Source organism: Sphaerodactylus townsendi, linkage group LG02 (assembly GCF_021028975.2).
Source record: "Sphaerodactylus townsendi isolate TG3544 linkage group LG02, MPM_Stown_v2.3, whole genome shotgun sequence".
In the NCBI taxonomy this organism is placed as follows: Eukaryota; Metazoa; Chordata; class Lepidosauria; order Squamata; family Sphaerodactylidae; genus Sphaerodactylus; species Sphaerodactylus townsendi.
The window spans coordinates 72,372,121-72,480,460 of NC_059426.1; the positions used below are offsets into that span (position 1 = coordinate 72,372,121).

Sequence of the window (108,340 nt, forward strand, 5' to 3'; positions counted from 1 at the left end):
TCATCTCCTCCATTTGCAACATGAGGTTTTTTCAAAAATGATCTTATTTACAGAGAATTGCAGAGAAAAAGCAGTTTGGCACTAAACTATCATAAGGATAGTCAATATACGTAAATTCTGAGTCTATTGGATGACATCATGCTGCAGATACCTCGGTTTACAGAAATCTGGCCAATGATGAGGCCTTTTTAGTGGCAGCACCAAGATTAAGGTATACCGTTGCAGGTGAAGCATGCCCTGATCCCATCTCTTGTAGCATGTGGGAAGTTGCTGCAAACTTTCTTCTTGAAGCAAATTTTCAGTTGAATGGGGATTCTTTTTATTTGAGAAGACATTTTAATGATTCTTCTTATATGTTGCAGTCTAATTGAATATTTCTATTCATTTTTGTTTTAAACTGCAGTCAAGTCTTTCACTCTTTCTCTACTCCTCTGACTTACTGGATTTGAGTACATCAGTGTGGTGTAGTGGTTGAGAGGAGGTGACTGTAATCTGGAGAATCGGATTTGTTTCCCCACTGCTACACATGAAGCCTGCTGTGTGACTTTGGACTAGTCATGGTTCTCTCAGAACTCTCTCAGCCCCACCTACTTCACAAGATGTCTGTTGTGGGGAGAAGAGAGAGTTTGTAAGCTGCTTTGAGACTGCTTACAGGAGAGAAAGGCGGGGTTTAAATCCAAACTCTTGTTCTTCTTCAATCAATCCCAACTCCGAAGAGGAAGAAACGTAGAATCCAAGCCAGAAAGGACAGGCTATACTATAGCATGTTAGAGAAGATGTCTTGCCTCAGGCTACTCAGACTTTCATGGCCTGAACAACAATTTTAGCTAACAAAAGAGTATCTACTGGCCTAGAACCCATTAAAAGTTTAGTAAGTAAAATATCTAGGAGAAGCTCATTTCATTGGCACATAATTGGTTTGATCTATTGCCCTCTAGCCTCCTTATATCACAGACATCTAAACAAAACATACTCCACAGTTTTTATGATCACTAAACCAGAACCACAATATTTATCTGAAAACAATGTAGCTACTACACAGGTTACAGAGATTGCGGATGTCAGTGTATTTAATCTTGTGATCATAATCTTGGAACTGTAAGGTTAACCAATTATTTGGTGATTGTAAAAACCAGTGGCATTCCCACATGGAAAGCAGAGCAAACATGCCTAGTCCAGCAGATGGCACTATTGATATAAATCTTCAAATTGCTGTCAATTTTGTTTGCTCTTTTATTGACTTTTTGGAGCAGCTTCTTATAAGTGTTTTGGTTTAAAAAATAAGCAATGTGCTTGAAGCACTTTGAAACTTCATGACATGTGTAAGGATAATTACAGACCTTCTTTCTCACTGTGCATTTGCCCACACCTTATTGTATCATTTTGACAAGCTACCACTGTAACGGTTCTGAGGGGTAGACAAGAATGCTGAAGTCTGCTGAACAATAACTTGGCAGGCAAAACAACCTCCGTCTATTCCTTACAACACTATGGCAGTCAAGCCAACTGCCCTCCCTCCTCTGTTTTCAATCTCGCTCGCCTTTCCCCACCCTGCCGCCTGCTGGACACTGGCCAGTGGTTTCCAGGAAGAGAATTGCATACACAGGCTGATCTCTAGAGGCACTGGAGGGAAGAAGACAGAGTAAACATTTCTCAACACGGATCCTCCCTTCCGTTGGAAGTGCTTGCGCAAGGGCTGAACCAACATTCCTAAACCCGACATTTAGCAAAGTAATTGCAGCAGAGAACGACTTCTCTGGGGGTAAGTTTTCATTGAAGACATGTGTACATTGCCTCTTGGTGGGGGAAGGGGGGTGTCATAAAGCATAGCAAAAATGGTCCTGGACTCGGGCTCTCACGGCAGCTCCCTAATTGCATTGAATCGGGCCGAAGAGTGAAGGGAGATGCCTCCCAAACCGAGAGAAGCCCTTTGAGTGACTGTTGCCCTGGAGAATTTTGGAGAGCCGATTGGAGCCTGGGAAAGTAGCCATGTATTGCTGTTCAGACGAACAGAACACATTTGCTCCCTAGTTTGGCAGGCAGTGTTCTCAATCTAACCATTTTCCTTTTCTGACATGTGTCCCCAGTAAGCTTTCTGTGTTTCTGGACTGTTGGTCTCCCCTTGGTGGGCCACGACCCACAGGAAAAAGAAGGAAGATTGAATTTATTATTGTTGGATTTAAAGAAAATGTGGCTGAGTAGATTGAAGGGCTCCACTTTGTAACTAATCGCACTCTGCTGCTCTAATTACGTCAGCTTTCATATTCTCTTCAGTTTTTGTAATATTTTATGCCTACAGTGATTGGTGAGGGTTAGTAGAGAGATGTTTTTTAAAGAAATAACAAAACCTATTTGTACAATTAACATTTAAAAATGAGGTTCATTTTGCAGAGCAAAGTATTAAAAGTGCAAACGTTTGCTTTGTACCTTTCTTGCCCTATCCCTGCTCATTTTAATCCCTCTTCTAAGCATGTTTTACTCAGCAATAATTATTCCCAGTGTTTCCGATGGGATTTACTTCCAGGCTGGCACATATATTTATTTACTACCTTGCTTTTCTCCCCAATGGAAACCTAAAATGATGTGCATAATTCTCTCCTTCATTTTATTGTCACAACAATCCTGTGAGGTAGGTTAGGTTGAGAGTAGATGACTGGCCCAAATTCATCCAGCAAGCTTCCATGGCAGAGTGGGAATTCAAACCAAATCCTGGCCTAGCACTCTGACCACATCATCATAGTGGCAATCAAACCTTCAATCTTACTAGAAATACAGAATTAGAAAACAAGTGGGGGACCTACACGGACTTGCTGAAGGGCATCATTTCCGTCTCTCCCACTCTTTCCCTTTCCTGAAAGCCCACATAGCCTCTCCCCCTTTTTTTGCTTCCTTCTCTCCTTCCCAACCTACATTTATCTGCTCCCTGTCTTCAGTATTCCCTTCTTCTCTCCTCCTGGTGATCTCTATCCAGGAAAACTATAGACCCATTGCATGGTGGGAAATCTGCAAGGACTTGCAGAAGATACCTGATATTCCCTTGTTGTATCCCCCTCGCTGCACTACTTCCTCTTTCTCTCCTGGTAACTTTATTGAAAGATGCTTAGAGGTCCAGGAGACTCAATAGAGTCATGCTCTCACAGGACATCCACCAAAGTGACAAAGGATGTTTCGGTCCTGCAACCAGGTACAACACCAGGTTAGAATGGATCCAGACAAAAAGCTTTTAGCTAGAAATGTGTGAAGTTGCTCAGCCCATTCAACCTCCTTGGTCGAGAATGGACCATTTGCGATTCTTCAACTTAATGCTTCTTCCACATGACCCAAAATCTTTCCATGTCATTATTATACAGTTTTAACATATATTTTTCTTTAAAAAGCTTCTTTAAAATGTAAATGTTTGTCAAGCATACCAGTTCCTTTGTGCCCACTGGTCAGAATATTAAAAGTCAGATTTTGTGGGATGTTGCTTGACCATTTCCCCTTGATTTAAGAGGTAGAAGATTTGCTTGTTTTGATTAAAGTAGAAAATTCAAGGACCATGCCCCTTCTAGATCCCCCGTGGCTGCAGCTGTGGTTGTACACATCCCTAACAGCTTCTGTTTAAATCCTTCATTCATTTAGACCAGGGGTCGGGAACCTTTTACACTCAAAGAGCCATTTGGACCCATTTTCCCTGGAAAAGAAAATTCATGGAGCCGCACCCTCGGGGGGGGGGGATTCCCCACGTAAGCCAGTGGTGGCCTGGTGGCAGCCGATGCCACTTTCTTATCTCCCCCTCCCCCACCTAGGCGGGGGTGGGCGGACAGTGGCGCGGCGGCCGCTTTCTTGATGAGGTGCTAGCACCAGTATGGGGGTGGATGGATGGGGGACCACCTCGCTTAATCGGGGGAGGGGGGACACTGACTGTAGTCAACCAAAGGCTGCTGGTCACTCATTCACACACACTCCCCAGGAGCGCGGCTTCTCTTCCAAATGCCTGCAACGGCCCCCTCGATGCCCCTCTGAAAGCAGGTTGACCTGCTGCACCAAGACCGAGTAGCCCACCCCCTACAACCCCCCCCCCGCACCCAGGACTTCTTCTTGCCCTCCTGACCTAGGGATGGACGTGAATGTGACTCATCACCGCCGCCGCCGCCCCCACTGCCGGGAGGGGGCTTTTAAGTCACATGACGGCGGGAAGGGCAATGGCTGCGCTCTGCACAGAGTGGGGGGAGGGGGCCAGCAACCGCTCTGTGGGAAGGCCTTGCCCCAGCGTGACCGCGCTCTGCACATGCTCAGAGGCCATTCCTGTACACATGCTCCGCTCACTCTGCCGCTCGTGGTCTCTGCACACGTGGCGCTGGAAGAGCGACAAGGGACGGGCGCGTTGATGCCGCTTTCTTCTCTCCCCTCGAAGAGGCGGGGGGGGGGGTGGACGGCGGCGAGGCAGTGGCTGACGCTGCTTTCTTCTCTCCCCCCCCCCACCCATAGGTGGGGGGCGGACGGTGGCACCTAACTGGCTTTCATTCCTAACTTATGCACTGCAAACCAGGATGCATAATAATTTAAACAAGAACATGCACTGCTCTAAATAAAGCCATGCAAAAGCCAAGAACAAGAAAAGCAAAGAACAAGAACAGCCCAAACTGTTCAAAATTACTTTCATAAACTTCCAAGGGCCATTTTAGCAATATAGCATAATTCTGAGTGGGTATTTAAAGGGTTTAAAGGAAACAGCAGTTTGGACGAAGGAAAGAGAATCATATTATAGCCTAACATATGATTATGAACCTTCATACGATGAAGCCCCAGTTCCCGAACGTGAAAGCTCTACATCACAAAAAGACAAGTTACTTAATAATGCTTTCTTCTCTCTTCCCCCCCCCCCCCCCCCCCCCCCCCCCGGTGGCACGGCGGCTGACGCCGCTTTCTTCTCTCCCCCCGCCTCTGTGCGGGGGGAAAGGGGGCGGATTCCCCACGCTGCCCAGGAAGGGGCCGGGAGCCGCACCACAGGCTCGAAAGAGCCGTTTGCGGCTCACGAGCTGCGGGTTCCCAACCCCCGATTTAGACTAATGTACGTGGTAGAAGCACTGAAGTGGTGCTCCTCACCATGTGGATTGCTTTCCAAAAGAAGACTGGAGCAGCAACTACAGGTGGTGATGTATAGGTTGACCTCAAGAAATTGTCATAGTACCCTCTGAGGGGTCTGCTTCTTGGATCAGCAAGTGAGCAGATAAGAATGCATAAGAGTGGCCTTGAACCAAATAACTGGATGAAGGAGGCCTGAGGAACTTTCTTGGATAAGGAGATGATGATTCAGCATTAGAAATCTTTTGCAAGCTATGTCCAGCTGGTTTACTGTCCTTGATGGGTCTTTTTCCTTTCCTTTCCTGCCCCACTGCTCTTTTGCAATCAACTCTGTTAATAGTACAAAATAAGAACAAATTGAGCAATGTATGAAAGATGAAGCAATTCACTGGAATTGCTTGTATTAATGCTTCTGATTTTTATTACAAAAAATCTTCCCTGCCCTTCCACTAGATCAGGATAGTTTACAACAGCAACATCAAGAATACACAGCAGATAATCCAAATAAACATTCCATTCCAAAGGGCAGTAAATGGGAGGGGAGGGGGGAGAAATAATCAGTCTACAAGTATCTCTTTCCATTTTCCTGGCAAATGCTCTCTCAAATATTACAGTTCCATCATAAATCTTCTTAAAGAATGGGGTTCTCACTGGTTAAGAATGAAATTGGGTATAGTGATTGCCATGGAGTGCAGTCAAGAACTAGGCCACAAGATTTTTTCCAGGGTAAGATGGATCCTCTGGCTGGAGTAGATCCTGGAAAAAGATTATCTGAGGATTATCTTCCATGCTCCTAACTTAGTTAAATTCTTTATTATTTAAAACATTTATTAGCTGCCTTTCTACCACATAGGTACTCAGAAAGGCTTACAATATAAATAATAATAGAATATCGTGTGTGTGTGTGTGTGTGTGTGTGTGTGTGTGTGTGTGTGTGTGTGTGTGTGTGTTTTAAGTGCCATCAAGTTGCCTCTAATTCATGGGAGCCCTATGAATCATCCTACAAAATGCCCTATTGTTAACAGCCTTGTTCAGTTCTTGCAAACGGAGGCTTCCTTTATAGAGTCAATCCATCTCATGTTCCTCTTTTCCTACTGTTTTCAAACTTTCCTAGTATTATTGTCTTTTCCAGTGACTGATCTCATTATGTGACCAAAGTTTGAAAGTTTAGTCATTTTAGCTTCTAGAGACATTGCAGGCTTGATTTGATCTAAAACCCACATTTTGGGGGGCAGTCCATGGACCCATAACACTTTCTTCCAACATCATATTTCAAAGGAATCAACTTCCTTCTTGTCAATTTACTTCATTGTCCAGCTTTCACACCCATACATTGTAATACCAAATACTATGGCAGGAATTAACTTGATCTTGGTTGCCAGTGACACTTCCTTACACTTTAGAATCTTTTCTAGCTCCTTCATGGCTGTCCTTCCTTGTTTCACTTCACTTTCTGAAACTGCAAGCTCTTCAAAAGATGCTTCTTGAAAAGAATCTGTCATCCTTTCATTTCTTCTGTATAGTTCTTCAGAGTACTGTTCCCATCTCGTCTTTATTTTGTCCTGTTCAGTTAACATATTTCCATGTTGATCTTTCAGCATTCCTACCAGTGCTTTAAATTTCCCCTTGATTTCTTGGATCTTGTGAAACAGATTTCTTGTTCTTTTTGTCATTCTATTTCTTTACAGCAGTTATTATAATAGTTCTTTTTATCTCTGTGTGTGAGACACTGGAATGCTGCATTTAGATCTTTGGTTCTGTTTTGGTCATCTTTTACTTTTGCTTCCAGTCTATCTTTACCAATTTTAGGAGTTTTAGTCATCCATAGAAGCTTTTCATTTCTTTTGGCTACACTACAGGAATAATCTGTACATTCTTCCCTGATAATATCTCTAGTTTCAAACTATAGTTCTTCTAGATTACATTCACTTGAACTTAGTAATGCGAATTTGTTCTTTTCATGGTCTTTAAATTCTTCAGGACTGTTGCTTAGATTATATTTTGGCACTATGAATGTTCTGGTGTTTTTCTTCAGCTTTAGACTGTCGATATTAACAGTTGATGGTCTGAATGTCAGTGGAGAGAATAGATCTGTTCTGTCTTCTGTTTCCAATTATGCAACCTAATTGATTTCTGTACTGCCCACCTGGTGATATCTATGTATACAATCATCTGTTTGGTTGCCTGAAACATGTGTTCATATTGTGGTCCTCACAAAATTCTGTGAGTTGCTCTCCTGATTCATTTTGTGCTCCTAACCCAAGTCTACTAACAATATTTGGTTCTGCTTTGTTTCGTGTTACAGTCACCTATGATTATCAGCACATCTTGTTTAGGTCTGTGATCAATTTCTTCCTGGACACTTACATAAAAACTTTCAGTTTCTTCCTCATCAGCATCTGTAGCTGGGGTGCAAACCTGAGTGATGGTTAGGTTGAGAGGCTTTCCCTGAAGCTTGATTTATATTATTTGGTCAGACTTTGCATAACAGCTCTTGACTGCTTGTGCTGTGTGTCACCTCATAATTAAAGCAAGTCCATTTCATCTGTTTCTGTTATTCTCCAAATAAAACACTTTGTAATTTTCTGACTGAAAATGTCCAAATTCAGTCTACTTTAGTTTAATCACTCCCAGGTCTGAAATGTTTAAACATTCAATTACTTGTTTTACCATTTCAAGTTTTCCTTGATTCATGCTTCTCATGTTCCATGTTTCTATTAAATGCTTCCAACATCTTTGGACTTTGTTTTTGCATCCATTCACTTCAACAACTGAATACCCTTTTAGCTTTAATCCAGCCACATAATTAAGCTTACCGCTACTCATAGTTGTCCTCTACTCTTGCCCAGTAGCTGATTAAGTGCCATCCGAGGTATCATTTTCCAGCACTATATCTTTTTTCATTCTGGATTGTCTCATTATAGGGTTTTCAAGGTAAGGTTGGACTGAAGTGGTTTACTATTGTCTTCTTCTCCACAGTATTCGCCAAGATTAGGTACACTGCTGTTGCTTATGAAATATCCTCCACCAGTAAAACCTCTCACTACTGCTACTGCCCAGTAGCTAGTCTTCAAAGTTTCCTTTGTTCCCATCTCCATTGGAATCATCTTCTCTCTTCTGGTGATGTGGCCATTGATCCCTGAAGAGGGTGGATGCATCTTAGTCTGGTGTCTCAGCAGTGACCATTTCGTCTTGAGTTGAGTTTTTGGCCTATTGACAGAGTCTAGACCAGTGATGGTGAACCTTTTCGAGACCGAGTGCCCAAAATGCAACCCAAACCCCACTTATTTATTACAAAGTGCCAATACGGCAATTTAACCTGAATACTGAGGTTTTAGTTTAGAAAAACAGTTGGCTTCGAGGCGTGCGTTACTCAGGAGTAAGCTTGGTGGTAGTCGGTTGAAGTCGGCCCGCGAGGGTCGCAAGGAAGAGGCGAGACGCAGCGATATCATCCGGTGGAGAGAAGCCGGCAGCTAATCTGCCGTGGTCTGGTCCCTGGCACCTTTTATTAGGGTTTTGCAAGAGGCGGGTCGGGAGGCGGGAGAGCGGGAAAATACTGTACAGTACATGACTCACAGGGGCTGCGTACGTGAGAAAGGAAACGTTCCTGTCCGGGCCTAATCCATACCTGGGGGTATGCGCCCCTTTGTCCCTTTGTCTGGGGCACCTTGTGACAGTGAGTCAGGCATCTCATGACCTATGACTCATGGGGGTCTGGTGACAGGTGAGCATGTGCGCCCAGAAGGTGTGCCTGTGCTCTTTCTGAGGCTCTGCTGGGTTCGCGGGGCTCACCCCTACAGTCGGTGGCTTTGCTTTGAAGCAACCGTGCATCTCTTCCAAAGGGTGAATCATGACCCTAGGAGGGTTTACTCAGAAGCAAGCCCCATTGCCAGCAACCGAGCTTACTCCAAGGTTTGCGCTTTTGTTCTTTGCATGAAAATCAGTGGGGTTTAACAGCGCTTAACAGGGCTACCTACACTGCTTCCCCCAAACTTGGTCTTAGGTTTAACGCTAATAATTGAGCCCAGCAGCCCAGGCCAGCCTAGATGTGGGGGGGGGGGGCACTCTGTTTGCACGTGCCCATAAAGAGGGCTCTGAGTGCCACCTCTGGCACCCGTGCCATAGGTTCGCCACCACTGGTCTAGACCTCTTATGGTAATTGCTCCCAGTTTTGCTGATACTCACAAACCCCCTCACTACGTTTGTTTGTTTGTTTATTATTAATCATATTTAATATACCGCTCCATCCCCAAAAGTGGGTGGTGTACAGATCAATAAAACACAATCAGATTAAAATTTCAGTTAAAACCAGTGGTGGGATTCAGCAGGTTTGCACCACTTCAGCAGAACCAGTTGTTAAAATGGTGCTTGTAAAGAACCAGTTGTTAAATTATTTGAATCCCACCACTGGAATTGGTTGTTAAATTATTTGAATCCCATCACTGGTTAAAACCATAAATTAACAGACAAACTCCAACCTTAGCTCTAAAAAAATCAGATGACAAACATTAGTAATAAAACTCACCAGGATGGTCAACAAAATAAGTGTGTGGATGTGAGGGCGATCTGGCTGCGACATCTGTCACCCCATTGATCGCCAGGGTTGATTCGGCTGATCTGGCTGGCTAGGCGGGTGTCCCCTACCTCCCTCACCGCTCCATGTGCGTCCCTCCCGAAGCTGCGCGCTTGGTGGAAGAGGACGACCATCCCAGATAGAAGGAGTGTACCGTTCTTCGGTCAAGGGTATACGATAGCTGCGCTCCCCTGCTAGAACCTCCAAACAAGCTCAAAATAAGTGTGTACTCCAAGGGTGGAATACAGGGTGCAGGGTATGGCACCCTCACTGGCTGACCTCTCCAAAAGCCCTGCAAAACAACTCCGTCTTGCAGGTCCTGCGGAACTGTTCTAGGTCCCACAGAACCCAGATGGTTGTGGGGGAGAGTGTTTCACCAGGCTCTAAAGGTCCTGGCCCAGGATCACAAGCAAATTGGCCTCTGCTGAGCGCAGTGGCCGAGCGGGGACATATGGGAACAGATGGTCCTTAAGATATGAAGGCCCCAGGCCATGGAGTGCCTTAAAGGTTAGAACCAACACCTTAAAGATGATCCGGAACTCCTGCAGGAGCCAGTGCAGCTGGCGCAACACAGGCGAGATGTGGTCCCATATTGAGCTACCCTACAAGGCGAGCCATTGCAGGAAAATGCCCTGGACCCCAGAGACGGCCAGGCAGTGGGTCAAAAGGTTGTGGTCGACCATATCAAACACTGCAGTAAAATCTAGTAGAACATTAAGGTGTGCATCCAGAAAAAGAAGAAGAAGAGTTTGGGTTTACACTCCACCTTTCTCTCTCTTTCTCTTCTCTCCTGTAAGGAGTCTCAAAGCAGCTTACAAACTCCTTCCCTTCCCCTCCCCACAATGGAGACCGTGTGAGATAGGTGGGGCTAATAGAGCCCTGAGAGAACTATGACTAGCCCAAGGTCACCTAGCAGGCTTCATGTATAGGAGTGGGGAAACAAATCCAATTCACAGATAAGAACCCACTGCTCCAGTGCAGACAGATTCAAGTAAAGAACTGCATCACATCCATTCTCCATAAGTGAGTGAATTGACATGCATGTCACTGAATGCATGAAAAGGGAAGTGTAAAGATGTGAAGGCCTCTGGAAAAATGCACGTGGGAAGCTTTCTTTTCTGTTTTTCCCCAAGGTTCCCCCCCCCCTGTTTTTCCAGTGAAAAATTAGAAGATTTTGGTGAGCACTGAAAAAAATATGATTTTATTTCTTTTGAATGAGTGGAATGCTAAGGTGCAACAGACTGCAACTCTCTCTTTCAGTATTGGGTATATTTGTTGTTAGAAAACTAAAACATTTATCCCTTTTAAATTCCATAAAGATGCCACTTAATACAATTTTATATGCTAACTAGATCATAAATGATGTCTTTATGTTGTTGTATGCCTTTATGTTATGTGTGTTGTTAGGTTTTGCTTTTGCAGGTTTTGCAGGACAGTAAATATATTTCTATTTCCCCAAAAAGTTACCGGCTGTTTTCTGGAATGAAAATGTGCTTTCCCCCCATGATTTCAGAATGTCCGGCAGGGACGTAGGTATGGATTTTTTAGGGGGGGGGGTTCAGGGGTGGGGCCACACCCCCACCTGCCCCTAGGGCATGGTCACGCCTCCCCAAGCCCCGCCCCTGGCCTAGCACTTATAAAAGCAGCTCTTCGAGGTCGGGGATGGCAGACTCCCCTGCCCTGCCCACCCCTGCCCCTCCCCTCTGGGCAGAGGCATAGAGGAAAAATGGAGCCTGGTGCAAAATGTGAGTTTTGCGCCATCGGAAGCCACTGTGATGCTGGAATCCACCCCAAAACAGCATCACTTTCAATGTTGTTTAACTAGGGACCCCAAATTCTCCTTTTAAATCCACCTTAAAGGGAGAATCTGGGGTCCCTAGTTAAACAACATTGAAAGTGATGCTGTTTTGGGGTGGATTATCCCCCACCCTGAAACAGCATCACTTTCAATGTGGCGTAGTGGTTAGGCTGGAGAGCACGGTGCATTCTAATCTGGAGGAACCGGGTTTGGATTCCTTCTTCGCTCTGCCTACTTGAGCTGTGCAGGCTTATCTGGGGACTTCAGACTAGCCTGTGCCCTACCACACATGCCAACTGGGTGGGAGTGGACCTTGGGCTAGTCACAGCTTTCAGAGCTCTCTCAGCTCCACCCACTTCACAGGAGTGTTTGTTGTGAGCTATTGTGAGCAAAGGGCAAGGAGATTGTAAGCCCCTTTGAGGTCTCCTACAGGAGAGAAAGCGGGGATATAAATCCCAACTCTTCTTCTTCTTTTAAACTGAGGACCTCAGATTCTCCCTTTAAATCCATGCCGAAGGGGGTGGATTTAAAAGGAGAATCTGGGGAAATTTGGGGGGTGCCTGCTGTCAGGGGTGCAATTGTTAAGATAGAAGCACCAAACTTTCAGGGTATCTTTAGGAGTCTCTCCTAATGATATCACCCAGGTTTGATGAAGTTTGGTTTAGGGGGTCCAAAGTTATGGACCCTCAAAGGTGTAGCCTTCATCTTCTATTAGCTCCCATTGAAAACAGTGGAGGATGGAGCACTCCCTTTGGGAGTCCATAGCTTTGGACCCCCTGGACCAAACGTCACAAAACCTGGGTGGTATCAATAAAAGACTCTCCTGATAATACATCCCAGGTTTGGTGAAGTTTGGTTCACGGGGTCCAATGTTATGAACCCTCAAAGGTGTAGCCCCTATCTTCTATTAGCTCCCATTGAAAACAATGGAGGATGGGGCACTCCCTTTGGGAGTCCATAACTTTGGACCCCCTGAACTAAACCTCACCAAACCCGGGTAGTATCATCAGGAGAGTCCTCCAAACTATCCCTGAAAGTTTGGTGCTGCTAGCCCAAACAATGCGCCCCCTGTAGGCCAAAAACCGAAAAAGCACTAAAATGTTTTAAAAACCCACAAACGGGTGGGCGGAGCTTCGGACATGAATGGGGGGGTTCAAACCCGAGAAACCCCCCTTTACCTACGTCCATGATGTCCAGAAATGTTATATCTCTAGGCAGGTAGAATCCTAGAGTATATTTTCCCCTTCGTTCTGCTCTTTCCCTAATAATTTGGCACCTAGCCTCTGTTTTCTCCAGAAATGGCCACTACAGTAACAGAATGTGGAAATGTGAGGATCGTCACACAAGTCATTCAGCAGAAAGACCCATTGGCAGCAGATGCAATCAGAGAGCCAATGTCATCTCCTACCGCATCACAGCTCACATCATCCCAGCCCAAAAACTTCATAAATACGCTGCCCAAGGCACTTGGGGTAAGGCCTTTGTAAACATTTCAAATGTTACTAGGACCAAATCCTGCAGAGGTACTGAAGGGAAGCCAAGCCTCCTGCTATAGTGGGAGATCCCCTGGCATCCCAATGTTTTGCACTGGTAGGAAGAAAGGGGTGGGAATGGAGCATGTGCCAGCCTTGTGGTGATGGTGCACTGATGTCACTTCCAGTAATAATGGAAATGACATAGTGGGTACTCTTCAAAAACTGTATGGTGAAACTACAGTTTTATAACATCAAGAATGTTTAGTGACATCATTTCCGGTACCTGCCAGAACTGATACCTGCATGCTGGTACAATCCCGGCACACCAGGACTCACATCCCAGTTTCTCCTGAGGGTTGTTGGCTGTGGCCTGGCCTACTTGCTTGTGGGATTTCTTTATGAGAGGGAAAGTAGAACAAATACCTGGAATTAATGCTAACAACTGACGGGGGGGGGGACTTTTAACAGGTAATTGACAGCTTTCAATACTCTTCCTCACAGTGAATGATGAAATGGAGTTTCCTACCATTCAGGCCATGTACCAGTAGCTGTTTGTAGCATCTAAGAGAGTATTTGACTGGCCTTCAGGGACATTTGGAAGAAGTGACCAGGACTGTTCAGAATTGAGACCTTTTTGTCCAAATTGTTTGCAGCAATGGCTAATGGAACAGAATAAACCTTGATGACAGCCATTGTGATATAGTACAGTGTCAGACTAGGATCAGAGCTGGCCCATCCATTAGGCATACCTAGGCAATAATCTAGGGTACCTGTAAGCCCTGGTGCTGGAGGTGCACCAAGCCAGCTCTCCAGCAGCATCGCAGGATCGTTAGCCATGGCCTGCAGTAATCAGCAATACCAGGTGGTGCTACACAAAAAGCACCCAAGTGGCAGACGGGGCCTTCTCTAGTCTTGTACTAAGTCTGGTCTATCTTGGTCAGTACTATCTACTCTGACTACCAGTGGCTTTGCAGAATCTTAGGTGGAGGTCTTTCACTTGTTACTCTTTTAGCTGGAGAGGCCAGGGATTGTCCCTTGAGCCTTCTGCATGCAATCAGATATCCTCCCACTGAGCCATTCCCCTTCCATGCCATCCTTCTTCCTTGAAAGAAGGCCATTGTGGAAGTTGGGTGGCAGGGTAAATTGAATTAGTGGTAGCGTGATTGGATCAGGTGAAGAAGGGGAATCCCATCATCTCTTTTGCAAACAAAAGCAATAAAAATACCACTTGGATTCTCCAAAAAAATAATATTGTATAGATATTTACAAACAGAAACTGATATTTTCTTATTGGAGCAGAACAGAAATCCTCTTCAGTTTTCCAGGCCTTGCTGTTTGCTAGACTATTTTTCCCGTTTGTTCAATCAACTGGTTTGTGTGTGGTAGGGAAGTGCATCATCCCTCAGTGTAATTCATTTAGCTACTTGATCAGGTCTGTACAAGTTGTACAGTTGATTAACTAAGCCAAACACAACCTATTGGCCATATATTTAACTTATAGTGGTCTTGGTGTACAACTGTTTAATGGCCTACTTGAGACAAAATATCAGGGGCACATTGCTAAGCACTCAGAAGATCACTATATGTGGTGGCTGAGTCCTGCTTGTTGAATCACTTTGTGCATGCCTGTATTAGAAAATGCATGTTTGCCATCCATGTCTGCCATCCTTAGTTGGCAGATCCAGATTTTCCTACTAAACACAAACTTGGAATGGGAAAGAGTCCTACTTCTCAGGAATCAGGATGTCAATAAACATAAACCCTAGGCTAGAAAGAATGATAATTACACACCAACTAGGAACAAAAACTTGGAGCAAAAAACCCCAGGTGTTTGAGTAAGAATTTCTGTGATGGGTAAAAAATAGAATCGTAGCGTTGAAAGAGACCACAAGGGCCAACAGGTCCAGCCCCCTGCCATGCAAGAATACATAATCAAAGCATTCCTGAAAGATGGTCAACCAGCCTTGGTTTAAAAACCTCCAAAGAAGGCGACTCCACCACACTCCAATGCAGTGTATTCCACTGTCAAACAGCCCTTGCAGTCAGGAAGTTCTTTCTAATGTTTAGGTGTAATCTCTTTTCCTGTACTTTTAATCCATTCTTGTCCTAGTCTCTGGAGCATCAGAAAACAACCTCCTACATCTTCAACATGACATCCTTCAAATATTTAAACATGGCTATCATGTCACCCCTTAACCTTCTCTTCTGCAGACTAAACATGCCTAGCTCCTAAACCACTCCTCATAGGGCATGGAATCCAGACCTTTAACCATTTTGGTCACCCTCCTCTGAACCCATTCCAGCTTGTCAATATCCTTGAATTGCAGCACCCAAAGCTGGACACAGTATTCCAGATGAGGTCTGGCCAGTACAAAACAGAGAGGTACTATTACATCCCTCAGTCTAGACACTGTACTCCTATTGGTGCAGCCCAGATGAGATCTGACCAGTACAAAACAGAGAGGTACTATTACATCCCTCAGTCTAGACACTGTACTCCTATTGGTGCAGCCCAGAATTATATTGGCTTTCTTGGCTGCTGTGTGATTCTACGGACTCAAATTCAGTTTGTCATTTACTAAGACTCCCTGATCCCTTTCACATGTACTGTTGTCAAGCCAGGAGTCATCCATCTTACATCTGTGCATTTCTTTTTTTCTGCCTAAGTGTAATATCTTACATTTATCTCTGCTGAAATTCATTTTGTTAGTTTTGGCCCAGCTCTCTAATTTGTCCACGTCATTTTGAATTCTGATTCTGTCCTCCAGGATATTAGCTACCCCTCCTATTTTGGTGTCATCTGCACATTTGGTTAGCTTGTCTTCTATGCCATTACCCAAGTCATTGATAAAAATATTGAATAGTACTGGGCCCAGGACATTGTGTTACCCCACAATGATGCAGAAGACCTTTCAGATGGATGAAGACTTAATAAAAGCCAAGAGTGAGAAGCAAAAATAGCTTAGGTGGTTATGACAGCAAAAGAAAGGTTACTTGCAACATAAAGAACATGGCAGAGTGGTGCTGATTGTATCAGTGATGACCATGATAAGATGCAGCCGTATGAGAAAGATGGCAGCTGGTGTTCAGATGATGGAACTATTGCTGATGAAAACAAAATAGTAAGCAAGATTAGCATATGGATAAGGAGGACATTAGTGTGGGTGACCACAGCAGTAATTCAGATGCACCCAAACACCCAAGAATACTGATTCAGGATCTCTTTTTGCTCTCTTTCCAGGTTGTACAGATTGTCTTGGGGGCTACACAGATTAGTTTTGGTATTGCCCTGACAGTAGCACAAGAAGACTTCAAGAAACTCACTGTGAACAGCGGGGTCTACTTCTGGATTGGAATCTTGGTAAACAATATCTGTCTCAGGAAGACTCAGTCCACACATCAGTTCACATAAGCAAACAGGCCTCAAAGACACTTCTGTAGGGATTTGTGTGTGTTCATGCACAGCTAGAGGGGCTTGTGCTGGGACAAGAGGACAAGCCTTGAAAGAGACAGCTATTACTCCTGCCTAACTAGGCTCTGCTTAAATGTTTACTCTGCTGCAAACCCGTGCATTGGGAATCAGTGGTATAGAAACAAAACTTGAATGTTCTTCGGATGTGAGAGTGTGCTTTTTAGTGTGCCCCTCTTTCTCCCCAAAGATGATTTATGATATGGTTTAGATGTTACTCAATTCATGAAGTGCATCTTGACCCACCATGAGGAAACCTGTGACTGGAATGAGCTTGGTACTGAGGACATCATTGGCACCTAAGGATGTATGGTCGAAGGTTTTCATGGCCAGAATCAATAGGCTATTGCATGTTTTCCAGACTGTGAAGCCATGGTCTGGTAGTTTTTCTTCCTAACATCTACGGCTGGTATCGTCAAATGTATGTCACGATAAGAAGTGTTTCTCTCCATGGCACAGTGTGGAGTGATTGTATTTGGGACATATGTCCCACTGTGGACAAAATGTGCCCCCACTCCACACTGTGCCATGGAAAGAAACATGTTACCATGTCATACCTCTGAAGATGCCAGCCACAGGTGCAGGTGAAACATTTGGAGCAAAAACTATCAGACCATGGCCATGCAGCATGGAAAACCCACAACAGCATCTGGGAACGTTCGTTTCCTGTGAACCTCTCAGCAGCCTGACTCATGACAGTGAAAGCTGTAGGCTGTGCAGGTACATCCCTTACCCAAGAGCCTGCAGGCTGTGCAGGTTTCCCTCCCACAGATTCTGTTACAGCCATTTTAATAGCATGACTAGTAGCGCCTGAATGGAAAGAGAAGCAACCTGATGATTGTTCTTTGTTTTTCTTTTGTTGGTTAGCTCCTGTTCTCTGGGGCTTCCTTGGTGGAAATGGAGAAACGAGAGTATCCATGGCTGGTAAATATTCTCCCACATATTTCTACAAAGTAAAGCCAAAATAGGTATGGTACAGATGTGGCTGGAGCTGGTGGCAATATTTGTTCAGGGGCATATGCTGAATTATGCATCCATACAGAGAAATAGAACCATTTCGGGAACTCGGCTGCAAAACCTGGTCCATGTTCATTAAGGTCTGGAGAAAACATAGACCCCCTCCACACACACAAAATAATGCATTTTCAAACCACTTTCACAACTGTTTGCAAGTGGATTTTGCTATTCCACACAGCTTCAAAGAGCACTGAAAGCAGTTTGAAAGTGCATTATTCTGTATGTGCGGAATGAGCCATAGAGTCAAATAAAGATACTTAATTGTAATGGAGGCAAGAGTCAAAAATCAGATGGGTAAAAGTGTATTTATAATGGAAGAATAAACAGGCTTACAGGTTGAGGCTGGACAGCTGGCATATGTTCATAGGATAAGTCAATTTAATAATTAATTAATGTGTTTCTGCTCATAGTTTTTAACATGCTGTAGTTAAACAGCCTATGTCTAGATACTTTCCAAATCCAACCAAAGTGAACTGCTAAGCAGATACTGGTAGATCTTGCCAGCCAAGACTGCAAAGGCTTTCCATCCAGTTCTCTGTGTAGCGTATGGTACTTCTGCACTGCTGAACAAATTAGGATTATAAAATGTGAGTAACAGCTTTTCAGGGATCTGGAGGTAATATAATAGTCACTGTTGCCCTCAGTGCATTAATTTTTCCTTAGCCTGTTATGTGTGATCAGAAATAGTCGTGGGTTTTTGAAGCACTGCAAAAATTTAGTTGACCAGATATCATATAAGGACAGAAAATGAGTGTTTGTACTTTGGGCAGTGATTGCTCAACACACTACTTTTATGTCATTGGAAATCTATTGTGTGCACAAAGTACATTAAACACAAGTGGCATAAACAGGCTCCACTCAGTTTTTGGTCTCCTTCCTGACAACAGCAGGTCAACAAACAATCAACATTGTCATTGCTGATAGGGCTAATCATCTGCTTGGTGGTGAAAGGACTGTTTGGGTGCAGCTCAATCAGAAATTAGTTGGGGCTTCCATCTCAGATCCTGGGATCCAAAGGGGGAAAAAATCTGAAGGGCAGTAGGCATAAACATTTAACTTCTATTCTATATTAACTATGAATTCTTCTATTACTACCATCAGTGAATGGCCCTTATTTTGCTATATATGCAATTCACAGTATAAAAATTGCTTGGAAAGAATAGGCTTCTTGTTTAATCTACAGAGTTTGGACCACAGAGCAAGAAAGAGGGATCACTGAGAGAATGTCAGATGATACACCAAAAAGGATCAGAGCAGCTCTCTGGGAAGAGAGTTCTGGAGTTCTTTCGAAAAACAACTTGTAGGGGTGTTATGAATGCATGATAAAATGCACTTGGATTAATTATGCAGAAAGGTACAAATCACAGTGTCATATGTAAGATGAGAAGATTGCTCTTTCTTTCATACTGTGAAAATGTATCAGGGAAAATAAAAGTTATGATATCCTTATGTCAATATTAGATTCATGTTTCCTAACTAGTTGCCTTGATATGCTTGCTGTAGGAGAAACTGTGTTTGTTTGTCAACTTGCTGGTCAGTGGAGCTTCAGTAATAGCAATAATTCTTCATGGTACTGAGATTGGAAAGGAGACTGAAAAAGAAGACCCCTGTGATGAAATGGACAGATATTATTGCTCTAATGCTGGAAAGGTATTTCTTGTTTCTCCGTATACATGCAGTAGCAGTCCCAGACTTGCTTCAAGCAGTCTCACTGACATCAGGCTCAAGACATTCAAAGCTATGTTATGCCCAAATAAATGGAGATAATATCTAATATATACTGGAAATATTCTACTCCATTATCACCTATACCGTGCATGTGGGCAAATTTCAAAGGAACACAAAGAAATACAATTCTATTTGTTCACACCTGGGTGTACTGAGATTTTTTTCCCCTATTTCAGTGTTTAAGAATGAATGTCAGGTTGCTTTATGAAAGAGACAATGATAAGAGCAAGGAGGAATATCCTAAGTAAATGCACATGAAAAAGAGAGACTGGGATTCTCTGATCTGTTTACTACAGAAAAAATAATATCAAGAATGCCCTGTTCAAACTGGATGAAAGTATATTTGCACAGAATTGTTTGATTAGTTTGTAAAATTTGCTTTTGGGCATGGGGCGGGGGTTAACACCAGGAGGCAGAATACAAGTTTCAGAAGATCCAAACTGAAAGACCAGGGTGAGCCCTCCCAATGAAGCAGGCCAGCATGATGAAAAGCAGACCTTTTAGTGGTTGATATATGAACCCTGTGATCATTTGATAGCGTCACGTGTGTCAAGGTATTCTACTGCAAAAGAGCTTTGGGGCTGAAGGTCCCTCCTTTTCCTACAAGAAGTAAAACTAGTGTAAATTAACATTCAATCCAGTTTACACAGGCTGTCCCCCAGAAGTCTTTTCACAGAAAGGGAAGATCCTGATCCAATCTTTTTTGCGATCTCCCTAATTCCTAGAAATTACATCTCTTACCAAAATGTTTTAGAGAATTCATGCTTTGAAGCTAAACCAAACCTCAGCAGATGGGCTTCATCACCAATACCCACTGAAAGACCACATTTGTCCATACCTCTTCCTTTTGACAGGTGTTCTGTATGTTCTTCAAAATCCTTCACATCCAAAATATTAAAGCCAACAGATCATGGCACTGAACTGTTCTGAAACACTTCCTTCTGTATTCCCCAGCTGTAGTTTAGGGTGGTCTTTCTGCTTCTGAAATTATTTTCTGTACTGCCCCTTCCCTTTTGAGTTTGGCCGTGCAGTTCTATGCAGCTGGGTCAGTGGTAACCCATGATTGTTTATTCCCTTTGCCTGCAGATACTTTTGTATGGTCTGAACTCAGTGTTCATCATCCTTTCACTGCTTGAACTGGCCGTGTCTCTCACTGCTGTGGTGATTATCGTCAGATCTACAAGACAGAAGTTCTACAGACAAATGGTGAGATGGAACCCCACTTTTTTGCCTTGCATATTTACTATTACTATGATGCATCCAGCCCTAAATACCATCCTTCCTTCCCCATCCATCTAATCAAAAGCATCCTGTAGAAAGACAGTTACAGGCTTCATTGTATATTAGCTCCAAATACGTTCCCTGATTTCTCTGGCTTTAACAGTAGAGTTAGAAGCTATGTCCTGCCCCTACGGAAGATGCAGAATTTTTGGGAACGGGAATTTGGTTTCAAGAGTTGCAGTTAGGCTGAGATGTAACTTCAGTGGTCTTCAGTTTTCTTCCCTGCACATGTTTATTAGAAGGCAGTTTGCATAAAGAAAGGGTAAAGTCTGCAGATTATTGTTTTTGTTCTGATGTATGTTTTCCAGGTGTCAACATAGAAAAGAGGTCTCTCTCTCTACTCTGTCACACCATTTGCAACAGCACTGAGTACAAAACTAAAGGTTTTCCTTATCTGAAGCTACACAGCTGTGAACTTCTTTCATACACTTTACCTTTCCCAGATGGACTCCAGTCATCAAAAGAAACCATTTCGGCATTGTGATAAAGTTCTGTTGTTCAGAGAAAACAACTCCATGCCAGTTCATTGGCACTGTAAACTCTCCTTCAAAGTACAGGCTGTTTGATAATACCAGTTTTCCCCAATTCCTCTATACAGTGTCAGGAAAGTATACTTTCTGTCTCTTTAAAAACTCAGTTTTGAGCTTTCCTACCTGCCTCTGGGAAATAACTAATCGTGTTCTCCTCTATTGTAGCTAGAGTGCATATGTGTGAGGGACATGCAGCACTGAACGAATCGACCAAACAATCCCTGAATTTTTTTTTAATTTTCCATCAACACTTTCTATTGTGGAGGTGTTTTTAGAAGGATCTCTGTGGTGGACAAGGAAAAAATATGGGAGTTAGACCCAGTCAGTAAACTAGTAGCTTGCTTGCGGATATTTCTGTGGCAAATAAAAAAACCAGTGTGGGTTTTTCAATATTTACATAGTTATCCATGTTTATTGTTCCACAAGAAGAATTCCAGCTAAGTATTCTCAGGGAAAGTATTGCACGAGTGATTACAGAAGTTTGTAACCAGGGGATAAGGTTACATTACAAAGTCCCCCTGCACACATACACTTGCCAAAGACCCTTCCTATTGAAGCTTGCCCCAATACTCTAGACAAAACAAAAAAGGAAAATTGCCTTTGATGCAGTTTGATATTCAGGTGGGTTTGTACACCTATTGTACATTACCATGTCTGATAAGAGACACTGAACTATGCCTCTTAGAAAGCCACCCATCTGCTTGAGATAGTTCACTAGAGGGGAGAATCTGACAGGAGAAAACTCCAGCCTTCCTCTAGCATCACATGGAGGCAAGAGACAATTACTTCACAGATATATCCAAAAGACTGTGGGTTGGAGCCAACGGTGCCTTCTGCTTACAGAGCAGGGAGCTGTTCTAATTCTGCTTGGATTCCCATTTGAGAGGCAGTTCTCCCATATGGTATCCCCTGCTATTCATGAGAGTCTCCTGACCTCAGGAGCAGATTTTTGAGTGTGTGGAGGCTTGCAGAAAATGGGATAAAATGGGAAGATCTATTCTACAAGTAGAAGTCCTGCTTGCAGTTCTTAAGATGAAATGCAGTGAGAATAAAAGCTGTAAGAAAAAGATATAATATTGTGCATAGTCCTCATTTGGAGGCAGACAAGCCGAAGCTAGAGAAAGAGAGATCCTTAAATGATTTTGTTGAACTAAAGAAGAAGGAACCGGAATAGGATACAGGAAAATTAATTGCTGTGCTAGCAATTTCAGCAAAAAGCAATTTCAGCAAAAAGCAGAGACACGCTACTTGGGCTCCAGTGGGTAAACCAATGTGAGACATTCCATAGTCACTGTTCCATTTAATGGAAATCTTATAAGCTACCTTGATCAGGAACTTTAACAAAGTATATTAAAGGAGTGACGGCATGCAGTATTGGAGTAAGGAAAGATTTTAAGCCAGTTTGTGGATTAACAGGATCAAGTCATTTTTGGATTCAGCAACATCAAGTGATTCTTCTAAATAATATGACTTCATGTAAAATTGAGACTGTATGCATGAATGCTTTCCCAAGGGAAGAAAAGCCCCTGCACAAACAGAAAAACAGCATATCCGGGAGAAATCTAGGCTGCACTTGTCTCCACTGTGTGGTAGTTTTATATCAGCAAGAAGACTTTAGAATGGGCAACAGTCAAGAAGACATTTTGCATTCTAGAGGAGTACATTTCAAGAAAAGTTATGCCATATTTCATTTGATTGTGAAAACTCACCCATGTATCAGAACAAACTTTCAGCAAAACATGGTGTAAAACAGCTACTACAAAAAAAGTCAGTGACTATATCTGATTCCTTTTGTTATCTCTTTAGTAAGAATTAGGCTTTAAGTATTTTGAGGACTTGTCGTAGAATCATAGAGTTGGAAGGGGCCATACAGACCATCTAGTCTAACCCCCTGCTCAATGTAGATCAGAGCATCCCTGACATGTATTTCTCCAGCTGCTGCTTGAAGACTGCCAGAGAAGGGAAGCTCACCACCTCCCTGTGCAGCTGATTCCACTGCTGAGCTACTCTCACTGTAAAAAGCTTTTCCCCTAAAGCTTAGTCAGTACTTTTCCACCCATAATTTGTACCCATTATTGTGAGTACTATAACAAACAAATATAACCAACTTAAGAATTACACAAATTTGGTCGCAATTCCCTGAAAAGCCACCAATTTTAATTTAAATCAATCTGTGGAGATTTTTGGTTATAGTAAAAATACATTTGAAGATTTGTAGTAAATTTATATTTGAAGAGAAAACAGTATAACTACTTGGTGATATCCAATGCTGAAGTGGTATGCAATTAAGTTTTCCTAACTACAGCTACAACTCATTTCAAGTTACATGGGAAGAGGAAGCATGATTCATTCCAGACTGTGATTCTGTTCTACTTTGTTCAACTTCTTTGTTCTATTTCAGCCCTTCTTTCAGATGATTTCTTGTGAAAGCTTGCATCTGCCAAATGGACACTTGTTTATACACCACAATCTTTGTTAGTGCTTAAGTTACCATGAGATTCTTTCAGCCCAATCCAAAGCTTGAGGCAGCCAGCGATGGTGGTACTGCTGCACCACCCCACTGCCTCCAGAGGGCTTTCAGATAGTGCAGGAAGGCAGGGGAAATGAGGGGGGGGGGGCTGCTGCTGGAAAGTCCTCCGTAGGGCTAAACAGAGCCCTGGGCATACCTAGTTGCATCCCAGGAACCCCAGCCTACCTGCCCCCCACATGTGCCGGCATCCAATTAGATGCCAGCTTAGCTCCACAGCAGCCCTGGCTACCAGATTTTGGAGCTGAGGGGTAGCTGGCCAACAGCACCCCTGTCCCCTCCAGCAGCAAGGGGAATCCTCAGCAGAGGAGACAAATGCATAGGCCACACCGGCTCCACTACTCAATTCACCCTTCCCCCCATAGGATTGCAAACTTAGCCATTTAGGATGCAGCATGCTAACATGGAACCTCTGTGGAATTGGTCTTTAAGAACTTAAAATACTTCAGCAAGTTTCTTTTGAGGGACTATGGCTGAAATCACTACTGTAATTAATAACTTCAAATGGATTATTACATGTGCTTATTTTTGTATAAAGATATTATGCAGGTAACTGCAGTATAGTGTGTTCAGGCTGAATTGTGAACCAGTAAATTTCTTGTTGAAATCTCACTTCCATTATGAATTTACTGGATGAATTTAATACAGCTCATATCTTAGCTGTATTACTATTAAGCAATCAAGGCAATGACTCATCTTAGTTTTTGATAAAGTTATAAAATGTTGGAGGTTTTGAAGCCAGAAAAAAAGAGGAAGTTTGGGGAAACTAAAATATATGCAATACTTTTTAAAATCAAAACTAAGCTTGCTTTATAGCTTTAACTACATCGCATATCAAATTTTATTTGATATATTTTAGAAATATAAATGCCTTAGTTTTCGACAGGCAAAATTATGACAGAGCGTGAAAAAAACTGCTGCATCTTATGCTATCTTAGCACAGACAACTTTGTTTTTTGCCATCTGAGAAGCAGGGAAAGGGTTGAAAAAGAAAACCATCATAAGACAAGTGTGGTATTTGGCCAAAAGAGTCTCAAACGTTCATAACAGCTAGAAGCATGTTTGGACATCAAGTTCAAATTTGTAACACAGAAAAGACTGAACACTTACTTCATTAGGGTAATATCACCCCACCTATTGTAGCATATTGGTTCTGATCAAAATAAGTACATGTAAACAGCGTATATTTGAAAATGTTTCACATCTGCCTTATACACAGGAATTAGTACCTGTAGATTGTCTTGTTCCATTAGAAAAAATTGAAAAAAGAATCATCAGGTGAACAACCTCCCCCTTTCCCCAAATTGTATATCTCTAAACAATAGATATAGGCTCAGTTCAATTTTATTGTATTATGACTTTATTATCATTAAACTTAAAAATAGGGTCAGTTTAGACCTACTACCACTGTTTGCAAAGGATGTTACACCACATCATAGCTTATCACTTCTTCATTTTTTTCCATAGCTGAAAGTGCCTCCTGTAAAGGCAGATCTCAAGAAAAGAAGCAGTCATGCCATTTTAACCTAGTACATAAATATTATCAGTCACGCTAACTTCATTTGAATTACACATTGAAATAAGCAACTGCCCTAAATAGTTCTCCTAGTTCTGCTTAGATTAATGTATTACTGGCAATGGTGTATGCAACAGAATCTCTTTGTGCCTTGCCCAAGTTAACGCTCTTGTTTTTATATAGCATCTCAGGCTTCACCATGTGGGTTGCATAGCACTTTCTGACTATGTGCCTTCTATATTCCAATTAAAACATATTGGTAGCACTTTGTGTAGAGTTGTTTGTTCATTACTAATTTTATTTGGCATGAAACAGGTTCAGTAAATACGTTTATAGTGGAAAAACAGTACCATAGATGAAAACTACAGGAATATATTTAGGATTACAGACTGAATCCACTTTATTTGCTTTATAGTGAAACACTGGAATCAAATAATTTCCGTGCTACTGCCAAAGTTCTGTCTAAAAAAGATATTGCAATGGTAAGCCAGTCCATGTGTTACCGCTGCTGCTCAGGTAACATTAAGTGATTTCAGCTCAGGCAACGTAGTGAGGTGCAGGAAGCCGGTGTTCTTTGGAAGCAAATATTTTTATTCAAAAGTGGTTGCTACAGCTTAGGCAGGAGAAATCGCACTCTTGTAGCCAAGCGCAGGACCTTTTATACGCAAAAATCAAAAGAGGGCAAGGGGGCAGGTAAAGGGGCAGATCCTTACCTTGCAACAATAAAGAAACATCAACACATAAAAGAAAGGTACAGTTACAACTTTGTGAATGGGACCATTAGATCTCGCTGTCAGGCGTCTTCCCGTGAGACTTGACGATAGTGCAGAAACAGGGAGCGGAAAGTGTCCATTCATAAAACTGAGTGAGGCTGTTAACACACCCAGGTGTCTGGTTATCAGATGGGCTGCTTCCTTGAGTTATGTCCTGAGGCTCCCGTGCCTCAGTCCCGCAACAAAAGAAAGTTCTAATGGTCCAATGGTGATCTTGGTGCGTTCTCCAACGGCTGGGGTATCTGAGGCGCCGTCATCAGATTCAATTTGTAATTCCAAAAGGGTCTTTGTTTTCACTAAAGAGGTTGACCGGGTGTTGGCCCAAACTGAATTCCAAAACTAACTTCTTTGGGTCTTAATATCAGCTGTTACAAGCTATAGCTTTTACTACCAGATACAAATATCTAAAATAAAGTTTCTAATTTAAACATTAGATGCAATCCTACAGAACTTACAATATATTAAAAGAGCACAAACAAGAATATCCTAGACCAGTGATGGCGAACCTATGGCACGGGTGCCAGAGGTGGCACTCAGAGCCCTCTCTGTGGGCACACACAAACAGAGTTCATCATGTGGGGGAGAAATCGCCCCCCCCCCCCCACATCTAGGCTGGCCTGGGCCGCTGGGCTGTATTATTAGCATTAAACCTAAGACCTAGTTTGGGGGAAGCAGTATAGGTAACCCTGTTAAGCACTGTTAAACCTTACTGATTTTCATGCAAAGAACTAAAGTGTGATCCTTTACCTGGGAGTAAGCTCAGTTGCTGGTAATGTGGCCTGCTTCTGAGTAAATCCTCCTAGGGTTGTGATTCACCCATTCGAAGAGTTGCACAGTTGCTTCAAGCAAAGCCAACAACTACCACCAAGCTTACTCCCGAGTAATACATGCCTCAGAGCCAACCATGAAACCTCAGCATTCAGGTTAAATTGCTGTGTTGGCACTTTGCGATAAATAAGTGGGTTTTGGGGTGCTGTTTGGGCACTCGGTCTCGAAAAGGTTCGCCATCACTGTCCTAGACTAACATTAATAAACCTTAAATCGACTGGAAAAACCTAGCTAAGACATAAGCATATATACATTGGGCAAACAATAAATCCAACACTCAGGGTTATTTTCCTGGCGGAAACACATGCATAGGCTTAGATCCTATCATTTTTTCAACTGGAGGGGGTCAACTTTGACCATCAAATAAGCTACATTTGGGATTACAGGACCTGCATGGACAAAACCTATTTGAAACAGGGGCCATTGTTGATAAGGCAAGAGCTGTATGGGTCATAACACGAGCGGCTTATACTCCTATATCACACTGGCTCTCATTCAAAATACAGCAAGAAAGTAACTGGTTGCCAACAACCAATCCAGTCTTTTTTCATATAGATAAAGCAGAGTAAAGATGAGCCAGCTGGTAAGCTTCTCTATTATTTGAAACAAACAACAAGAAACATCATTGAAAAATTATGGGGAGGAGACATTGTAAACTCCCTACAGGCAAAACAAAAAATGAGAGGGGGGGGGGGAGAATGGTTTAGTTACTTCTCCTAAACACCATATTTTATGGTAGCTGGGGCTTCTCATACAATACAGGGGTAGCTGGGTTGATAATATCATCTCATCTTATGACCATCATTCAACATTTGCTGCTGCAAACTGTACAAATAATGCTGTAGAAGAATGAAGAGTGCAACAAACAAGCATCCCTGAACATTGTTAAACTATCCTTAGATTGAGACTTTTTCCACATGGCAATGCTTTCTAATGGTTTTCTGACAATGCATCACAGCAGGGCTTCCACCTGCATTTTCCCCGTCTATAGCATCCAAGCTGTAGTACCCAAGCAACGGGAAATAACAATTGTGGCAGTGTTCTTCCCGTGGATGCTGGCCTGAGTTCCGTTTACCCTGCCAGTGTCCCCCAGGATTCTTTCCCTCCTGAAAGAACACTTTGGTACCAACTGTGATTTCATAGCATGTTTATAGGAAGTTCAGTCGAAACTGAGATGTATGATTCCACACAGTAGGGAGAAGGCAGCATTGCAGCCCCTGAGAGCAGGCAGACCAGGTTGTGGGGCTGGAAAAGCAGGGACTCAAAAGGAGAAGGTGACTCCTGCCAGACAGTGGGAACTCTTGAAGATGAAAAAGTCTGGCTGGCCCAAGATGTTCTGTGCTGTTTTTTGAGGTCTGATAAGTGTGCCCCAGAATCTTTGTCAAAGCACAGAACATGCTGGGTAGGAGGGCACATCTATCTAAATCTATCCCAGTGTTTTGTTGATGTAACAAGCAGTTCCTTGAATTGCTGAAGACTGACCAGGCGAGTAAAAAGCCTTTGAAAGGAATAGCTAAAATACACACTACAGGACAGTTTGGGGGGGGGGGGGGCAGGATGGAAAGAAGAGGAAGGTCAACGGTGGAGATAAAGGTAGGAAACTGGAAACTGAGTCAGAGAAGAAATTAAGAAGAGCAAGGACTGGCCTAAGAGATTTTGGTGACTAGGAAAAACTCATTCTAAAAATATATATCATGATTAAAATGAGAATGAGGATGAAGGGGAGCTAGCAAAAGTGGAATTGACATCAGAAACTGGAAAAAGAAAATTGAAAAGGGAACAGAAAGTAAAGAGGAAAGGAAGTGACACAGAGACCGTGCTGGAAGAGTGAAAAAGTGAAGAGTAAACGAACGAATGAGGAAATCCTGACAATTTCTCCTGTCTGGACTTTCTCTGCGAGGCTTGGATTTGCCTGTTTTGTCACAGGGCTTTTTAGATGGGACCTTGATTACATGGGATAGTTTTTATGAGAATTTGGGAAGATATCTGATCGGTCTTGGGGTTTTGTTGGGCAGGATTCTTTAACAGGATATTTGGACAATGCAAAGATTTTTCATAGGAAGTTTAAGGTTTTATAAGAGTTTGGGCCTTTTCCTCCTTTAACTTGTTGCTTCAGTTGCTGTTTTTTCTTGTTCTGTTTGTACTTTTTTGTTTAGTTGCTGCCCAAAGTTGTTAAGTGTTCTGTTTGCCAGCCACCTTGTATCTTATGTGAGTTAAGAAAGAACGTAGGTAGGAAGAGAAAAAGAAAGGTCATGGTCATGGAACATTTACCTTGGGCCATTTAGCTGTGTGGTGGGCCTGATGTGTGATATCCTTGCATTTCTCTGTTTACACACAAAGAAGCAGACAGTCTCAGCTAGTCTCACGAGACCTGTTTCCTGGTTCTGTTAACTCTGCTCCTCTTAAAGGCACAGATCTCATAACACTAAGTAGTCCCAATATTATAAAACTGATATTCTCCCTGCTTCCTTCCCCTCCTCTCTCTCTCAGCTTCAGGAGAGAAGTTTTTTTTTTTTTAAAGGCTTGTCTGAAAAAGGTTTTTAAAAGCCCACCTGATCATTGGGGAAGGCAGAAGCAGAGTGGGGGAGGTGGAGCCAGAAACAGACCCTGCTTGTTCTGTTCCTTGCAAAAGCCAACTCTGTTATATTGATACATACATTACAAAACAGGAAGGCACCAACAGCATGGAACAGGGCAAGGGGAAGGCATGGATGGCAGTGAAAGGAGTGGGAAGTTAGGCAGGCTGGCCATGGGTGGAGGGAAGAGTTCTGGGGGAAAGCTGTGCTCACTGGAAAAACTCCCTGCTCTGGTGGCGAAACAAAATTCAATTTGTAGTCTGACTTGATTCAGAGAAAGTGAAAGTGGGGCTTGAGAAAATACATCCATGCAAGAAATCTTGCTCCATCAGACATTTGCCCCCATTGTGCAGCAGATGCCCTGTGTGTAATCGGCCCAGGATGGAAGTCTTTGCTGAAGAAAAGCTGTTGAAGGAGCTGGAAAGATCCTTAAGTGTAAGGATATGTTGTGGGCCACCAAGATCAAGTTAATTCATACCATGTATATTATTGTGATCCATTATTATGCTGTTGATATTGTTGTATGATGCTTTATTGTTGTTGCTGTTTATGCTATGCTTTATTGTTTGTTCACTACTGTTGTTTGCCGCCCTGAGCCCTCCGGGGGAGGGCGGGATATAAATTAAATGTGAAATGAAATGTGAAAATGATATTCCCCATTACTATGTATAGCAGTAAAAATTAGTGAGCGAAGAAAGTTGAAAGGAAGAAAATAGAGTCCTTTGAAGTATGGGGTTGGAAGAGTTTTACAGATATTGTGGATCACCAGAAGGACAAATCAGTGAATTCTAGATCAGATTAAGCCTGAACTCTTCCTGGTTTCTGTCAACTTAATTGGTCTACGAAATTGAGGCTGACACCAGATGAGATGAACCCATCCAGCTGTTCTGTGTGGAAGCCCCTTAGAACAACTGGTTACCAGGAATTAGGTACATTTGGATATGCCAGGGTCACTGGCACCATAGTGAATATTCCTATCTCTTGTGGTCAAGAGATAGACATCCTTACATGAACAAATCAATGGATTCTAGGTCAAATTAAACCTGAACTCTTCCCAGAAGCTAAAATGACTAAACTTGGGTTTTTGTACTTTGGTCACATTATGAGAAGACAAGAGTCACTAGAAAAGATAATAACACTAGGAAAATTTGAAGACTGCAGGAAAAGAGGAAGACCCAACATGAAATGGTTTGGCTATAAAGGAAACCAGGGCTCTCTGTCTGGAAGACTTGAGTAAGGCTAACAATAGGATGTTTTGGAGGTCATGGCATAGGACAGTGATGGCGAACCTATGGCACGGGTGCCAGAGGTGGCACTCGGAGCCCTCTCTGTGGGCACGCACACACAAAGTTCATCATGTGTGTGGGGGGGTGAAAAATCACACACACACACCCACACACACATCTAGGCCGGCCTGGGCCACCAAGCACAACGTACGTGCACCGCGGTGAGTAGGGAGGACTCGGCTGGCAGGCCTGATGCCTGTGCTCCTGGTGGCTGCTGCCCGAGGGGGGGGGGCACAGAGGAGGCAGAGATGCTAGAGAGGCACAGAGCGGTGCGCACAGGACCTGATGGTTAGAGCAGGCTGGCCCCTGCTTATGTGGGTGTGGCAGAGGAAGAGGGAGCCAACCAGTTTTTTCTAAATGAAAACCTCAGCATTCAGGTTAAATTGCTGGGTTGGTACTTTGCGATAAACAAGTGGGGTTTGGGTTGCAGTTTGGGCACTCGGTCTCAAAAAGGTTCGCTGTCACTGGCACAGGATTACCATAGGTCAGAACAAACTTGATAGCAGTTAAAATGCTCACACAGAATGCTTTGGTGTTACTAAACCAAAGATTCTGCGTCTAGAAGTTTGGCAAACAGCCAGGTATGAAGTCTTTCACTCTACTGGTGCTGTTGTAGCAATCATTATATGGAGGCTCTTTTCTGTGACATGGGGATCTATTTCTACAATTTCAGATCATTCTGGGGGTTTGTCTTATGCAAACCACTCTACGGCAGATCCAACAACTACCAGAGAACTTTTTTTTGTAATCTTCAGGGCAAGGCTGAGGTGAGTTGAAGGAAGGATTAGGGGTAAAGAAGGATGAGAATGAACCTGTCACTTCAAGAAGCAGCTAACAAATATAGAAAAGGTACCTACAGAAGAGGAAAGCAGCTACATATGGAGATCAAGATTGCAACAGACCAGTGGGGCAAAGAGAGATATGTTTCTGATCCTCAGGATGTTACTGTCTACAATAAGGATCTTCAACCAGTCCTTAATGAATTTAGTATCCCTATATTACTGGTTGCAGAAAGTACTGCAGGTAAGTATTCCTAAGGCTACAGTTGCATAAAGGTATGGCAGGTGAGTATTCTTAAATCCATGGTAGTACAGAGTATGACAGGTGAGTAATCTTAAATCCACAGTTGCAGAAAATACTGACAGTATTATGGAGTCCACTGGGTTGTGGCAGTGAAGATAAAGGTGTAGATTCTTGGCTGCCAGAGACCCTGGGATAGCGTTGCCAACCTCCAGGTGGAGGCTGGAGATCTCCTGGGATTACAACATCTCCTGGCAATAGAGAGAAGTTCACCTGGAGAAAATGGCTACTTTGGAGGGTGAACTCTAAGGTGTTACACCATATTGAAGTCCCCTCCTTTCCAAAACCCTGCTTTCCTCAGGCCCCACCCCCAAAACATCCAGGTATCACCAACCTGAGGCTGGCAACCTTGCCTTGGAAAGGCAATGGCCCATCATGAATTTTACAAAATGATAGAAGGCCAGACTCCACTTGGATACAGAGGCAAAAGAGAGAAAGTGAAACTAACCTCCACCCACGTTATCTAGACCAGGGGTCGGGAACCCGCGGCTCTTCCGCCGCTGTTCTGCGGCTCCATGAGCCGAGCCGCCAGCCCCATCCTCGCCCACCCTGCAGGGAGCAGGGTGGGCGCATCCATCACCCACGGCCGGCTAGGCCGCGCCGCCGGCTTGCTTCCCGCCCGCCCCGCTGGTTGCAGGGCGAGCACTCTTCCGGCAGCCGGCCAAGCCGAACCGCTGGTCCCATCTTCGCCCACCCTGCAGGCAGCAGGGCGGGCGCATCCATCGCCCACGGCCGGCTAGGCAGCGCCGCCAGCTTGCTTCCCACCCGCCGCGCTGGTTGCAGGGCGAGCGCTCTCCCGGCGGCCGGCCAAGCCAAGCCGCCGGCCCCATCTTCACCCGCCCTGCAGGGAGCAGGGCGGGCACATTCATTGCCCACTGTGCCGCGGGTTTTGCCTACCGCCCGGCTCGCTGGTTGCGGGCCGCTGGCCCCATCCTCACCTGCCCTGCAGGCGCGGGGGTGAGCGGGCGGGGGGGGGGGTGCGAGCGTGCGAGCAGGTGGCTCTTTGAGGGGAAAAGGTTCCCGACCCCGATCTAGACAGACGGACGTTCTGTCTTCGCTTTCCTCTTGCTTTTTCACCTCGTGTATGCCTGAGAATCATAGCTGAAGAATCCTCCTTTCTAGAGTATTAACGAGTAATGACGCTCTCCCCTCCCCCTGCACACAAATTCGCCCCACCCCGTCTCTTTGTGCTTATGGCTGTTTTGAATTCCTTGAATGCCTCCTGCTGCAGCGAAGGTAATTCTGGTTAAACTCAAACCAGGGCTGAGCTGTAGACAGAACTGCGCACAAGCGTTCATTCTCGGGCAAACCCAAAAAGCGCGCCGAGTCGCAGTACGACACAGCAAAATGGAAGGTCTCGAATAGTTCCTCCATCTCTATGGTGAAATGGCTCCCGAGACTGTATTCATGGTCGCGGACGTGACGTCATTATACAGGGACACTCTTGAACGTCCCGCGTGGAGGAAGGTATGTGTACGTTTGTGGAGAACCCCGAGAGAGTCCGATAATCTTTATGGCTGAGATGGGGCCGGGGAGTGCCGAGACTGAGCAGGCTGCGAAGTTTTTGCCACATGGGAATGCAGAAGGAGCTACTGTCTTGCCGGAAACACAACCTGGGAAGCCTCAAGGAACGACTTTGGCCAAGAAACGAAAGGAGGTGGAGGTGACCGTCGTTATCCCCAAAGGGAAGCCTAAATCAGGACGGGTGTGGAAGGATCCCGGCAAGAAACGGTGAGCGCTTGACCATGGGTGGCTGAGTGGCCGGAACAGTGAGCGCAGTTGACCTGTGAACAGAACTGGGATTGCATGGGTTTATTGAGGAGTGACGGGTCACATGAACACATTGCTTGCATTTGTCATGTCTTCCAAATGCATGGACTGGTATCAGAGTTTATTTTATAAGTTATACGTATCTACTCGTGTTCCCAAAGGGACAGGGTGGGAGGCTTCCCTAAAAAAAAGTATTGTGAAGTTTGGTAGGCTTTTGTTTTATGGTGTTGTTCTAGGTAAAACCATGTCACTTGTATTGGGTAGGTCTCCATTTTTATTTAGCTGTTCCTCGAAAGAATTCAGGGCAGCATCCATGGCTCACTGTTCTGTGCTTTATCCTAACATTAGCCCTGTCAGAATGACCAGACTCAGATCTCCTAATGAGTTTCATGGCAGTGAGCACTTGAATCTGTGGCTTTGTCATCTCCTTTGCATTAAGCATGCATTCCCTTCAGCTTGATTCTCAGTTACACACACACACACTTTCCCATTAAGGAACTTATTGTGCTTTGACATTGGAAAATCCCTGCAGTCTCCAAAATCTGTTCGTGCAACATTTTCTTCACAGGAAAAGGGTAAGAGATCACTGTGTGCTAAGGCTACTTCAGGTTTTCTTGCTCCTCTCCCCGTTCCTCCACCTACACAACAGCAGTTTCTTCCACTCTCTGAGTCTGGACTATCGTTTCAGAATAATCAAAAGGGCTTTTTTAAACACTGAAGGTTTATCACTAAAGTCAAATACCCAATGAAATTGACCAGGTCTAGCAGAGTAATGATGAACTAAAGATAGCACACACACAAAGGCAGCAGGCAGTCTCAGCAAATGGAGTTTGCATAGAAAGAACAAAGAAGTGGGGGGCAGGTAAAATGGTGTGTCTGGTCAGCTAGGGATGCTTTACAGGGGGAGAATCGCTGTGTAAACCAAAAACTGTGGGAGAGACCTATTGCAAAGCAAACTGCTGCATGGTAAGTAGTGCATACATAAATGGCCAGTGTCTCTCTAGTTCAGATTCAATATTAGTATAGCAAAAGGCTCTCATATTGGGTTACATGAATTCTGGGTAATTTTCTTCATTGATTAGTGCTCTAACTCTTTTGTAGTATCTGTTTTGGGTTTTGATTTGCTTGATTTTTTTTCTTTGCCATTGAGTAACAATTGACTTATGGCAACCCTGTAGCGCAGTGGTTCTCAACCTGTGGGTCACAACCCCTTTGGGGGTCGAATGACCCTTTCACAGGGGTCGCCTAAGACCATCAGAAAACAGATATACCGAGACACAAATAATTTTATGGTTACGGGTCACCACAACATGAGGAAATGTATTAAAGGATCACGGCATTAGGAAGGTTGAGAACCACTGCTGTAGGGTTTTCAAGGCAAGAGAAATTTGGACATGGGTTGCCATTGCCTGCCTCTGTGTCATGCCACGGGTATTACTTGGAGGTCTCTCATCCAAATATTACCCAGGATGAGGGATTTCTACCATTCTATAACTCTACCATTATGTATTTTTCAAGTAATGCAAACAAGTTTGTTTATTCAAAAGTAAGTCCTACTATGAGGCTTATGGGTAAATATGCATAAGACAGCAGTTTCGGTACGTTGTGCTAATGCTAGAAGACAGCTGTCTTAATTTAAGCTGCTAACAAATGTATTTTCCCCCTCATTAGATTTTCTCATATGATTCAGGACAAGCCTTTGCATACCTCTTGGGAACGCAAGATGAAGGTACGTCAGGAGAAAAAAGCGGTCAAAGATTTTGTCCGGCAGCTGGAGGAAGAAAAACAGAGAGAACGTGAGGTGAGGAGGCAGACAATGATATAGAATCACCTGTTAAACAATTATAGCTATGTGTCTGTCACTAGTACTGAAGCAGACTATTACTATGGGTGCTAATAAAAAGTGCAGCTCTTCCAGTGCTACTAATAATTTGATATGCTTGGAATAAATATGTTTAGTTCATTATCTTACTTCTATCCACAATAGGAACCTAAGGCAGCTTATATTGTACTCTCCCCCTGTGAGTGTTTTCATTGCAGCGGTCCTGTGAGATGAGTTTGCTTAAGAATGTGTGACTTGCCAAGCTTCCATGGCAAGCTTCCATGGCAAAGCTGAGATTTGAACCTGAATCTCCCAGACTCTAGTCTAGTACATAGTTTATATTTTCTTGATAGCATTCTGAGATGAAATTCAAGATTATGACTTGAGATTTTCCAGAATCTGGTATCCCACTTCCTTATCTCATCTCAAGTGCCTGGAAGTCTATTTATTTAATTTATTTTAAGTGTTAGCCACCTCCCTTACAGAGCTCAATCTACCTGCCAGCAAAAATGAAATATATTAAAAACAAAAAACCCAAAATTTAATGTCACAACACAGGCTGGCTAATAAACTTAACCAGGTGCAGTCATATTGTTTTATGGCCCTGCTCTGACACAACTCTGTCCCTTCAACCTGCCCACCCCACCCCCCCCAATCTCAATCAAAGCCAGCTGCGTCCAGAATTTTTCTGGAACTGTTGACAACTTTCTGGGTTGAGGTACGTATGTTTGTTAAAGTGCCATCAAGTGGCTTCTGACTTGTGACAACCTTATGAATTAATGACCTTCAAAACATCCTATCATTAACAGTCCTGGTCTGGTCTTGCAAACTATGGGTTATGGCTTTCTGAATTGAGTCAGTCCATCTAATGTTGGGACTCTCTTTTTCTGCTGCCTCCACTTTTGTGTTTTTGTCTTTTTCAGTGAGGCTTGTTTTCCCTGTCTCTTTTTAGGTTCAGTGTTTTATTGTTAGCATGGTATAATTGCTGATATAAATGCTGCATAGTAAACTAAAGTAGTTTAATAGCCCAGTGTCAACTGAATGCTAAGCAAATTTTACAGGCTCACAAAGCTTTGCACGAGTGCTTAAATAAACTCCATCTCCCACATATCACACTGCTATATCCATGGGAAGGCAAGTGTTGTACTGAATTCCCTGTGAGTGTCCTGATCTGTATCATTCCTTCCTTGTTCCCCGGTTAAGCATAACAATTTGAAAAGCTCTCCAGGACAAAACAAAGACAACAGTAATATGTATGTGGTACTGGAAACTCTGTATTTATTGGCATATTCTTAAGATTTTGATGGATTGTTTCTGTGGCTTGAAATAGTTCTGCTGATGATTTGGTTCTCCCAATTGCTTTAAGTGCAGTTCTCACTTCACTTTCTAAAATTGTAAATTCTTCAAAAATTCTTCAATGTATAGTTCTTCAATGTTTCATTCCCATCTTTTCTTTATTTTGTCTTGTTTAGTTAACATATTTCCAGTGATCTTTCTGCATGACTAACCATTCTTTACATTTCTGCATAGTTCTTCAATGTTTTATTCCCATCTTTTCTTTATTTTGTCTTGTATAGTTAACATATTTCCATGGTGATCTTTCTGCATGACTAACCATTCTTTACATTTCTCCCTTTGATTTCATAGATCTTGTGGAGCAGATCTTTAGTTCTTCCTTTTTTACTGTTCTCTTCAGTTGATCTCTGCTCACATCTAGGAATTTAGTGGTCATGTACAAACAACACAAACATTTTACTTCAACTGGTTTCTAAGCGTCACCAATAGGCTTCTCACCTGCTGTTATAAGGATGATAGAGTCTGGAGGTGTCCATGGGGCATGTACAGCTTGCCACATACTTTGTATGAGGGCAGTCTAGCACATAGCAGGTGCTGATGAGGGAGGAGGAGATGGTTTGGAGGTTCTCATAACATTTTAAATTAAAATGGCAGCAACTGGGTTGCAGAACTGCTGCCTTAGTGCTTTGGAATTCTCTGTCCAAACATTCCTCTAGGCTCCTTTGGCTGTGGCCTGTAAAGCAGTGTACATGACTGTTTTACTTTCTCCACCTAACAGAAGAAAAAACAGCGACGAGAGGAGAACTTAAAACGACGACTGGAGAATGAGAGGAAAGCAGAGATCGTGCAAGTGGTGAGTCTCAGAACAAGTTCTTATTTTCCCCTGAAAGGAAACTTGCATCAATCTTTGTGTGTGGCAGAGTAGAAGCCCTGATAGTTGTGTACAGTCTATCCTTTCTCTCTGAGTCCCATTTTGGGTAGAAAGAAAATACTACAGTATTAATTAGGTTGCTCGGTGCACAAAAATGGGTGTTGGATCCTATCAGCTTTTTCACTGATGCTAAAAAGAGAAGTGTGCCCCTTTGACACATTCCTGAAAAGACTGTGCTAGAAATCATGGGATCTGTGTGAACAAAAAAAAATGTGAAAATACATCTGCATCACGGGAGGGAATTGTGACATTTCTCTTGATCTGCCTTGTGCCAGTGGACACTTTTATAGAATCTAACTCCATAAGTATTCAGCAGCTTATATAAATCACATTGCTGTTAAAAATGAACATTTTTTCATAACCCAGTAAACTTTTACCTGATTGTGTTTTCTTGATGCTTTTAATTTAAGAGGAATGATTTGAGATTATCTCCAAAGTGAACACATATGCACTCCTTGTTTGAGCCTCACTGCCCTCAGTTGATGTAGATTATATGAAAGTATGATGTATTAATTGTATCCATCTATGCCTTTTTATCTCATCTTTCTCAAAGGAGCTTAAGTAGGCATACATAAGTTCCCTTTCCCAGTTTTACACCTACTGTGATATAGATGTCTATTCACATATAAATCTACTTGAACTGCATTCTCTGAATCTTAGCCACAGACTTTATTTGAATTTTCAGAGAGAGCCAAGTGAGGAAGATGCATGCTGGGAATTATTCCTATACAAGATTAGTCCTCTAGGGGTAATACTTTTGAGTTAGAGGAACAGTAATTCATCTCCTACTTTAGTGACTGCATGTCCACACTTTTGTTCAGTTGGGTGTTCTGTAGGCCAGATGACCAGCCTGTGTTTTCCAAAAGCCTTTTTGTTTTCTGGGATCTCTGTCGAAAAGTTTTCCAGAGAGGTCTCTTACATGGATTTCTCTTTCTTTCTCAGATTCGAAATCCGCTGAAATTGAAGCGTGCAAAGAAGAAGCAATTGCGCCGTATTGAGAAGCGAGACACGCTGGCTCTGTTACAGAAACACCAGGCACAGCGCAAAGCTTCCAAGGATTGAGGGGAAATTATTTATCACTATATGGAAAGATAACTCCCTAGGACATATAAGTCAGGATGCTGGCCCAAGTTCACAAGGCAGCTAGTGTACTGCTTGTTCTATTTTGGCTTCTCTTGCAACTGAAGCTCAGATCTTTACCGAGAAGACTACATTGCATTCATGCACTCCTTTGCTGAATTCTCTCTCTCTCTCTCTCTCTCTTAATTTTTTTGGCAATGGAGAAGCAAAATGCCACCTACTGACTTCCTAGGATCTTCTAATACAAAGAACAGCAAATGTATCTGAATTCAAGCAAAGCAATGTAGAGTGTCTATAGACTTACACTTAAGGTATATATGAAAGATCCTAAATAACCTAGTGGTAATTTGCAAAAGTGTTCTTCACAGGGATAGAATAAAAAGGGCAGTCTCTTGGATTGGAAGTTCTGAAATGTTTAGTTTATCTGATTTGAAAATCGGCTGTGATCTTTGGCTATAGGGCAACATGGTGTGGTGGACCTAACTGTACAACTTAGTACTGAGCTGGGTGTATAATTTCCATTGCCTTTCCTAGCTGTGCTGGCTGTTTTAAATGTGGGGCATCGTGAGGGGTGGGGTGGGGTGGTCCAGACTTCTGTCTTAGCCACTTTCAGTAGCTAGAAACTTGAAGGTGTCATTAACAATAATCAAAACTAGGTACTCATCTACATTTTTTTGCATCAATAGCTACAAAGATCCAGTGTCAAAGGCTCCAGTCCAGCTCATCTCTTTGAGTGTACAAATGAGTACACAGTGGGTATTTTTGCAAAGAACAACTAACTGTATGGCAGTCTCAAGGAAGGTTTAAAATTAACTTCTCTGATACTCCTTGTTTTGCCACAAATAAAATCCTTGCTCTTTTCTGGATTTAGGTCAGTAGATTTATTTGCACGTTGTGTAACAAAATCCTGCCCTTGATTGGTCAAAATCAAGGCAGTGTTCACTCAGAGACCAACTATTGTTCAAGAACTTGGCTAGCAGTAACAGTTTCACTGCTGTGGACAGAAGCAGAATTACAGCAAGTTAAACTCCATTCTGAGAATAGTATATCATTAGCAAAGGGCTAATACATTGTTCAGGAGAGCGTTATGTCCTACAAAGCAAAGGCTGCTTGCAAGGCATGAAAACACAGTCCTGCCAAAGCAGCACCAAGCAGGATGGGAATCATAATTGCACACACATTCCCATTCCTGCATCACTTACTGCTTATTGAGAGTATTTATGTTTGGAAGTGACTGTTCTTGACAGTATAAGTAATATGTGCTGAAATTTCAAAAGTCAGAGAAATGTTTAGATAATGGTTAGGGCCGGCTTTAGCGTTCTTGTCTTTCCCCAGACTAACAAAAGTTAAGTCAAATACAAAATTATAGAACAAATTACACAAAACTAAAGAACTTTTTAAAATTGATTTGCACAGGTATGGAATTCTCTCTCTTTTTGGCTGCCTTTGGCACAAAATTTGAATTGTTTGGCTGCAGAATTAAATGCAATTATAAAGCATACACTTCTGTGACTCAAGGGTGAAAATGGAAGTGGAGATCTTCAGAATGCTGAAGTCTGCAACCTCTTTTCTAAACTTTAAAGGTATTCAGAGTCCATACAGAGCACATGTCTAGAAATAATATTTTCCCTTAGAACTCATCACACAAACTCATCCATATTTTGTAACGTTCCTTTTTTACTTCAAAAACTGATTTCATTTTCTTTTTTTCCTCTTGCACACACTTTCCCTTAATCTTTATTCAGGTATTTAAACTTTTTTTAGTGTGGTTATTCCATCCATTTTATGTGAGTTATGTATAACATGTAGTTGATGTAACATTGCATAAAAATGTCAACAAATGAACTCAAAACTGAAAATGGATGAAATGAAAAGGCATACAGTGACAGTATACAAAAACATCCTTATTAGTAGAATGCCAGATCTGAGTCAAATGACAACAGTAGAGTGGGACCTCAGAAATGCAAAAACAAACGAAGAGGGCAGGGCCTCAGGGTCATTGACCTCTTGATGAAGCTGAAATGTCACCTGAATTAGACATGAATGTGTTACCTTTCATCAGTAAATGATTGCTTAGCTGAATACCATCCCAAGAAAAAAACAAGGCATTAAGTTAACAGAGGAGGTCAAAGTCCTCCAACCTTCAGAAAAACTGAGCTTTGATTTTGTATATGACAAGTTGGGACTAATGACGATTTCATAAGGGGCAGCAGATTATGTGTGAGGGGGTTGGGGTTGGGCAGCCCTACTTCACTGCTAAGGGCATAACCCCCCAAATGCAATCACTCAACAAGAAGCAACTTTGGATCACAGCCAAAGGGATCAGCTAGGGAGGGAAATGTATTTCCCCAAAATCTAATTCTGCCTCCCCTTGTGATCATTTCAAAGTAAAGCCGCAAGCCTTCTTCACCATCGAACAGCTTCTTCCGCAGGGAACTGACAGAAGCTCTCCAACAACCTGCTGCCTATTAAGCAAGAGAATCAGCATGCAGAAGCTTGCTTTTGCATCAAGATCCCTTACTATGTTAAGGGTGTCTATGTTAAAAATAATCGTAAATATGCTTACTTCAGCAGCTTATATACTATTTTATTATTTATGTGTTTAATCCTTTTATCCCTGATTGGGAGCCGAAGCTGTTTTGGCCCAATTCAGAGATTGGCAAAAAGTAACCATACAACGTTTGTGTCTCAGGAGTTATTTAGCTCAAAATAGGAACTGATGAGAACAAGAATGGATCTGAACAAATAAGCAGTCTTTCCCAAATGGATGTCCTCTCTTACCCAGTTGGGTTCATGTAACACACCCATGTAAATGTTATTTCACTGAAAAGGTTGAATACCCTTTGTAGCCTACTAGCTGTAAAACTGCATGCTGTTTGCAAATAAAGCCTCAACAAATCAAGGAGGGCCAAACTAGAAAGAAGTGAAAGACTGTCTCTCAAGGGTTAGATCTGAGTCCAGTAGTACCTTAAGAGACCAATAAGATTTTAACAGTCAAAGCTCCCTTTGTCTGATATCTGACAGAAGGAGCTTTAAGTCTTTAAAAGCTCGTATCCCACAGATCTTGTTGATCTGTAAGGCACTACTGGACTCCCACCATACAATTTTTTTTAAAAATCACACCCATGAACTGGGGGAGATTTTCTGCAAACCTGAGGAAAACAATTGCCTTTGCATCTGTAGTGGCTGCCCATTTTGAAGCAGCTGACATCATCTTTGAAGATGCTTGGTTTGGTATCTTCCAACATTCCCTGTAACCTTAACATTTCATGATTGGCCTTGCTTCCTATGGTAGCCATTGTATATTAGTTAGATCCAGTGGTAGGATTTAAATAATTTAACCAGTTCTGGTGGTGGGATTCATATAATTTAACAACTGGTTGTTTACAAGCACCATTTTAACAACTGGTTCTGCCAAAGTGGTGCGAACCTGCTGAATCCCACCACTGGTTAGATCCTCCCATGCTAAGTAGCATATAGGGCAACAAGTGCTCTCCAGCATTTCTTGTCTTAGGTGAATGTTTCAGCCTCTTCCCATTCAGTGCTTTCAGGTCTTGCTAAAATGTTCTCCTCCAGATGTTTTGGGGGTGTCCTCGCTGTCGTTTGGCATCAGGAGGAATCCACCTCGTTGCCATCTTTGGGATCCAATCGTTCTCCATGCAAAGGACGTGGCCAGCCAGTCAAAGTCTTCTGTGTGCAACAATGGTATGGAGTTTGCGCATGCCACTCCTTCAGAGCATCTCTTCGTTAGTGATGTGGTCATAATATCAGATCTTCAGGATTCGGTGTAGGCACTTCTGTTGGAAGACATCGAGCCTATTTTTGATACTTGTAGATGCTTTCCAGGTCTCGCTAGCATAAATGTATATTGTATATTGGTTCTCAAAATTCCAAAAGGGATCGCAGGCTAAACAGAGTTGGGGATCCATGCTTTAAGACTAAAGGTCTTGAAAGCAGGGTACTTGAAGGATGACTTCTCACGCCATACAGCTTGCTGGCTTAGACCCTCTTCCCAAGCTCTGCTCTCTCCCCTTGCCTGCTGACGTGAGGCAGATCACAATTAGAGTCAGGGATTTTTCAGTGGCACTATCACATCTTTGGAATGCACTCCCCCTTCAGTCTCACCTGGCATCACCTTCGCTGTCATTTACACTAGGCCAAAATGCTTATGTATACCAGCTTTTTCACTGAGGAGCTTCATTTTTTTGCTGCTATTGTTATGGCTTGTGTCTAGCTGGAAGGTTGTTTTGTAGGTAATATTTTAGTTTGCTGAGTATTATTTTATATCCCTAACATACTTCTTACTTGTTTGCTGGTTTTAATATTTATATTTTTAAAAACTTCAGAGTTGTATTGTTTTTACCTTGTGAAATACCTTATGTAGATTGCTGGATAATTAAATAAAATCATGTATGTGTTTGCCTCTGAGTGCTAGGAAGATATGTTTTCTATGCATTGTCTGCCATACATGAATTAATGTCAGGTTTCCAGAGTATACCTGGAACCAAGCCTTCCATGTTATTTATTAAAAGAATCCCTCGGGAAACTGGAATGGGAAAATACTTGTTTTGCCAAGCTCTTATGTCGAAATACTGTTATAAAACTTCCTCTCTTTCTCAAGTAACCCTCAACCTCCCATATCAAGTTCTGTATTTAAAAGTAATTAGAATCCAGTCAATTAGGGTTCATTTCCTCCACCCTCACCTATTCTCATTTGTGTCATTTGGATAATGTTTATGGGAGATATACTCAGATCAAGTCACATGGTGGTGCTACAGCTCCTCCCTTTGCATCCTGTTTATAGGTAGGTTGAGTTCAGAGTTCTTGCCTGGAATAGGTGTACAAGCAAATCCCAGTGTGCAGCGTATGTTGTGCCCCATCCCTTAACTGCTTGCTTGCTGGCGGACCTTGATTCCCAAACAAAGAAGACCAAAGGTATTACATGTCTCACAGGTTGGATCTGGGTGGGATAGATGGGTGGGAGGGAAGAACCAGGCTTGGCAGCAACTGCTGCAATATTCACAGTACATACCAATCAGAGAAGAGTTAAGTTATCTCTTCATCAGCGCAAAGCTAGTGATCATTCAGTGCCTTGTGTGAAGGTTTTCATTCATGAGGTCGGAAGAAAAAGAGTTTTTCCTGCATGGTGGAGGAGGAAACAGTAAGTGAGAAAAGCAGCCAGAGAAAAGTATTACACACCTTCTCTTTTCCTCTACCCTCTCCTGTTCCTCTAATTAAGATACAATCTCTCAAAGCTAATTTTTATTGTTAAGTCAGGTGGAAATTACAGACAATGACATGCAATGTCTATTTTGTCCAAAAGAGACTGAGCTTCACTTCAGGTTTTACCTCAGCCATCCTGATAGATAGCTACGGACAAGTTGTACTCTCTTAATCTCTGAAGCCCTCAGCCACAATATGCAGCTACAGCCCACAAGGCTCTCAAGGCTCTTTCTCCTCAACCCTCAAGGACATAGGTAAAGACTTCAGTTGCACAGAGGGGGATGTGGTACTGTGGAATCAATTGTGGGAAAGGGGTGGGGCCAAGTCTGGGCAAATTCTATACTCCAGGCGTATGATACAGAGAACCAGAGCCCAAGATCCAACAAAAATAATGTTGGGGGAAATGAGATCTTTCTTACATAAATTCAAACAAATGAGAAGAAATACTGCCAGTTAGAAGAAATATACTCTACGTACACTTTGCTGGAATTCTTGTACACCAGATGTATTTCTTTTAACTTCTTGGACAGCCAAGAAAAAAGGAGTTGTGCAAAAATAGTATTGACGTCAATTATTTCATAAAAGGTTTTGCTGTAGAACTGCTTAGAAGATTCAAACTGTAAGGATTACACCCGGCATCACTGGGTCTAGGAAGAATGGAATGCTCTAAATTTCAGGATTTTGCTGTCTGACTAGAACGGTTTGGAGTTGTTCTCCTCGGAAGAAGAAAAAAGAAGTTCTGCTTGAAGAAACTGAAAGTTGATTTGTTTGAGTGTTGTATTAGTGTGTCCAAATAGCCCAAGACAAGCAGAAGTTTCAGTAGGACATGTGAACAGCTGAGAGAAAAGACAGCAAAGCAGCAAAGCAGGTTGGTTGTGGATCAAGAGACGAAACAATAGGAGGGAGTCACCCCCGAAGCTGTTTGTGAAAGGGTGGGATGGGAAAGGGATGTATGAGGTACTTCTTAGTAGGTACAGCTTGTCAGGCCACAGTGTTTCAGGGATTGCCTTAATTTCCTCACCTACATAATTTAATGGTAAGGATCTAGGTAGAAAGGGGAACATGTAAAAAACAGAAGGAGGAGCAGGCAGAAAATCCGTTCCATTGGAAAAAATTGCTTCTAATTCTTTGGATTTAAGTTAAAGAAATTGATTGAGTCTTTTAAAAATGGTCTCCATGTAGTACCTGTCTGGCTTCTCTTGTCTGTCTTTTCCATAATATGAATTATTCCTTCAGCAGTCATAGCTCAATCTACCACACAAGAAGAGTATACAAAATGAGTGAAATCATCAGTAGTGCCCCCAGTGTTTATCACGTCTCCCAGTGTGCTCCTATTGTATCCCCTCATCTTCCGTTCTCTTTATTTTACTGCAAATTTTATGGACTTTCCCAGGTGTCATCGAAGGCTGATTACCATGGTCCAGCTCATGGTCACTCCTGAAATATCACTTGCTGACTCACCAGTGTGGATTCGAGCCGTTGGCCTGACCCCCTCCCAGCCAGTGACCCTGCATTCATCACTGATAGATGAGAAGAATGTGAAGTTTGAAGCCAGGGCCTTCTACTGGGCAAATGAGGCCGGAGAAATAGATGTGAAAAAGGCATCTGCTGTGGGTGGTGACTACACAGGTGTATGTCCCATGGGCCTGTTCTGGTCCCTGAAGCCAGAGAAGATGTTCCACAGATTGATTAAACGTGATGTAATAGGCAGCCCCTTCCATGTCCAGATCAATCTTTTTGGCTCTTTTGTTATGATGCCTTCGGAAAAAGATACACCACTGGCTACTTGCACTATTGAGAGGTGGTTTGTGACCCCTGGAGTGGAACAAATCAAGATCAAGGATGGTCAAGTTCGAGGATCCCTTTTCATGCCTCCAGGTAAAGAAACAGTATTTTGTTGTTGTTTTCCTTCTCTCCCCATCCCTGCCCTAGTCTTTTGGCTAAAATGGTGAATGGCCCAGGGATATATTTACAGAAAATGTTGCCTAGGACGAGCACTGAAATTGCCCCTCCCCCCAACATCTGACACCCATATTTTAGACAACTGTACCAGAATATCAGCTCAAAAATGTAACTCAATCTCCTTAACCTTTTAATTGGGTTGAAAGAGTGAAATGCATTTTAGGCAAAGTTTTACTGTCTCCAAATGAATAGTATGAAAGTTTTTATACAAAAGTATTCAAATCATTAGAGAACATTAAATCTAGTGTAAATGCATATAAAATATTTTTCAAGGCTGTTTTTGTTTTGTTTAAATGTGACTTTGTCCAAGTTAATATGTGATAATGTATACAATATACTGGTGGATACACTAATGTTTTCAATGGTATGAAGTTTAACTCTATACTCAAATATGTTACTAGTTCTATTGTAACTATATGAGACCAAATCACATGCTTTCATTCAGATCCATTCTATGTGCTTTTGGCCCACAGACACATTGAGACAGGTGCAGAGCCGTAGCACCAATGGTGGGAGGGGGCCTAATGCCCTGGGCACACACCGGGGTGGGCAGGGCTGAAAAGTTCCAGGGCAGGGATGTGCACATGCCGCAGGTGCAGTTCCCCCTCGCTTCGCCCCTGGACAAGTTGGATGCAAAATGATTGTACAATATAAAGAAGGGTCTTCCTGTACTGGGCCAGGTACTGTAAAGAAGATATTCCCTCTGGCTAGTAAATTGCCTCTGATCATGGAAGCTCCAGCAAGCTATGCCTGTCCTCCACACTTTGTCACATTGCATACTGAACACAAATCAACTCAGCCCTTATTCCAAAAATGTATGAATTTGGTTGGGCTTACTGGCTCTTTTCTTGAACTGTAAAAGTAAATATCTGTGCAAATGGAAATGCTGGTACTACACTAGATCTAAATAGGGGCCCTGCATGCTTAGGAACCGAGTTCTCAGCAGGGAACATGCAACTCATGACTGATTCAAAGACACAGTTAATCACCTACCATAAGTCAGTGATGACGAACAATTGACGCGTGTCAAAGCTGACATACCATGATGTTTTGGGTGACACGCCAGCGTTCACCAACACCCAACAACAACTATTCTCCCTGTTTGAATCATTTTTATAATTATTTGACATTTCTATATATAATACATAGCGCTACACATGATTTGACTATACATTTTAAAAAAATTAATGAATATGTCAAGAATTGTTTCTCTTTTGGGAGGTGACACATCAACAAAGTTAGGCATTTTCCAAATTTTTGATACACCGAACCCAAAAGATTTGCCATCACTGACCTAAGGATTTTGTAATGTACAATGAGGGTCTGAGAATCTGTTTTGAGTGAAATTGGAAATAAGTTTACTGACAGCAATAATGCAGATGTCTGTGACAGAAAATTAGTAGACTCAAGTAGTCAGAATAATCCCTCCCACTCATTCAGTAACATCTCATCACTAGGAAGTCCGTTAAAAGGAGCCAAATTTTTCAAACGGCCACATGCCATGCAACCTACTGCACTCAAAAGGATAGGCCTGACAGGCAGAACAAGGGGATAAAGCCGTTCTAGTTATTTATTCACGTAGCTCCAGAAGTAGAACTGGATCCTGAGATAGGGTCCAACTAGGGTTTCCAGTTTCTGGGTGCTGCCTGCAGTTCTCCTAGAATTGCAGTTGATCTCCAGACTACAGAGGCCAGTTCCTGAGGAGGAAATGGCAACTTTGGAGGGGGAACTCTATGGCATCACATCCCCACTGAACTCTCTCCCCGTTGTGTTTGAGTAAACAAGCATTTCCCCCTTCAGCTAGTATAGCAGTTTTCTTCATGAAGTATATAATAAGAGTTGGTATGATTTTGTTTACTGCTGGATCTTCTGCCAAGGCAGGACAAACGGTAGCTAGTCTTGTGTCAGAAGGGTGGATGCGGTGGGGAGAGACAAACTGAAAGAGGCCTCACATATATCATCCGTTCTCTATGGAAGTCTTTTTGTTAAGTTGCAGCTCTTCACCTATGCCTCTTCTCTACTGCTCTGCCTGCCTCCAGGGCCTGGCCCATTTCCAGGAGTGATTGATATGTTTGGTGGCGGTGGAGGGCTCATTAAGTTCCGGGCTAGTCTGTTAGCCAGCAAAGGCTTCGCTGTTCTGGCTCTGGCCTACATGGCATACGAGGATCTGCCCCAGACCTTGGCGGAAGTGAACCTGGAGTATTTTGAGGAAGCTGCCAAGTTGCTCTTAAAACACCCTAAGGTAGGGTTTAAGGAGGGTATGTCTTTTTGTGTGTATAACTACAAAGTACAACAAATTATTTTCCGGTTCTACAGCAATATAAATTTCCCTTGTTGGTTTCGTGACACCTTTTACAGGAGAAGTTGAAAAGAAGGCTGTGGGATTAGCAGCTGAACATACTGAGGTGGAAAGGGCAACACCCCCCCCCGCCCCCCCGCCCCCCCCCATGTAAGGTTCCAGTCCAATCAGCCCATATATACGCAAGAGTTAAGTTCCTAGCATGAAACTTGCAGTGCATGTCTGATCATAAGAAACCAGGGAGGATGTAGGGGAAATATCGCATGTAATTTTGACTGCTGACCAGAACAATGTAAGAAAGAGGACAGTCTTCATGTGGACACATCATTATGACTTTTAAAAAGTATTTTATTTGAAATTACCCAAAGGCTAGAGATCAACTATAATTTTTACAGAGTTGCAGGCTATACCTCATACCACTTGTGCCTCTGCTAAACAGGTGTCATTTCAAAAGTCTACAATACCTGTTTCGCTGGAATACCCGACTTTAAAAGTCTGCAATACCTGACAATGAGGACCCAACTACATATTATGCCCGCGTTTGGAGATCCATGCTGGGCCACAGGGGCCATTCAGATTGAGAACAGGGTGCACATGGTGCTTCGGCCCCTTCCCCATCTGGTTTCCCAGAAAAGCCTCAATTTGCCCACTGGAGAAACTTAAATGTATTGCTGGTGATGTGTCAGTTTCCCCAAGAGGACAAACACCAACCATTTCAATAGCAGTTTGGGACTATTTCAGGCTGGGAAAATGGGAGTGGAGGGAGTGAAACCCATTCTCCTTGTATTCTGTAGTCCCAATCCAAATTAGGTCTGTGCCTGAGAATTATTCCCAGTATAATGTGTGAACTGGCATATTTAATGCGGTTGTCACCTCATGATTAGGAAATTCTTTGAGATTTGGGGACTCAACCTGACTCTGTCTGCAGATATTATATGCAAAAAAATCTAAAAACTTCCCCCCAAAAAATCTAAAAACGTCCCCAAAATTGATGCATGCTCTTTAATCCCCCACCCCGCCAAACTGAACATCTCTGCATATGCACTCACATGGCATCTCCCTGGTATCTCGGGGGGGGGGGGGGGCTGCGTCAATTGCAGTGGCTCCTGGGGACCCTGGAGTTGGTTACAGGATTTCCTGATGTAGCTGCCACAGCTCTTGACAAGCAGCAGTTTGCAGGGACTCTGTCACAGTGGCTGCTCCTCTCAAAGCAGGGAAAAAGAAGAGGGAGAATTCTCTGGAGGGAGAGAAAGAGAAAACTGGGGATTGTCTGCAGGAGACTGAAACTGAGAAAGCATGATGCTAAGATGTGGGGGGAAGATGGGAGACATTTTCTGAGCAGGTCTGGAGGGTACAAGCGGGGTGATTGACATACAAGGGGTGAGGAGAGAAGGGGGTAAGAAAAGATTGATAGAAAAGGGAGTGGAGGAAAGACTGACATAGGGGGATAGGGGGAGAAGGCTGATGAGCAGAGAGAGGGGGAAATTTGACAGAAAAGGGGGCAAGAGGGAAGGAAAAAAGAGTGGGGGAATGCCCCCCTCCACAAGTTTCTTATGGTTCCTACTTGTTTTATATTCTAACGCAAAGTTGGCCACATCTTTGGATGCTTAAACCTAGTGACTGGAGCTGTGAATTCTACAGATTCTACAAATCTGAAAACAGCCCCAACTTTGCAGAAAAAAGTGAAATCTGAAAAAAGAAGTTTTTAAATGAAAATGATACAAGAAGCACCTGTCGTTTCAAGCAACGGATTCTCTCAGTGGCTAGGTTTTAGTGAGTAAAGGGCAGAGGCCAAGAGGAGGGTTTTTTTCAGCCTAGTTTGGCTTTTGAAGGAGTATTCATTGGGCCCAGGCCTGTTGGGCTGCTAGCTCCAGGTTGGGAAATTCCTGGAGATTTTGTGATTGAGTCTGAGGAAGTCAGGGTTTGAGGAGAGGCCTAAGCCGAATATAATACGTAGAGTCCATCCTCCAAAACGGTCATATTCTGTAGGGGGACAGATTAATGTTGTCTGGAGTTCACTTGTAATTCTGGGAGATCTCCAGGTCACACCTGGCTATAGGCCTGGCAGCAACTTCTGTGTGACTTGATACCACCCAATTTGCATGACTCAACTAGACCTGGCTGCTTGCTACTATTCAGCAGCAGCCACTCTATGAAAGCCAGTGTGGTGAAGTAATTAGAGCTTCAGAGCGGGATCTGGGTTAGATCAGAATCCCAGTCTTGCCAAGTCCAGTCCTTCCCATGATGTTGCCTCCTGGCTGTTGTATTAAGAGGTTGTCTGTCTCTGAACATGAAAGTTCCCTTTAACTGCCATGGCTAATAGCCACTGATACATCTATCCTCCAGGAATCTATCCAATCTCCTTTTAAAGCTCTCTATAACAGTGGCCATCACCACATCCTTTGACAAAGAATTCCACATTTTACTCACTTGCTATGTAAAGAAGTATTTCATTTTGTCAATCCTACATAGACAGGAAGGGAGAAAATACCACTGAAATTGTTGCTGTGGCCACCCTTAGTAAAATAGAGTTGGAAGGTACACAAGACAGCAAGACTGACAATACTAAAAGGATTAAAAAACACGCCTGATATTTAATTCCCTTACCATTTTCAAAGGTTTTTTTCCAAATTCAAGGAGAAAATGATACTGTAGGGAGAAAGACTCTTTAACTACTTATTTCTCTGTGGTGTTCCTGAGAAAAACATCACTCCCTAAATACTGCTTACTACCCTGGGCTTGAATACAAGGATTTAATTTACATGAGAGCACATTTTAAAAAATCACCCACCTACAGCCGGAAGTCACCAATTCTGTCACTTTCACATGACACACAGAATCTAAGACAGTGTTGGCGAACCTTTGGCACTCCAGATGTTATGGACTACAATTCCCACCAGCCCCTGCCAGCATGGCCAATTGGCCATGCTGGCAGGGGCTGATGGGAATTGTAGTCCATAACATCTGGAGTGCCAAAGGTTCGCCACCACGGACCTAAGATATCCATTTGTGTATTTGCTAGCAGTAAAGCCCATTGTATGAACAAATACAACAGGTTCTAGAAAACTGTTGGTGGGTTAACGGTGCCCACTGAGAGGGCCTGCCACTCCCATGTTTCTTCCTGCTTTGGTCCTCCGTCACCATCTCCCTTCTCGTCCTCCTCTTCCTGGATGCCTGCACTAGTTAATCTTTAAAATATCACAAAGCAATTTTGATTTGCCTCAGGCTAACCAGTTTTTCCCTAAAGTGAAGCTAGAACAAGAGTCCCTGGAAAAGATAATAATGCTGCATGTTAAGTGCTGTCAAGTTGCTTCCAGCTCATGGTGACTCTATGAATCAATGTCATCCAAAACATCCAATCATGAACAGATCTTGCAAATTAACACTACTGCTAAGAAAAGTTGAAAGCGGCAGGAAAAGAGGAAGGCCCAATATGAGATGTATTAACTCAGTCCAGGAAGCCACAAACCCTCAGCTGGCAAGAGCTGATCAATAGGGCGTTCTGGAGATTTTTAATTCATAGGGTTACTGTAAGTTGGAAGCAACCTCTCTTGACCACCCTTAACACACACACACCTTGAGCAAAATAGACCTTGAGCAAAATAGATCCACTGGAGAAGGGTCTGCATAAATGACTGAATGACATTTTACTGGAGGAAAAGTAACTTAAGTTGGAGGAAAGTTCCTAAGGCTTAGAGAGAGGCTTCATGGAAGTCACGCCCCTTCCTCTGTGGAGCTCAGTGTTAGGCAACAGCTACTTCGGAGCTTGAATTTGGTCCCCTGTTCCTTATTCACATCTCCTATTTCCTTATTTGTGAGTCTATAGCCGTACTGAGGATAACTGCACAAACTGGAAATGAGCATTTGCCTCCTCAGCTCATTATTGTTGTTGTTGACTACCATCCTTTTCCCAGCCAGTCCCTTTGCCCTCAATTTTGCCCAGGCATTCTTTGGGGTCTTCCCACCGAACCTTATCCTGGTTAGGCCTTTCAGGCCACCATTTCCCTGGCAATGGGAGAAGCCTGCAGGCCGTTCCCACAGCCGTTGCCTCCACAGTCACTGTGGCAGGAGGGAAAGTGGTTGCTGGGATTCCCAGACTCTTTCCTCATTGCAGTGAGCTGGGGAAAGAAGTGCCAAGAGGTCCTGGCAGGTAAGTCTCCCCTACCTTTCTTTCACTCACCATGAAAGAAAAGGTTCTGGAGTTCATGACTTTGTGGAAGTCACATCCAGTGCTCTGAAGTCTCAGCTGTGCAGAAGCTGATTGTGATTCTTCAGCAGCGAGAAACTGTTGAGAAACGTCCTTCATGTATGTTCAGAGGCACTCTTTCTCTTACCCCCAGTCTCCACTCTGGTAATTAACTTTTTAATGTATCTTACTGAGAAGAGATTTTAGGATTTAAATGTAGCCCAGTGGACCCCTTTTAGCCACAGTATTCTTTAAAAGCATTGTTGAAGGGCATTTTCTCACCTCCCTACTGCTCAAAATGCCCAAGGTACCTTGACCTGGATGATCCAAGCTAGCCCTCTCTCATTAGATCTCAGAAGTTAAGGAGTCTGCTGTGTATACAGCAAGTAACAGCAGAATTCCACTGTTTTGTTTGTTTTGGGGTTTACTGGTTCTGTGTAAGCCACACCCCCAAGCCATGTGTACGTGGTGATTGGCTGAAATGAGTCATGTGTGGAGATTGGCTGGAAGTGAAACGTCTCCACCTTCTACGTTTGTTCAATTATATATAGAGATTTTTATTTTACAAAATTTATATCCTATCTTTCTGACTTCACAGGATCCACCAGGATCAGGGTATAAGAATCTTTCTCATAATAATCTGTGTTCAAATGTAGCTCTTAAGTCACTGATGCAGTAATTGTATTAACTTTATGAGTTTTTTTCCACAGGTTAGAGGCCCAGGACTTGGGGTAATTGGAGTCTCCAAAGGATCTGAGATTGCACTAGCCATGGCTTCCTTCTTAGTGCAAATAGTTGCAGCAGTCTGTATCAATGGTACCACAACTGTAAATGATGCGCCACTCCGCTTTAGGGATATTTATATCCCTGGTGTCTGCTACTACCCAGAAAAGTTTCTCATAAACAGCATGGGAGCACTGGACGGCCATGAAATCATTGGAGATCCTCGGGATGAGGCACACCAAGCGTCTGTCATCCCTTTGGAAAAGGCCCACGGGTCCGTACTCTTTGTGGTGGGAGAAGATGACCGTGGCTTCAACAGCAAGTTGTTTGCTGAGCTGGCCATAGCCAGAGCGAAGAAGTATGGGAAAAATAATTGTACTTTGCTGTCTTATCCAAAGGCTGGACATCTCATAGAACCTCCTTGTTCTCCACTGTGTACTTGCTCCTGGATCCCAGGTTATATGAAACCTACACAATGGGGAGGTGAAATGGAACCTCATGCCCAAGCCCAAGAGCACTCCTGGAAGGAGATCCAAAAATTCCTTGAGCTTCACCTTGGTCCAGCTGGAAGCAGCAATGTGTGATGTTAGGAGGGAAGATGAGCTACGAGTGGCATTTTCTAGTTTCCAGACTGAATCAAATAAACATATGTTGATCAAGTGAGCATCGTCTGTTTACAGAGGTGCTTTCACATGGACATGATTCTCCACACAGCTCACATTGCTACTGTGAACGTAGAGGCATTTGGAATGGCAAGCATCCACACAAAAGTTTCCCCTATACTGTCTTACTCCTCTCTGGTTGCTACTTTCCTCTTATCACTGAAGGGCTTTGGGAGCAACACTAATAGCACTTTTATAATATTATAGTTTCAGCAGCCCTGTTGCTTATTATGTGTACCTCAAAGGAATAAAAGTATTTCCCTCCTTTACCCTTGGTTCATCTTTATTCCTCATTGTTGCCTTCTTTATGTTGGATGGTGAATAGTAAACTTGGGTTCAAGGATTTGTTGTTAATCTGGTCATGAAAATCTCCAGGCTGATCTACATTAGGGTCTGAAAAACGGGCATGTTTGGACTAATATGCACAGCTGCAAGGTTGGAAGTGTGTAAACAACACAGAGATGATAAGTCTGATTCTCACAGACATATGCCATACTTGCAAACCAGGCCAACAGTATCTTCTAACAGTTCACACAAAAAAAATAGCTTTAAGGAAAAGAAAAATTAAACATAATTTTATGATAAAGGTGCATGAATTATTTGACTTCTAATTTTATTTGAAGTATATTTCATGAAACACGACAATACCACTAAATAGGACTAGACAACTTGGGCAAACAGTTCAAATTTTCTTGAGGAATGATTTTTGGTTGAGAGCCAAATAGTTTTGAGGAAAGTGTCATCTGCTGGCATAAAACTTTGAGAATAAACTTTTTGAGATGTTTATTACTTTTTTACTACATTTTTATTCGCCTTTCCCAACAAATGCCTGGATCAGGGCAGCTAACAGCATAAAATTACAAATAGAATCATAAATATCACATGAATAATTAGAATCTTAAACAGGAAAAACAATAATGGTGCCCTGATCTTGGCTCTCAGGTGAGCCATGATTGTTCCCAGGATCAGAGAAACTGTGCATGCATAGCACAGAAAGCCACAAGATGTTGATATATGGACATAAGATTAATTCCATGAAATAGCTGTGACAAATTCAACAGGAGTGAGGGAGAAACATAGGCCCTTTGCCCCCTACCTCCCTGCATAAAAACTGTGGAGATTTGTGTAGGTATGCAAAAAAGTGATTGTTGGCTAAAGAACAAATTTTGGATGCTGCTTGTGCTAGCACAGGGGTAGGGAACCTGCGGCTCTCCAGATGTTCAGGAACTACAATTCCCATCAGCCCCTACCAGCATGGCCAAATGCCATGCTGGTAGGGGCTGATGGGAATTGTAGTTCCTGAACATCTGGAGAGCCGCAGGTTCCCTACCCCTGTGCTAGCAGAATGTTTAGACACTGGGTTTTCTACAGAAGAAGCCTCACATACTATCCAAGAGCTTAATTTATTTCTGGGAATGATTACCAACTGAAGCTTGGCATGCAGGCAAATTCCAGCAAATGTATCACAGTATGAACTGGACAGATTTGCAATAAATGGTACCTGCAACCACACCTCACAGAAGCATGTCGTATATATTTAGAGCAGTGGCTCCCAAACTTATTTGGCCTACCGCCCCCTTTCCAGAAAAAAAATTACTTAGCGCCCCCTGGAAATTAATTTTTTTAAAATTTTAATAGCAATTAAACAGAAAGTTATATGTACTAATGTTTCTACCTGTGGCTATCACCGCCCCCCTGGATCGCTGCAGCACCCACCAGGGGGCGGTGGCGCCCACTTTGGGAATCACTGATTTAGAGGATCACTAAAACCGGATACTGATGCAACCCTGATGACAAGAGGTGCCCTTCTTAATATCCTTGCATGCTTACAAGTACTCAGGATCCCAAAATTTATTGGAAGGTGATGAGTAGGGTAAGACAACTGCAAGACCTAAATATGAGCTGATACAAGACGCATGACACAAGAAACAAGAAAGCTTGACATGGCACAGTCTCGAGGAATGGAGCAAAATGTTATGGAACATCCTAGTTGATATTTAGTATTGAAGGACAATGAAGACATTATGGTAACACAGATTTTGTCCTGTTGGAAGATAAATGGATTGCAAAAATAAACTAGTAGTATGTGGGGTGTGGGGGCGGGGAGAGATTTCCATGACTCTGACTCCTCCACTGGGGAACAGGGTACCTGTCTAGGGCCACTGTTGATTATGAGAAGGGGGGGGGGGAGTTCAGGGCAAGAGCAGGCTCTGTTGATGGTAGATATGTGTGGTAACATTTAGGATTTAGCCAATGGTGGGATCCAAAAATTTTAGTAACAGGTTCCCATGGTGGTGGGATTCAAACTGTGGCATAGCGCCAATGGGGCTGGGCGGGGCATGATGGGGGCATGGCCGGGCATTCCGGGGGCTGGGCATTCCTGGGGGGGGACTGTGGCAAGGACTGCCGGGCTACCGGCCTTGGGCGGAACGAATCGCATCGCGAGGCACAGGCTGCCATGCACGCCGGTGCACCTCCTGCTAGACTGCTTCAAGTTCTGCACGCTACTGCTGAGGAGCGGAGGAGGGGCATATCTAAGGCAAAAATCACGTGGCAAAATCACCAATTAGTAACCCCCTCTTGGCACAGACAAATAATTAGTAACCTACTCTCGGGAATCTGTGAGAACCTGCTGGATCCCACCTCTGGATTTAGCCTAGTTTTAACTTAGAATGAGTAGCAGATTCCAGTCAGGTACTTTACCATTGAACCCGTTGCTTTTCTTCATCTGATATTTTATTGTATCTTATTATTGGATTTTCAGTTAATTTATTTGCAATATTGAATTAATCTCTCCAATGTGTCAGTAATCTTGTAAACTTTCCTTTTAGTCTTTGCTCCTTTTTATCATTATGCTTTAATGAACAGTTTAATGTGTTTCAGTCAAGCGCCTGAGGCCTCTTTGCATGCAATACTTACCCTGAGACTTTGCTCTGAAGTGGGGTTTCCCAATGTTTCTCAGTTTACACATGTAGAAGTGCCCTGCTGATTCCTGCAAGCCTAGCCACCATTTTGCCTGCCTCATGCTTCCAGTTTGGGATGCTGTTTGCTGCTTTTTTTGGAGGGGGGGGGGAGCCATTTTAATAACCTATAATTCCTGTGATAGACCCAAAGCAGGGCCATATCTACAGAAAATGGAGTCCAGGGCAAACTCGCAAATTGTGGCCCGCAACATCTGAAACCTATCTGTTATATAAGTGCATCATAATATCAACTGCACCTTACTTGCACCTTACAACTGCACCTTACAAATTAAATGCATCATAGTAACATCTGGGGTCAAGCTCCGTAGGGATGTATTACAGCAGCCATTTCCTCCAGGGGAATTAATCTCTGCAGAGTAGAAATACATTACAATTTTGGGAGATCTTGAAGCACCCCCTCCCCCAAGGCTGGCAACTTTACAGTCCACTTTCTTCCAGTGACAGGATCTCAGCAAATCCCTGACCACTCAGAAGAGGTAGGAACCTTATCAATGGGAAGGAAGGAAGGAAGGAAGGAAGGAAGGAAGGAAGGAAGGAAGGAAGGAAGGAAGGGGACTGGGGAGAAAGGTAGGAACCTTATCAATGGAAGAAAAGGAAGGGCAAGGGTAACACTTAAGCTTTGTTTCAGCTGTTTTTAGACTTCTGGTCGGTTATCCTACCCTAATCCTATTTCATTGTTTATTGATGCCCTATCTGTGGATTGTATTGATTCACTCTGTGTAATCTGCCTTGAGTTCAAGTGAGAAAGGTGGCAATAAATAGCATAAAGTTGTCCCTCCAGCTCCTCCCCTGCAATGACATTTAACAGAATTCTGTGTTTTCACTTTTTGGTCCACTAGATGCTGCTGAAGAGCTGATTTTCAAGTAGTCACACAGTTAGCATTAGCAATCTTCAAAAGACTGCTAGATCAAGAGCACTGGCTGTGCCTGGACATAAGCTTTGAAATAACCAAAGGTTTCACGTTATATCAGTTATGTTTTTGCACAGCTGGTGATCTAAAATAAGGAACAATTCTTAATATTAGCAGACTAATCAATACTACTGCCTTTATTGAGAATAAAAAGCAAGGAAAGATCTTATTGCTATTCTCAGTGCAGAGGTGCAAGCAGTGTTTCAACATCAGCCTTCCAAGCATTTCATCATGTATTATGCACCTTTGCCCTTTTTCTCATTCCACTTTCCCTCCTCAGATTGTTACTCCAAGCCTTCTAATCTTCCCTCATTCCTTTGCAGCTGTGGTCCCAATCCTTAACAAGTCTGGGACCAGATTCTCATGTACCACTAAAAGCATTTTTCAGCTCCATTCCCACCATCTGTTTGCAAAAGGAGTTTCAAATGCAGGTGTAGGTTTTCTCATGCATGGAAAACAGGGTATTTTAATTGGGTATTTTTCAGTGATTGGCGATCAAATAGGAAGCTTGATTTGTAGTCACATTTCAGTCTTCCTGCACTTTACAGTGCATGTGTGATTGGAAGGGAAAGTATCTACAGGGAATGTGTGTGAGCAACTGTCGATTGTTGATGAGTCCCTGAACTTTAAATGGCATGAATTGGTATCTCTACATTCACACAATAGCTGGAGTTCAGGCTCCAGCCCTTGAAGGTATCTGATGATATTGTGGGCTCACAGGTTTTCTCTCTCAGAAGTTCTTATTCCTAAATTGATGCTGCATTTATTTTCAGATGAGTTCAGGACAGCCTTTGTTTCAAATTTTAAGTTTCAAGTTTCAAATTGTTCCAGCTGTCTTCATTGGATCACAGAGATGGGGCTACAATGGCTGCCACGTACTGAAAACAGTGAGGGGCTTCTCTGCACCAGTAGGGCCACCAGAAGCCACTTACTTATCCTGAAATATGTTTTCCCCTTAATACAAATCCTATGAGCATGCTGTACCAAATAAAAGAGAAACCTTACTTTTACCTTCAGTCGTGTACCTGTTGGGTCACTTTTCCAGTATGCTATGGTTAAACCTGCAAGTGGGATTATAGTCAGGACATTTGAAGTTGTGAGGATAACATCCATCTAGAATAGTAAAGTTGATTCTAAAGATCAAAGCATAATGCAGAGTCCTGGAGAAAGGGAAGAAGCTCATGCTAAAAAAACTTGGTATCTTGGCGCACTAATAAAGAAACCAAGCATCTTTTATTGATTCCCAAGATATGCTTCTAGGCCAGGGGTAGGGAACCTGCGGCTCTCCAGATGTTCAGGAACTACAATTCCCATCAGCCTCTGTCAGCATGGCCAATTGGTGAGACTTCAATTGGCCATGCTGGTAGGGGCTGATGGGAATTGTAGTTCCTGAACATCTGGAGAGCCGCAGGTTCCCTACCCCTGTTCTAGGCCAATCTTGCCCGTCTGGTGCCAACATTCTCACTGAGATGATAAGAACTGTATGTGTATATAGAGGACGGGGTAGTGATTGCTGTGGTCATTGCAGAGGACCTTTCTTCAGGTTGTACAGCTTCCTTAGGGGGGGAAAAACTGTAAATCTTGATCGGGTAGTTTCAGCATGAGTAACAAATACATCAGAAGGCTGAAAGGGGCATTGTCATAATATTGTAATGTGATGTCTTTTCCGGGATAGCCATTACCCTTTGAAAGTCCGGGGAGAGAAACTGACAAGAAATGGCCATGTTGCAGCTACTCATAATGCCAATGTGATATACCCTAAGTAAGAACACATTCCAACACCAGATGCATATTGTGTGCTGTGTGCAGTCTGGCCTGGTACACCCAGTGCCTCAGTTCTATCCTTCAATATAGGGCAGTTACATCAGGGTCCCCTCATATTGAGGGGTCCTGCCATCCCCCCTCATGGGGGTAGATTTTAAATTGGGGTCGGACGCCTTTTATTATGTATTATGGTTTTTTGCTGTTTTATGAGTTTTAAGCTATTTTATGGATTACTATTAATGTTTGTTACCGCTGTTTTAAAGATTTTAGTGACTTGTTTTACCATGTTTTATGCTGTACACCGCCCAGAGCCCCTAGAGGATGGGGCGGTATAAAAGTTTAATAAATAAATAAATAAATAAATAAACATGAGCATGTGAATTGTTAGTAGGTCTTCATCAGGTCTTTAATAAGATTGCCGAGCAGCAGCTGGCAACTGGCAAAGAGTTAGGCGGGGTATGAGCGGGGGCACCATCAGTGCATCACATTACATCATTTCTGGGGTTAGCCGTTAAGTGACATCATGCTCCCTAGGAATCATAGGAAACACTGTGAAGCATGACATCACTTCCATGGAAAACCCAGCAAAAACAGTGATTATGTTTTTTAGTTAACTCCCACTGGCAAATGGCAGTGGGCAGCAGTAGAGGTTACTGGTGAGACTTCAATAAATAATCAGTGCCAGCATTGTAAATGTTCAAGAAACATGAGGAATTAAGCAGAGCCTTGGATTCTGGGCTCTTATGTGTCAGTAAGGTGATCGCACAGTGCAAAATGGAGCATGATTTGAATGATTCTAAGTGTTAGTCTCAAGTATTTGCTCTTCATGAAGTGAAGTAAACTGTATTTTGTTGTCACTTATTATTGAATACAATTTCTCAATGTAGCTGTTTTGTTGGGAGAACTGGGCTGCTTTTGTGGAGATTTGGACTGGTATGATGAACAGAATTTAACAATGGTCTAAATTGTTAGCTTTTACAACTGAATAGCTGATCTTTCTCTTAAGGTTGAAGGTGTATTGTGAGAGTGTACCATTCTAACTTCCTGATACTCCTGTCTCTTCTTTTGCAATCTCAGCTTCCCCTTTAACACTGGAGCAATGCCAGGTTTCATCTGGGAAGGTCCCCTGTGCAGATGCTTGTTACCAGGCAGGATGCTGTTATAATGAAGGGGACCAAACTGCTCCATGTTACTATGGCAACGCAGGTACTTTCAACTCCTTAGAGCTTTCCATTAATTTTCTCAGTTTCTGCCTGAAAATTTGGCTCTGATACAGGCCGTCACTGCTGTGATTCATTTTAGCAACAGATGAAGCTTCAGACTACATGTTTGGCTATTCTTTTGTTTGATACAAAGCTATGCAACCTATATTCACACTCTTAATATATTCTCAAAATACTTGAAAATCAGCTTTTGAAATGTGGCTAGTCAACCTGGGTCACCTTAATGTGATCAAACAGACTATTTCACCATTGCATTCCAAACTCCAGTAGTCCCTTCCTCTTCAAATCACAAAATCTATGGGCTAGAGCTAGATCTTAAAAGTATGCTTGTCTAGATTTAGCCTTACTAGCAGTTGGCTAGATGTTTGGCTGAAAACTCAAACAGTTGAGTATTTGCCACCCTTCACAATTCTGTCATTTTGTATTCTCAACTAAACTTTCAGCTGAATGTTTGTCCTTGGGTTAAGTTTGTGGGGTTAGTAATTAGCTAGGGCAGATTTTAGGAGGGGATGGGACCTTTAATTCAACTTAGAGAGCCCAGTATGGAGTCAGGGATCCCAGTGGTGATAGAGTGAGGGAGATATAGTGGTGGGACAATGCCATATGAGAGAAGGAGACTGAGATAAAGTCAGGGTCAGCTTCCTTCTGACCTTTGTCCCATCCCTAGGTGAGATGGTGGAGGGCCTAGGAAGGTATACACTTCTCCAACATTGGTGTTGTGTAATGCCAGGTCCATCAATAATAAGACTGCAAAATGAGGACCCTGCATGTGTGACCGAAACCTAGGTTAGGGAGGGTGAAACTGTCGCCCTGAAAGAACTTGCCCCACCAGGATACTCGGTCCTTCATCATTCCCAGATAAAGGGCTGGGAGCAGGGGGAGTGGCAATGCCTATTGGGAAGCTTTCTCTTTCATGGCTATCCCTGCACCAATTATCTCCAGCACTGATTGTGTGGGTTTGGTGCGGGAGACCATGGAGAGTTTGGCTATCATTCTGATGTACCAGCTGCCTACAAATCCGCAGATATGCTGCTGAGACAGCTAGAAATAATATCAGATTGGGCCTTGAACTACCCCAGGTTCATTGTTCTGGGGAACTTCCATGTCCATGTTGATTCAGCCTCATCCTTACAAGCAGTGGACCTGGTGTCATCCATGGTAGCCCTGGGACTCTCCTTGATTAATACGGATCCCATACATCAAGCAGAACACACACTGGATTTGATCTTTGGCATGGGGGTGAATGTAGATCTGACCTTGATTGATAGAGTTCCATAGTCAGACCACTTTGCCCTGAAAGCCCAAGTTGGCATCGATACCACTCCCTGTGTAGGCCCGCCCATGGAGACTCATGGATCCATTTGGTTTCTGGAATGCTTTTCAGGATCCAAAGCCTACTAGAAGTTCTCTCAATTAGCTGGTAGAGGACTGGAATGCCAGACTCCCTGATGTGAGTTTTATCCTCACAACAACCTTGTAAGGTAGGTCAGGCCAAGGTCATCCAACAAACTTCCATGGTACTGAAGAGCAGTAAATGAAGTAGCGGCAAATAATAAAGATCACTCCCTGATGCCTTCTTCAGCCCCGAGTCAGTCCAGCTCCCTAGTATACTGGGGAGCTATGACTGATGAAGCAGGAACTAAGATGACTAGAGCAAGGTTGGTAGTGTACTCATGACCAAGCTACTGGATCATTTTATAAGATGTTTATGAAACCTATGAGGTGACAGCAAAGGCTTCACAGAAGGAATTCTATGTGACCTCTACTGTGTCCACTAGCTCACACCTGCACAATTGTTTAAAGTAATCTGGTCTCTGACATTCCTTCCTATGGGATCCACAAGTATTAATGATTCGACTACTGGCTGTGAGGCTTTTGCAAGCTTTCTTGTGGATAAAATTTTGTTGCTCCATCATGACCTTCCAGTAACAGTTGATACAGTAAGTGAACTGGAGGCTGCTTGGCTATCTTCTGGTCCAATATTGGACCATTTCAGTCTGTTCTCCCAGGCCAATGTTAACATGTTGACCCATGCCATTTTGGTTGGTGAAAGCCAACAGCTATGAAGTGAGGCATCTCCTACAGGAAATTGTCAACCTCTTTCTAGAGCGGGAGGTTTTCCCAGGGGGACTAAAAGAGGCAATGGTACAACAACTCATAAAGAAGCCATCTTTGGATCCTTTAGATCTTCTAGCTACTGCCCAGTCTCAAACTTGCCATTCCTGGATAAGGGAGTTGAAAGCGTGATGGCAGAGCAACTGCAGGTATTTTGGGATGGCACATGAGTTCCAGTCCAACTTCTGTTCTGGCCACAGGATGAAGACTGTGCTGGTCACCATCACAGACAGGCTTTGTCTCCAGCTGGATCAAGGTGGGTCAGTCCCTCGGGTACTTCTAAATCTCTCTGCAGCATTTGACATGGTCATTTAATACCTTTTGACCCACTGCCTCACCGTCACTGGGATTCAGGGTATGGCCTTACAATGGCTGACCTCGTTTCTCCAGGATTGGGGACAGAGAGTGACACTTGGAGAGGTGATGTCTCAGCAGTGTCCTCTAGTGTGTAGGATACCACAAGGAGTGATCCTCTCCCCAGTTATTTAACAATATTCATGCCCTGGCACAGCTGGTTCAGAGTGTTAGGCTGCTTTTTCTGCTGATGGAGGGCCAGCTGGCCGCCATCCCTGATGTTTTAGCACAGCATCTGAAGGCCATGGCAGGATAGCTGAGAAAGAGCAGGCTGAGGTTAAATCCTTCAAAAATGGATGTCCTGTGTCTGGACCGAGAAGTACCGGAGGAGGGTTTCCAGCTGCCAAAATTGGGTGGAGCGGCTTTAACACCTGCTTCTGCCAAAAGCCTGGACTCCATCTTACTGGAGTCTGTTTCTTCTTACTGGCATCCCAATTGTCCCCCTTCCTCCCCTGTCCCAATAGTTAAGAACTGGATGTGCAAACAGGATGGGAATTATAAATGTCTTCAGGCTATGTAGGGGTCCTATGCATACCCATTTATTCACCATCAATATTGTCATAATGTATTGTCGAAGGCTTTCATGGCCGGAATTACTGGGGTGCTGTGTGGTTTTCGGGCTGTATGGCCGTGTTCTAGCAGCATTCTCTCCTGACGTTTCGCCTGCATCTGTGGCTGGCATCAGATCCTCTGAAGATGCCAGCCACTGATGCAGGCGAAACATCAGGAGAGAATGCTGCTAGAACACGGCCATACAGCCCGGAAACCACACAGCATGCCAATATTGTCATAGTGTTTTAAAGTCTAATTTTTATTATTGTATTAATTGTTTTTTGATAGAAGTTATTAAATTATGTGTGTAAGCCACCCTAAGCACGACGTTGGCTGGGATAGAGCAGGGTATTTAATAAAATTTCAAAAATACAACCTCTTGTGCTTACTTAGCAAGCTTCAAATAATAGGGTTGCCAACTCCTGGTTGGGAAATTCCTGGAGATACTAGGGGTAGGGCAAAATCTGGTGATGGGAGGGATGTCCGCAGGGTACTATAATGCCATACAGTCCACCCTCCAAAGTGGCCATTTTCTCCACATGAACTCCACCTGGATGTTAACAACCTTATTTGAATCTCAAACTGTCAACTAGTATTTTTCCCAGAGAACCCTAAGAGTTACTAGGGTGGTAGACAACCTGTCCTGCAAGTTGGTTTGCTGGCCTTTCTATGCCATGAACAGCTATAGGGACACACACCAGCCATATTCTAGACCACTTGCCCAGTTCATAAGGCTGTCAGCTCCAGGTGGAACCTGGAGATTTTCTGCTGCTATAATTCTCCAGGCCATACAGTGGGGAAAAAAGGGGCTGCTATGGAAGGTGGATTATATGGCATTATACCCTGCTTAGATCCCTCTCTACCAGCATTTACCCTCAAATCTCCACAAATTTCCCAACTCAGAGTTTACAACCCTAGTTGATAATAGGCTATCATGTATGGTGCCTCCACATAAACTATGTACCCTACACCAGCGGATACTAAAAGTGTTTCCTAAAACTAGCTTCCAGGTTTCCTACTAATAGAATGAACCATGTGAACTCCATTTGGATGTTGACAACCTTATTTGAATCTCAGACTGTCAACTAGCAAACAGACACATCTGTACCTGTTCTTTATCAAATGAGAAATATCAGTTGTACAGGGATGATAATAATGAATGATAGCGGCTTTTCATTTGGTAGTATTTTTCCCCCCAGAGAACCCTAAGAGATACTAGGCACTCCTATGCAAAAATCAGAGGTAGACAACCTGTCCTGCAAGTTGGTTTGCTGGCCTTTGTAAATGCATTCTGCAAATACAGTCTGACACTGGTTTCAGTTGTGCTACAGCTGATTTATGGCCTCCAAATTTTGTTTCCCTGGTCCAGCTGAATCTTTTGATGCCATGGAGGTAAATAGCATCACCTGAAATAACAGCCAATTGAGCCTCTGTTAAAGTGACAGGACATTTTTCTCCAGGTGGGTTTACAATCCATTTCCATGACTCATCCGACTATCTGTTTTGCAGCACAAGTTGCAGCAGTCAGTTACCTGAAATTCACAATTCAAAACACAAATGTGTATTAAAGGTTATAATGAACTAGAAATCAATCAGCTAATGAGCAGTAGTAACACCAAAGCAGCTGCAAATAAAAAACACAGATACTTGGGTTGTCCTTTTTCCCTCTAAAAAAGCATTTTTTAATTTTTAGCAGGCAGAAATTCAACAAGTGATGCTTTCCCCCAACATTCCCAGAAAAGATGAAATTGCTGGATTTCTGCCCAATACACAACTGTACTTTTTAAAAGTCAGAGATTGAAAACTACAGCATAATGTGCCAGATTACACTTCTGTGATCTGAGATAAGGCATACATGACACCTACCAACTCAAGTTCTGTGTCTCTTTCAACAGAACTTTCATTTTACTTGTCCACAACCCAAGGGATAGAGTAAGAAATTTCAGTTCTCAGAACTTCTAGAAGAGACAGAAAGATGGAGTGAGACAGAAAGAGAAAGAGAGTATGAAAGAAAAAATAAAGGGAAGAGAGACAGATGAAAGGAGAAGGTCACAAATAAAGGTATAGTAGAACAATTTGATGGAACATGGGTGTTAAAGATTTCCTCTCTGTTCAGAACTTTGCACTTTTGACATGACCCCTCAGATGTTCCCCCATAACTCTTCCAGGTGCAAATCTGCCCAACAGTTTCACAACCCCTCCCCTCCCTATAAATGCCCATCCATGCACACTTCTTGCTAATGCTAAGAGTATTGTGAATACTTTTGTAGTACAACAATGGTGTCAAGCTGCAGTTATTATGTAGCCTTAACACTACTGTTTCTAGGTAGCTTGTCCTATGGACAATATGGTATCCAGAGTGTTAGTTTTTTAGTTTTACCTCATAGATATGACTGTGGAGAACACAATATGCAATTATTAGTTCATCCTAAGCCAAGCCATTCTGTCCGCTTTAAAGTTGTGGGTAAGTGTCTCTTATTTACTTCTCTCTTATTTAATAAAACAGAGTTAAAAGAAGAGTATCTTTTTATCTCAATATAGAAAACCTTCACCTTCTGAACCACTGGGGTTTGCTCTGTTCAACAGCTTATAGACATAAGCATTTATGAATAGACTGCCAACTATATTCTACTTGGTGCTGGCAAATATTCTAGGATTTATGAGTAACTAGCGTGGCCCGGCCATGCATTGCTGTGGCTTATTGGGGTGAAATGGGAAAGGAACAAAAGCAGCAAATCAATTGCAGAGGCCAGCAGTACGTGCTCATGCAAACACGCAGCCTGATACTGTGCGATGTCAGTGATGTGTGTGCCTGCATTCCTTGGGGGGGTGGGGATGGAAAGGCACCCCTCCCACACGTCTAGGCTGGCTGGTCATGATCCTTTACCTGGGAGTAAGTTTGGTTGGTGGCAATGGATGTTGCTTCCGAGGAAACCCTTTGAGGGGCGTGACGCAGCCATTCAAAGTATGTCACAGTTGCTGTACCAAGCTTACTCCTGAGTAATGCTAGTTTTCTTAACTGTAACTGCAGTATTCAGGGAATCTAGGGTGCCTGGGCCCTCCCTCCTGTCCCTTGCATGTCGCCCCTCACTCTCTTCCCTCCCGCACTTCTCTTCCCTGGCATGCCACCCCTCTCCCTCCTTCCCTTCCCTTTTCCTACGCTAGGGTGGTTGGGTCATATCAAGATGCTGGGCCCCCTCCCTTGCATGCCACCCCTCACTGTCTCCCCTCTCTCACTTCTCTTCCCTTGCCTGCCTCCTCCTCTGTCCCTTCCCTCTCCCTCCCTCCCTTCCCTCTCCCTTGTGTGTATGTGTGTGTGTTTCACTTCCAATTGAGTTACTGCCTATGTACTGTTTCCACTGCTCATATTTGGCCACCTCAGCGAACATTCTAAACTGCACGAACATTCTAAGGGTGACAGTTACACACAGGCAGCTGCATGTCCTTCACCATGGAGCGCCAGGAAAAAGGCGTTTTACCTGGGCCAGGTGTGAAATTTCAGGTATGTGAACATCTAAAAACACTCTCACCTGGCTGACTACAGTGGCTGGGAATTTTCAGAGAAGTTGGCCCAGCAGTTACTGAGTTATACTACCACTAACAAAAACACTGTTAGCTTTTTATATATATAGATAGATTGATGCTATACTAAAGAAAGACCGGTTCCTTCATAAAATAAATAAATAAAACACAAATGCTCAATTTGAAGTCATTAGCTATAGTAAGGTATCTGAGTAGTTTAGCAACAAACTGAAAGCAAAGGGAAGAGGCTGTGCACAAAAACAGAACTTTCCTTATAGCAAAAATAGTTCTCCCTGAAAACCAATGTTTCCCTGGGAGTGAAAGTGGAGATGCCAGTCTCCAGGTGGGACCTGGGTATCTCCTAAAATTACAGCTCCTTCGCAGAATACAGAGATCAGTGTCGCAGAAGAAAATCAGTGTTTTGGAGGGTGGACTTTCTGGTTTTGTACCTCACTGAGGTCCCTGTTTTCTCCTGGCTTAATCCTCACATCTCAAAGAGTGTCCCAACCTGGATCTGGCAACTCTGCTCCCCTATTACTTGCCAGTGACTATGGGGGATCTGACAATCCTAAGTGGAAAAGTTGTTTGTCTCACTTACCTCAGCTGGGTATACGGTTGCCAACCTCCTGGAAGCACTGGAGATTTCCCACTATTAGAGCTGATCTCCAGACAATCAAAATCAGTACTCCTGGGGGGAAAGGCTGCTTTGGAGGGTGGGCTTTGTGTGGCCTTTACACCCTGCTGAGGTCCCTCCCCTTCCCAAACCTTGCCCTCCCCAGGCTCCACTGCCAAAATCTCCAGTTATTTCCTGATCCAGAGCCGGGAACCCTAGAGCCTGGGTCTACTTCACTGTCTTCCCACTTAAACATTATCTCTGCAGTGGTATGGTAAAGTCTTTTTCTTGCTGTTGGTGTGAGCCAGGTCTATTGTTATTTTTATCAGAGCTTTAGAGGCCTATTTTGGAGAACCAGTTTTTTATACTTTGATCATGATGAGACTGTAACAAACTTTAAAAAAATTATAGAAGTCTCTGTGTGTGTGTGTGTGAGAGAGAGCATGTGACACTGTCTACTCTGGAAACTTGTTCTCAAATCCATATAAGGGAGGTTTCTTCAGTTTGCATCTAAAATTCTAAAGTTTCAATCAATGTGAATTAATGACAAATGTAAATGATCTAAACTTAAACTTAGTATAATACAAAGGGAGGTAACAGGTTTCTGTGTCTATTCTGTTTTAATTGAATGATCAGTGACTGCTTGTAAATTGGAATTGCCTGAGAAAATTAGCAATTTCTGCAAGACATAAATTTTTACTGAAGTTTTTTTTTTAAATTCTAGGAATGACCTTTTAGCTTATGGATAAACCTGATTATTGGTTGAGGTGTCCGTACTGTAAACTCATCTGTGTTGCTTCCAAAAGTGAGAACACCCATAGATGGGGCATCTGTTGATTGCCTGCTTTACTTATGGGCTGCATTTCTTTGCTGAGACTCAAGGCAGATTACAGAATGAGAAAACAGTGCAAGAATTTTTAAAGAACTGCCTTCAATTTTCAGACGTTTGAGTCATGCCAATGTTATAAAATGTTCTCCAGAACAATTCTGTGTACAAAATTTATTTCCTTTATGCAAAATGTGGGAACCTTCCTGACCTCACGAGGCAGCTCATTCCACCAGGTGGGAACCACAACAGAGAATGCATGCGTGTGGGCAATTGTTCATTGTATCCCTTTGCAGGGTGACTCTTTCAGGAGAGGCAGTTCTGCAAATACAGGGCTCCAAAGCCATGAAAGATTGTATAAGTAATAACCAATAACTTGAACTGAACCTGGGAACAAATTAGTAACCAATGGAGAGACTGTAGAATAGGTGTAATATGCATACTCTACCTAATTCCATACAGCAATTAAACTGCGGCATTCTTTACCAGCTGGAGTTTCTGAATTGTTTATTTTTTCATTCAAATTCTAAACCACACCTCTGCTTTCGGGCTCAGGGCTGTTAAAGGTCACACTCTTGTCTTAAAGGGCATAGTCATGTTGACTGTATTACAATGGTCTAGCCTTGAGATTACCATGGCATGAGCTCACATGGCCAAGTCAAGTTAGGCAGCCACCTTCCAGTTTATATGAAGATGAAAGTATTCTTTTAGCTGCATTAACTTGCTTGTCCACCAGTAAGCCTGGGTTCTTAACTGTATAAGTGAGACTCAGCTGAACTCCATCTAATATAGAAAGCATGATACCCTCACCACAACAATGTTGGGAAGTCTGAATAAAGAAATATAGTTGAGTGTAACCAGTGATCTTCAAAGCAGGGTAAGTTCACATAGAATAAGCAAACTAGTTGGCAGGCAAACTAATAAAGAGGGAAAGTCAAGGGCAAGTTACTTCTGGATTTGCTAGAGCAGGGGTAGGGAACCTGCGGCTCTCCAGATGTTCAGGAACTACAATTCCCATCAGCCTCTGTCAGCATGGCCAATTGGCCATGCTGGTAGGGGCTGATGGGAATTGTAGTTCCTGAACATCTGGAGAGCCGCAGGTTCCCTACCCCTGTGCTAGAGAGACTTGATTTCTTTCTGTAAACTTCAGAGCTGGCTCTAGCTATGGAAATGGTAAGTGAATCTTAATGACTGCTTCGGGATGAGTACCATAACATCTAATGGGCTGATCCACATTGTTGTATTCTACTTAAATTATTAAACACTGTTCACGAACAGTAAAATATCTGATTGTAATTATCTGCAGATGAATTTGGAAAAATCTTTGAAGTTACAAATTGTTCAAGCTGCCTTCATTGGGTAACAGTCAGTGAAGATGGAGCAGTATTTTCTGCTGGGTACCAGGGTTGCCATGTGTATCACAAGGTAAGGTCCAACTGCTCTGAGCCTTGCTGGCCAGGAATAGAAAGGTAACGGGCAGTACAGAGAAAACACAGGCGAGTGTAAGTTCATAGACTTTGAGGCAGGGGGTTGCTAATTGAAATGTAGGGACTTTCAATCTAGTTTCATAGATAATTATTGTTGAACAAATAATCACAAACTCCAGACATTAAATCTGCCACTTGTACCAAAGTGTCCCCATAAGAGAAATGTGTAGCTGTATTTTTTATCTTTTTTTGCTAAAAAAATCTGTGTCCAATTTGAGTCAGTTGCAACTTCCTATGTTGAAATGTCACTGCAATAAAGTTTTCTGTCAACGAACCCTGTAGGCACTGCAGCTATATCCTAAATTGGAACTGACTAGCCTGCATATTTTGATCAGTGCCCCATGTATAGTAACAACTACTTCAGAGGTTTCAAGTGGTATTATCATAACATTCTGATTTGATGAATTTTCCAGGATGGGCACAACTACCTGAAGGTTCGAGTAGAAGAACTGACAATAAATGGAAATGTTGCTGCTTTTCATGATATCAACATGGTCTGCCCTAAACCTGAAGAACAAATCTTGACACCAGAGGATGGCATGCGGCTTGGGCCCCAGCCGGTGTACCCAGGCCTGGTGCGCCCTGTACCTGCTCAGCCCCATCCTGCCCTGGTGCGGCCAGTATCTGCTCAGCCCCAACCAGGCCTGGTGCGCCCTGGGCCTGGTCAGCCCCAGCCTGGCCTAGTGAGGCCAGTGCCTGCTCAGCCCCAACCTGGTCTGGTGCACCCAGTGCCTGCTCAGCTCCAGCCTGGTCTGGTGCGCCCAGTGCCTGCTCAGCCCCAACCTGGTCTGGTGCGCCCAGTTCCTGCTCAGCCCCAGCCTGGCCTGGTGCGACCAGTTCCTGCTCAGCCCCAACCGGGCCTGGTGCGACCAGTGCCTGCTCAGCCCCAGCCTGGTCTGGTGCGCCCTGTGCCTGTTCAGCCCCAGCCTAGCCTGGTGCGACCAGTGCCTGCTCAGCCCCAACCGGGCTTGGTGCGTCCCGTGCCTGGTCAGCCCCAGCCTGATCTGGTGGGGCCAGTGCCTGCTCAGCCCCAACCAGGCCTGGTGCGCCCTGTGCCTGCTCAGCCCCAACCCGGTCTGGTGCGCCCAGTGCCTGCTCAGCCCCAGCCTGGCCTGGTGCACCCTGTGCCTGCTCAGCCCCAACCCGGTCTGGTGCGCCCAGTGCCTGCTCAGCCCCGGCCTGGCCTGGTGAGGCCAGTGCCTGCTCAGCCCCAGCCTGATCTGGTGCGACCAGTGCCTGCTCAGCCCCAACCGGGCCTGGTGCGCCCAGTACCTGCTCAGTCCCAGCCTGGCCTGGTGCGACCAGTGCCTGCTGAGCCCCAACCGGGCCTGGTGCGCCCCATGCCTGGTCAGCTCCAGCCTGATCTGGTGAGGCCAGTGCCTGCTGAGCCCCAACCAGGCCTGGTGCGCCCTGTGCCTGCTCAGCCCCAACCCGGTCTGGTGCGCCCAGAGCCTGCTCAGCCCCAGCCTGGCCTGGCGAGGCCAGTGCCTGCTCAGCCCCAGCCTGGTCTGGTGCGCCCAGTACCTGCTCAGCCCCACCCTGGTCTGGTGCACCCAGTACCTGCTCAGCCCCAGCCTGGTCTGGTGCGACCAGTGCCTGGTCAGCCCCAACCGGGCTTGGTGCATCCCGTGCCTGGTCAGCCCCAACCTGATCTGGTGCGCCCTGTGCCTGCTCAGCCCCAACCTGGTCTGGTGCGCCCTGTGCCTGCTCAGCCCCAACCGGCCGTGGTGCGCCCTGTGCCTGGTCAGCCCCAACCTGGTCTGGTGCGGCCAGTGCCTGCTCAGCCCCAACCGGACCTGGTGCGCCCTGTGCCTGGTCAGCCCCAACCTGGTCTGGTGCGACCAGTGCCTGCTCAGCCCCAACCAGGCTTGGTGCGTCCTGTGCCTGCTCAGCCCCAACCTGGTCTGGTGCACCCAGTACCTGCTCACTCCCAACCAGGCCTGGTGCACCCTGTGCCTGGTCAGCCCCAGCCTGCCCTGGTGCGCCCTCTGCCTGCTCAGCCTCAACCAGGCCTGGTGCGCCCTCTGCCTGCTCAGCCTCAGCCGCCGCAGCCGGGGCTGGTTCACCCAGTGCCTGGTCAGCCCCAACCTGGTCTGGTTCGCCCAGTGCCTGGTCAGCCCCAGCCTGGCCTGGTGCGCCCTGTGCCTGCTCAGCCCCAACCTGCCCTGGTGCACCCAGTACCTGCTCACTCCCAACCAGGCCTGGTGCACCCTGTGCCTGGTCAGCCCCAGCCTGCCCTGGTTCGCCCTCTGCCTGCTCAGCCTCAACCAGGCCTGGTGCGCCCTCCGCCTGTTCAGCCTCAGCCGCCGCAGCCGGGCCTGGTTCACCCAGTGCCTGGTCAGCCCCAACCTGGTCTGGTTCGCCCAGTGCCTGGTCAGCCCCAGCCTGGCCTGGTGCGCCCTGTGCCTGCTCAGCCCCAACCCGGTCTGGTGCGCCCTGTGACTGCTCAGCCCCAGCTGCCCCAGTCTGGCCTGGTGCACCCAGTGGCTCCTCCACCCCAGCCTGGATTTGTGCGCCCAGTGCCTGCTCAGCCCCAGCCACCGCAGCCTGACCTGGTGCGCCCATGGTCTCAGCTCTATCCTCTAATATACAACATAGGTAAGTGCAATATACAACATAGGTATGTGAACTTCCAGTATATGATAATTATTGCTAGCCTTTCAAATGCTCTACTTGCATAAGTTAGTTACCTCATTTAGCACAGCTTTGAATTCAGCATGCACTGGTTGTATTGCTGTCAACTGCAGATTCGTTTTCTTGAAATGTGCCTCTAATTTTTTTCACATATTTTAACAGCTCTACATAAATTTTGAGCCAGAATGCTGTATTGGTTAAGATGTCAGACTGGGGCCTTGGAAACCCAGGTTCAGTTCCCCATTCCGCCATGGAAACTGGCTCTTAGCCTTGGCCTGGCTAGTATTTGGATGGGAGACCTCCAAGGAAAACCAGGGTTGTGACACAGAGGCAGGCAATGGCAAATCACCTCTGAAAATCTCTTCCTTAAAAACCTTTTGGGGCCACCATAAGTCAGCTGTGACTTGAAAGCAATGCAAAACTCCACATTTATACCACAGCGACATATTAGTATGTTTTTATAACTATATCAGTGGCTACTACCAATGTTGACATTTTGAATTACCCTTGAAATATTTTGTAACATAGTGACATAAGTATTCCAGCAAGTAGTCAGAAATGGATTAAAGCTAATAAATATTAACTTATTCTTAGATGGATCTTTTTCATCTCTGCCACAATCTTTTCAAATGTCTTCGTTGTCCTGGAGCAGAGGTTGTTCTCCATTGTCCATCTTGCTGCTCTGCGTCATTATAAAATGTGATGTTCTGCCATAACTGTTCAGCAGCTGATGTCTGATGGCTGCATACCTCTGTCAGTCAATATTTGATGCCTATCAAAAATAATGAAGAGGGTGCCATACATACTTTTCTTAAATTGTTTTTGGCTGCTAATAGAGGATTCAATAGGAAGCTGGCCATTGCATTAGCACAGTGTTCTGTGTGCTGTATAATGTATGCCCAAACAATGCAGGTGAAGGTACCATACACAAATTCAGCACCAAGGTGCTTATGCTTGCTCCCTCAAATGAATGAAGTGATGGTATGCTTTTCTTTTGGGTTCTTGCAGGCACACATTTAACAATGGAACAATGTCGAGTTCTGAGCAGGAAAATCCCCTGTGCAGATACCTATGATCAAGCAACTTGCCATCAAGCTAGGTGCTGCTATGATGACAGTGACTTTAGTACCCCTTGTTACTATGGAAACACAGGTAAAATCTGACATTTGATTGGTGAACAGAATTCCTTATACTGTTGTGATAGTTCTTGAACAATCTGGTGCTGCATTTGTGAATGTGTCGAATATGTTAACTTTGGGGAGCAGGATGATGCAACTGTACTACAGAATGTTACACGTTTTGCTGAAATGGCTGGGCCATCTCCCAGAGGGTGAATGGATAATGCAGACACTGTAGTTGTTATCACTCTGTCACTGAGAGCTGTTCTATGATCCTTTTGCTCCTTACAGTCACTGTTCAGTGCCTTACGGATGGCCACTTCATCCTGGTTGTCTCTAGGGACATGTTGGACTACCCAGTTGACCTTGACACTGTTAAGTTATCTTATGCCCAAGCAGGGTGTGACCCTGTCAGGAGAACAGAGGCTTTCCTTGTCTTCCGCTTCCCCCTGACTCAGTGTGGCACAACAGTACAGGTGAGAATGCCTCCACTTTTAAGCAAGGGAAAATGCTCAGAGTTGAAATTGTTGTGTAGTTGAATATACATTTTATCTTTTCTGTCTTTCCTAGCTGATTGCTGACAAACTAATTTATGAAAATCAACTGATCTCTGGCATTGATATCCAAGATGGGCCAGATGGATCCATCACCCGAGACAGCACATTCATGTAAGTTTCTAATATGATACATTTGAAGCTGCCAACAGACTTGAGTGTGGGGAAAATGGCCTGGCCTCTTTCTCTCCCTCTAATGGCTGATAGGAATGGTAGATGGTAGATAGGAATCACTTCATCATGGTCTGGAGATCACCACTGGATTGGATCTAAAGATTCACATGTAAAGTTTCACTTGGTAGAATATGTCAGTCTATGTTCTGCAGCCCCCATTCCAGCCAGCTGCCCCTGAATTCTGGGGACCCCTGGAAGCAGTGGTAGGAAAGCTGTAGCAGTGGTATGGCCTTTGGACTTAATAGCCTTATAGTGCCCCACCACCTCCCAATGCAAGATCCAGTCACTAACTGACTACATCACTACAGGCTTCAAGCCTGTTCTCACTTATTTAGTAGTGAACAACTCATGGAGTAGTGTTGACTTCATCTAGAAACAGTGACCATTAGACTCAAGAGGGGAATTTTAGTTACACAGTAAGAAATGTGAGTATTTGCTGTATAAAGATAAAAACCTGAATTCCATTTCTTAGTATTTCCTTTGCTGCTATGCCCGGGCATAGGGAGAAGGGCCCCAAACCATGACACTGTGGCTTAGGTACAGAAGAAGTTTTTATACAACACAAAATTAATTTATAGAATTTGCTGCCACAAGATGGAGAGATGGCCAATACAGTAGATTGTTTTAAAGAAAAGATTAGGCAAATTGACAAGAGGATGGTTATTAGCCACAGTAGCTAAATGGATCTTCCGTATTCACTGGAAATATACTTTCAATGCTAGATGCTCAGGAGAAACAAGGGAGATGAGATAAATAAGCCATAGCAGCAATGAGGGGAAGGCCAGCACACCACAGGACATTGTTTCCAATAATGGAGAACGAGGTTGATTAAGACTTACATCAGACATGTGTAATGCTCACACTGAAATGTTAGTACTTTTAATATGGGTGAACCAGCACAGCTTCGCAGCGGGGTGTAGGGAGAAAAGCAGCATTTCTGTCCAATATCAAAGTCTAAATTCTTGCAGTTACCTTTCTAATAAGATACAAATACAGCTGAAGGCATTCCTCACCCCAAAATACTAACTTTATCTATGAATGTCTTTGAAGATTCCCACAGGTAATAAATTTGAAAGACACAGAAAAATTATGTGTGAAGGTCCTTAAGTTAAAGTTTGATTACTGTCATTCCTGCTTACTTCAAAACAATTCATTCTGGAAAATAAATAACAGCATCCTGTAAAACCAAGTTCTGCAGCCAAAAAAAAAAAGTATGGGGGGATGCTTTTGTTTTTTGCATAGAATTGTATAAACGTTTGACCGAATGATTTAGAAGTGAATAGATGTTTTTGAGAGTATCTCCAGGGATCTTGTTAGTAGAACATCACATATAACCTCCAAAATTCTTTCTTGGCAAGTGTAATGGCTAGTAGCTCATTTGGGCATTTTGTGTGTCTGCTTCTCTCCTCTTTGGAAACTGAATTCTGTGAGACTTCTGGAATGCTTGCTGTTCTGAGTGTCCCACTGCACTGCAGCTTCTTTTCTCTGATGGAAACTGGGGCCTTCTGTATGCCAAGCAGATTCTCAACCATTCAGCCCCAGCCCCTCCTTGATTTAACCTTCTGTCCCATTGCACAGTTCTTGAGAATACAAATGTCTTACTAATAACATTTGGTGTCAGTCTCCTCATAGCCATTACTGCACCGTAAGCTGAAGCTTTCCGTTAGTGCTGAAGATTCCATACTAGAATACATTTTTGCTTGTGTCTGCAGTAGGGTTAGCCAGAATGCCAGGTCCTCTTTGACCACTGGCAGGGAGTGGCAGGTTGCCAGATCCAGGTTGGGAAACCCCTGGAGATTCTGGAGCTGGAGCCTGAGGAGGACAGGGACCTCAGTGGCGTACAATGCAAACTAGCCCACCCTCCAAAGCACATCCGTTTTCTGTAGATGAGCTGTGATTTCAGAGGTGCCCCAGGGCCCACCTGGAGGCTGGCATCTCTGGGCTGCAACAGAATGTGAAGCACAACATCTAAAGCACATTGCTTAACTAGGGTTGCTAGCTCTGATTTGAAAATACCTGGAGATTTGGGGAGTGGAGGGTAGGGAAAGTGGGGTTTGAAGAGGAAAAGGACCTCTACAGGGTTCAATGCCGTGGTATCCACCCTCCAAAGCAGCCATTTCTTTCCCCAGGGGAAAGCAGCCACCTGGAGATCAATTGTAATATCAATCTCCAGGACCTACCTGGAGACTGGCAACTCTAAACATAGGTCATATTAAGACCCTCTTGAATTTGACTTGATTTCCAAGTTCGCATTTAGGACTTCAGTACCTAAAGGACTGTCTTTCTATAACATTAGCCTATATGGATGCTGAGATCAATCAGGGAGGCCCTGGGTTGTATAGCCTCCACCATCCAAATTTGGCAAGTATGCTGCTAGCAAGATTCCTCATCAAATGTGACCAGACTGTGGCATTCTCTTTGCCATGAAGCAAGTCTACCAACATCATCCTAGATTTTTAGAAATACTTCTGGTTTATGTAACTAAAGTAGATAGATTTTGTTATGGACTGCTGTGGCCTGCTGGCTGGCTTTTGCAGGTTGGCTACTGGTTCAGAATGGCTTATTTTGCTGAGCAGTTGGTGGTCCTACATGTCTCATTGTAAAACAACAACCTAAAATGTTATGCATGCTGCTTTAGAAAGCAGGTCAAAAAAAAGTAGGATAGAGATATCTCAACAGTAAATGGAACTTTGTCATCTTCTGTATGCAGTCTCCATGCCCGCTGCGTCTACAATGCCACTGACTTCCTGCCAGTCCAGGCTGAAGTCCTCTTGCCTCCCATTCCAGTTCCGATTTCCCAGATGGGACCTCTCCGGCTTGAACTGCGCATTGCTACAGGTCAATATAATCCTAAACTTAGTGCCAAAACCACTATCTTCAGTTGAAGATCCACACTGTTAACACTTCTGCTTTGCCTCACATCCCCAGATGCCAGTTACACATCCTATTACTCAGACAGCGATTATCCTGTGGTGAAAGTACTCAGGGACCCTGTGTATGTGGAAGTTCACATCCTGCAGAGGACGGACCCATCCTTGGTTCTGGTTCTGCATGACTGTTGGGCTACTCCCAGTGCTAATCCCCTTGAGCAGCAGCAGTGGCCGATCCTGGTGGATGGGTGAGTGAAAAAAAAGTTGCTCATTCTTGATTGCGGAGGATTATCTTCCATGGTCTGTTTGAATGGCAGTACTTCTCGTTCTCAGGTGCCCATTTGAAGGAGACAACTACAGAACCCAGCGGCTGCCCCTGGAGCCTACCTCATCTGAGATGTCTTTTCCAACTCACTACCAGCGTTTCATCATTTCTACTTTCACATTTGTGGATTCTGGCTCTCAAGCGGTGCTCAGTCAGTTGGTATGGAAATATATTTACAGTTGCTTGCCAAGAAACACTATATTGACAGAAACCACTATTCTTCCATGGATGTAGTAGATAGCAAAGAGTGACAAACTTGCTAGCCAACTGTCATTCTGTTCTGCCATGCCTTCTTCACAAATGTGTACATTGTCCTTAGGTTAGAAAGCTTCAATGGGGAGCTAGGGTACGGCTGTAATAAATGCTTTCGTATTCTCTACTGATGGTAATCCTTGTGCTGCTTATAGCACAGCAAACTCAGGATCCAAAGAACTCCATGATGGTACCCATATGTTCTTGTTGGTAAACCAAGCTGCTCTTTAACAAATATGCTGGTAATAAAATAAGAATCCTTAGTCAGTGACGTTCACATCTTGTTTATGAACTGTAGTAATACTTATAAGTGAGACTTTGTTGTTGCAGGTATACCTCTTCTGTAGTGCATCAGCCTGCTACCCTTCCCAGTTTGAGCCTTGCAGATCAACATGCAGCACTAGATCTTCTCCAAGTGAGTGATCTCTCTGCCTGATGCTGATTGGTTCCTAATGTGAAAACCCAACATCCCTCCAGAGACAGGGGTACATGTATACAAGGCCTGTTATTACACACTCTTATTTGTGATTGATTCTGGATGGTTCATACACCATATTTCCCACTATATCCTACTGAAAAGATACTGCTTGAACATTTTAGGGAGAAAGGCTGATATCTTGTTGCAAGTGTAGGTATTTCTCTCTGGTAAGAGATACCTCTTTGTTACAGCAGAGTGCACAGAGGCAAAACACAGTGGAGTTTACTCAAGCATGCATGTGTGCTGAGAACAAAAGATACTCGGAGCCAGTTTGTAATTTCAAACTAGTATGAATCGTTACTAGAAATTCCATTCTAGATAGGAAAGTGAAGAGAGAGATTCTCTGTTCTAATCTAAATAGCTGGATGGAAAGAGATTCTATCCACATCTCTGAACAAATGGTGCAGGATGGAAAAAATATGCATATAAAAATGATGATATGTAGACAAGAAGCAGGAGGAAAGGAAGTTCTGTGAGAGTAGCAATGTACACATCAAATGGATAGTGTCAGAGCAGTAGAAAAAAGGTCCCTCTAGCTATCTGATTCACTAATCACTCCCCCTCTGTCACTGAGGCAGGAGATAGCACAAAGTCTTTCACTTCCAACAGCAAGAGTGGTTGGGAAGTTGAAAATGGAATCCAAGAAGAAAAACTGTACATTATAGTATGTTAAATGCATGGAGCAATGCTCAAATATCTTTTTGTAGAGAAGCACATGGAGTAGGTTGCCTAGACCTTTCTCTCCCCAAGATCTTCCTGTTCCAAACTGCCCCTCCTCCAGAATTCTAGGTAAATACATAGGACATATATACTTCCAGTGGGCAAGTAGCAATTTACCCTTATGAACAAGCACCTGGAATGTTTCACTGTTAAAATGAGTTGTTGAATTGAATATTCTCATAAATGATCACACAAAAGCAATCCTTGTCATTACTATAGCAATGGCTAAAGTTCCTTCTTGCTGCATCTCCTAGGAGGCCGCAGGTTTGTGAACCCGGTGAATAGGACGACAGAGCCCTTGGATTTGGCAAGCTCTCATGGGCCTGTGATCTTTGCTGAGGAGACCAAGGAGCCATTGTCTAATAGTAAGTGTCTGATCATCTCCCTGACCCTGTTTTGTTTTCACTGCTAACAAGGGACTCAAACCACATAGCTACTTGTCTGTTCATGAATCCCTTCGGAAGGATTCCAGGCAGGTAATTGCTGAAGAACATAAGTCTCTACTGAAGCAGCCTAGGATGTGCAATGGAATACAGTAGAGGTAACTTTGAAGGCATGAAGAGTAGTAAACATGTTATGATCTCCCCTGATTTGAGAGACAGTGGACTGAAGCAGCTCATAAAGCCAAATAGTTCCTTTTCAAGCATCTGGTCTACTATGCAGTAACTTCAATTCTTTGAACAAGTTCTCTGTTGTTTCAGAGAAGTTTCAGGCTCAGCTCCCTCCCTGCTAAGTGTTTCTTGATAACTTGAAAGGTCTGCAAGAGGAGACTTCTTAATTGGTCAGACTGCCTTGTGCAACAGGGTACCACAGTCTTTCAGAATCCAACTTAACTGCTCAGCACATGTGAGCAGTTTCAGTTTCTCCTCCTTTGCATGTAGAACAGGGAACTCTTATCTTCTGAATAGTCCTATCTGATGAGGTTGAGCCATTCCTTCAGTTTGATAAAAGTCCACATTTAGAGCCTGGAAAATCCAAAGCATTTTTCAGTTGGATCTCCTGTACTGAATGACCACACCATTTTTATCCTGGAACTGTGAGGCAATTGGGAGCAACAGCTACCTGTTTTCCCACCCACCCCTGGAAGCTGATTTTGGGCAACAGACATTTTTCTTTTCTTTTTTTGATCGTCAAGTCGCAGCCAACGTAGGCAACCCTGTAGGTTTTCAAAGCAAGAGACATTCAGAGGTGGTTTGCCATTATCTGCACCTGCGCAGTGACACTGGTGTTCCTTGGTGACAAGGAATACTGACAAGAGCCAGCCTTATTTAATTTCTGAGATCAGACGAGATTCTAGCATCCTAAAACTAAAGAAGCAGGCAGCTTTTTTTGCCAGCCATAAGCTTTTGCCTAAGCTGCTAAAAGACAAATCTTTTGGATTATTTTAGGAGTTTATTTTATAGTACTCTCTCCCCCCCACCCCCATGTCTGCTTTTGAGGGCAACGTGAAAACGTAGCAGTAACATGAAAATCTGAGTTTTATAATTGAAATGAATTGGTCTATAAACATTTGTGGCAGAGGCCAATGAGAACTAACCCTTTCCTTACTTTTGGGGTGTGGGCCAAGGTTGCACAGAGACTGGCTGCAGTTAAAGGTGAGAAGGCAGGTTAGCAGGAAGATCTGCTGCTTGTCCCCACACTTCTGCAACAAGTGTACATCTGGTCAGTGATGTCTGCCACTATCTAATGCAGAAAATGGGGTTGGCCATAGCTCTTTATTACACGAATGGGGAAACTTGTATAGCCATTATATATGTGGTGAAGGAAATAGATGCTTGCTGCTAGAATAGCTATAAATCTTGAAGCTGGAACAGATTTGGTCATTCACTGATGCCATCTGAATAAGGAACTGTGGCTGAACATGTTGGTGCTGTTCTAATATTACTATTTATCTATTCCAGGGTCAGAACTCCAAACAGATTTTAACTCCGTTATCTTGGGGTTTCTTTCTGTGGCAGCTGTGTCTTCTGTGGTTGTATTGCTGATCATGGTCTGGAGATGGAACCATAAAAGATCATGACTGTTCTCTGTAGCAGAGATGTAAGACAAAAATAAAAGCCAATGATAATCCACAGGAAAGCCAGTGTGGTGTAGTGGTTGGGAGTGTCTGACTAGCCTCTGGGAAACCCATTTGGGCCACGAAGCTTTTTGGTAGCCGTGGGCCAGTCACACATTTTCTCAGCCTAACCTGTCTCACAGGGTTGTTGCGAGGGTAAAGGAGAAGAGAATGATGTAAGACACCTTGGGTCCCCATTGGGGAGAAAGGTGGGGTAAAAATGAAATACATAAATACTTCTGGTCTTGACTATCAATACTGTAGCAAGTAGAATTGGACCAATAACTACTGCACCATTAAATATGTAGTCTTCAGGCAAAAGACATCAACCCAGTGATTCACCTTGGCAGTGTATTCACAAAATGCCCACTCCTACATTTTCATTCTTCATACCTGAAAAACTTCAGATGTAAAACTATAATGTCTCACCTTGGGAAATAAGAAGCACTTGTAGGTCACTCTTAAAGCCTGCTGTCATCATGCATTTCCTCCACTGCTGCCAACTATTGATAGAGGCCCTATTGCTGGTGTTTGACTTGAGTAGTGTTTTCAAACCTGTCAGCTCTGAAAAATGCCCGTCTGTGTGAAGTGCTGCCTCAGGCGGCAGTAATGTTCTCACAGCCCCTCCCACTGCCAGCACTCTTTGCTGCTTCCTCATGTTGGTTGCAGACATCCGGTTTCATCTTATATTCTCATAGTGAAGACAGCCAAATTAAGGGATACTATTGGTGCTGTAGCAAATAGAATTGCGACAATACTACTGCACCGTTAAATATGTAGTCTTCAGGCAGAAGACAGTAACTTTCTCACAAGAAAATCCACTTTGTACTCATCAGCCCAAACATTTGGGTGACTTGATACCAGACTTAACATGACTCGACTAGTCCAGGGGGTCTGTTACTGTTCAACAGCAGCCACCCTATGTAGTGGCTAGAGCTTCTGACCTAGGTCCTAATATTTAAACTGGTGTGAAAGTTCACTGAGTGGTTTGGGGCCAGTCACATACCTTCGGCCTAACCTCACAGGGTTGTTGAGGAGAATAAAAGAGAATAAAAATGTAAGCTACTTTGGTCCCCACAATGGAGAAAGATGGGGTATAAATGATGTAAATTACACAGCTGAAGATGGGAGGCAGATAAAAAGGACATGAATGGGTGACAAGAGAATGAGGTAGGGAAAAGGGAGAGGTTATGTGGATTGCCAAGAGGAGGGACAGAGGAAATAGTGTGGGGAAGGGATACAAGGCCAAGCCTGGCTGGGGTTGCAATCTCAAAGTTGGAAATCCCTGGAGATTTTGGGGTAGAGTGTAGTGAGAACAGGATTTGGGAAGGGCCTCAGCTAGCTATAATGCTAGAGTCCACCCTCCAAAGCAGCCATTTTATCCAGGAGGGCCAGATCTGTTATCCAGAGATCAGTTGTAATTCTGGGAGATCACCAGATCCTTGAGGGTCCCAACACTATGCCTCAAAGCAACTACTGACTTACATGACTCAGTCAGGCCTAGCTACATGCAACTGTTCAACAGCAGGCACCCTACAAAAGTCAGTGTGATACAGCTAAGGTTGCCAACATCCAGCCTGGAGATCTCTTGGAATCACAACTGATCTCTAGACCACAGAGATCAGTGTTCTTGGAGAAAATGGCTGCTTGAAGGGTGGACTCTACAGCATTATACGCTGCTGAGATAAATACCCTGCCAAAACCTTTTCCTTCCAAGCCTCCACCCATGAATCTCCAGGAATTTCTCAACTTAAGAGTTAGCAGTTCTAGGTGTAGCAGTTAGGACTTCAGCAGTTAGTACTGTCCAGCAGACCCAAATTCTAGTCTCCATCTGATTGTGGAACCCACTGGTTAATTTTGGACCAGTAACTGACTTTCAGCCTGATCTACCTTAGAGGATGAAGATGGTGTATAGATGAAGTAAATAAGATGGGAAGTAGACTGGTGAATCATTGAGAAGGAGAGAATCAGACAGTGAGGGTATATGGGTGTTGCCAGGAGGGGGGAAAGTGAGATGCTCTCCCAGTCCTAAGGGTTTACTACCAAGCATGGGCCTTGCCCAGTGGCTGATACCACAGCTGTAAGGGAGAGGGAAAGCTGAAGACAGAGGCAAATAAATGTAGGTTGGCTGTTGGGGAGGAAGCAGAAAAAGGGGAGAGGCTATGTGGGTTTTGGGGAAAGAGGAAATACTGGGGTGCTGTGTGGTTTCCGGGCCGTATGGCCGTGTTCTAGCACCATTCTCTCCTGACGTTTCACCTGCATCTGTGGCTGGCATCTTCAGAGCACCCCAGTGATTCCGGCCGTGAAAGCCTTTGACAACACAAAGAGGAAATAGTTTGGGAAATGGGAGATGGGATGTCTTCTGTGACAAATGCCCATATTTGGGAAGTGGTTTCCAGTGAGAGACTGCCCTGAAAGAGTTAAGTCCTGCCCAGTCCTGATTGGCTGGAGGAAATTGCCAGAGGGAAGAAAAGGAGGTAGCGGGAGTGCTGAGGGTTCTTTTTCCTTGGTTCGTGCTTGGACCAGGATTCAAAGCAGAGAGAGCAGATCAGGAAGGGAGATCTGTCGCTGCGTGTGTGTTCTGACAAGAAGTCAGATTGCTCTAGTCAGGCTGAGGCGGCTTGATAGAGTGTGAGGGAAAGCCCGGGGCTTGGTGGAAGGTGAATCTGCCACTCAGGTGCTTGGCAGCTTGGCTGTCCAGAATAGTGTCTGTCCAACCCCAGTTCAAAGCCCAGTCAGGAGAAGACCAGTCCATAAAGGGGTCAGTTAGGCCTTACCAGGGGACTGCAAGGGAAGGTGGTGAATGTCGAGCCAGAGTCCTTCCAGTCTTAAGACTTGGGTGGTTGTGTGAACTAGAAAGGGTGTGGATCAGAGAGAATCTAGTGTCTCTGTGTGTAACAACTAAAAGCTGAAACATCTGTGAAAGAAAGCTGAAGTAAAATAGAACCTGTGTGGTTGAGAAAGCTTAAGAACCAGAACCTCTTTAAGAGTAGTAGTATATTGGCCACCTACGTGTGACCAAACAGAAAACTTTATTGTAACTGACTGATTAACCTCGCAAGTAGAAGCTCTTTACTTTCTGTAATCAACAAGTGTTTAAAACCTCTCAAGTCAACTGAGAAGCCTTCATTTCTAGCAGAATAAACTTTACAAATTCTGTTTCATGTTACCCGAAGTTCCAGTCTATTTTTTTTTCAGTGTGCCTACAAAGGGAGGTGTCTGTCAGCATATGGGCCAACACTCTCTCTTGCAGAGTTTCCCCTCCATTTTGGTCAGAGGTTCCTCCTTTTATTTCTCTGGGGAGAGTGGGAGTGAGGCAGACTCCAAAAAGGGAGTCTGAGCTTCAAAACCCTGTTACACCTTCCACAAGTCCTTATGCTGATAAGGACTGATAGAAAGCAGACAATAGCTTACAAATTGAGAAACTAGTAGATAAACTGACCAGCATGTGTAAGAGAAGCTTCCTGTAATACAGAACATCAGAAAATGTAATTTACTTAATTTATTCGCTGCCTTTTTCTTCTATGAGGACCCAAAGGAGTTTATATCATTCCCCTCATCTCTTATTTTATCCTCACATGTATGTGGAATGAATACTGTTTACATAGCATTGAAACCAATTTACCATATATGATTTTTGGCCTAACTCCTGTTTAATGGTTTCTGAAAGAAGATTACAGACGGAAGCACATCACTCATGTAATTCCAGACCATCAGACCCCTACTTCAAGTGAAATTAGTTAATTCTTTACTGTCACTATAAGTTCACATTAGTAGGGGAAGTTCATTCAACCTTCACCCTGTTTTAGTAATATATTACCAAGAATGACAGCCCACTAGAAGGAGAGGATGGCAGTATCCCTTGGACAGGACCAAACCAGTTCTCAGAGCAGCAAGAGGCAACAGTCCCATTATAACAGATTTGTAAAGAAAGGAATAGGGGCAGTTCTTATCCCAGGTAGCTTGTGCCATATTTCCAGTTGGATGCATTATAGTCACTGAGGGCTACATTCAGTTCCATCTCAAGGGAGATCTAGTAATAGCCTACTTTCAGCATTTGCTAATAATCATAATATTTTAACCTACATATTTAGCAAATGGCAGTTTTCTATTGTTATGGGCAAATCAATCTGATACTTACTTCCAGAAGGGAGGGTCACATATTTTTTAACTTCAATGCACAATCTAGTAATCCTACTCAAAGCCACACAAGTTGTTATAGTTTTTTAATGAAACTAGAGAGCTGCTTACAAAAAAACCCCTACACATCTCCCCCATCCCCTCCATCCTCGTCCCTGCCACCACCCTTCACTGGATGGGTCTGACTCAATATTGGTACAATCACAGCACAAACAAAGCTGGAGGAAGAACAAATATGGAAGAGGAAAACAAATCCATTTCAAAGAGAGCTCATCATTTCATTCTATGGGCAGCCTGAGCCAACAGAAAAGCTATGAAGGTACCCTAAATTCCATCCAGCCTCCCCACCTCCCACCCCACCCCTTGTGCCCTATGGTTCCCCAAATATTTTTAACTCTACAGTGAAGAACAGGCTCCACTTCTTTCACATACAGGAAGCAGAGGCTACAGGCTGTAAAATTTCAGGCTTCTGTCCATGCCTGTTGAAGCAATAAACTTAGCATGGTGCCCAAAGGCCACTCCTGTCGTCAGGCCGCTATGCTCTGTAAAAAAATAAAGGATTTGATAGAAAATTACTCCCTTGCATGTTTCTCCAAATAAAACAACCCTCCCCACACTTGTCTCTTTGAACCATCTGCCAACACTTGTCTTTTCACAATGCAATATGGGGTCCCAGCTTCTCACCTGTGAAGTGAAGAACCTCTGTCCACTGCTTACAGATGTACACCTGGACATCAGTGCCACCCAGGGCCAGATAGGTGCCACTCTGGTCAAATATAAGAGATTTCACCTGAAAAGAAGGAATAAGGATTTGAGATGCACATATTGTCATTAAGCCACACTCTCAGCCAAGTGTAGAACCTCATGCACCAGCCAAGAGGGAACAAAAAGCGAAGCGATATGTAGTGCTAGCTACTACCAGAGGGGTGTATAACAACCACAGCATGCTTTGAAAGCAGACAGAAGAACTCCAAGTACAAGGAGGAATTCCAGCTACCTTTAGCCTGCAAATTAGAGGAACTAAAAATACTTGGGGGGCAAAGGTAGATAAAAATCAATGATTCTGAAGGTTACAGAACATTCAGAAATGGTGAAGTTGGCAGGACTATTAAGAGACAATAGTTGGAACAATTTTTTTAGGAAACTGGAAACCTTTTATGCACTATCTTTTGAAAATATATTCAAATAGAGAAGTAGTGGCAGGGTTTTAAATCTAAAGAAAACAGCAGATTGTAACCATTAGAATATAATGTAAATATGTTAATAGTTAAGGTTGTAAGCATGTTAAATTGATACATATCAGCGGGTATTAATGAAATAATCTAAGAATAAAATGCTAGATGAGATTAAAGAAGATAGAAGACTCTCTCTCAAAGTGGTATTATGTTTATATGTTAATTTATTAGAATTTGTTAGAATATTAAGTTCCATTCAGTTGTTGTGTTTCAGTTTTCTGTTTATTATCCTTGTAATTTTTCTTGTTTTTCTGTCATCTAACTTCTTCTGTATAATTAAAAATTATAAAGACAATATAAGGTGTGTAGTAGGTTGTGAGTTTTTGTTTATATATTTTGTTTGTCTTTTGTTAGAAAATAAAATTATTTTTTTTAAAATTTGGTAAATGAATTCTATTAATCTATTCACAATTTCATGCTCTTCCAGATATTTTTGTAATATTTTGGTTAGAATTTTCACCTAGAAGATATTATCACACACACTTGGTTGTACAGTGCTCAAAACTGTGAATTTGTGTCTGCAGAGATAACACGCCTCTTTTTCACAAGAGTTGTGAAAAAGCCCTTATTCCTTCCAGAGAATCGCAGAATCAATCCTTTACCTCTTAAGTGTTACGTCTCAAGAAGTTCAATGAATAAAAGATTGTATGGAGTAAAACAGATCAATACAAGGAATGAAGTGTGAGGAACAAGCAATAAAAATGAAAGTGAAACATTTTGAGCAGATTATTCCACAAGTCTTGGGATTGTTACGTGTATATTTTGAGGTTTTTCACGTTATTCTCTCCCTGAAGGTGAAAATCTGTAATGGCAGCAGGCCATAAAAGAGATCCAGTTTGGGAATATTATAATGAAGTTCCTCTACTTATGGGTAAGGCAGGCATTATTCTAAAAATGAAACCTTCATCTGGTTGTAAATACTAAGATTATGTCACCAAGAATGAATCTTTATGTAGAAAACCATGATTTGAATCTGCTGATTAGCTATTTAATTGATTCGATTTAAATCAAATCAGCTCTATTTAGGGGACAAAAAGATCACACAAACCTCAAAATTATTGTCTAGTTGCAGTGTCTTGAAGTTCTTCAGCTTGCGCAGATCCCACAGTTTGACAGAAGAATCATCCGCAGCTGTGGCCAGGTAGTAACCATTCTCAGAGAAGGCAATACTGGTAATAGGGCCTGAATGCCCTGGGAAGTTTGCCACATTTGTCCGCTCCTGAGAGAGGAAGACAGCCAGAGTGATTAGGGACATGTTAAGACATACTATGGTAGAAAGCAGCAACCTGGTACTACTCTGCCCCATGCCTGCCTGTCCTGCGAATAATTTCCCCTGACATTTTCTACTTGGCATGTGGAACTAAGTTCATCTTAGCAGTGGCACCAGCATTCAACTTTTAAGTGTCCCCAAATAACTTAAAAGTTGATGAAGAAGTTCAGAGATGGAGGGACAAATTTTAAGTATCCGAGCAAGGGACTCCCCTAAAGAATGTTAATTAAAATAGCCCGATCAACTAAAATTAAAAATTAACTGGAAGTGCCTTTTAAACCAGGTGATGTTGCAGTTTTCATACACAGTATTTTCACACACAGTAGGTAAGTTTGAATATGCACGAATATATTTTACCTTCAAGTCCCAAATCTTAATCTGAGAGTCCATAGTCCCTGTTCCAAAAATAAGTCCATCAGGATGGAATTGAGCACAGGTGAGAGCTGCCAAGAAAAAAGAAGACTGTATCACCAGAGAAGTCACCAGGAGTCCAGCATTCAACAAGATGGAAAAGCCTCCATCTAGCATTCTTGCTCCCATAAATCACATCAAATTTGGAAGCTCTACACTCCCCCAGCAATGTCACACAGAAGCTGCAAGGCTAAAGGCAAAATGCAGAGTCCTTACCACAGCCAGAAGTTTCATCTGTGACCTTGGTGAGGACACGGCCAGTCTGGATGTCTGAGAAGGCCCAATACTGAGAAAGAGAAAAAAGGCTGAGTTGGTATAGGATAAAGAACTGTCTATTCATTTTGCAGGTACCTGATCATGACTGTCTAAACCAATCTAGGCATGAACTTATTTGGTCCTCATCTCACCTGGTCATCAGAGGAGCTCAGCAGATAGTCACCTGTGGCATGGAGACTCAAACCCGTCACAGCACTCTCATGGGCACGCACAACCTGCACGCATGAAGTACTGGGGACTGACCAGATCCGGATAGTGGCATCTGGAGAAGCTGAGAACACAAGCTCCTGGAAGAAGAAAAAAGAAAGCACTTTGATAATTACACATAATCAATTGGGCTTAATTAGAAACAGAAAGAAAAGCTTAAAAGTCAGCCCAGCTTGTTGAAGGCTTGAGAAAGATCAAAGAATAGCTCCAGGAGGCATGAAAGTTGGTGAGATAATTTCAAAGAAAAAGCTGTGATTGCAGTCTATAGTCCTTACCTGGGATGGGTGGAACACCACACTAGTGACTTTCTTGGTGTGGCCTTTGAGGGTTGCCAGGATCTGCTCTGAGCTCTTGTCAAATACAACAACATTTTTATCTGCTCCACCTGGAACATAAAAGAGGATGCTGAGAAATCACTGGCTCAGCACTCAGTCAGGAGGGCAAGGGAGAAAAAAAAAGATGGCCATCCATTCCTTCAACACTGGCTGTCCCAGAACATACGCTGGCTGAGAATGGCCCACAGCCATATAATAAAGTATAACCTCATGGAATCAGGACTTTTTAAAGACAGCAGCAATATCTCAAACTATCACACTTTTCAGTCAAAGCGAAAAACAGAGATGCCTCCATGGCTCCCACTATCCTGACACAGAAAAACTCAAGAGAAAGACTGACACATAAAAGCCTTAACATACCTGTAAGGATCTTGTTAGTGTCGGAAGGACACAGGTCAAGAGCAAGGATGCCTGGGATGCTGGCACTGTGCAGTCCCTATTCAAAAGCAACAGTGATGAGATTAACATTCCAGGCCAAAAGCGGGGAAAGTCCCAATGGCTTCATCTCATCAACTGCCAAGCAACATAAGAAGCCCTTACAAAGCAAATGAATAACCATTCCCAGGTATTTGGCTTTGTGCCAGAGTTTCTGCAACCTGCTGTTCCCCTTGATAGGACAGGTACACCTTTTGATTTGATATCAGTGACAGACTTCCTACCACAGACTCAAGTCCATGCTTGCACCATCAGTAACAAAAGCAACAAGGGCATCCTAGTATGCTTAGTGAGGAGAACAAACTGATTTCCTTGAATAAGATTAAAACATAAGTAAGCTTGAAATTACTTCCAGAACAGTAGAATCAATCAGGCAGACAACAGTAATTCCCAGTTATGAGACATTATGCTGAACTGGCTTTGGTAAAAAGCACAGAACACCACTGGTTTACAGGGGCTTGGAGATGAGCATCCTACTCCAACAGAAACATGGAATTCATACACCATAGACTTAGCCAGGCTACACTGCTCCCAGGATCAGTAGAGGTTAGAGCAGGAGTGTCAAACTCGTTTGTTATAAAGGCCAATGGGGTGCCTGCCTTGGTTGTCGAGCCTGCAATAGGCTTGCCAGATCAGACCAGGACTGGGGGAGGTGGTCAGCACTGGGTGAGAAGTGGCTGCCTCCACTGGTGAGATTTCAGCAGACTCACCAGCCCAGAATGGCACTGGGAGAGGGGGTCGGCACTGGGGAGGAATGGCTGTCTCAGCTGGTGAGCCCACAACCCAGATCAGCACTTTGAGCTTGTCAGTCCAGAACAGCGGGGGGTGGGGTGGGGGCTGGAAATCCTGCAGTAGGCTCACGAGTGCAGAACGGCATGGGCGGGGTGTGTGCCTCAGCCGATAAGCTTGCAGTGGGCTCACCAGCAATGATAGTAAAAAGTGGGTTAATTGGACTGCAGACCAGGAGCTCAATTACATGTCTGCAATAGGCATTCAGTAAAATTTAGAAAGCTTGTGTCTTAGAGCACCTGATTCCTCAAGGCAACTTCCACTATGAATCAAGAGCGCTGTACTCACCACATGAGAAGCCACTTGACGGTATTTGCTTAGTTCTTCAGGCTTCACCAATTCCTCCGGCACAGTCTTTCCTCTCTGGCATAACAAATACAAAAGTCATTATGCTGGAACAGGAATATTCTGTCAGTCTAGACTAGGAGCAGCAACTCCTTTCAATACACACTACAGAACTACTTGCTGCTTCTCCTTCCTGTAAAACTTTCAGAAACAGACACTTACCTTTTTACGCTCTGTGGTCAGCACTGTGGCTTTATCTTGAAGCTGCAAGATAAAACATTATTAGGACAAACTGTACTCAAATTTGGCATATTACAGCATCAAATGACATGGGACAACCTGACACTGCTACTGTAATCTAGAAAGGAAAACACAGCGATCTGGAACACAGTCAGCTCTGAAGCTTGCAGACAGCATAACAAGAGCTAGAGCAGGGGTAGGGAACCTGCGGCTCAAGAGCCGCATGCGGCTCTTCTGCCCTTGCACTGCGGCTCCACGAGCCAAGGCAGGCGCACCAACTGCCCGCAGCCGGCTGGGTGCCGCCACAGGCTTCCCCTCTCGCCTGCCCCATTGGAGCGGGGTGGGCGCTTTCCTGGCGGCCGGCGAGGCCAAGCCGCTGGCCCCATTCTTGCCTGCCCTGCAGGCAGCAGGGCAGACGCATCCATGCGCTTCTCAGAATGAGCAGAGTAAAAGGTAAAAAAAAAACCCAATATATACAGTGTTATCTTTATTTTAAATATCAAAAATTATTTGCGGCTCCAAGTGTTTTCTTTTCCCATGTAAAACGGGTCCAAATGGCTCTTTGAGTGTTAAAGGTTCCCTACCCCTGAGCTAGAGCAAAGATGTCTGGAGAATTTTGAGCCAAATTTGACTTTTACCTTCTGGATAATCTCTGGGGTCATTCCTGCCAGTTCTCCTAAGTCCATTGGCTCACCAGCACCCTGCAAGGAGAAAAGAAAGAGCTTGTGAGTGCAGAGAAAGAAAACAGAGCATGAATATAAGATTCAGAGACAGACAGATATGTGGACCTTACCACAGCATTTGGCTGTGCAGAAGGTACAGCCTGGGGGACAATGAGACCAGCCTGTGGTTTCAGAGTTGCTAGAGCTGTGTGGGACCAAAAACAAAGAGAAAAAAGTAGTTTTGTAGGTTAAAATAGAAGTGAAATGAAGGACGAATACAGGAACCCTCAGATACCACTGAGGGCTGGATTACCATCTCAATGCCTCACCTTCTCTTGCAGCAGTCACCTCTTTGGTGAGACGGGCAATGACACGACAGGCAGCATCATGCTGGTACAGAGCATGAGAGAGTTCCTGACGTGTGGTCTGCAGCTGCTGCCGAAGTGTGAAACTATGCAGCATGACAGCATCCTGAAGAAGGGTAGATGGGTTATTGGGAGAGGGGGGTTATGGTGCAGTGACAGAGCCGTTTATCTGATGTCTTGCCCTAGCTCTGCATTAACTAATTTTTGCCAACGATTAAACCATTCATGGCTCAGAAATCTCCTTCGTCATTGCCCAAACATTCCAATATAGCAGTGTCTTGCTTTCTTTCATTCTAAATAGGACAGAAACCTCAGCATAATTGAACAAATTGCACATGAAGGTCTCTGCTTCTGCTGAAAAGCAGAAAGTAAACTTGCGGTTCTATCAGTGAACAGATGAAGAATTTCTACTCAATACAATAGTTAGAGAGATACTCACCCATTCATCTTGAAGTGCCTTCAGAATTGCTGGGATGCTAGTAGCAGAGGGTGGCTTTGGCCGAATTGGGTGGGCGACTGCAAATAACATACTCAAGTAAGCATTAACTTTCGTCTGTTGTCTTACCAACCTGCCACCTTTACAACCAAAGATGGATAAACCAGCTGTTCATAAATAGCATAAGCCTGGCAAGCAGTCCAGCTGCAGCCCCCAGTGCCATTCCAAAATGACATTCTTGTCCTTAGGCTCCTTCCGCATCCCAGACATACACTGAGATAACAAGCAGGAATGCGGAAGGGTAAGTTGCAGGACATGCAGGCACATACGGTCTAAGAAAGACGACACGAAGTGGAAGCATTTATCACCTCATGATGAGCAGTTCATAACCTTTAGCACAGCAGAGGCTTGACTTCTAGGGAACTGTTCCTACTGTTCATGCATAGTACCCTTCTATCAGCCAACAATCAGTTTTCAAGAATTCTGAGACAGAGACGACAAACATTCTCCCCAAAGCATCACAAAAAAGGACACTTAAGAAACTTGACTGTAAGCCTCCTCACCTTTAATGTCTATGAGCTGCTCTTCAGACAATGGCTGATTATTCACTGGGTCAGTTCCATTCTCTGCAATATACTTTTCAATCAGTCTTCGCTCATAGATGTGGTTCGAGACTGGGGATACACAGGGATGCTCTGGCACCTCATTAGAAACTACAAGGAGAGAGTTGGAAAAAATGGCATAAACATTAAACTCCCACATAGCACCTCACCCAACATTTTCCAATGGAAAATTAAACTGTTGAGGGAAATGAAAGGGAGTCTCCTCTCTTGAAATATGGTCTCTTTTAATACTAGAAGTAAAATTCTTTTCAAGACAATTTTTTTAAAAAAATACCATTTACATACTAAGAAGACTCTCCAGAATTTGCCAAACGTGGATTTTATGGTTTTTACTCTCTCAAAATGTTTTCCAATAATCATTTAGACAATCTCCAGCCTTAGGAAATTACAATTCTTATATTCTACAAGGATAAACAATTTGTAATACCCTTTGCCTGTGGCGTAGGAGGTTAAGAGCTCGTGTATCTGGAGGTACTGGGTTTGATTCCCAGCTCTGCTGCCTGAATTGTGGAGGTTTATCTGGGGAATTCAGATTAGCCTGTACACTCCCACAGCTGGGTGACCTTGGGCTAGTCACAGCTTCTCGGAGCTCTCTCAGCCCCACCTACCTAGGGTGTTTGTTGTGAGGGGGAAGGGCAAGGAGATTGTAAGCCCCTTTGAGTCTCCTGCAGGAGAGAAAGGGGGAATATAAATCCAAACTCTTCTTCTTCTTCTTAGATGCCTCCATCTTCTGATGTATATAAAAAAGTAGTCTGCGTTTGGAAATGCATACACCAATTTAAGAACCATGCTGACTGATGGGAGAACAGAGAAGCTTGCTGTATCCATGCAAATCTTCAATTTTAGGGTTAGAATCAAAAGAGATGTTCCACCAGCAAAATGGCAACTGAACTTGTGGACAGGGAGGAGACTTTTCACCATTTCTCCCAACTCACTAAGGACCTTCCTTCACCCTCTATGAAGTTCATGAGGGTCCCAGAATCCCCAAAAGCAGAATTTCAAAGGACTCCATGGGCACTAGCAGGAAGTGGAAGTGGGAATGTTCGACTCCACTAATGGTTCTTTGGATCCAATGCTAAAAACGAAAGTGTCGAATGGGAAACACTGATCGTTCAGAATTGGATTTTGATTAGAAAAAGTCATAACAGTAACTGCCAAGGATGTACATTTTTTTGTTTATATAATAGTATGCACTGCATGTGATTAATTTTGTTCACAATTACCATGACGCCTCATGTGCAATAACAATATACTGTTGAAGAGTACAAGGTTATATGGAATAATTCAATATCCCTATTTATTGATATGGCTTACTATTGTGATCTCAGTTGAATTACAGACACTATTTTTTCTAAATTAACATTGTAGTTGTTGTAGTTGCCCAAGAGAATTAAGAGACTGTGCATGTGATAAGTTTTTTTAAGCCTGAAGTGTTGGAAGAGGCATATCATGCATACAAGTCACACCCACAGGTAATTTTTAATGCCTTAAGGTACAGGCTTGTAGACAACCATCAATTTAAACAGCATAGGGTTAAGATACCAGAAGGCTTAAGTCCTCTCTAGCAGGTTGTGTTATGAAATTGAGCACATAAGGTCATTTTGGTGATCTTTGGTTGATCTTTTAGTAAAAATACACAATTGTACACAGAACAGAGTTTTGGTATCCAGATTCACTAAAAAATAAATGCCGCAGTGCCAACAATATTTATGAAATATTGTATTTCAAGATGCAGGCATGCATTAAAAGGTTTTTGCTGTTATAGATTACCCTAACATGTTTCTTTCCTAGTTATGATGCAATAGTAAACTAGAATTAAAATGATAATTTGATTTAAATGGCTGATCAGAGATTGATGTATAACAGAGAAAAAAACCTATGTAAAATTCTAAGCTCATGAAATAATCTCAGTTACAAAGTAACTGACAGTGTCACTTGCACTATGACTGCCTCAAATAATATAACTGAATCTGGTTTTACAACATAAGATAGCTCTACTTTCCCATTCAAAAACAGAAACAGCTGCAGAGCTATTCTGAAGATTTCATCAAATTCTGTAACAAATTCCAGGAATGGCAGCAGCAGCATTGTGCCCCCTTTTTATTTACTATACTTGTATTCCATTTTTCTACAAGACACTTACAGCCCAATCCAGATGGAGGGGAACTCTGCCAGGGATGACTCAGGGGAGGTGGCACTGAGCTGTCTCCAATGGACCCCTGGGTGGTGCAGCAAGCATTAGGAAGGGAAAAAACCACTGCTGACCTGACCTGAAAAGCTCCACTGGAACTAATGATTTACACCACCTGCTTCCATGGAATAAGTCAGAGGGCTGCATGGGGCATTCTCAGGCTGAAAGCCAAGTAGAAGCTACACACGGTTGTCTCTAGACCCAGGAATGCCCCCAGCTTCCCCCTGCCCCAGCATGCTCCCAGACACCAACGTAGCCTCCAAGCGGTGAGCCCTTCTGGGTTTAGGTGTCACACAGGTCTGTGGCACCCAACTGCTGGCACATTTGCTCTCCCTGCCCATCATGCCAGCAGAGTGGACAAATGTGTTGGTGTCCCCACACTGCTCACACATCCTATTCTGCTCCCCTCATCTGGATTGGGCCATTAGGGTGTTGTACAAATTTAGAAGACAACAAAACCTTAAAAGGCTAACAGACTGGCTGTGGGTTAGCCAAGGCAAATGTATACCTTAACACAGTAGTGGGATTCAAATAATTCAACAACTGGTTCTGGTGGTGGAATTCAAATAATTTAACAATTGGTTGTTTACAAGCTCCATTTTAACAACCAGTTCTGCTGAAGTGGTGTGAAGCTGCTGAATCCCACCACTGCCTTAACAGTCTTTAAAGTGCCACAAGATTGCATTTTGTTTTTGCAAAACAGTATGTGCTGTTTCCAAATGCTACTAAAGTAAATAATTAAATTAGTTTATTTTTTAAAAATCAACTATAAGAGATATAAATACTGAAATTAACTATAAGAATTACAAATACCTAAGACAATTTAGCAACTGATCAATTTCACAATGGGGTCAACCACTGAATCTCTGTTCATGGTAAAGACTCAAAACAAAAAATGTGTAAAGAACTCTATCCATCTGCTATCCTATCAAGCAAAGGCCTAAGTGGCTTGAGTACTCCCATCTTAGATCAGGTTCACTTGCTGCTTTGTTGCCAGAAATGAAACACAAATCGGTCTAGAATGGCAATCCAGCAAACTGTTTAAGCTCCAGCCTAGTAACAGACTGCCCTCAAAAGAAGACTGTTAAGTATTTTTATTACTACTACTATATTTGTATTCCATTTTTCTCCCATCGTGAACTCAAACAAGTAAATTTAAGATTCCCAGGGGACATCCCATCCAGCTACTGAACATAAATACTTAAGTTTTACCAAGGTGGATGCATCATGTGCCCTTAAACCGTAACCCTAGTTCCCAATAAGAGCAAGTTCTTCACCCCAACCTGACTAGGCGTTCAGGGTGTGCTACTGCATCCATGCACACACCCACATTTGTTACACACGCGCCCGTATATCTGTGCATGAATGCACGGAATCAGAAAGCCGGAGCCCGAGGAGGATTTCTCCCACCACGCAGAGGACCTCTAAGTGAATAAAACAGCAGTAGCGTCCACTTTCCCCTCCCAACTATTGCCGCGGCCCGAAGCCGCCAGCTTTCCTCTCTCCTCCTTTCCGCCTGCTCGCGTCTACGAGCAGGAAAAAACGGGAGAAGGCCACTCACTGGAGCAGATGAGAGACATGGCGAGCGCCTCCTCAGTATAAGCTCCACGGCTGCTTCCGGGCCACGCAATTGAGGGGGGGAGATTCTACTTCCGGGAGCCCCACACGGCTCCTTCGAACTCTACCACGCGCTAGACCCCAGCGCGCGCGGGAGACTCCGCCACCGAACGGAAACTCCTCCCAGCATACACTGCACGCAGTGCCGAGACTCCCATTAGCAACTTCCGGATCCGGAGACGCTATTGTGAGGATCCTAAACTACAGTTCCCGACCTGAGAGCAGACGAGTGAGGGCAGCTGTAGTCGACTGAATAGAAATCTCTGCTTCTGGGTAATTGCCTCTATGCACACCTTAATTTGGACTACCCTTGTCGATATGCAATCGTAAGCACATTGGGAGTGCACGTAACTAAACCGAGGAAAGAGGGATGCGCTCAGAACTACAACTCCCAGCGTGCTCCAGTTTGAGTTGCAAGAACTTCGTTTCCCAGCATGCATGTGGACTTGGATCGGGATTTGAATCTCTCCGCAGAGACATAAAGGTTTTCACTTCTGGTCTGGATAGTTTATTTCTTTGCTTCAGGCGAGGAAGAAAGAACGGGCTGGGTCCCACTTCTTGAGTTGTCATTGTTTTCCCTTGAGGTCTGCGAATCTTTTTTTTTTCCCCTCCTGTTCAGAGCGAAGCATGTCAAGTGCCGCTGAATTCCTCGGGGAGTGGAATCGGGGGAAGTGGTGGGGCGAGATGGGGCAGAACCTATTTGCTGTGGAATTACAACTGTGTCTTAAGAGGTTGCAGAAGTTGGGATTTTTATCCTGTAATAGGTTATCGTTTCAAAGGTTTGGAGAAGGCGGGTCTCTATTTTAGCTTGTTGTGTTGCTGTTCCCAAGACTGTAAAAAAGGAGGATTGGGAATGGTGAACTGTGCTATAGCCCTTGTGGATTAGTCATGTAAATAACGAGTGGTATTACGGAGGGTCTCCTGGCTGGCAAAACACGTTATTAGACTCGCTTACTATTTACTTTCAAAGTGTGCTATTTGCAATTGGGGGGGGGGGGGGCTGTTAATTGTGGAGTATCTTGCAGTATTAAAAATATGCATCTTTCTTTCTGAGTCTCAGGAAAACTGCAGTAGAAAGAAGCTGCTTTAATAATAAAGCTGCTTTTAAAATAAACTATAACAATGGTATATATGTCAATGGGCTCTCCTGAATGTGTTTGTAGGTATATGATTGCTTCCTTAATTTAAAGGCTCTCTATGGGGTCACCCTAAGTTAGCTATGACTTCATGGCACTTTACACAGAGAGAGAGAGATGTCTAAAAAAAAATTCCACTGATTTTGTTTCTTCCTATTAGTGAACTCCCTCTGCATTGTGATCTAGATATTGCCAGGACAATATATTTCCATTTCTGTCTCCACAATAACCACTCTTGTTTCACACAGTTGTTCACATCTCATTGCTTAGTACAGGTCACTTTGAACATTTTTTTTTCATTTCTGTGTGCATATTCAATCCATTTTTCTTGTAGATGGAGGGTCGAGAATGGTATGATAGAGTTAATAATTCGTCCTGGATTAGGAGTCTGCATTTCTCTCTTTTGCATTTATTGTTTTGAATCATCATTCCTTGTGGTTTCTCTTTATAACTGCTGGGGTGGTGGTTTTGTAACCTAAGAATGTACATTTGTATGTCTATGATGTCATAAACATGTTTGTCATTCTTTGTAGTGTTTAGAGCAGGGGTCCCCAAACTTTTTAAACAGGGGGCCAGTTCACTGTCCCTCAGACTGTTGGAGGGCCGGACTAAAAAAAACTATGAACAAATTCCTATGCACAAATGATTGTAAAATGTTTGATTTCAATTCCTTTCCAATGTTCTCTTTCTGTCATGGTCCTATTTTTTAGAGACAGTAACCAAAGTATGTCAAAATTACACCAGGGTGGGCTCCAAATGTATTGTTGGGGAGGCTGTGGAATACCTTCCCACCTGTAAAAAAAAAAAGCAGAACTTTCCCAATGAAGCATTCCATCTAACCCAGGATCAGGTATCTTCCTGGGTTCTTTCCTCCCTAGCAGCCAAAGCGAGTGATTCACCAGCCCTGGCTGGGAGTGCCAATGGGAGTGAGGTGTGGAACAGAAAGCCTGAGAGCAATACTACATGGAGTAGCCGAGGAGGGAAGGGCTGGAACAGGCGATTGCCACATGTAACAAAGTGTTTCCAACTCTGGGTCAGAAAAAATTCATGGAGATTTGGGAGTGCACCATCATGCCAATTTGCAATCAACTTAGCCAGATTTGGGGCCAGTTCCCTCCTCTTCCCCTCGAGTTCACACTGCACATGAATGGGAGCTTCATACGCCGCCATGCCTGCCTGGCAGGGTCGGGATGAAATGCACCTCTCAGGGGGGGCCACATTTGGCCCCCGGGCCGTAGTTTGGGGACCCCTGGTTTAGAGTATTAGACTAGTCTTGGGGAAAGGCAGTATAAATGCCCAATAAAATAAAATCCTGTGTTCAAATAGCCACTCACCATGAAACTCATGGGTGTTCTTGGACTAGTCATTCTCTCAGTCTGTTGGACCTGTTGTGATAAAATGGAAGACTCAAGTATGTCATCCTGAATATTTTAGACAAAGTGGATGTGAACATGAGCTAAATAAATGTTCTGGAGTCTCAGATAAATGCACTGTCTTAAAACTATATTTGCAGGAATTGACGAGATGAGCAGGAGGGGTCCCTCGTTATGGTGTAGCCACCAGCTCCTGCTACGACCAACCTTTGCCATCCTGGTGTCTCTTGCTGTCTTTCATGTGGGTATGGCGAATGGCCAGCATCACCGGAGGGAACCTTGGCGAGAGAAGAATATGCAGCCTGACTTCCTGTCCAAAATTACTCGAGCAGCGAGGGAAACCTTGGAAGATATTCTTGGGCCAGATAATTTTCTCATATTGAATGAAGTAAGAAAGAAATTCCATGTTTAGTTGTTGCACAAATATGGGCTGAGCCGCATGCTTGGGAAAGAATAATCAAATGGTTCTGCCTTCCTTGGACTGAACCACTTCAGAATACAGGGAATCAATGCAATCTCTTTCCATATCAAAAAACTACCCCTGCCTATGGAAAGCTAGGATTGTAGCCAATTTGTCTTTTGCATCTGCTAGTTTTCTATAATCAGGGATTGTTAATATGAGGCTTGGATCACTTGCTTCTTCGGTGTATGAACATCTGCTAAAAGGCAGACTGACTAATATTTGCAGGTTGATGTAGGTGGTTGCATGCTCCATTTTCCTGGTTCTTTGAATTATTTATTGTTTATATCTACAGTATTCTACTGTATAGAAACTCATGTTCTGATCATGTTTATTTGAAACAAAATCTTAGTCTAATGTAAAGAAAAACCTTTTTTGGTTCCAACATTGATAATCTATGGAAATCATCTCTGCCATTCATTCCAGACATGTGAACAGGATTACCTCTCTGCAACCAAAATAACAGAATTTTGAAGCAGCCTTTAAAGTGTTGCAGCATAAGCTTTTGTGAGCCAGAGCCTAGGTTATCACATTGTCTTTGACTAACCTTTTTTGCTCTGTCATCCATGATACATTGCTTCAGGCCTAGTTGTCTGTACTGTTATAAACCATGTTAATAACCATGGGTTATAAAGCATGCTAGAATTTCTGTTCTATCTAATTACCTTTTATTATTTACGGAGGCTGATATTTGGGACAGCAGTATAGCCAGTGGTGGGGTTCGGCCTGGTTCGGGCGAACCAGTTGTTAAGCCCCTTGATACTCCACCCTGAGAGAGGGAGAGACAGGACAGCACTGCCAGCCCAGAAGCGCACGATCTGATCGGCAGGCTTGGCTGGCTGCAGATCGAGCTGCACACCTGCCGGGCTGCACAGCCTTCAGGAGAGGCCTACTGGTTCCTGGCTGCAGCTGGGCGCCAGCAGGCCTCCTCCCCCAAAGGCCGCGCAGCTGGCTCAGAGGCACACGGCCCAATTGGTGGCTGGCTGCCCCCCTTCCCCGTCTAGAAGGCGCAGTCAGGTAAGTGGGCAGTGGCAGGGAGCATGCGTGACAACTGGGGGTGGGGTGCGGGGAAACCGGTGGTTGAGGGATTAGAATCTCACCACCGAGTATAGCCCTGGCATGGTGTCTGTTAGAAAAACTCCTAGTTCACTGTAAGCTGTCATATAAAGTAGAGGGAAGGTAGTTTAAGAGTTAAATTCAGTCTACAGAACTACATCCTGTTTCATTGTTGCTAGCCTTTAATTGGTACATAGTTATTTTTTTACTCCATAGCTCCTGTTGTTTGTGTCCCCCTTATTTCAGCAATATTATTACAACTGAAGGAATTGCATTGTGTCACTGAGTTACTGAGACTTTAACGCTGGCAGTGATGCAATCAGGGACATGTGGACAATCCCTATGTCTGTCCTTCCTCTCCCTACAGAATATCTCTTCCGCATTCTGGGTATTATCCTCTGGGATCTCCTCAGGTTTATTTGCCGTGGCTCGAATTGCAGGACAGTTCCTGACTTCCTTTGGCATTGATGGTAAGAGACCTTTTTGGATGGAAACAGAAGGTGTTAAACGTTGTACTTCTCCCCGCCTATAGTCATTCCTGCTTTCTATGTGAATGATATAGGCTGCACTGTTATGCCTGCTTATTTGCAATTATCCTATCGAACTCAGTAGGAAATACTTTTAAGTAAACATGGACACAACTGCACTGTTTACCATTTCACTGTACTGGAAGCTGAGTAAAGATGTCAGAGCTGACGTATGGTGACCCCTAGGGTTTTCAAGGCAAGATAATATTGGGAGGTGGTTTGCCATTGCCTGCCTCTCCATGGGCTGTGAGAGAGTTCTAGCTTACAAAAATCACCCTGAACCCATTTTGATGCCTAATTTTTTTTTCTCCAGCTAAACTGTCCTTTAGAATCACAGCATAACTATGTCTGCGATCCTTAAGGTATAGTCATTATGGTTTTTTCCACTGGCCATAAGACAAAGAATCACTAGGCCTATATTTCTCACACAGGAGTCCCCTGTTGCACAGCAAACTGCTCTTGGAACCTTTTGGAATGCTGTTCATTATGATAGGATGGTTGGGGTAGGGGGGCGTCGGCAGGGAGAGGTGCTGTTCATACTTCAGAAAGTCAAAAATACGATTCGATATGTCCAGCATTTTAGATATGCCTAAAATAACTTGTTAAATGCTTGCTATTGTATTTGATGAGCCTGCTTATTATTTTATCAATACCTTTCAGCAGCCTTAGGTTAACACTTTTAAATATGTCAGAGTCTGTGTTTGAAGAAAAAAGTTATAATATTGGGAAGCAAGTCCTGTGTAAGTGTATTTTAGTTGAAATCACAGGGTATTGGTTATACTTCCTTTTTTTAAAAAAGAATATTCTGAAAATGTAAATTGTAACAATGTTTGAAAATAATTGCATCATTCAGTTCAGTTGTCAGTGTGCTGGGACTGGTGGTAGGTCTTCTTGTAACATTTGCAAGTATCTCTCAGTCTCTCGTGTGCTATGCCATAGACCTCTAGTGTCCAGTTCCTGGACAAAAGTACTTCACATTGTTAAAATAAAATGGGCATACAGTGTCCCATCTCCCCCCCCCCCCCCCCCCCCCCCGGGGCAAAAAATCCAGTTTGGGACTTGCATTGTATTCCTGATAGTAGCAACAGTCTGACTAAACTGTTCGATGGAGGAATGTTTCCTTTCAGCACCTTCTGATGTTTCTTCACTCTCTGCCATAATAATGAAAGCAGCACCTTATTAGATGGTGTACTTGTAATGGTTTGTAACGTAATTATTTGCTTTTCTTAACTCTATTCAGGGGATCATGCAACTCAGTTCCTGAAGCTGAGCCCTGACCAAGTGCAAACACTGCTTCTCTGGGGCCTGGCTGCTCTGATAGGCTACTGGCTGCTGTCACTGTTGCTGAATCTGGTGCTCGGCATCTTGAGCCGCATCTTGTGGGGCCTCAAGCTGGTCATCTTCATGTCCTGCTTCATGTTCATTGTCTCTATGGTGCATGATCGTTCTGTTCAACTTTCCCTTCTATTATTACTCGTACTCATGCTATATGCTCTATTGGAGGGGCCTAGGTGGAGTCACACCGCTAGAGGTACGAAACTGGAATAATAGTGCGCAGCTTGCAACAGGTAAATTAGATGAACTACAACGCAGGCAAAGGCGGTCATCTCCTAAACATTTGGATGAAGAATAAAACTTACAGGAAGCTATAATGTTCACATACCTTCTTTAAGAGGTGACTACTTTTTTCTTTGTGTATTCAATAACTGCTTCCTAGAAATAGATGTTTTCTTGTATCCTGTCTCCCACAACTATACAGGAACATGTGACCCCAGAAGGAAATTTCTGTACAGGAAAATGAATGCACTTGACATGGTAACAGCTTCCTACTTGTCACTCTATAGACTTGTTCTTCAGGAGGGGCTCTCTCCTTCTCCATCCTAGTCCTCTCTGTTTCAGTCACGCCTCTTTCTAAACTCACCATGCCAACCTACCTGAGTTATTTTCTGGCTGATTCTAAAAATACCATTTTGCTTCTTAAAGAATGAAAGGCCTGATGTTTGAGTGACAGTGCTACTCACTATGAAAATAGTGCACTTTTAAGTGTTTTTCCATAACCATGCCTGCCTAAGACAAGAATGGGGCATTTTGTGGTATACTTTGAGGGTCTAAATGTGTCTCAGTTGGTTTATCTAACAGCAAACCCCCTGTTCCAAGTGCCTTCCCAAAGCAAAAGGTGGCTGCTCTGTTTACAGCAGCACCAGAGGAAATCAGAATGTTACATAAAGGTGTTGTATGTGTTTACAGAACTTTTTATCATTCAGTTCACTACAAGCCAAAGATGTCTGATGAATCTAAGACCAGATTAAGTTTCCTTATGGACTCTAGTTCTGCAAGAGGAAATTTGATGATCCACAGCAAATAATGTTCATGTGCCTTTCCTGGTTGGAAATAAGCCATAAACCAGAGACAAAGTGAATTGAATGTACAAAGCACATCCCTCCAGATAGAGTTTATTGAGCACTACTATCAAACCCATGGTCTGAAGACTTGTGCCCTTGATGACTGTTTTGAGGAGGCATAATGTACTACTCTGGTGTTAAACATATTAGTTGCCACTATGTATATTTTTAAAATTTTGCCAATTTTAAACCAATGGAGTATTTTGTTATATGCTTTTCCAAATAAAGGCTATTTAATGATCACCTGTTTGCTTTGGTGGTATCTTTTTTCAATTCATCCTTGTTCAGTGTGAGAGATGATTCACAGAATAAGGTAAACTGTATGTGGAGAATTCATGATAGTTCAACTTCTAAACGGTTAGGAGTAAGATGCAATTTATGATTGGCTTGGTGACTATGAAATATTTTGAAGTTGGCAACATAAATGCTTTGGCCCTTTCATGAAATATTATCCTATGGATTTGTGTACAATTCATTGATGAATATTGACAAATTCTCCATGGCTGCATCTACAAACAGCCTTTATCTGTACCACCATACCTTTATGCCTAGCCAGATTTTATGAAATGGTTCTGCCTCCACACACTTGTCTCTCTGGATCGGAGCTTCTTCCTATTGTTTGCCCAGAGAGACTGAATCTGGCTCTTGTGTTGTAGCCATTTGCCAGCTCATACTGGGGAACAAATTCAGTAATGTGGGAGGGGAGAATGTAATTGAAAGTTAAGAGGAAAGAAGGAAGGGCAAGATTCAAAGAAACATTCAAGGGATCATATTCAGGCATATTTGAGATTTTATATTACAGAGCAGTGTACATCTAAAAGGTGTTTGATGTGTTTTTTTAATCCCTCCCAACAACTAGAGCACAGACATCTACACATGGGCCGTTTCCGCACGGTCACACTGCAGGGGTGCTTCGGCATAAATGATGCCGACGCACCCCCCTGGGACCGTTCGCATGGACAGTCCCGGTAGGAGTGGGGAAGAGCCTGTGCCGTGCCTGTGCCGTCCCCTGAATGCTGTACCATCCCTCCGGCCTTCCGGCGCGTCGGACAGGTCAGAGGACACGCCCCCTGCCCTGCATGACAGCTCTGGACCGCAGGTGTAGGTAGGCGTATCCCTATGGCCTGTGCTACATCACCTGAAGGCCGTAGAAATCGCAATGGCCTTCGAGGAAGGGGGGGGATGGCGCCTTCCAGCCGCTGCCATTTGCGTGGCAGCGGTTGGAAGCCACTGTTTCTGAAAAACCTCGCTCAGGGAGCGAGGTTCGGAAACAGCGGCTTCACGCTGCTTGGGTGTTGCGAGGCCGGTGCTGCTGCAATGCAGCAGCACCGGACATGCGAATGGTCTCCCACAGATGCTGTTTTTAGCGTCCCTGGGATGCTGAATTCAGCCCATACGGAGAGGGCCATGGACTTGCTGCCTTTGGTGGACATACCTAATGCAAAGATTCATCAAGTTGCTTTATTGCAAGAGTCAGTCAGTGAGCTAGTCAGATGTTCGCTTGTCTGCGCATGTGATAAAATAATTGCATGGAATTTAAAAAGCAGGTTTGGGAAGAGAATGCTGCCCTCCTTGAATAGTACTGAATCTACGCTGTTTGTATTAGCAAGCAGTGGCTCTTCAGTGTACCATCAAATTACCACACAAACAGCATTGATTCAGGATGATACATTGGTTGTACTGTGAACGTGTCTTCAGTGGGACTCCAGTAATCCAGGCTGGTTAGTTCACACACCCAGTAGTGCAGGAAGGGCTATGCAAAGTTGTATAGTGTCTCCTGGACTGTAGGGGACTGGCTTCTGCAGTCAACACAGAGTCCTCGGCCTCTTGTACTTTCCTGCAGCTCAAGCTTTATTATTTCCAACACCCCTTCAGGCAGGAGCTGGATGACTTCACCCCACTGAAGAGAAGACTGTGTTCTGAATCTCCACTGTTTATGATGACGTGCTAAAGAGCCACTGCTTGCTAACCCTTCTTGCTTCAAATAAATATTTGTAAAAGAGCTACTGCTATGCTGGTGGTCGTGTGAGATGGGAGTCAGGTCCTGGCTGTGGAAGGAAAGTACTGTTTATGCCCCTACATTGCTGCTGGAGCTCTCTAGCCTGATCTTAGTGTTGTTTTCTAAATAACCCTGGGGGTCATTTGCCAGATTGAAGCTGATCTTCACTTGGCAGTCTTGGGTGGATTTGCAGTGGCAGCCTCTTCTTATTTGTAGGTGGATTGTTGAAGAGCTGTTGGAATTCATTCAAATTTTAACTGTATGATAACCTATCTTGCATGTGCCCCAAACCTATGGTAAGTTTGATTTTTGAACAATAAATTAAACCTAATAATTTTGATTAGTTAGATATTTAAGTTCTAATTGTTAGTCTCAGGCTGCATCATACTCGTCTCATCCGTCAAAATGAAAGTATCATGTGACAGCAAGCAGCCAATCCCATAATATGAAAATAGCCCATTTGTTACCGTAATCTTAAACAATTGATTGTTGTGAAAGAAAGAATAATTTGACGCCCCCTAACTTTCATTTTCAGAAGTGTTGTGCTGAAATGAAAGCTTTAAAAATGTGCAAAATATACAAATGAGTTCAAATATTGATTTTAAAGTAATAACGGAGAAAAAAGCTTGATATCCTGTGTATCCTGCTGTCACTCATATGAACTATCCAATCCTCTGGAGACAAACTGTGGTAATACACTTGTTGGGATGCTCTGATCTTCAAATACGCTTATGCTCTAATCCTCTTTCAGCTGTGCTCTTTGTTGCTCTTTTCACTTCCCTATTTCACTGTGTAACCACCGCCCTCTTGTGTTCAATCTGCAATGCGAGTTCCAATCTGCATAACTCCTCCTTGTCCACTCACCACCCATTCCTCTTTTATCAAAACGTACTGTGCACATCTGATGCAAAACTCAATATACTCTGTCACTAACCCCCTGCCCTGTGTGACATCTAGGCAGGTTTTGTTCTGAAATCACGGATAGGAAGGCTGCACAGTGCAACCCTGGCAGCAAAAGCGAAAGGCTTTTCCGTCCCATTCCCTTCCCAGCAATAACCAGGCTGCAGCTACAGAACAGAGATTTGCAGTCCAAGCAGGGTCAACCCAAGTTTTTTTTGTCACCCTAGGCAAACTATGACTTTGTCCTCACCATTCAATAGAAGGGAAATTAACCTTTTGTTTACTGATCATTCAGAACAAACAATGTAAAAATAAAAATGGGTAAGCTCTTCCAAGTGCTTTTCATTCTCCTTTATGGCAGCTACAGAAGGACCAGAGTCAATGCCAGGCTTCCTTTCAAGCCACCACTGCAGTACACAGTCTGCAGGGCCGATCTGCCTTGGGGGGGGGGGGGGGGCATGGTCTTAGCAGCAGCGGCCCAGGCAGCAGCAGCTCTACTTACTGGGCTATTGGGTGGTGATGGCAACTGTTGCTTGATCAAGGCATGGAGGAGCAAGTGAAAGTAAGATGGCAGATGGGCAGTGGCTTCCCTTCAAGAGAAAGTCAGGAAAGAGGAGATTCCACTCTTCTTTCTTTTTTTCCTTTTTGCAGAAGAAAAGTTCCTCTAGCTATGCTACTGGAACTATTGGAATGTCCAGCTGGAAAAGAAACTCCATGAATCCCATTAATTTTAGACCATAGAACAGCAAATAGATTCCTCTCTCAAATGTCCATTTGCCTTTTATGTTCCCTGTTTACTGCTGTGTTGGAAAAGATTTTCTGCCTCTGGGTTTTTATCGTCACCATTTTGTGTTAGTGGATCTGGTAATTTCTGATTGAATTTATTTTTGATGAAGATTCTCAAAAGCGCTGTATTGGCAGTCTTTAGTTAGTATTTGTTGTTGTTTTACTGTGGCTGTAACTCAACAACCAGCCAAGAATACTTGGGCCAGCTGAAACCACAGGCTTCAGCTTGCTTAAATCTCTTAAAATAATTTGAACAGAAGTCTGTGTCAGATGGCCTTTTCTCGTTGTTCTAACTGTGGGAATAGGGATGGAATCTGCCTGCCTTAAACAGATGTAGAAGGAATAAAAGTAGAAGCAAAGGAGACAACTGTGAGGTACAGTGCTATGCTCTTGGAAGGATAAGGAACCAAAATCTTCCTTCAACCTTGACACTGAAAAATGGCCAGACAATTGCTTCCACTGCCTGTTTTTCCACTCTCTCCTCCTTGTACGAGGTTGGCACTGAGAAAGAAAGCATCTGCTGAAAACAACACAGATGAATGATGCTAATTTAGCATTTGCACTGTGAGCAACCATACAGTTAATATTCATACATAAATCATATTGTATGTAAATTATGCTGCCTGGGTTTGTAAGGCTTTGATATGGCAACTCTATTGATTAAACAAGTAGATTAGTTTGCTGTGCCATAGCAGGTGAACCAGCCAGTAGATTCTGGAGAGCTGCAGCCACATACCAGCTTGTGATTGTGTGGTCTGATACGCAAATGACAGCGGATGAAGCTCCTTGGAAGATAAAAAACTGTTTTTCTCCATTTAGATATTGCAGTTCACCTACCCATCCAGAATTCTGATCAGAAGTCTGCCTTGAAATCATGTGTTGAGAAATAATAATACCCAGCATTTATAGAGCCCCCAACTCCATTTGCAAATCTCCAGGAACTTTCCAACCTGGATCTGGCAACCCTACCTGCCCCATCCCCTGCCGGAGGCCAGGGGACAACTGGCAACACTAGTGCTCAGACCCATTGAGTTTGATTTGGATTGGGACTACAGTGTGCAGGGAAGGGGCCTCGTTTCTCCAACAGGACAAATAGTAGCTCCCTGCATCTGTTTCAGGTCAGGAAAATGGCAGAGGGGAGGCTTAAGTCCTTCTTCACATGCACCATGATCCC

The 108,340-nt window shown here is 43.6% G+C and overlaps 6 protein-coding genes across 11 annotated transcripts; 5 read left to right on the plus strand and 1 right to left on the minus strand.

Annotated features, from left to right (window-relative positions):
* Positions 1 to 1,592: 1,592 nt before the first annotated feature.
* On the plus strand, positions 1,593 to 25,246 carry LOC125426477. Of its 2 annotated transcripts, none has more exons than XM_048484777.1 (7): positions 1,593 to 1,762; positions 12,719 to 12,910; positions 16,155 to 16,274; positions 17,250 to 17,306; positions 18,903 to 19,049; positions 20,214 to 20,333; positions 20,717 to 25,246. In XM_048484777.1, the coding sequence occupies exons 2-7, from the start codon at positions 12,737 to 12,739 to the stop codon at positions 20,726 to 20,728; spliced, it is 630 nt and encodes a 209-aa protein (XP_048340734.1). In that variant the 5' UTR covers positions 1,593 to 1,762; positions 12,719 to 12,736; the 3' UTR covers positions 20,729 to 25,246. The 2 variants fall into 2 exon arrangements, with proteins under 2 accessions (XP_048340734.1, XP_048340732.1); XM_048484775.1 differs by having other exon boundaries at positions 12,735 to 12,910.
* Positions 25,247 to 32,546: 7,300 nt separating this feature from the next.
* On the plus strand, positions 32,547 to 42,851 carry CCDC86 (coiled-coil domain containing 86). 2 transcript variants are annotated; one of them, XM_048485670.1, is made up of 4 exons: positions 32,567 to 33,255; positions 34,966 to 35,095; positions 37,191 to 37,265; positions 38,286 to 42,851. In XM_048485670.1, exons 1-4 carry the CDS (start codon positions 33,038 to 33,040, stop codon positions 38,403 to 38,405), a joined length of 543 nt encoding a protein of 180 aa, XP_048341627.1. In that variant the 5' UTR covers positions 32,567 to 33,037; the 3' UTR covers positions 38,406 to 42,851. The 2 variants fall into 2 exon arrangements, with proteins under 2 accessions (XP_048341628.1, XP_048341627.1); XM_048485671.1 differs by lacking the exon at positions 38,286 to 42,851 and having other exon boundaries at positions 32,547 to 33,255; positions 37,129 to 37,260.
* Positions 42,852 to 45,010: 2,159 nt separating this feature from the next.
* Positions 45,011 to 53,701, plus strand: LOC125427301 (acyl-coenzyme A amino acid N-acyltransferase 1-like). The gene is made up of 3 exons (XM_048486522.1): positions 45,011 to 45,524; positions 47,648 to 47,850; positions 52,804 to 53,701. Exons 1-3 carry the CDS (start codon positions 45,026 to 45,028, stop codon positions 53,398 to 53,400), a joined length of 1,299 nt encoding a protein of 432 aa, XP_048342479.1. The 5' UTR covers positions 45,011 to 45,025; the 3' UTR covers positions 53,401 to 53,701.
* Positions 53,702 to 65,658: 11,957 nt separating this feature from the next.
* ZP1 (zona pellucida glycoprotein 1) lies at positions 65,659 to 80,974 on the plus strand. The gene is made up of 12 exons (XM_048484553.1): positions 65,659 to 65,845; positions 69,649 to 69,767; positions 70,243 to 72,427; positions 73,472 to 73,615; positions 73,873 to 74,057; positions 74,152 to 74,249; positions 77,020 to 77,147; positions 77,238 to 77,427; positions 77,513 to 77,663; positions 78,087 to 78,171; positions 79,209 to 79,319; positions 80,856 to 80,974. The coding sequence occupies exons 1-12, from the start codon at positions 65,659 to 65,661 to the stop codon at positions 80,972 to 80,974; spliced, it is 3,702 nt and encodes a 1,233-aa protein (XP_048340510.1).
* A 4,247-nt stretch (positions 80,975 to 85,221) lies between these two features.
* Positions 85,222 to 96,655, minus strand: PRPF19 (pre-mRNA processing factor 19). Its single transcript, XM_048485299.1, has 16 exons — positions 96,472 to 96,655; positions 92,660 to 92,809; positions 92,100 to 92,176; positions 91,625 to 91,766; positions 91,427 to 91,500; positions 91,272 to 91,334; positions 90,616 to 90,657; positions 90,397 to 90,471; positions 89,245 to 89,320; positions 88,825 to 88,934; positions 88,474 to 88,629; positions 88,283 to 88,352; positions 88,013 to 88,098; positions 87,434 to 87,604; positions 85,835 to 85,940; positions 85,222 to 85,692 (listed from the first exon to the last, which is right to left on the minus strand). Exons 1-16 carry the CDS (start codon positions 96,488 to 96,490, stop codon positions 85,595 to 85,597), a joined length of 1,515 nt encoding a protein of 504 aa, XP_048341256.1. The 5' UTR covers positions 96,491 to 96,655; the 3' UTR covers positions 85,222 to 85,594.
* TMEM109 (transmembrane protein 109) lies at positions 96,587 to 103,724 on the plus strand. 4 transcript variants are annotated; one of them, XM_048485303.1, is made up of 4 exons: positions 96,587 to 96,800; positions 99,299 to 99,424; positions 100,920 to 101,022; positions 102,320 to 103,724. In XM_048485303.1, exons 2-4 carry the CDS (start codon positions 99,332 to 99,334, stop codon positions 102,625 to 102,627), a joined length of 504 nt encoding a protein of 167 aa, XP_048341260.1. In that variant the 5' UTR covers positions 96,587 to 96,800; positions 99,299 to 99,331; the 3' UTR covers positions 102,628 to 103,724. The 4 variants fall into 4 exon arrangements, with proteins under 4 accessions (XP_048341260.1, XP_048341258.1, XP_048341257.1 ...); XM_048485301.1 differs by having other exon boundaries at positions 96,589 to 96,800; positions 99,177 to 99,424; XM_048485300.1 differs by lacking the exon at positions 96,587 to 96,800 and adding an exon at positions 96,812 to 97,111 and having other exon boundaries at positions 99,177 to 99,424.
* Positions 103,725 to 108,340: the final 4,616 nt, after the last annotated feature.

Coding starts and splice junctions, on each gene's coding strand:
- LOC125426477 (XM_048484777.1), top strand. CDS start 12,737: ATGGCCACTACAGTAACAGAATGTGGAAATGTGAGGATCGTCACACAA. Junction 12,911..16,154: donor CGCTGCCCAAGGCACTTGGG/GTAAGGCCTTTG, acceptor CTCTCTTTCCAG/GTTGTACAGATTGTCTTGGG. Junction 19,050..20,213: donor ATTGCTCTAATGCTGGAAAG/GTATTTCTTGTT, acceptor CTTTGCCTGCAG/ATACTTTTGTATGGTCTGAA.
- CCDC86 (XM_048485670.1), top strand. CDS start 33,038: ATGGCTGAGATGGGGCCGGGGAGTGCCGAGACTGAGCAGGCTGCGAAG. Junction 35,096..37,190: donor AAAAACAGAGAGAACGTGAG/GTGAGGAGGCAG, acceptor TCCACCTAACAG/AAGAAAAAACAGCGACGAGA. Junction 37,266..38,285: donor AAGCAGAGATCGTGCAAGTG/GTGAGTCTCAGA, acceptor TTTCTTTCTCAG/ATTCGAAATCCGCTGAAATT.
- LOC125427301 (XM_048486522.1), top strand. CDS start 45,026: ATGGACTTTCCCAGGTGTCATCGAAGGCTGATTACCATGGTCCAGCTC. Junction 45,525..47,647: donor ATCCCTTTTCATGCCTCCAG/GTAAAGAAACAG, acceptor GCCTGCCTCCAG/GGCCTGGCCCATTTCCAGGA. Junction 47,851..52,803: donor TGCTCTTAAAACACCCTAAG/GTAGGGTTTAAG, acceptor TTTTTTCCACAG/GTTAGAGGCCCAGGACTTGG.
- ZP1 (XM_048484553.1), top strand. CDS start 65,659: ATGGTGTCAAGCTGCAGTTATTATGTAGCCTTAACACTACTGTTTCTA. Junction 69,768..70,242: donor GTTGCCATGTGTATCACAAG/GTAAGGTCCAAC, acceptor TGAATTTTCCAG/GATGGGCACAACTACCTGAA. Junction 78,172..79,208: donor CAGCACTAGATCTTCTCCAA/GTGAGTGATCTC, acceptor TGCATCTCCTAG/GAGGCCGCAGGTTTGTGAAC.
- PRPF19 (XM_048485299.1), bottom strand. Junction 91,335..91,426: donor CTGCACAGCCAAATGCTGTG/GTAAGGTCCACA, acceptor TTCTCCTTGCAG/GGTGCTGGTGAGCCAATGGA. Junction 88,099..88,282: donor AGATGAAACTTCTGGCTGTG/GTAAGGACTCTG, acceptor TTTTCTTGGCAG/CTCTCACCTGTGCTCAATTC.
- TMEM109 (XM_048485301.1), top strand. CDS start 99,188: ATGAGCAGGAGGGGTCCCTCGTTATGGTGTAGCCACCAGCTCCTGCTA. Junction 99,425..100,919: donor ATTTTCTCATATTGAATGAA/GTAAGAAAGAAA, acceptor CTCTCCCTACAG/AATATCTCTTCCGCATTCTG. Junction 101,023..102,319: donor GACTTCCTTTGGCATTGATG/GTAAGAGACCTT, acceptor AACTCTATTCAG/GGGATCATGCAACTCAGTTC.